We start from the raw sequence: 144,179 nt of genomic DNA, 5'->3' as shown, positions 1-144,179 counted from the left end.
ATCAGATAGAGGAACCCAATTTACCTCAAAGTTTTGGAATCAGTTGCATGAAACTTTGGGTACCAGGCTAGAGTTCAATACAACTTTCCATCCGCAGACAGATGGACAGACCGAGAGAGTCAATCAGATTTTGGAGGATATGCTGAGAGCTTGTGCGCTAGATTATGGATCTAGTTGGGACGACAATTTGCCATACGCAGAGTTCTCTTATAACAACAGTTATCAATCCAGTTTGAAGATGGCCCCTTTCAAAGCCTTGTACGGAAGGAGGTGCAGGACCCCATTGTCGTGGGATGAAGTTGGAGACCGCCAGTTGTTTGGACCGGATTTGATTAAAGAGTCTGAACAGAAGGTGAAATTGATTCACGATAGGCTCAAGGTAGCCCAGTCCAGGTAGAAGAGCTACACAGATTCTAAACGCAAGGAGACAGTTTACGAAGTCGGAGACCGAGTCTATCTTCGAGTATCTCCACTTCGAGGAGTTAAGCGCTTTGGAGTTAAGGGAAAGTTAGCGCCACGTTTTTGTGGGACCATACAAAGTTTTGGAACGTATGGGAGAAGTAGCTTATAAGTTGGAATTGCCCGAAGGATTGTCAGGAGTTCACGACGTGTTCCACGTTCCACAGTTGAAGAAGTGCCACGCAGAGATGGCTGATATACCGCTGAGAGATACAGTGCCGCTAGAAGCGATTCAGTTGGACAGTGATTTGACCTACGAGGAGAAACCAGTTAAGATTCTCGAGTATGCCAGCCGAGTCACCCGCAGCAAGGTTATCAAGTTTTGCAAAGTTCAATAGATCCACCACACGAAGGATGAAGCCACCTGGGAACGAGAGGAAGAATTGCTGAAGGACCACCCTCACCTATTTTCTAGCCAACCCGAATCTCGAGGGCGAGATTCATCTTAAGGGGGGTAGGTTTGTAACATCCCAAATTATCAATTTGGAATGTTATACAATAGATCATCTTTGCATATCATATTTTATTGCATTTTGGTTGATCCTAGAAATTTCACGCAACTCAAGGACCCTCGGAGAGAGTTGGGGATTTCGTTATTTTCATATTTGAGTTTTCTCAAATTTTGAAAATAGGATCATTTGATTTTATTTATTTTATCTTCAATTATTTCTATTATAAAAACATGAGAGAGGGAATAAAATGACTTTCCCAAAATAAAGAAATATTGAGGATTTAATAAAAAAAATCAAATAAGAGTTTATTTTGGTTTTATTTGCTATTTTATTTGAATTTAGGAAAAATGCGCGTTTTTCAAAATTGTATTTAGGCCCCAAATAAATGTTCATCCTGTGCGGCTTGATTTTAGAAGCCGGGGAAGATTTTTGGAGTCCGTTTAGTATTTCTTTTCTTTTTTCTAAGCATAATTATTTAAAAAAAAGTCTGAACTAACCTACGGGCCGTATCCGGCCAGGACTCCCTGGCCGGGGCTTTATATAGCGCGCCCCGGGTGCCCAAGTAGCCCAAGCCGCCGCCCCAACCTTAACCCTAAGTCGCCCGCTGCCGCCCCGCCAACGCCGGAGCCCGCCGCTGACGAGGTCGACCCCGTCGCCGCCGGTTTTTTTAGAAAACCGTTGGTTTTCACTGATTTATTTTTGGTTTTTTTAGTTTCATTTTTTAGATAGATTGGGTTTTTCTCGGTTTAGTTAATTAGCGAGCGTTCGCTCGTTCCTTCCTTTTTACGAACGCGTTCATCGTTTAGATCCAGATAACGAATGTTCGTTCATTAATCTGTTCGTCGTTTTTCTTTTTCTTGGATTTATTCCGTGATTTTTCTGATCGCGATTTCTGATCCGATTTTCGTTCTAGTTTAACTTTTTGCTCGTTTTCGGAATCAGGCGATTCAAGCGCCTAGAGTTTCGTCTTGAAACCCTCTTTCCGTTTAACCAACTAAAACCAGTTTGTGCCTCTATAAAATTTGACCTAGATCCAGATTAGTAAACAAAGTTTGTTTGTTTTGCCGTTTGTCTTTCGTTGCTTCGTTCGATTTGATTCTTTTTGCCAACCGGAGTTCTTAAGTTGAACTTTCTGGTTAGATCTCTTATTTGAGTTTTACCTGTGCATTAGTTTAATACTTATTGTATGCTTGTTTGTTTGCGATAGAGTACCCAGAGTGCGCCGCTTGCTACTTCGAATTGCTAGGTTTTGCGGATCATCAGCAAGGCAAGTAACACTTTGATCATACTTCCTATTACCTAGTTTTTGTTGAATTAGATCAATCCTCACACACTGCATGACTAGGATCTAATTAAATTGTGGGTTTGGGAAGTAGATGAGGTAGCACCTATTACTTGTTATTATCAAACCTTGGGAGTTACTTCTACGCGTTGCTTATATTGCTATGCTATGCTAGTAGACGTGGGCAGCCACAAGTTACTATGGGCTCTAGCATAGTTGATTAAGTCGTGCGAACTCTTAAAGTGGTAGACTAGCAGATGTAGGGGAAAGTAGGTGTAATGGTCTACCCGATCGTAAGGTGCTAGCGCTTCTGAAAGACTATGTCTCGGTCATCCGTTTCTCAAACACCATGTAGTGCAAGAATCCCAACGGAGGAGATCGAGTCTTGTGGGGAAAAGTGTGCAAACCTCTGCAGAGTGTATAAACTAATCATGGTTAGCCATGTCCCCGGTTATGGACATCTTGAGTATCTAGTACTTGGATTATCATGTGAATCTCATCATGTTACTCTAATTAATTTTGTTGGGTTTTTAATGATGATGCTTAATTGGGATTGAGAGGGTGTCTACACTCTCAATGTTTAACAACCACCATGATAGTTAAATAAAATTTATTCCTTTGCAGTAGGGAAAAATTGGCTTTACGGCAAACTGTAACCATAGAGCTTTCCACCAGCCAAATATGCATGTAGTATAGCCTTATTCTTTCATTGCTCTCTATGTGTTACCTTGCCAGCATATTCCATGTGCTGACCCGTTTTGGGCTGCAACGTTCATGTAGCAGACTTTTCAGACGACGAGTAAGGTGCCTTTAGGTCGTGGTTCTATACTCAGTGATGCCGTTGGAGTTGATGGACTCATTTATCTTCCAAGCCTTCCACTGTTATTGTTATTAGATGGCCTTAAGCCATATTTATTGTAATAAGTTCTCTTTTGAGACACTCGATGTAATAAGTGTGTGATTGCTACTCTGTTATAAATCCTTCAAGTACTGTGTGGTGTCGGGATTATTGATCCAGGGATGACACTGGAGCACAGAGGTTGGACCGTTTGAGGTCTGGTCGCTACAAACTAGCATCAACTACAAGGAGTAATTAACACTACTAGCAACCTACTAGCACCAATCCCGGACTAGAAGACAAGAATTGGATACAAGAGATGAACTAGGGTTTTGAGAGGAGATGGTGCTGATGAAGATGTTGATGGAGATTGCCCTCTCCCGTTTAGAGGAGCGTTGGTGATGACGATGGCGATGATTTCCCCCTCCCGGGGGGAAGTTTCCCCGGCAGAACAGCTCTGCCGGAGCCCTAGATTGGATCTGCCAAGGTTCCACCTCGTGGCGGCGGAGTTTCGTCCGAGGAGATGGCTTCTGATTTTTTTTCTCATCGAAAGACTTCATATAGTAGAAGATGGACATCGGAGGGCCACCAGGGGGCCCACCAGGTAGGGGGCGCACCCAGGGGGAAGGGCGCGCCCCCACCCTCGTGGGCAGGGTGTGGCCCCCCTGGTGAACTTCTTGCGCTCGGTATTTTTATATATTCTGAAAACGTCTTCCGTGAAGTTTCAGGACTTTTGGAGCTGTGCAGAATAGGTCTCTAATATTTGCTCCTTTTCCAGCCCAGAATCCCAGCTGCCGGCATTCTCCCTCTTTATGTAAACCTTGTAAAATAAGAGAGAATAGGCATAAGTATTGTGACATAATGTGTAATAACAGCCCATAATGCAATAAATATCGATATAAAAGCATGATGCAAAATGGACGTATCAACTCCCCTAAGCTTAGACCTCGCTTGTCCTCAAGCGAAAGTCGAAATCGAAAAATATGTCCACATGTTTAGAGATAGAGGTGTCGATAAAAATAAAATACGGACATGAGGGCATCATGATCATTCTTAGAACAACGACTTATATAATTCTTGTCATATGATTTCTTATGCTAGAGTAATAATTCAATCACAATTTCAAGTATGAATCGTAAACTTCATTGAAAACTAACAAACTATAATCTCAGTCATTGGAGCAATTGCAATTTATCATAACATAGGAAAGAGTCAATGTATAAGAGCTTTTCAGCAAGTCCACATACTCAACTATCATATAGTCTTTCACAATTGCTGACACTCACGCAATACTTATGGGTATGGAGTTTTAATCGGACACAAAGAAATATAGGGGCTTATAGTTTTGCCTCCCAATGTTTTACCTCAAGGGTAATGTCAACAATAATAGTTCATGAAAACTCACATCCAATTAGCCATATATACCAGGATCTTTCCAACATACCGTGCTTGCCAAAGGATAAAATGTAAAAAGGAAGGGTGAAGATCACCATGACTCTTATACAAGGTAGGATATAAAAGTAAAAGATAGGCCCTTCGCAAAGGGAAGCAGAGGTTGTCATGCACTTTTACGGTTGGATGCATAAAATCTTAATGCGAAAGAACGTCACTTTATTTGCCACTTGTGATATGGACCTTTATTATGCAGTCTGTCGCTTTTATTTCTTCCATATCACACGATCGTATAAAGCTTATTTTCTCCCACACTAATAAGTCATACATATTTAGAGAGCAATTTTTATTGCTTGCACCGATGACAACTTACTTGGAGGATCTTACTCAATCCATAGGTAGGTATGGTGGACTCTCATGGCAAAACTGGTTTAAGGGTATTTGGAAGCACACGTAGTATCTCTACTCGGTGCGATGAATTTGGCTAGCATGAGGGGGAAACGCAAGCTCAACCATGTTGGATGATCCATGACAATATAATTTATCTTAGATGTAAGAAAACATAACCCATTACGTTGTCTTCCTTGTTCAACGTCAACTCTTTAGCATGTCATATTTTAATGAGTGCACACAATCATAAAAGATGTCCAAGATAGTATATTTATATGTGAAGACCTCTCTTTCTTTATTACTTCCTATTAATTGCAACGATGACCAAAACTATGTTTGTCAACTCTCAACAACTTTTATTCATCATACTTTTTCTATGTGAGCTCATTACTCTCCATAAGATCCATATGATCTCTTTGTTTCCTTTTTATTCTTTTTCTTTTCTTTTATTCACTTAGGATCATGGCAAAATAATCAAGCCCTTGACTCAACACTAATCTTTATTATATATAGCTCACGGACTCGATTACATAGAGAAATTATAAAGCAAAACTCACAACTAGATCATACTAAGAACTTTTATTCTACTAGATCAAGATATTACCAAAAGGACCGAACTAAGAAAAACGGTAACGATAAAAGTGATGGTGATACGATACCGGGGCACTCCCCCAAGCTTGGTAGTTGCCAAGGGGAGTGCCCATACCCATGTGATTATGCCTCCTTTGTTGGTGAAGTAGGTGGAGTTGTTGATGATTGCGTAGGCTTCTTCCTTAATTTGCGCTTGAGGACAGAATTTTGGTCCCTTAGGTCCTCGATCTCCTGTTCCAGGCTCAGTATCTTTTTGCATAGTTCCTGCTTGTTTTCCTGCAAGAGGCGAAAAGGGATAAACTCGATCTTAGGTTTATTTACTCTATCCGGGAGGCTTGACTTTTTGAACTCCACATGCATGTCCCCAGGTTGAGGTAGTGGGACTTCATCTTCATTTGAGCTCATCTCCTCCTTTCCCTTGGGTTCATAGTCCTCTTCTTCTTCCGTAGTCCAACCACAATTCTCCACATCCCCATAGACCTTAGGATCTGCAAAGTAATCAGCCACATAGCTTTCTCCTTCTGAATCCTGGGACGACATGTTGCTCTGTCTGTAGTAGGACAGCTCAAAACAAAGACAAGAGATATTTGTGTGATATGGGAGTCAAAACCTCCGGGAGATTATATAATGAATTTTTACCGACCAAAATACGTAACATGTAAGAAAACGGAGACCGGAAAGCGCACGAGGTGCCCACGAGGTAGGGGGCGCGCCCAGTAGGGTAGGGCGCGCCCTCCACCCTCGTGGAGGCCTCGTGTCCTTCCTGGACTGCTTCTTATTTTTCTATTTTTCTAAATATTCCAAAACGGAGAAATATTGCCTTAAATACTGTTTTGGAGTCGGTTTACTTACCGTACCACATACCTATTCCTTTTCGGAGTCTGAAACATTCCGGAAAGTGTCCCATATGTATTCATCTAGGGTTATGGTTTCAATAACATTGGTTTCAACATTTATGGGATTACCAGAGATATAATATTTGATTCTTTGACCGTTCACCACCTTCGGATTTGTGCCTTCGAAGTTGTTGATTTTTATGGCACCGGAACGATAGTCCTCCTTGATAACGTAAGGACCTTCCCATTTAGAGAGAAGTTTTCCTGCAAAAAATCTTAAATGAGAGTTGTATAGCAATACATAATCACCTACATTAAACTCACACTTTTGTATCCTTTTACCATGCCATCTTTTACCTTTTTCTTTAAACAATGATACGTCTCCAACGTATCTATAATTTTTGATTGCTCCATGCTATATTATCTACTATTTTCGACATTATTGGGCTTTATTATCCACTTTTATATTATTTTTGGGACTAACCTATTAACCAGAGGCCCAGCCCAGAATTGCTGTTTTTGCCTGTTTTAGGGTTTAGAAGAAAAGGAGTATCAAATGGAGTCCAACCGGAATGAAACCTTCGGGAACGTGATTTTCTCAATGAACAAGACCAGAGAGACTTGGACCCTGCGTCAAGAAAAGAAACAGGAGGCCACGAGGTAGGGGGGCGCGCCCACCCCCACCAGGCGCGCCCTCCACCCTCGTGGGCCCCCTGTTGCTCCACCGACGTATTCCTTCCTCCTATATATACCTACGTACCCCCAAACGATCAGATACGGAGCCAAAAACCTAATTCCACCGCCGCAAATTTTTGTATCCACGAGATCCCATCTTGGGGCCTGTTCCGAAGCTCCGCCGGAGGGGGCATCGATCACGGAGGGCTTCTACATCAACACCATAGCCCCTCTGATGAAGTGTGAGTAGTTTACCTCAGACCTACGGGTCCATAGTTAGTTGCCAGATGGCTTCTTCTCTCTTTTTGGATCTCAATACAATGTTCTCCCCCTCTCTTGTGGAGAACCATTCGATGTAATCTTATTTTTGCGGTGTGTTTGTTGAGACCGATGAATTGTGGGTTTATGATCAAGTCTATCTATGAATAATATTTGAATCTTCTCTGAATTCTTTTATGTATGATTGGTTATCTTTGCAAGTCTCTTCGAATTATCAGTTTGGTTTGGCCTACTAGATTGATCTTTCTTGCAATGGGAGAAGTGCTTAGCTTTGGGTTCAATCTTGTGGTGTCCTTTCCCGGTGACAATAAGGGCAGCAAGGCACGTATTGTATTGTTTCCATCGAGGATAACAAGATGGGGTTTTCTTCATATTGCATGAGTCTATCCCTCTACATCATGTCATCTTGCTTAAGGCGTTACTCTGTTTTAACTTAATACTCTAGATGCATGCTAGATAGCGGTCGATGAGTGGAGTAATAGTAGTAGATGCAGGCAGGAGTCGGTCTACTTGTCTCGGACGTGATGCCTATATACATGATCATACCTAGATATTCTCATAACTATGCTCAATTCTGTTAATTTCTCAATAGTAATTTGTTCACCCACCGTAGAATACTTATGCTCTCGAGAGAAGCCACTAGTGAAACCTATGGCCCCCGGGTCTATCTTTATCATATTGATCTCCTACTACTTAGTTATTTCCTTTGCTATTTACTTTGCCTTTATTTTACTTTGCATCTTTATCATAAAAATACCAAAAATATTATCTTATCATATCTATCAGATCTCACTCTCGTAAGTGGCCTTATAGGGATTTGACAACCCCTATTTGCGTTGGTTGCGAGGATTTATTTGTTTTATGCAGGTGCGAGGGACTCGCACGTAGCCTCCTACTGGATTGATACCTTGGTTCTCAAAAACTGAGGGAAATACTTACGCTAATTTGCTGCATCATCCCTTCCTCTTCGGGGAAAACCAACGCAGTGCTCAAGAGGTAGCAAGAAGGATTTCTGGCGCCGTTGCCGGGGAGGTCTACGCAAAAGTCAACATACCAAGTACCCATCACATACCATTATCTCCCACATTACATTATTTGCCAGTTGCCTCTCGTTTTCCTCTCCCCCACTTCACCCTTGCCGTTTTATTCACCCTCTCTCTCTCTATCTTCCCTCTCTATTTGCCTCTTTTTGTCTGCTTGCTTTTTGTTTGCTTGTGTGTTAGTTTGCTTGCTTGTCATGATGGCTCAAGATAATACTAAATTGTGTGACTTCACCAATACCAACAACAATGATTTTATTAGCGATCTGATTGCTCCTCTTACTGATGCTGAATCTTGTGAAATTAATACTGCTTTGCTAAATCATGTCATGAAAGATCCGTTTTACGGCCTTCCTAGTGAAGATGCCGCTACCCATCTAAATAGCTTCATTGATTTGTGTGACATGCAAAAGAAGAAATACGTGGATAACAATATTGTTAAATTGAAGCTATTTCCTTTTTCACTTAGAGATCGTGCTAAAGCTTGGTTTTCATCTTTGCCTAAAAATAGTATCGATTCATGAAACAAGTGCAACGATGCTTTTATCTCTAAGTATTTTCCTCCCGCTAAGATCATCTCTCTTAGAAACGATATTATGAATCTTAAGCAACTTGATCATGAACATGTTGCACAAGCTTGGGAGAGAATGAAACCAATGATACGTAATTGCCCTACTCATGCTTTAAATTTGTGGATGATTGTTCAAAATTTTTATGCCAGATTGAATTTTGCTTCTAGAAATCTTTTAGATTCGGCCGTGGGGGCACTTCTATGGAAATCACTTTAGGAGAAGCTACTAAACTCCTAGATAATATTATGGTTAATTATTCTCAATGGCACACTGAAAGATCTACTAATAAAAAGGTGCATGTGATAGAAGAAATTAATTTTTTGAGCGGAAAGATGGATGAACTTATGAAATTATTTGCTAATAAGGGTGTTTCTTCTGATCCTAATGATATGCCCTTGTCTACTTTGATTTAGAATAATAATGAATCTATGGATGTGGATTTTGTTGGTAGGAACAATTTTGGTAACAACGCGTATAGAGGAAATTTTAATCCTAGGCCTTATCCTAGTAATCCCTCTAATAATTATGGTAATTCCTACAACAATTCTTATGGAAATTATAATAAGATTCCCTCTGATTTTGAATCTAATATTAAAGAATTTATTACTTCGCAAAAGAATTTTAATGCTATGATTGAAGAAAAATTGCTTAAGATTGATGATTTGGCTAGGAACATTGATAGAATTTCTCTTGATGTTGATTCTTTGAAACGTAGATCTATTCCACCTAAGCATGATATCAATGAGTCTCTCAAAGCCATGAGAATTTTGATTGATGAGTGCAAAGAAAGAACCGCTAGGATGCGTGCTAAGAAAGATGCCTTTATAAGAGCGTGTTCTTCTAGTTCCTATGAAAATAAAGATGAAGATCTAAAAGTTATTGATGTGTCCCCTATTAAATCTTTGTTTTTTAATATGAATCTTGATAATGATGGGACTGAATATGATCCACCTTTACCTAGAAGGCGTTCCAAGAATTCGGAATTTGTTGATCTTGATGCTAAATTTGATAAAAGTGGGATTGAAGAAATTAAAACCCTAGATGTTGCTAAACCCACTATTATGGATTTCAAGGAATTTAACTATGAAAATTGATCTTTGATTGATTGTATTTCCTTGTTGCAATCCATGCTAAATTCTCCTCATGCTTATAGTCAAAATAAAGCGTTTACTAAACATATCAATGATGCGTTGATGCAATCTTATGAAGAAAAACTTGAATTGGAAGTTTCTATCCCTAGAAAACTTTATGATGAGTGGGAACTAACTATTAAAATTAAAATTAAAGATCATGAATCCTATGCTTTATGTGATTTGGGTGCTAGTGTTTCCACGATTCCGAAGACTTTGTGTGATTTGTTAGGATTCCGTGATTTTGATGATTGCTCTCTAAACTTGCACCTTGCGGATTCCACTATTAAGAAACCTATGGGAATAATTAATGATGTTCTTATTATGTGCCCGTAGATTTTATTGTTCTTGACATAGATTGTAATCCTGCATGTCCTATTATTCTTGGTAGACCTTTCCTTAGAACGATTGGTGCAATTATTGATATGAAGGAAGGACATATTAGATTCAAATTTCCATTAAGGAAAGGCATGGAACACTTTCCTAGAAAGAAAATTAAATTACCTTATGAATCTATTATGAGAGCCACTTATGGATTGCCTACCAAAGATGGCAATACCTAGATCTATTCACTACAGGAATCAGCTACTTTGCCGTCTGCCACGGCGGACGGCAAAGGCATGAACGGCGGACGGCAAAAGGCTCCGGCAAAGTAGGCTTCGGTAAACAGCTACTTTGCCGTCTGATACTGATGGCAAAGTCTTTGCCGTCCGCCGCAGACGGCAAAGAGAGCGCGGCAGACGGCAAAGAAGGCGGACGGCAATAATTGCACTGTCAGTCCGTTAAGTGGCTAACGGCAGGCCTTTGCCGTCCGCCGCTGACGGCAAACTTTCTAGTGTCTTTGCCGTCCGCCGTATGATGTCATCTACACGTCACTACATGGCAGGTTCTTTGCCGTCTGCCACTGATGGCAAAGTCTTTGCCGTCTGCCACTGTAGGCAAACTGACCAAACGGGTCAGCTCCCAGGAAGCATAGCTGGATGCCACGTGTCTTCTTTGCCGTCCGCGGCAGACGGCAAAGAGCCCGTTGCCGTCGGTGGCAGACGGCAAAGAGCCTGCATATTGGCTCTTTTATCTGTTTTTTATTAAATCCAACAATTTTCACCACAAATATAGATGACATATATAGATATATTTCAAAAGGCCATTACAGAGCAAACATATAAGATATCCAACACATAACTTCATCATCCAACCATATATATTACATGCATAGTTCCATCATACATAACAAGTTCAACATAGAGGCATCCAACCATATATAGTACAATAGTTTCATCCAACGATACATGCATAGTTCAACGATACAAAAGAAACAGAGAAAGGGATAAGGAGCACTCCATCTATGCAAGCTTTCGTCAAGTGAATGAACTCTGCAAAATGAAAAATAAGAAAGTTAGAACAAGAAGAGTAGAACAAGAAGAAGAGTAGAACAAGAAGAAGACTAGAGCAAGAAGAGTAGAACAAGAAGAAGACTAGAACAAGAAGAGTATGTCATTTATGAGCTAACTTACGTGAAATGGATCATATATGAGCTAACTAAGTTGAAATGGGTCGTTTATGAGCTAGCTAAGGTGAAATGGATCATTTATGAGCTAACTTAGTTGAAATGGGTCGTTTATGAGCTAACTAAGGTCAAATGGATCGTTTTTCAGGTAACTAAGGTGAAATGGATCTTTTTTAGCTAACTTAGATGAAATGGATCATTTATGAGCTAACTTAGTTGAAATGGATCGTTTTTTAGCTAACTTAGGTGAAATAGATCATTTATGAGCTAATTTAGTTGAAATGGATCTTTTTGAGCTAACTTAGGTGAAATGGATCATGTAAGAGCTAATTTAGGTGAAATGGATCGTTTTTTAGGTAACCTAGGTGAAATGGATCGTTTATGAGCTAAATTAGTTGAAATGGATCGTTTATGAGATAACCTAGGTAAGATTGGTCATTTTGGAGTTAACCTAGGTGAAATGGGTCATTTTAAAGCTAACGTAGGTAAAATGGATCATTTAGGAGCTAATCTAGGTAAAATGGGTCATTTTTTAGCTAACTTGGATGAACTGGATCATTTATAAGCTAACCTAGGTAAAGTGGGTCATTTTAGAGCTAACTTAGGTAAAATGGATCGTCTATAAGCTAACTAAGCTAATTATGCAATTTTTGACATAAGTAAGCTAAGTACAGATCGTTTTAGAGCTAACTTAGGTAAAATGGATGGTTTTGGAGGTCAGTAAGCTTATTAAGTCATTTTGGAGGTGAAGAAGCTAAGTCTAGGTCATTATGGTAAGCATTGGAGGAAATAAAGCTAAGTCTAGGTCTTTATGCATGTGTTAAGCAAAACACTAGATAAACTTACCAAGATGTAGGAGGTGTAGGAGCGGGGTGGCTCGTGTCGGTAGCTGGAGAAGGATCGTGCGATGCTTGTCTGGAGTTACGCTGCACCAAAGATCATTTCCAATGTCTTGTTAGCATGATGACACTCAAATGTTAAGACTAGCAAGTAATGTCCATTCAATAAAACTCACCGTGGTCCCAGGAGCAATCACTGGCATCGGCGGAGCGGTCTGACCTGTCTTCTCGCACACAGACTGCACATTTGGTTTTGACGACTCAGTCATACTAGTTAGTAATGAGACAAACACTACATGAATGTTTTGGCTAATCTGCAGAAGAAACTTACCACAAGGAGCTCGTACATGGCCCTTGCCTGCATGTCATTCCGTGCCCTCTCCTCCTCCATCGTCTTTGTTGTCCTCTCCTCCAACTCACGCTGCCTCTCCGCCGCCTCCGCCAGAAGTTTCTCCGTTCTATCTCTCTCACTCTGTATAGCAGCCTGCAACACCACTCACATGACCATTTGTAATCATTGATGGAAGCGCACACAATGTAATGGAGAAAGATAACTGAGTACGTATCACTAACCTTGATGGCGAGTTGCACTGGCCGTTCATGAGGCCTTATCTCAGGAGCGGAGCTCAACTGGCGCGCCTTGATCTCCGGGAGAGTGCTAGGACAATGGATAAGTCCATCTCCAATGGCTATGGAGCCATGGGACCTCCCGCCACCAGATATCATCAACAGCTCTGGATCAATGGGACCCTGGCTCGGGTTAAAGTCCTCCCCTTTCCTCGCCTTCCCCTCATCTCTATATCTCACGAGCTTGTTGTGGGAGGAGATGTTGGTGAAGTTGTTTGCATCATCGAGGTCAGACTGAGAGAAAGCCTTGACTTTCTTGAAAGAGGCAGTGTGGGCCATGGCATACAGGTCGTACACCTCTGGCACCTTATCCGCCTTATTGTAGCGTGCCTGAAAGAGAGAAACAATGAAAATTAGTAATTAAAGGGCTCAAGCTAGCATGATGAATGAATTGCATGAATCATGAAGCAAACCACATACCCAGTTGCGCCCGAACTGATATAAGTTGGAGCTGCCTTGATGGTGTGGCACACCTTCCATTTGGGCACGTTTTTCCTTGGCCTCGTTGTGGAGGGCTAGCCATCGTTGTGAGCACCACTCATCGACCAACACCTCCCAACAATCCATCCGATCCGCACACCATCTCGGAGGCGCCTAAGTTAGCAAATAGAAACTTGAGCGCTACGGCTAAGAATTACTAAATGAAGGAACTTAAGTAGAGAAGGCCTTAAGAATTACCTTCATGTACTGCTCGTTACTCAGGAACTTATCGCGGCACGCCGGCTTGGTCTTCTTGATACCACGCAAGGCGTAGTAGTCTCGAACAGCCTGCACCCGAGCCTCGTGCCGTAAGTTCTGGAGTAGGCGCTTGCAGACGTTCTCGATAACATGTGCCGCGTCCTCCTCGTATCCCTCCTCACACCTGTAGAATGTCTGCAATCAAATGAGACAATATTGATTAGTACAATTAATAACTAGCTAGTTGAAGATTTTTAAATGTGTAAAGGAGAAATTACCCAGAACTTTCTGATCACCATGTCTGCCCTCGTGTTGCACACGACACCGTCGATAATCTCATCCGGCGGGGCCGGGGCAGCCACGTAGTGCTCCCAGCTCAATCCAAGCTCTGGAAGCCGACCCTCACCAGGCAACGTGACAAACCCCAGGAAGTTTTGCCGGCAAAGAACTCCAAGGACGGAGTTGGGCCGGCGGACACTACGATGGTGGTCCCAACCCCTGCAGCATGACAAGGCCAACGCATTAGTTATTTGAAAAAACGTGAATGCACAAGGTACAAAAATATTAAATGCACTTACGTACCTCTCCCCATCAGGGAAAATCAACCACCTCTGCTCGCGGGTCACCGGCACGGACGGGAGCCGTGTAGCACCACGCTGGTAGACGGTGCCCCCCTCCTCCTCAAGATCAGTCGGCTCCCCGCCATCATCAGCATGGCCACTCGTCTCCTCGGGCTGATCCGGCCAGGTACCCCATCCGGACGTGTGCTCCTCCGGGGTCACGTGGGCCGAACTCTCGTGGGCCGAAGGCCAGTCGACCCGAGGCTCGTGGGCCCAAGACCCGTGGACCGGAGGCTCGTGGACCGGAGTCCGTGTAGCCTCCTCCTCGGACGAGTCCACCCTAGCAGTCACGTGCTCGGGTGAAACGGCTGGGGGTGGCAGCGAGGAAGGCGCCGTAGCAGTCACCCTACCTCCTCTCCCACGACCACGTGCCCCACCTCCTCTCTTCCTACCTCGTCCCCTGCTGGGCACCGCGGTCGACGAAGAAGGGCCCGGCGGTGTGGCCATACTGTCCAGCAACGCTCGGCGGAGAGGTGCGTCTGGAATGGAAGACCTCAGACCACGCTCCCGACCAGCGCCCACCATCTTTCAACACCTGCCATGACAAACAGTAAATGAAATTAGTACAACATAAAAAAAGACCGACATGAATAATAATATGTGTATCACTTAAGTGTATCATCATCAAGTACAACATAAAAAAATGTAATACCTGACACTACTAATAATCTCGATCAGTATCATCAATAAATGCATAATCATCATCATCACTATAATCAATGACGGGCTCATAGGGTTCATTGGCATCAACATGTGCAAGGCCACCTTGACGTAATCGGTCAAGCATTGACAGGTCATCCGCAGTAGTAACCTCTTCTTGTTCCGGCTCTTCTTGTTCCTCCTCTGGGGTGATGTCGGATTCATTGTCGCTGTCTACTTCAATGTTTTGGGGTGAAGTATAGCGGTTCTTGAAACGCTTTTTGGAAAGACGTGTCTCTTGGAAGAATTCTCCTTCATATGTGTCTGGGTTAATGTGAGGTTCATAATCCTGTTCCTTTGGGGGAGAAAGTCTAGCACGTGGCGGCACTTCATAAACGACATCCCACCCTTTCAGATTTGGATTAGTTTGGCAGGCCCACGGTAGATAGAATACTTGGGTCGCCTGTTGAGCCATAATATAGACATCAGGAACATCTAAATGAGTGCTTTGGTTGATTTCAACTAGCCCTACATGTTCATGAGTCCTTCTAGTCTCCTTCGGCTGAAACCAATAACATTTGAAGACTACGACATTCGGTGGATTTTCACCATAGAACAGAAGTTCATAAATTGCTTCAACTCTCCCATAATACTCGGTACCTCCTTCGCCGATAGCAGATACACAACAATTTGTTTACTTTCAGTCGGCCATAGATAGCTCTTTGCCATAGGTACGAAAGCGATACCCGTTGATGTCGTACTTGTCAAATGAACGGACCTTATAGTCAAAACCATTAGCGACTTGTCTCAATTCAGCGTCCATAGACTCTGAATTAGCCTACAAGTTTAATATGAAAGGATTGTTGCATTATGCACAAATTAGCGAATGATATGAAATTGTCTAATAGAAATTACCGTTTGTTTGAACCAAGAGATGAAACCGGGATAGCCACCTCCTTGCTTTGCGAGAAGCTCATACTCTTCGACGGAATCCTTTTGGATCTCCGCTCCATACGAGAATATGGTGACGTATCGACTGTATGACATATCCAGGAATAAGAGTAGTTCAAAGGAAATAGAAGTTGCGAAACAATGTACCGAGAACTTACTCGATGTACGGCCGCACTTCTATCAGGTTGTTGAAGATATACAATGAAATGGTCCACCATTCTTTGTTATCCAAAGATACTGGATGTGAAACACTAGCTGGTGCGAGATTCCCTTTGAATAGGCTGAGGTTGGATCCACCCTTTTTAGGCTCGTCAGCATTGTACCGAGGCTTCGGATTATGCAAATGACGATTTTTGGCTTCGTAGTGCGCTGTTACGAAGTTTGCCGCCTCCTCTGTGATGAATGCCTCAGCCATCGATGCTTCAATTCTACGTTTGTTTTTACATTTTTCTCGAAGTGTCTTCTGCATCCTCTCAGTTGGGTAGCACCAACGATTTTGCACGGCCCCCCCCAATCTTGCCTCGGTCGAGAGATGCAAAATCAAATGCTGCATTGGATTAAAGAAGCCCGGTGGAAAGATCTTCTCTAACTTGCAGATCAACTCCGGCGCCAACTCTTCCATTTCTTCTAGCATGCCAGGCGATAGTTCTTTCGCACAAAGAACACGGAAGAAATAGCTGAGTTCTGCCAGTACTAGCCATTCATCCTCAGGGATGAAGCCACGCAACATCACTGGCATTACCCGCTCAATCCATATGTGCCAATCATGACTCTTGAGACCAAATATCTTCAGTTTATCAAGATTCGCTCCCCTCTTTAGATTCGCTGCATACCCATCGGGGAACATCAACTGCTGTTGCACCCACAAGAGAATTTCCCTCATAGCTGGCCTTCCAAGATTGAACCATGCCTTTGGCTTCGTCCAGTTCTGCTTTCCTTTCGGTTCTTTCATGTTTTGTAACGGCCTATCACATAGCGCCTCCAGATCGACTCTAGCCTTAGTATTATCCTTTGACTTCCCATCTATGCCGAACAATGTACCAAAAAGTGCCTCGGCGATATTCTTCTCAGTGTGCATCACGTCGATGTTGTGTGGGTAAAGGAGGTCTTTGAAGTAAGGCAGATCCCATAAGCATGTTTTGTGAGTCCACGCATGCTTAGTATTATACCCCTTGAAGTACCCTGGACGTTGTGGATATGGCTCGAGAGCGTTTAACTGATCCAGGGTCTGTTGGCCTGTCAATGCAGGTGGTGCAGAGTTTTTGACAACTCTACCCCTGATGAAGTTCTTCTTGTCTTTCCTGAACTTATGGCGAGGATCCAGGAACTGTCTATGCATGTCGAAGCAAGAAAACTTGCGACCGGCCTGAAGCCAACGAAACTCAAGAGCTCCCTTGCATGTGGGGCACGGGAACCTTCCATGCACACACCAGCCAACGAATAGCGCATACGCCGGCAAGTCATGCGTCGAGTACATGTACCAGACGCGCATTATGAAGTTTCGTTTGCTAAAGGCGTCGTATGTCTTGAACCCATTATCCCAGGCTTCTTGCAATTCGTCCTTAAGCGGCTGCATGTACACATTCATATTTTTGCCCGGATAATTGGGTCCTGGAATTATCAACGTCAGGAAAATGTTCTTTCTTTGCATAATCTGTCCGGGGGGGAGATTGAGTGGAAAGACAAATACGGGCCAACAACTGTATTGGGCTGCCGTCATACCAAACACACTGAACCCATCTGTGCTGATGCCGACTCGAGGATGCCTCGGATCTGCCGCTTTGTCAGCATGTAATTCATCAAACTTTTTCCACGCAACACCATCCGATGTGTGTACCATCATCAGATTCCCATCTGCATCTAGTTCGGTTCTTCTACCTGTTTTGTGCCATGTCATCTATCTGGCCGTCTCTTCGACCATGAAAAGACGTTGAAGTCTTGGTACGATTGGCATATACCGAAGAACACTAACGGGGATTCTGGTCTGTGTCTTCTCACCCATACCGTTGTCTACCACAATATACCTGGAAGACTTGCAAATGGGACAATAGTTCAAGTCCGCATAGTCAAGCCTAAATAAGGCACATCCTTTCTCACAGGCATGTATCTTCTCATAGGGCATCTTCAGTGCATGGAGGATTTTGTCCGACTGGTACAGGTTTGCAGGCATTACATGGCCTTTGGGTAGAAAGCGTCCAAATACTGTCATAATTGCGTCATAGCATTCTCTGCCCAAGTTAAACTGAGCCTTCAGAGCCATTACTTGTGAGATGGCATCCAACTGACAAAGCTCAGTGTGCTCGTGGAGCGGACATTTCGAAGACTCCAACATTTCATTGAAGGCCTTTGCAGATTCCTCCATCTCCTCGTCCGAATCCCGAGCATCATCATAGCCTTGCACCATGTTTTCCATCCCGGTACCATGCTCGTCGGTGCGACGACGATCCACCTCAGCTCGGTCACGTTGGGCAGACTCACCATGAAATGTCCACACCGTATAATCGGGCGTAAAACCACTCTTCTGCAGGTGTTTGCCCATTTCAGCCTCTGTCTTGTTTTCCCAATTGCCGCACCGGAAACAGGGGCACCAGGTTTTCTTTTGGCCATTTGCAAATGCGGCTTGCACAAACCCCTTAGTTTTTGTGAACCATTCAGCGCTCCATTTGTTCTGACCAGTGTGACCGGTATACATCCAAGCACGGTCACTCATCTTGACTTTCAGAGCTACTGGACACACAACAATTATATATGTAATTCACCATGTATATATTCATCAGTTGATCTACTTTGTCAATTTTATTACGTCCATGCAACCTACACTCTAATTGGTAATGATAGGTCCTAATCCCACTCGTGTATGTGTAGATTGGGTTTATTTTCCCATGCTATGCTCCGGATCCGACGCAAAATTTCGGCAGCACCTCCCCGCTGTTCTCCTGATACACGTCTCTGCAATAAACAGAGAGGATGTGTACCCGGAGAACAACAGGGGAGGCACTGACGAAATATATGCGTCGGATCCGGAGCAAAGCATATGGAAAAACGAACCCAATCTACACATACTCGGGCTGTCCATGGATAGCGTTGGACAATTCGAAAGAATCAAGGTTATAAATATGCAAATGCATGCATATTTATAACTATGACGCTTTCGAACGGGAGACACATATTGGTTACGCATACTGATGATTCAAGACACATATATAGCTAGCTATCAAGTTTCATCGGAATAGATCAAATAATTAATGGGGGAGGAGGACTTGTCATTTGTGCTCACCCACGAACGAAGGGGCAGAACTCGTCAAACGCACGGCGAGGTCGTCGAACACCAAACCTCGCAGCGATGAAACAACTGCACATTTAAAACTACACGATCAACACAATTATATATGATGTTTTTCATAACAAAATCGAAAAATATATGACCTAACTAATAATTCACAAATATATGACCCCGTCGGCCTCTGGAAGGCCAAAGAACACCTTTTCGGGAGGTGTCGGTGGTCGGGGTGTCCTGTCGGTGTCGGGGTGCCGTGTCGGGGTCGGGGTGCTGTTTCGGGGTCGGGGGGTCGGGGTGTCGTGTCGATGTCGGGGTAGTGTCGTGTCGGTGTCGGGGTGTTGTTTCGGGGTCGGGGTGTGGTGTCGGGTTAGGCTCGGGGTCGGGGTGTCGGGTCAGGCTCGGGGTCGGGGTGTCGGGTCAGGCTCGGGGGGTCGGGGTGTCGGGGTCGGGGTCGGGGTGTCGGGTCAGGCTTGGGGGGTCGGGGTGTCGGGGTCGGGGTCGGGGTGTCGGGGTCGGGGTCGGGGTCGGGGTGTCGGGGTCGAGGTCTCGGGGTCGGGGTCTCGGGGTCGGGGTGTCGTGTCGGGGTGCCGGGTCGGGGTCTGGGTACCGTGTCGGGTCGGGGTTGGGGTCGGGGTCGGGGTCGGGGTCGGGGTCGGGGTCGGGGTCTCAGGGTCGGGGTGCCATGTCGGGGTGCCGGGTCGGGGTCTGGGTAACGTGTCGGGTCGGGGTCGGGGTGTCGGGGTCGGGGTCAGGGTGTCGGGTCAGGCTTGGGGGGTCGGGGTGTCGGGGTCGGGGTGTCGGGGTCGGGGTCGGGGTCGGGGTCGGGGTGTCGGGGTCGGGGTCGGAGTCGGGGTGTCGGGGTCGGGGTCTCGGGGTCGGGGTGTCGTGTCAGGGTGCCGGGTCGGGGTCAGGGTACCGTGTCGGGTCGGGTTTTTTTCCTTTTCTTCTTCTTCCTCTTTTTTCCTTTTCTTCCTTTTTTTCCTTCTTCTTCTTCTTCTTCTTCTTCTTCCTCCTTTCCTTTTTCCTCTTCTTCTTCTCCTCCTCTCCTCTTTTTTCTTCTTCTTCTTCCTCTTCTTCTTTTTTCTTCTCCTCCTCCTCTTCTTCTTCTTCTTCTTCTTCTTCTTCTTCTCCTGATCTCTTCTTTTTCTCTTTTTCTTCTTTCCTAAAACTAAACTAAACCTAAACCTAAAACTAAAAAAACAGAAAAAGAAAAAAACTAAATCTAAACCTAAAACTAAACTAAAACTAAACCTATAAACCTAAAAACTAATCCTAAAACTAAAACTAAATCTAAATTAAACATAAACCTAAAACTAAAAAAACAGAAAAAGGAAAAAAGGAAGAAGCTCACCTGCAGGGTGGAGGAGGGGGGCGGTGCGGCCTGGGGCGGCGGAGGAGCGGGGCGGGGCGGGGCGGCCTGGGGCGGCGGCGCCGGGCCCGGCCGGGGCGGCGGGGCGCGGAGGTGCCGGCGCCCAGACGGCAGGGCGGCGGGGGCGGCGGGGGCGACGGGGCGGGGGGCGCTGGGGCGGCAGCGGGGGCGCTGGGGCGGCGGCGGGGCGTGGTGCGACGGGGTGGCGAGAGGTGGGAGAGAAAGAGAGAGAGGGGGGTGTGGGGCGCGGCCCCGTTAACGTTACGTGGGGCCTCCCTCTTTGCCGTCCGTGGCACTTTGCCGTCCGCCTTCTTGCTCTTTGTCGTCCGCTAGCGGACGGCAAAGAGGGGGCCCGTTAGATTTTTGTTTTTTTACAGTTCGTCAGTGGGGCCCCTCCCTCTTTGCCGTCTGCTAGCCGACGGCAAAGAATCTTTGCCGTCCGCTAGCCGACGGCAAAGAACTGGCTGATGGCAAACTTGGTCTTTGCCATCAGCCAGTTCTTTGCCATCTGCTTTTTGGAAGCTGATGGCAAGGAGCTTCTTTGCCGTCCGCTAGCGGACGGCAAAGAACTGGCAGATGGCAAACTAGCTGATTCCAGTAGTGATTCTTGCTTATTATGCCTAGCTAGGGGCGTTAAACGATAGCGCTTGTTGGGAGGCAACCCAATTTTATTTTTATTACTTGCTTTTTGCTCCTGTTTAGTAATAAATAATTTATCTATCCTCTGTTTTGGTTGTGTTTTCTGTGTTTAATTAGTGTTTGTGCCAAGTAGAACCGTTGGGAAGACTTGGGGAAAGTCATGTTGAACTTGCTGTAAAAAACAGAAACTTAAGCGCTCACGAGAACTGCTGTCATTTTTATTTGGAAAGTGATATTTAGTTAATTCTTTTTGAAGATGATTAATAGATAAATTCCTCACGTCCAGCAATTTATAGAATTTTTGGGGTTCCATATCTTGCGCTAGCTACAGATTACTACAGACTGTTCTGTTTTTTACAGATTCTGTTTTTCTTGTGTTGTTTGCTTATTTTGATGAATCTATGGCTAGTAAAATAGTTTATAAACCATAGAGAAGTTGTAATACAGTAGGTATAACACCAATATAAATAAATAATGAGTTCATTACAATACCTTGAAGTGGTCTTTTATTTTCTTTCGCTAACGGAGCTCACGAGATTTTCCACTTTATGTTTTGTGTTGTGAAGTTTTCAAGTTTTGGTTAAGATTTGATGGATTATGGAACAAGGAGTGGAAAGAGCCTAAGCTTGGGGATGCCCATGGCACTCCCAAGATAATCTAAGGACACCTAAAAGCCAAAGCTTGGGGATGCCCCGGAAGGCATCCCCTCTTTCGTCTACTTCTGTCGGTAACTTTACTTGGAGCTATATTTTTATTCGCCAGATGATATGTGTTTTGCTTGGAGCGTCTTGTATGATTTGAGTATTTGCTTGTTAGTTTACCACAATCATCCTTGATGTACACACCTTTTGAGAGAGCCATACATGATTTGGAATTTGTTAGAATACTCTATGTGCTTCGCTTATATCTTTTGAGTTATATAATTTTGCTCTAGTACTTCACTTATATCTTTTAGAGCACGGTGGTGGATTTGTTTTATAGAAACTATTGATCTCTCATGCTTCACTTAGATTATTTTGAGAGTCTTAATAGCATGGTAATTTGCTTAAAATCGTAATATGCTTGGTATACAAGATTAATAATATAACTTTCTTATGAGTGTGTTGAATACTATCACTACTAGGAAAAAGGCTACTAGCAGCACGGGTAAAATGGCTACTAGCAGCGCGGGTACCCGCGCTACTAGTATCGCGCTACAGCTAATAGTTAGTTGTAGCGTGGGTGCACCCGCGCTACTACTAAAAAGTTAGTAGTAGCGCTGGTGCACACCCGCGCTACTACTATTTGAACCCGCACTACTACTATCAAAATAGTAGTAGCGCTTCTAGTATACTAGGCGCTACTACTATGCTAGATAGTAGTAGCGTGTAGTTTTCCCCAGCGCTACTACTAACAAATTATAAATTAAAAAAAGAAAAATTACGTGCATTATTCATAGATAGAAATCAGGGACACGTCCAGTGCAAAATAAATTAAACACACACAACCGAAGGTGGCTACCTTCCCTAGTGTTCCACCACCAGCCTAAACAGACCACTTCTCTACATGTATCTACCAAGGCTCGGAGTTGAGACGCCGGAGGACCCGAATCCTCCCTCACCCCGAAAGATGGCGCTGAGGTCCTCTACCTCGGTGACATCCGGCATCATGATCACATGGACGATCATCCATGCGGCGCGGTTGCTGTGCTTCACGTCGAAGTCCACCTCTAAGTGGTTGAAGAGCACGACGCCCACTAGGATGTCGTAGTCAGTGTCAATCACCCCTACGGCCACGTCGGGAAAGTGAAAACTTGTTAGTACGCATCAGAGTTCAAATCCGGTAGGGTATTTTCTTTCTTTTTAGCACATGCACATGCATCAATAGTAACAGCCAGAGGCTAGTCCTTACTTTTTGCTCGAGACATGAAGAAGGCCAGGTCCCCTCTTTGTTGCACGAATGAATCAAAGGAAGACACTGCCACAAGACATGAAGAAGGCCGGGTACCCTCCTTCTGTAAATAGCTCAAGTGCCTAAAGTTGCAAGGAATCTTAATACAATGAACTCATAGTAATGCATAATAACAAGAAAAAAGAAGAAAATCATGAATCCTAAAGAAAAAGATCATTATGTGAGTCAAGATAATGTGGGTAAAAGTATTCATTAATAAGAAAATTGGGCTGAGATTTCTCAAGTGACATTTGTTTCACCAACAACGATTAGTGACAAGGCATGTAAGATTTACCTGCGCAGCATCAGCATACCCTCTGGTCCTTGCAAGAACTTGAAGACCAAGGTTCTAGCTTTCTCCCCACTGACTAGCACAAGTGCAATAGCACCGTCACTGTACATTAACCCAAGATCTGCTTTTCATAGGAACAGTAAAAGCTCTACTTAACCCAAGATCTGCAATTTTCAGTATCATCTTCTCCTTGTCAACCAATAGATTTTGGGCTTTAAATCCCTATGATATCAAAGAGGAACAATCGTAAATCACATTAGCAACAATTGCAATATGTTGTATGGGCCGATAAATACAGCAACATAAATCAGAAAACAAAGGTCTGACCGATGAAGGACACCATGGCCATGGCAGTGTGCAATTCCTTTGCATAACTGATACAAAAAACTCTACAAGAAAGTAAAGAAAGTTGTCTATTAGCCCAAAACAGACCTATCAAAATTAAACTGGGCTCTGCCATCTTCTATCCAATGAAAATTAATGATAGCATCCTCAAAAAAAGGCATGAAGATGAATTGATTCCAAAGCTAACAACAAATTAATCTGTACTTGAGTGCATGCAAAATAGAGAACGCCAGCAGCAGTCAACATTGAGTTTCAACCATTATACTAGCACTACTTAGTTCCTAATTTAGTCTCCTGCAACTAGGCTAGAGTAGTAGAGTTTGCATATTTTTTGACGAATTCAAACCGGCTACAAATTCACATTGTAGTTCGCTCTGATTGCATATCAATGTTCTGCACGTTTCCGATGCAAAACTCAGAGTTCAGAATGGGCATATACAAGGAAGTGCCAAGTCCTCAGATTGATGGATAGGAGACTCAGCCGATGTAGCATCGGCAGAAAGCCAAGTGAGTAGGGCAAGGGCAAATCAGCCTCAAAACTAATTAAAATCGCTACCTTGACGACCTGAGTTGGGAGCGGCTTATGGGCGGGCCCACGGCAGTAGGCCTTGAACCTGTACATATCCTTGCAATTTGACTCAAAAATAAAAACAGGGCAGCTTAATTTCAGTCGCCACAACCAAATTTTTCAAAAAATTTGCCACCCTTTTCTTCTACATCGTAGCGCAGAAATCTACCGATGTGTATGCGCATGCTTGACAATTTTTGAATAAACTGAGCACAAGCATACAATCTCCTAGTATAATCAGTACACCCACGCGAGATTCAAAGCTATGAACAGAGGACAGCCACATCTAGAACATGAGAGATCACTCAGGAAACTCCCTAGAATTCTGTGCAATTTGTGCAACCGTGGACAAAGTACATGCCCAGAGGGCGGGCAGCGGGGTAGATCTCGGCTAAGCTTACTCGGTCGAGCTCCCGGAGGAGGGAGAGGCCGGCGACAGTGAAGTAGGCGAGGGTGAGGTGGTTGACCTCCTGCATGGCGTAGCCGTCAGGGAGCTCGGATGAAATGAGCTCCAGGAACGTCGCGTGGCGCGCGCATGCGAACCCGGCCGGCTCCTCCTGGTCCCCCATCTCCGGCGGTCATCGGCCGTGGAAAGTGAAGGCCTCTCTCTCCTCATCGCCGCCGATTGGTCTGACCGATGCAGGGGCACGAATCCGGGCGCGCTTGGGACTTTGGGAGGGGGCTGAGATGAGGTGACAGTCCCTCGGGGCCGCCGCACTGCCCCACCTCCATGCCGCGGCGAGGAGCAGCCCGGGCTGGCCGTCGTGATGGGCCTTGTCGGCTGGGCGGTGGAGGATCTCGGCATGGATCAGAGAAATGGAGAGATCCCATCGACAAAGGAGATGAGAGGAGGTGGAGGGGATGTGAATCAGGGGTGGGTGGGGTGCGGGAGTGGGTGGACTGGGACGGTTGACGGGATGGGGGATGGGACTGAAATGCTAGCGGTAGCGCAGGGTATCTCACCGGCGCTACAGATATTCACTTAGCAATGGCGATGGTTTAAAACCCACGCTACTACTACGGTCTATCCGCGAGGCACGGTCGAGAATATTTACTAATAGCGTGTTATTTTTTGCCACGCGCTACTAGTAAATAGTACCAGTAGCGCGGGTCATTATAGCACGCTACTAGTAAATAGTAGTAGCGTGGGTAAATAAAGAGCGCTACTAGTAAGCGTCTGTGTATAAGCTTTTCTCTAGTAGTGTATGATAAGTTTGATACTTGATATTTGTTTTGAGATATAAAGATGGTGATATTAAAGTCATGCTAGTTGAGTAGTTGTGAATTTGAGAAATACTTGTGTTGAAGTTTGTGATTCCCGTAGCATGCACGTATGGTGAACCGTTATGTGATGAAGTCGGAGCATGATTTATTTTTTGATTGCCTTCCTTATGAGTGGCGGTCGGGGACGAGCGATGGTCTTTTCCTACCAATCTATCCCCCTAGGAGCATGCGCGTAATAGTTTGCTTTGGTAACTTGTAGATTTTTGCAATAAGTATATGAGTTCTTTATAACTAATGTTGAGTCCATGGATTATACGGACTCTCACCCTTCCACCTTTGCTAGCCTCTCTAATGCCGCGCACCTTTCGCCGGTATCATACACCCACCATATACCTTCCTCAAAACAGCCACCATACCTACCTATTATGGCATTTCCATAGCCATTCCGAGATATATTGCCATGCAACTTTCCACCGTTCCGTTTATTATGACACAATCCATCATTGTCATATTGCTTAGCATGATCATGTAGTTGACATTGTATTTGTGGAAAAGCCACCATTCATAATTCTTTCATACATGTCACTCATGCATCATTGCATATCCTGGTACACCACCGGAGGCATTCATATAGAGACATATTTTGTTCTAAGTATCGAGTTGTAATTGTTGAGTTGTAAGAAAAATAAAAGTGTGATGATCATCATTATTAGAGCATTGTCCCAGTGAGCAAAGGATGATGGAGACTATGATTCCCCCATAAGTCGGATGAGACTCCGGACAAAAATAAATAAATAAAAGAGGCCAAAGAAGCCCAAATAAAAAAAGAGGCCATAAAAAAGGAGAAGGCCCAAATAAAAAATACAAAAAATACAAAAATGAGAGAAAAAGAGAGAAGGGACAATGCTACTATCCTTTTACCACACTTGTGCTTCAAAGTAGCACCATGATCTTCATGATAGAGAGTCTCCTATGTTGTCACTTTCATATACTAGTGGGAATCTTTCATTATAGAACTTGGCTTGTATATTCCAATGATGGGCTTCCTCAAATTGCCCTAGGTCTTCATGAGCAAGCAAGTTGGATGCACACCCACTTAGTTCCTTTTTGAGCTTTCATATACTTATAGCTCTAGTGCATCCGTTGCATGGCAATCCCTACCCACTCACATTGATATCTATTGATGGGCATCTCCATAGCCCGTTGATACGCCTAGTTGATGTGAGACTATCTTCCCTTTTTGTCTTCTCCACAACCACCACTCTATTCCACATATAGTGCTATATCCATGGCTCACGCTCATGTATTGCGTGAAGATTGAAAACGTTTTGAGAATGTCAAAAGTATGAAACAATTGCTTGGCTTGTCATCGGGGTTGTGCATGATTTAAATATTTTATGTGGTGAAGATAGAGCATAGCCAGACTATATGATTTTGTAGGGATAACTTTCTTTAGCCATGTTATTTTGAGAAGACATAATTGCTTTGCTAGTATGCTTGAAGTATTATTATTTTTATGTCAATATGAACTTTTTTCTTGAATCTTTCGGATCTGAATATTCATACCACAATTAAGAAGAATTACATTAAAATTATGCCAAGTAGCACTCCGCATCAAAAATTCTGTTTTTATCATTTACCTACTCGAGGACGAGCAGGAATTAAGCTTGGGGATGCTTGATACGTCTCCAACGTATCTATAATTTTTTATTGCTCCGTGCTATATTATCTACTGTTTTCGACATTGTTGGGCTTTATTATCCACTTTTATATTGTTTTTGGGACTAACCTATTAACTGGAGGCCCAGCCCAGAATTGCTGTTTTTTGCCTGTTTTAGGGTTTTGAAGAAAAGGAATATCAAACGGAGTCCAAACGGAATGAAACCTTCGGGAACATGATTTTCTCAACGAACAAGACTAGAGAGACTTGGACCCTATGTCAAGAAAAGAAACAGGAGGCCACGAGGTAGGGGGCGCGCCCACCAGGCGCGCCCTCCACCCTCGTTGGCCCCCTGTTGCTCCACCGACGTACTCCTTCCTCCTATATATACCTATGTACCCCCAAACAATCAGATACGGAGCCAAAAACCTAATTCCACCGCCGCAACTTTCTGTATCCACGAGATCCCATCTTGGGGCCTGTTCTGGAGCTCCGCCGGAGGGGGCATCGACCACAGAGGGCTTATACATCAACACCATAGCCCCTCCGATGAAGTGTGAGTAGTTTACCTCAGACCTACGGGTCCATAGTTAGTAGCCAGATGGCTTCTTCTCTCTTTTTGGATCTCAATACAATGTTCTCCCCCTCTCTTGTGGAGAACCATTCGATGTAATCTTCTTTTTGCGGTGTGTTTGTTGAGACCGATGAATTGTGGGTTTATGATCAAGTCTATCTATGAATAATATTTGAATCTTCTCTGAATTCTTTTATGTATGATTGGTTATCTTTGCAAGTCTCTTCGAATTATCAGTTTGGTTTAGCCTACTAGATTGATCTTTCTTGCAATGGGAGAAGTGCTTAGCTTTGGGTTCAATCTTGCGGTGTCCTTTCCCGGTGACAATAAGGGCAGCAAGGCACGTATTGTATTGTTTCCATTGAGGATAACAAGATGGGGTTTTCTTCATATTGCATGAGTCTATCCCTCTACATCATGTCATCTTGCTTAAGGCGTTACTCTGTTTTAACTTAATACTCTAGATGCATGCTGGATAGAGGTCGATGAGTGGAGTAATAGTAGTAGATGTAGGTAGGAGTCGGTCTACTTGTCTCGGACGTGATGCCTATATACATGATCTTACCTAGATATTCTCATAACTATGCTCAATTCTGTCAATTGCTCAACAGTAATTTGTTCACCCACCGTAGAATACTTATGCTCTCGAGAGAAGCCACTAGTGAAACCTATGGCCCCCGGGTCTATCTTTATCATATTGATCTCCTACTACTTAGTTATTTCCTTTGCTATTTACTTTGCCTTTATTTTACTTTGCATCTTTATCATAAAAATACCAAAAATATTATCTTATCATATCTATCAGATCTCACTCTCGTAAGTGGCCTTATAGGGATTGGCAACCCCTATTTGCGTTGGTTGCGAGGATTTATTTGTTTTGTGCAGGTGCGAGGGACTCGCGCGTAGCCTTCTACTGGATTGATACCTTAGTTCTCAAAAACTGAGGGAAATACTTACGCTACTTTGCTGCATCATCCCTTCCTCTTCGGGGAAAACCAACGCAGTGCTCAAGAGGTAGCAAACAACTTGGCATTTTCGTAGGCTTGGGTTCTCCATTCATCGAGTGAGCTAATATCAAATAACCTCTTCTCACCGGCAAGTTTGAAATCATAATTGAGCTCTTTAATAGCCCAATAAGCCTTATGTTCTAGTTCGAGAGGTAAATGACATGCTTTTCCATAAACCATTTTATACGGAGACATATACCCATAGGATTTTTATATGCAGTTCTATAGGCCCATAATGCATCATCAAGTTTCTTGGACCAATTCTTTCTAGACCTATTGACAGTCTTTTGCAAAATTAATTTTAGATCTCTATTACTCAATTCTACTTGACCACTAGACTGAAGGTGATAAGGGGATGCAATTCTATGATTAACATCATACTTAGCAAGCATTTTACGGAAAGCACCATGAATAAAATGTGAACGACCATCAGTCATTAAATAACTAGGGACTCCAACTGTTGGAAAAATAACTTCTTTAAGCATTTTAATAGAAGTGTTATGATCAGCACTACTAGTTGGAATAGCTTCTACCCACTTAGTAACATAATCAACAGCAACTAAAATATGTGTATATCCATTAGAGGAAGGAAAAGGTCCCATATAGTCAAAGCCCCAAACATCAAATGGTTCAATAACGAGTGAATAGTTCATAGGCATTTCTTGACGTCTACTAATATTACCAATTCTTTAACATTCATCACAAGATAAGACAAACTTACGGGCATCCTTGAAGAGAGTAGGCCATTAAAAACCCGATTGCAATACCTTATGTGCAGTTCTATCTCCAGCATGGTGTCCTCCATAAGCTTTGGAGTGGCACTTGTGTAGGATCTGTTCCTGTTCATGCTCAGGTACACAACGTCTAATAAGACCATCTACTCCTTCTTTATAAAGATGTGGGTCATCCCAAAAGTAATGCCTCAAATCATAGAAGAACTTTTTCTTTTGCTGGTACGTGAAACTAGGTGGTATAAACTTAGCAACAATATACCATGGAGCAGTATGAGAAGGAGTAGATGGTGTTATTAGACGTTGTAACATGACAAGCTATCATCAATAGGAAGTGGGTCATCAAGCACATTTTCTAACCTAGACAAGTTGTGTGCAATGGGGTTCTCAGCTCCCTTTCTATCAACAATATGTAAGTCAAATTCTTGTAGCAAGAGAACCCATCTAATAAGTCTATGTTTAGCATCTTTCTTTTCCATAAGATATTTAATAGCAGCATGATCAGTGTGAATAGTTACTTTAGAATCAACAATATAAGGTCCGAACTTATCACAAGCAAATACAACTGCTAAGAATTCTTTTTCAGTAGTAGCATAATTTCTTTGAGCATTGTCTAGGGTTTTACTAGCATATTGAATAATGTTTAATTTCTTATCAACTCTTTGCCCTAGAACAACACCTACAACATAATCACTAGCATCACACATAATTTTAAAGGGTAAATTCCAATCAGGTGGCTGAACAATAGGTGCAGAGATCAATGCTTTGTTAAGTATTTCAAATGCTTCTACACAATCATCATCAAAGACAAATGGTATATCTTTTTGTAATAAATTAGTCAGAGGCCGAGAAATTTTTGAGAAGTCCTTAATGAACCTCCTATAAAATTCGGCGTGACCAAGGAAACTTCTTATACCTTTGATGTCCTTGGGGCATGGCATCTTTTCAATAGCATCAACCTTGGCTTTATCAACTTCAATACCTCTTTCAGAAACTTTATGCCCCAAGACAATACCTTCATTAACCATAAAGTGGCACTTTTCCCAATTCAAGACAAGATTAGTTTCTTCACATCTCTGCAAAACTCGATCAAGGTTGCTCAAGCAATCATCAAAAGAAGATCCATAGATGGAGAAATCGTCCATGAAAACCTCACAAATCTTTTCATAAAAGTCAGAGAATATAGCCAGCATGCATCTTTGAAAGGTAGCAGGTGCATTACATAAACCAAAAGGCATATGTCTATAAGCAAAAGTACCAAAAGGGCAAGTAAAAGTAGTCTTTGATTGATCTTTGGCTGACACAGGTATTTGAGAGAAACCAGAATAACCATCTAGAAAGCAAAAATGTGTATGTTTGGATAATCTTTCTAGCATTTGATCGATAAAAGGTAAGGGGTAATGATCCTTTTTAGTGGCCTTATTTAATTTGCGGAAATCAATTACCATCCTATAATCTGTAATAATTCTTTGAGGAATCAATTCATCTTTATCATTAGGAACGACAGTAATACCTCCCTTCTTAGGGGCACAATGGACAGGACTTACCCACTAACTATCAGCAACGGGATAAATTATACCTGCCTCAAGGAGCTTTAGTATTTCCTTTCTTACCACTTCCTTCATTTTAGGATTCAGCCGTCGTTGATGATCACGAACTAGTTTAGCATCTTCTTCCAAATTTATTTTATGTTGACATAGAGTGGGACTAATGCCCTTAAGATCATCAAGAGTATACCCAATAGCAGCACGGTGCTTCTTCAGAGTTTTCAATAATCTCTCTTCCTCATGCTCTGAAAGGTTAGCACTAATAATAACAGGATATATCTTTTTCTCATCAAGATAAGCATATTTAAGAGTATCAGGCAACGGTTTAAGCTCAAACACGGGATCACCCTTGGGTGGAGGAGGATCCCCTAGGATTTCAACAGGCAAATTGTGTTTCAGAATAGGTTCCTGTTTAAATAATACTTCATCTATTTCCCTTCTTTCATTCATAAACATATCATTTTCATGGTCTAGCAAATATTGTTCTAGAGGATCACTAGGAGGTACGGCAATAGAAGCAAGAACAATAATTTCAACCTTACTAGGTAATTCTTCTTCACGGTGTTGTCTACTAAATTTAGAGAAATTAAATTCATGAGACATATCATCTAAACTATAGTAACAACATCCTTTTTGCAATCTATCTTAGCATTAACAGTGTTTAAGAAGGGTCTACCAAATATAATGGGACAAAAGCTATCTTGTGGGGAATCAAGAACAAGAAAATCAGCAGGATATTTAGTTTTCCCACACAAGACTTCAACATCCCTAACAATTCCCATTGGTGAAATAGTATCTCTATTGGCAAGTTTAATTGTGACATCAATATCTTCTAACTCAACAGGTGCAATATCATGCATAATTTCTCTATATAGGCCAATAGGTATTGCACTAGCACTGGCACCCATGTCACATAAACCATGATAACAATGATCTCCTATTTTAACAGAAATAACAGGCATGCCTACCGTAGGTCTAGGTTTATCTTCAGCACAAGGTTTAGCAATTCTAGCAGTTTCATCACAGAAATAAATAACATGCCCATCAATATTATCAGCCAAGAGATCTTTAACAATAGCAATATCATGTTCAACTTTAATTTTCTCAGAAGGTGTATAAGTTTTAATATTGCTTTTACGAACCACGGTTGAAGCTTTAGCATGATCCTTTATCCTGACAGGGAAAGGTGGTTTCTCAACATAAGAAGTAGGAACAATAGGATCATTATAAGTGATAGTCTTTTCTTCAACTTTAATAGGTGCAGCTACTTTTACTTCTATGTGAGGATGATATTTAAACCACTTCTCCTTGGGGAGATCAACATAAGTAGCAAAAGATTCACAGAAAGAAGCTACTATCTTAGAGTCAAGTCCATATTTAGTGCTAAATTTACGGAAAACATCGGTATCCATAAAACATTTAACACAATCAAACCTAGGTGTCATACCTGACTCCTTACCTTTGTCGAGGTCCCAATCTCCAGAGTTGCGTTTAATTCTTTCCAATAAATCCCATTTGAATTCAATAGTCTTCATCATAAAAGAGCCAGCACAAGAAGTATCAAGCATGGTGCGATTGCTATCAGAAAGCCGAGCATAAAAATTTTGAATAATCATTTCTCTTGAGAGCTCATGATTGGGGCATGAATATAACATTGATTTAAGCCTCCCCAAGCTTGAGCGATGCTTTTTCCTTCGCGAGGCCAAAAATTATATATATAATTGCGATCACGATGAACAAGATGCATAGGATAAAACTTCTGATGAAATTCCAATTTCAATCATTTGTAGTTCCATGACCCCGTATCATCACATAGCCTATACCATGTCGATGCATCTTCCTTCAAAGATAAAGGGAAGACCTTCTTCTTAACAACATCTCCGGGTACACCTGCAAGCTTAAATAATCCACAAACTTCATCCACATATATTAAGTGCTCATCAGGATGCTTTGTTCCATCTCCTACAAAAGGATTAGCTAGCAGTTTTTCTATCATACCCGAAGGAATTTCGAAGCAGACATTTTCATTTTCAGTAGGTTCAGTAGGTTGAGGAGCAACTCTTTGCTCTACTGGTCGGGGTGAAGATACCCCGAACAAGCCCCTCAGAGGATTAGTTTCCATAGTAACAAGTGACAGTAAATTTCAGCACACTATATAATTTTTTTCCTTACCAAATTCCACCTACCAAAGGCGCTTCACTGCCTGGCAACGGCACCAGAAAAGAGTCTTGATGACCCACAAGTATAGGGGATCTATCGTAGTCCTTTCGATAAGTAAGAGTGTCGAACCCAACGAGGAGCAGAAGGAAATGATAAGCGGTTTCCAGCAAGGTATTCTCTGCAAGTACTGAAATAAGTGGTAACAGATAGTTTTGTGATAGGATAATTTGTAATGAGCAACAAGTAACAAAAGTAAATAAAGTTCAGCAAGGTGGCCCAATCCTTTTTGTAGCAAAGGACAAGCCTGGACAAACTCTTATATAGAGAAAAGCGCTCCCGAGGACACATGGGAATATCGTCAAGCTAGTTTTCATCACGTTCATATGATTCGCGTTCGGTACTTTGATAATTTGGTATGTGGGTGGACCGGTGCTTGGGTACTGTCCTTACTTGGACAAGCATCCCACTTATGATTAACCTCTATTGCAAGCATCCGCAACTACATCAAAAGTATTAAGGTAAACCTAACCATAGCAGGAAACATATGGATCCAAATCAGCCCCTTACGAAGCAACACATAAACTAGGGCTTAAGCTTCTGTCACTCTAGCAACCCATCATCTACTTATTACTTCCCAATGCCTTCCTCTAGGCCCAAATAATGGTGAAGTGTTATGTAGTCGACGTTCACATAACACCACTAGAGGAGAGACAACATACATTTCATCAAAATATCGAATGAATACCAAATTCACATGACTACTAATAGCAAGACTTCTCCCATGTCCTCAGGAACAAACGTAACTACTCACAAAGCATAATCATGTTCATAATCGGAGGGGTATTAATATGCATATAGGATCTGAACATATGATCTTCCACCAAATAAACCAACTAGCATCAACTACAAGGAGTAATTAACACTACTAGCAACCTACTAGCCCCAATCCCGGACATTAAGACAAGAATTGGATACAAGAGATGAACTAGTGTTTTGAGAGGAGATGGTGCCGATGAAGATGTTGATGGAGATTGCCCTCTCCCGTTGAGAGGAGCGTTGGTGATGACGATGGCGATGATTTCCCCCTCCCGGAGGGAAGTTTCCCCTGCAGAACAGCTCTGCCAGCGCCCTAGATTGGTTCCGCCAAGGTTCCGCCTCGTGGCGGCGGAGTTTTGTCCGAGGAGATGGCTTCTGGGTTTTTTTCTCATCGAAAGACTTCATATAGCAGAAGATGGACATCGGAGGGCCACCAGGGGGCCCATGAGGTAGGGGGCGCGCCTAGGGGGGTAGGGTGCGCCCCCACCCTCGTGGGCAGGGTGTGGCCCCCCTGGTGAACTTCTTGCACTCGGTATTTTTTATATATTCTGAAAACGTCTTCCGTGAAGTTTCAGGACTTTTGGAGCTGTGCAGAATAGGTCTCTAATATTTGCTCCTTTTCCAGCCCAAAATCCCAGCTGCCGGCATTCTCACTCTTTATGTAAACCTTGTAAAGTAAGAGAGAATAGGCATAAGTATTGTGACATAATGTGTAATAACAGCCCCGAATGCAATAAATATCGATATAAAAGCATGATGCAAAATGGACGTATCAGTCTTTCTCTAGGAACGTATTAAAACAAAGAGCTAAAGCGCGAGCTATTAATCCACAACATAATTTGCAAAGAAAATTTAGACTATGTTCATGATAATTAAGTTCATCTAATTAAATTATTCAATGAACTCCCATTCAGATAGACATCCCTCTAGTCATCTAAGTGATACATGATCCGAATCAACTAGGCCGTGTCCGATCATCACGTGAGACAGACTAGTCATCAACCGTGAACATCTCCATGTTGATCGTATCTACTATACGACTCATGTTCGACCTTTCGGTATCTCGTGTTCCGAGGCCATGTCTGTACATGCTAGGCTCGTCAAGTCAACCTAAGTGTTTTGCATGTGTAAATCTGGCTTACGCACATTGTATTCAAATGTTAGAATCTATCACACCCGATCATCACGTGGTACTTCAAAACAATGAGCCTTCGCAACGCCGCACAGTTAGGGGGAACACTTTCTTGAAATTTTAGTGAGGGATCATCTTATTTATACTACCGTTGTTCTAAGCAAATAAGATGTAAACATGACAAACATCACATGCAAATCATAAAGTGACATGATATGGCCAATATCATCTTGCACCTTTGATCTCCATCTTTGAGGCGCGGCATGAACACCATCGTCACCGGCATGACACCATGATCTCCATCATCGTGTCCTCATGAAGTTGCCTCGCTAACTATTACTTCTACTACTATGGCTAACGGTTAGCAATAAAGTAAAGTAATTACATGGCATTTTCATTGACACGCAGGTCATAAATAAATTAAGACAACTCCTATGGCTCTTGCCGGTTGTCATACTCATCGACATGCAAGTCATGATTCCTATTACAAGAACATGATCAATCTTATACATTGCATATATCATTCATCACATCCTTTTGGCCATATCACATCACATAGCATACCCTGCAAAAACAAGTTAGACGTCCTCTAATTGTTGTTGCATGTTTTACGTGGCTGCTATGGGTTTCTAGCAAGAACGTTTCTTACCTACGCAAAACCACAATGGTGATATGCCAATTGCTATTTACCCTTCATAAGGACCCTTTTCATCGAATCCGATCCGACTAAAGTGGGAGAGACAGACACCCGCCAGCCACCTTATGCATCAAGTGCATGTCAGTCGGTGGAACTAGTCTCACGTAAGCGTACGTGTAAGGTCGGTCCGGACCAATTCATCCCACAATGCCGCCAGATCAAGATAAGACTAGTAACGGTAAGCAAATTGAACAAATCATCGCCCACAACTTCTTTGTGTTCTACTCGTGCATAGAATCTACGCATAGACCTAGCTCATGATGCCACTGTTGGGGAACGTAGCAATAATTCAAAAAAATTCCTACGTGTCACCAAGATCAATCTAGGAGATACTAGAAACGAGAGAGAGGCAGTGCATCTTCATACCCTTGAAGATCGCTAAGCGGAAGCATTACAAGAACGCGGTTTGTGGAGTCATACACGCAGCGATTCAGATCGTGGTCGATTCCAATCTAAGCGCCGAACAACGGCGCCTCCGTGTTCAACACACGTACAGCTCGGGGACATCTCCTCCTTCTTGATCCAGCAAGGGGAGAGGAGAAGTTGAGGGAGAACTCTGACAGCACGACGGCGTGGTGGTGATGGAGCTCGTGGTTCTCCGGCAGGGCTTCGCCAAGCGCTACGGAGGAGGAGGAGGTGTTGGAGAGGGGAAGGGTGCAGCTGCCCTCTCTCTCCCTCACTATATATAGGGGGAAGGGGGGAGGAGGAGGCGCCCTAGGGTTTCCCTAGGGTAGGGGCGACGGCCACAGGGGAAACCCTAGATGGATTTGGGTGCCCCCACCCCTAGGAAACTTGCCCCCCAAGCCGGGAGGGGTGGCTGCCCTAGGGGAGGTGCCCCCACCTCTCCAGGTTACGTGAGATGGGGTGGGAGGGGCGCTCAGCCCCTTAGTGGGCTGATGTGCCCCCTCCCCTTGGCCCATAAGGCCCCCCAACGCTTGCCAGGGCCTCCAAAACCCCTTTCGGACACGCTGGTCGTCACCCGGTACCCCGGAACAATTCCGAACTCCAATACCCTTCGTCCAATATCTCGATCTTCACCTCTGGACCATTCCGAAACTCCTCGTCACGTCCGGGATCTCATCTAGGACTCTGAACAACCTTCGGTAACCACATATACTATTTCCCATAACAACTCTAGCGTCACTGAACCTTAAGTGTGTAGACCCTATGGGTTCGGGAACCATGCAAACATGACCGAGACATCTCTCCGGCCAATAACCAATAGCGGGATCTGGATACCCATATTGGCTCCCACATGTTCCACGATGATCTCATCGGATGAACCATGATGTCGGGGATTCAATCAATCCTGTATACAATTCCCTTTGTCTATCGGTATGTTACTTGCCCAAGATTCGATCGTCGGTATCCCCATACCTCGTTCAATCTTGTTACTGGCAAGTCTCTTTACTCATTCTGTAACGCATGATCCCGTGGCTAACTCCTTAGTCACATTGAGATCATTATGATGATGCATTACCAAGTGGGCCCAGAGATACCTCTCCATCATACGGAGTGACAAATCCCAGTCTCGATTCGTGCCAACCCAACAGACACTTTCGGAGATACCTGTAGTGCACCTTTATGGCCACCTAGTTACGTTGTGATGTTTGATACACCCAAAGCATTCCTACGGTATCCGGGAGTTGCACAATCTCATGGTCTAAGGAAATGGTACTTGACATTAGAAAAGCTTTAGCAAACGAACTACACGATCTTGTGCTATGCTTAATATTGGGTCTTGTCCATCACATCATTATCCTAATGATGTGATCCCGTTATCAATGACATCCAATGTCCATGGTCAGGAAACCATGACCATCTATTGATCAACGAGCTAGTCAACTAGAGGCTTACTAGGGACATATTACGATCTATGTATACACACATGTATTACGGTTTCCGGTTAATACAATTATAGCATGAACAATAGACAATTATCACGAACAAGGAAATATAATAATAACCATTTTATTATTGCCTCTAGGGCATATTTCCAACACACATTTCTTCTGAATGTCGAAACAAAAGAGTTCTCTTTGTGAATGAACAAGGTGAATGGGAATCTGAGAGTGAGCATGTAGATAATGGAGCATCGGATGATCATGAGGATGAAGAGGGCGAGAAGAGTGGTTGTGATATTCAGGCCGACATGGGAGATTGCTTTGTTTCCCATCGTGTTCTTAGTGTTAATGCAGCTAGAGAAGAGAAAGGGCAGCGACATAATATTTTTCACACCCGTGGCACCATCAAGGACAAGGTTTGCAGAATTATTGTTGACAATGGCAGTTGCAAAAATATTGCAAGTTCAGATTTGATAGAGAAATTGGGCTAAAACAAAGAAGGCACCCAAGTCCATATAAGATGCAATGGCTCAGTGATTGTGGTACACTTCAAGTAAGCAACATAGTCACCATTCAGTTTTCCATTGGGAAGTATCAAGATCAAGTGGAATGTGATGTGGTGCCAATGCAAGCATGCCAATTGTTGTTGGGAAGACCTTTGTTGTATGATCGTGATGTGCAAATCAGCAGCCGTACTAATCGTCTCTCGTTCCAATATGAGGGAGAGCGCATATCTTTGCTCCCTTTGACACCCGAAGAAATATTGATGGATGATCTGAAAAGGAAAGAGAGAGTGAGTGAGAAACACTTGAGTGACATCCACCAACATAGTGAGTGAGAGAATCCAAAGCCAAATAAAACCCCACAACTTGAATTGACCAAGACATGGGAAAAACAGGGATTAGTTATGATGGCTAGGAAAAGGGATATGAGAGAGTTGAGAGAGCCCAATTCCGTGTTCTTTGTACTTTTGTACAAGGACAATTTCCTTTCTACTAACGAAATATCCTCTACCACTCCTAGTGTTGTTGCTGAAATTTTGCAGGGGTATAAATATGTGTTCCCCGAAGAGATACCACTGGTGCTGCCACCACAAAGAGGCATTGAGCACCAAATTGATTTGGTCCCAGGAGCTCCATTGCTGAACCGACCACCATACCGCACAAACCTGGAGGAAACCAAGGAGATTCAGCGACAAGTTGCAGGGCTACTAAACAAAGATTATGTAAGGGAAAGTGTCTCACCTTGTGCTGTGCCCTTTCTTTTAGTACCCAAGAAAGATGGAATTTCTCGAATGTGTTGTGATTGTAGGCCTATTAACAACATCACCGTGAGGTATAGGCACCCCATACCTAGGCTTGATGATATGCTTGATGAACTTAGTGGCGCCACCATCTTTTCTAAAATTGACTTGGGAAGTGGCTACCATCAAATTAGAATGAGAGAGGGTGATGAATGGAAAACTGCTTTCAAAACAAAATCTGATTTGTATGAGTGGTTAGTTATGCCATTTGGATTGACAAATGCACCTAGTACTTTCATGAGATTAATGAATCATGTGCTTAGAATGTTCATTGGCAAGTCGGTTGTTTACTTTGATGACATCTTGATTTATAGCAAAACTTTGGATGAACATGTTGAACACATCCGGTGTGTGCTTGTTGTCCTAAGAGAGGAGAGATTATATGCTAACAAGGAAAAGTGCATATTTTGCACAGACAAAGTTGTGTTTCTTGGCTTTGTTGTTTCAGGTAAAGGTGTGGAGGTAGATGAGGAGAAGGTCAAAGCCATCCGTGAGTGGATGCCTCCACAAAATGTAAGCCAACTACGAAGCTTTCTTGGCCTTGCTGGTTTCTACCGCTGGTTTGTGAAGGATTTCAGCACCATTGCTGCCCCAATGAATGAGCTAACCAAGAAAGATATTCCCTTCAAGTGGGCAAATGCACAAGAGAAGGCCTTCCAAGAGCTGAAAGAAAAATTGACATCTACACCATTGCTTGCACTGCCCAACTTTGGTAAGACTTTTGAAATTGAATGTGATGCAAGTGGTGTGGGTATTGGAGGTGTACTAATGCAAGAAGGTAGGCCTATTGCATATTTTAGTGAGAAACTAAGTGTCCAACTCTAAATTATTCAGTTTATGACAGAATTATATGCACTTCTGAGATCTTTGAAAACATGGCAACATTATTTGTGGCCTAAAGAATTTGTGATACATTCCGACCATGAATCTTTAAAGCACCTTAGAGGTCAACAAAAACTGAACCGTAGACATGCAAAATGGAGTGAATTCATAGAATCTTTTCCCTATATTGTCAAGTACAAGAAAGGAAAACATAATGTTGTTGCCGATGCTTTGTCTAGACGCCATATTTTACTCTCACAACTTGATACTAAAATTCTTGGGTTGCAAAGCATTAAAGAATTGTATGTCCATGACCCATGTTTTGCTGAACCACACTCAAAATGTAGTGAGGGGAAAGGTTGGGAAAAGTTTCACTTGCATGATGGATTCTTGTTTCGAGCTAACAAATTGTGCATCCCAGATTGCTCTGTTCACTTGTTGCTTTTGTAGGAGGCTCATGCTGGTGGTCTCATGAGACATTTTGGAGCAAAAAAACTGAGAGTGTGCTGATCGGCCATTTGTTTTGGCCAAGGATGAGGCGTGATGTTGAGCGCTATGTGCTATGTTGTGAGATCTGCGGCAAAGCTAAGTCACGTTTAAACCCTCATGGACTTTATACGCCTTTATCAATTCCTAGCACACCTTGGGAAGATATTTCTATGGATTTTGTTCTTGGATTACCACATACTAAGAGAGAGAGTGATTCCGTTTTTGTGGTGGTTGATAGGTTTAGCAAGATGACTCATTTTATCCCGTGTCATAAGAGCGATGATGCTTCACACATTGCTGATTTGTTTTTCAGGGAAGTCATGCAGCTACATGGAGTACCATGCACTATTGTTTCAGATCGTGACACCAAGTTTCTGAGCTATTTTTGGAAAATGTTGTGGGCAAAGCTAGGAACAAAGCTTCTCTTTTCCACTACATGCCACCCACAAACAGATGGACAAACCGAAGTTGTCAACCGCACACTATTCAGGATGCTGAGAGCAGTTTTAAAGAAAAATTTGAAGATGTGGGAAGAGTGTCTCCCCGACGCGGAGTTTGCATACAACAGGGCGGTACATTCGACCACTAAATTTTGTCCTTTTGAAATTGTTTATGGTTTCAATCCTGCTGCTCCCATAGATCTTTTGCCTTTACCATTGCAGGAGCGAACAAATCTTGATGCAAGTAAGCGTGCTGACTTCGTGAAGAAAATTCATGAGAAGACCAAAGAAAATATTGAGAAGATGACTCAACAATATGCAAAACGAGCAAACAAGGGAAGAAAGAAGCTGTTGTTTGAAGAAGGTGATCTTGTGTGGGTGCACCTGCGGAAGGATCGTTTCCCGGATCAACGCAAATGCAAGTTGCAGCCATGTGGAGATGGTCCATTCAAAGTGCTTGCGAAGATAAGTGATAATGCCTACAAGATTGACCTTTCGATGGATTATGGTGTTAGTTCAACTTTCAATGTGTACGACCTCTCTTCATACTTTGGACCATCAGAGTCGAGGATGACTCCTTTTGAGGAGGGGGAGGATGATGAGGACACCACAACCATCGATAAGTCTCCAACAATTATAGGTCCAATCACAAGAAGTCATGCCAAACTAATAAGTGACCAGGTGAAAGCTAACTTAAGTTTACCTTATAACCTTGATGACACAACTATGATTTCATCCCCATTGTTGTTGGTTGAACTTAGGTATCACATGGAAGAAACCCAACAACCTATGAGCTCTTGAAGCAACCAGTTTGGAGGAACAAGTTTGGAGGAAACAAGTTTCAAGTGAAGCTGATGTTGTCATTTTTTACCTCTAATGTTTTGGTGTGCCACACCCATGTGGTGGAGAGACGGGGCTATAGGAGTACATCAACAGAAGCTACATCAAATTATCTTTCCAATGCAAAAAACCTCACATCATTTGGAGTTGTGAGTCAAAAGTTGTAGTCATTCTCGTGGAAGGTGTCCAGGCTGTCAAGGCTTCGCGAATTTTTGAGGAGCTCTCCAACAACTCCCAAAGTTGACTGCTTATTCCCCCAAGAAATCCATGCAAACCTGTTTATTTTTTAAACCATTTTCACACCTACCCAAGGAGGGTTGTCCCTGCTATAAAACCCCATCTCCCCCATCCTCTTGAAAAACCTTTTGTCAAATCATTGAGCTACAAGCTTATGCAGCAAGACTGCTAGAGAGACCCGAAAGATCTTGCTACCTTTGCTCTTGTGAGTTCATTCGGATTCGCGAGAAGGAGCCTCTGGTTCCCCCTAGTTCGTGCTCTACGGTTCCGGCCGTTTTGTGTGGATTAGTCCCGGTTTGTGATTCTGCGATTGTTCGGACATCGGGTTGGAGTTCTTGTAACTTCGGTCAGCCATCCCCAATGTACGGGTTGCATCCAACCTTGGCAGGTATAAAGCTAGTTATCCCGGCTGCTTGCAGCTAGTTATCCCTCCCGATTCGATCCTACAACGTGAAGATCGGGCCACCCTCGGGCGTGAACTCGTTCATAGGGTTCCCACCTATCACGTCGCCTCTGAGCTTTGAACCATGGTGGAGGAGAGCATATCCCTGGCAATATGGTGCGCCATCGGACCGGATTAGGAGCAGGGGGTGATGGGAGGTATTGCAACGGTGTTGTATATATGGGCGTGCTCGCATTTTCCTAACTATTTCAGACCATTAGGGTTCAAGTCCCAACTTACACTAGTGCTCACATCTATCTGGATTTATTTCAAGTCTTCTAGTGATGCACGTTCGGTGAAAGGAGACGTTACTGTTGACTACGAAAGCGTTTGTGGCGGCTTCGGCAATCACAATATGATGTGCCGGTTCAGCGCTCGGAGGTGCTTATAGAGGTCGTATTCAAGAAGAAAAAAGGGGGAGATGCGTTGCAGCAACCGAGCTTCACTGCTCTTTATATTTGAACACTTTGAAATTCGGGTTTTTGAAGTTTTAAAAAATATGAAATTTTCCCGAGGATACATATACACATTCCGATTGCACGTGTCAAGTTTCGGTAAAAATCTCACTTTGTTTTGGGCTATAGGAAAATAAATAAATTTCTGACAGTATATAGGATAAAAGGGTGCCATTTCTGTCATAAATTTCTCTTTTTTGTATTTCCTAAAATACAAATCATTTCTTTTCCAGATTTTTATCAGGCCTTAGGAATATGTGTATGTATCCACGTATTTGTTTTGAGATTATTTTCAATACCAAAAGTGTGTTTTTTAAAATTTTCAAATACTAAGAGCAGTGGAGCTCGGTAGCTGCAATCACTTTTTAGGAAAAAAAATGCTTATAGGCAATGGCGGAGCTATGTTGTAAGCTACAGGGGCCATGCCCCCCCCCCCCCCTAGCTTTTGTAAAATATGTGAAGGAAAAAAAATTTGGAGAGAAAGATGAGAAAAAGTAGAGTTTTTTGCCCCTCCCCCCTCCCCCAAAATGTCTATATTTATGTTTGGCCCCCTCAAAAGAAGTTGCCTAGCTCCGTCAGTACTTATAGGGCTATGGTCTATGGGTGTGTTCATACGAGTGAGTGAGTTTATGTATGCCTATGGGTTAAATAAAAAACGTGTGCGAGGGCTTGCCGGCCTGGGGAGTCAGAAGTGTGACACCACATCGGTAAATCCCAGTCAGTCAAAGTCTGCGTCCACATACAAGCTCACCAAATATAACCATGCTGTCAATGGCGGCAACGACCACGAGGCTGCAGCGCACGGGAGGGGAAAGCAGCAGCGATGGCGAGCCCATGGGGCAGCCCCTCGAGCAGCCTGTGGGTCACGCTGGGTCAGGCCTCCAACGTGGCGCAGCTAGTCGGCGTGGACGCGCTCGGGCTAATCTCCATGGTCGTGCAGGCCGCCCTGGCTGCGCGCCGCCACCGGGACGCCTGCATGCAGCTCGCGCAGCACGTCGAGCTCGTCGGCGGCTTGCTGAAGGAGCCGGAGCTCGCCGATCTGATGCGGCGGGAGGCCACCAGGCGGCCGCTGGAGCAGCTCCGCAGCGCGCTGCGGCGGTGCTACGCGCTCGTGACCGCGTGCCAGGACTGCAGCTACCTCCGCCGCCTGCTCCTCGGCGCACGGATGGGCAACGAGCTCCGCGCCGCGCAGCACGAGATCGACATGTTCATCCGCCTCATCCCGCTCATCGCCCTCGTCGACAATTCTACAAACACTCATCGTGTCCAGGTACCCATGTTTCTGGGATTATGGGGGAAACACCGATTTAGAGGGACACACTTGATTATAATTCGACTGAACTGATCCGCGACTGTTCCAGACTTCCAGTGATCATGAGCATAGTTGCCTCTGAATTGGAGTCCAATCGCAATTTTCTACTGCACAAATAAAGAACTTGATATGAACTCTATCTGAATTTAGTGGGCAGGAGTACTTATACTTGTGCGTGGTTAATACAGTACCTTTTTTTAAGGAAAATGAGTGCATTATTCATTATCACAAGATGTAAAATGGCGACCTCTCATTCATAAAAGTCCGATGGTTTACTATTTGCCGTTTTCGCTATCCTTGTCCAGGAAGCTGCGGAGCAGGTCGACGGTATATTCATAGAAGGTTCAAACCACCGTGTCAGGTTAGATAATGTTCAACATGTAGTAGATTACTTGGTAAATGATCCTTCGTATATTCGATCCATAATTATCATGTTTGTTCACACAGTGGCTTTGTAGAAGGTGAACCACGTTGGAATTGGATGCTGACAGATGAAAACTATTTTCTCCATCCAGAAATACATGCACATTTTATAACATATTTTTAGCAGTTACAAAATCAGGAAGATAAAAAAGTGCTTAGTTTTGGTCAAAACTCGAATTTGGATAGTCAAAATATGCTTTATATATCTGAAAATGAAGGGAGAAGTTGATTGTTGACCGTATTCGGTTCGTCCATTTGGGCTTTAGATATATAACTGGGTGAAAGCTTGTTTCAAGATAGTGACTACTCCCTCCATTCTAAAATAGATGACCCAACTTTATACTAACTTTAGTACAAAGTTGAGTCATCTATTTTGGAACGGAGGGAGTACATGTTTGCAGGTACATGTTACAACGTCTGAAAGGTAGGATGCATATCAGATCAATCAACTTGAAATCAAAATGTGGGCTTTATTTTTTTACGAGAAAATATAATAATTTATTTAACTATGGTTGATGTTTCAACAAATTTCTACCTTATATTAGCATGATTATTTTCTTTCTTAAATATTTTGATAATCATGCATGAGTTCTTTAGCTATACACTCTAAACCAGCAACTTCCCTATTTTCAAGACTAATGATGAGATTTACCTGTTTTCAGGTTTGCAGCAAGAGTTTTAGATATTACTGAGATACGTGTCCAAGGAGCTCGCAAACTCTGCAATGTTCGGGAACATCCGTCACTAGGTAAGAAGTAATTGTTTCTTTGAGTTTCCTAATGGTAGTAGTCGTTAACTTAAGTACTTCCTTCGTTCCTTTTTACTCCACATATAAGATTTGTGTCGAGTCAAACTTCACCAACTTTGACCAAATTTGTATAAAAGAATATCAACATCTACAATATCAAATATACATAATATAAACTACATTTCATAATGAATCTAAAGATATCCCTTTGGCCTTGTAAATGTTGATACTTTTTTCTATAACTTTGGTCAAAGTGAAGATATTTTGACTTCGGACGAAAGTTATATGCAGACTAAAAAGAAACGGAAGGAGTATCAGACTAAGAGGCTAAAGTTTTACGATGGTGTTATGTGCTTCACGGATTACGAAATTGCTTTGCTTTGCTATGCCCATGAGGCATCGTAATATCTGTGTTCATATTTTTGGATATTATGCAACAAGAATTAAAAAATGTCTGTATGATTGTTCTGATGAACCATGAGTGAACTCTGGATCACCACATGATTCGTTGTGGTCAACTGAAATTAATAAACACATTCCATGGAAGTCTAACTAACTAACTACAATTTTTTTTGAAATTTTGAAAATACAGATCTACGCTTCAAAAGTTCTTAGATACATACATAACTCATTTAGTAGTACCCCCTCTGTCCCATAATATAAGAGTGTTTTTCACACTACACTAGTGTCAAAAACGCTCTTATATTATGGGACCGAGGGAGTAGATGACATTATAAAGGAAGGACTTTAATGATAGACCCAACACAATATTATCCATGAAATCTTCTATTAAATTTCAGTTTATTTTCAAGTTTCACAAGCTAGAGCTGCTACAAATGATAATTCGATGATCTGCGTGACAAAGGAACTGGAGTATTTTCACATCATATTTGTATTCTGTTTCTTAACAGCATATTTGTATTATGTATTTATGTTAGTCATATCAGTATTGACTAAGTTTGTAACTCCATTAGTGACAAGGATGGATTTTTCATGACACAGGAATTGTAGGCACGCAAGAACAGAAAACCCTCGACAACAAAGAACTAGTGAAGCTTTGTATGCTCACGTTAGAAAATTACCCAGGATTCACAGAGTTCAGCTACTTTCAAATCATGGATGCTACAGATAAATTCTCAGAGAAGAGATATCTTGGGTCTGGTGGATTTGCAACAGCATACAAGGTATTTGTAAACCAATAGAAAGAAACTAACTAATTATGTAAATGCCTATGAATCTATGATCTGCATCTTTCCAATGAGAATGTTGTCTAAACTCTATTTGTAACCATTGCAGGGTCAGTTGCCCCAAGGATTTGTGGTTGGCATCAAAAGATTCGATCACCGTGCAACATTATCTGATTTCAGCAATGAATTGCAGCTTGCTAGGCTTCAGTATACCAATATAATAAGGTTACTGGGGTGGTGCATCCATGGAAAAGAAAGGATTCTGATCTACAAGTTCATGCAGAATGGTTCCTTGGACTGTCACATATTTGGTATATTTTCCCTATCATCTGATTTATTTCATAGGACGTGCTTCTGACTAAATATGTGAACAAACTTATGTACAGTTAATGATGTGCTACGTTCTTGTTTTCTGTTGTAATTGCTTTAAACTGTGATGATTTGATTTAGAGCAGAATATATATAAAAATTATGTTATCTAAAGGCTTGCTGTTTCAATATTCCACAGACAGGATAAAAGGACCGTTGCTAGATTGGTCTAAGAGACTCAAAATAATCAAGGGGTTGGTAGAGGGGCTTGTTTACCTGCACAAACACTCAATGTTACATATTGTCCATAGGGACTTGAAACCAAATAACATTCTCTTGGAATATGACATGACCCCAAAGATTTCTGATTTTGGATCAGCTAAAACACTGTGTTCAGACATAACAGAAGAGCACACAAGCAGGGTGGTGGCCACTAGGTATATGAAGCTGCCTGCTTCCTGGTTTTTTCAATCATTACAGGTTCCATTATTTTGTGTTCAAACGTGCTAATTTTGCAGTTTTGGTCTCTGCTTCCCCCCCCCCCTATTTTTCAGTGGTTACATTGCTCCAGAGTATGCATCTCGAGGAGTTTACTCACTGAAGACAGATGTCTTCAGCTTTGGCATCTTGGTTCTGGAGACCATTAGCGGACGAAAGAACACTGTACTCGACAAGCGAGGGGATACTGTTGGCGATCTTGTACGAGATGTAAGTGAAGATAAATGGATTTCAAGCAGCATCTCTCACAATTCTATGCGCATGATTGTTTGTGCTAATACTTAATCTATGAGTATGGATTCACATTGCAATTCTGTAAACATCGAATTAATCTACCGGAAAACATTTCAGGCCTGGCATATGTGGAAGGACCAAAGGTTGCGTGAGCTTGTGGATCCGTCTCTAGGGAACGGATACGACATCGCCGAGATAACGCGATGTGCTCAGGTGGCACTGCTCTGTTCTCAGGAAGATCCAGCAGATCGGCCCACCATGACTGACATAGCTGCAATGCTGAGCTCTGAAAGCATGAGGCTACCAGTGGAGCCTAAGCGGCCTTACGTGCTGAGTGAAGGGGGTGCTGGTGAAGTTACATACATAAACCAATCAAGCCGGACAATAGACATAACCATAACGAGTTCAGCCACAGTGCTGACTAGAGTTCGAATCATCGTAGACCCGGAGGTTTGATGTGACGAAAAATGTCCAATGCCATATATAGTTGGAAGATGTCGAAGGATCATGGAGCTTTCCTCGTCCAGAATTCAGAGTGTGTACAGACAACAGATACCCATATCAGTTCTGTAAGTAGAAGTAAATATGTTTTTTTCCTTACCAAAGGCTTCTAAAATCATTTGATGTACTTCTCTAAATCTTGTCCAATCGCTCCTGGTCGACTGTGTTACACCAAGCAGCACAATCCATCGATGATCATCTCGCTTACTGTCAGCTGCCTGAACTCTGAACAAACCGACGCCTCACTAGAGTAGTGATGCCAAATAGTTGTAACAGCAAAAGACAGCTTCGTCCAGACTTAACTTTAATCCTGAATGATCATCATTAATGTAACTGCGCCAATGAATCAAACTTGTGCCAAAGCTCATGCAACTTACTAACCATATTTCACAAGGCATAATAGAAAGGAAATGCAAGCGCACCCTCAAGAACATATTGTGTTTATATTTCAAGCACAGGTGTCTGGACTATTCATTTTCTCAACCACACATCTAAAGCTGTGTCGTTGTGTATTAGAAGAAGAATGTCAAAGAAGGCGCAAAGTACAAACTAAACCAGAACAGAGCATATAGACCACAAAACAAATAAAAACACCGTTTGTCTAGCTTATTCTTAGTCAATACAAATAGCAGTGTTACAGATGTTGCAAATACATGTCGAAGAAATAACCTAATCGACACTGTAAGGAATCCGCTGACAGGGTGTGCCTCAGCTGAGAGCTCATTCCGAATATGAACTTCTTCACACGTTTCTTCCATCAGGATTTATGATATATGTGCTTGTTAGAGCCTCGTGTCTCCTGTACATGCGTGAAGCATAGTGAGGTAAAGCATATGAATATGATATGATGGATATGCTCAAATATTTTTTTCCCCGAAGGAACAGAAGAGTAACTAGCTGAGAAACTCAAATCTGCAGTTAATAAGCTTACCCTTCGCAAGTGTCTCCATCGATGTGTATGACAAGGATATTGCGGATGAGATGATAATCCTCCCCGGATTCAGCCGTGCATCTCCTGCTCAACTTAGGGCAGTCCTGAATTACAATTTTCTTAAGACAGGTGAAATCTCGAATGAAGCTCGGCAGCTTCTCAACCCCTTTGCAATCGCGAATCAGGACATGCTGAAGAGATGACACACAAGATTTGAAGCTCTCTGGAAAGCCCATGAGCTTTGGAAGCTCAACGAGAGTAAGCACATGTAGGCTTCCCAGCCCACTCAAGGCTTCTACTGGTTCCATCAGATCAAGCTCTTGGCAGTTACTAATCACCAACTTCTCAAGCACACAGAGCTGCTTCATGGAAGAGGGGAGAGAAGCGAGCTTTGGGCAGTTGAAGATGAGCAACTCTCGGAGAGCAGTGAGGCTACCAAATCCTTCTGTGAGTGATATTAACTCAGTGCAGCCGCTCAGATATAGGAATGCCATGGAAGACCAACCACAAAACCCACTTTTTATTAAATTCTTTTGTTTTGACGTGAGGACCAAGAACGTAAGGTTGACAAGTTCATCCATACGTCCTGGTAGCTCCTCAAATTGGCTGCACCGGCCGGCCAAGATGAACTGTTTGTAGATTCACCAATCTGCATAAGGAATTCGGTAGGATTCTGATTTTCTTGTTCCATTGTAGATCTAGGCACCTCAGATGCCTCAAATTTGCAACTGAACTCGGTAGCTCTTCAAATTCAACAGAAGAGAAAATCAAGACACGCAGGAGTGTGAAAGTAGAGAATAGGTCCTCGAGGAAGGCTTTGCTCACGGTGCCATAATTGTATCTGCTTGCACAAGTTCTCACCTTACGTGCCCTTTTCAGCTGCTTAGGAAATTTCAGATCCACCTGAAAAGTCCTTGCGGTCCCACACTAGATGCCGAACTGTTTCAGACACTGCAACCTTTTCACAACTAACAATAGCACACTCATTTCTGGACACCGATATTGCTAGATCATGAACGAGATCATGCATTTTACATTTCTGAATGCTGCCATCGTAAAGAATATATTGGTCTTGTAAAAGGGATCTGTCAAGAAGTTCATGGAAGTATTTTGCTCCATTAGTTAACGCCTCGTGGCTTTCACTGCCCCCGTGCAACAACCCCAATGCCATCCAGAACATAACAAGGTGATTTGTAAACATATGGTAGTCCTTCGGAAAAGTTGATAGGCAAGAGAAAGACGCTCGCAGATGAGGTGGAAGTTCATCATAACTCAATTTTAATGCTGTCAAAATACCATTTATGCTTCCCTCAATGTTCCACAGTTTGTCTTCGTTGATGCGCCGCCATTCTTCAACATTTCGACTATTACACAACAGGGAACCCAGTGTCTTTGCTGCCAAAGGAACACCACAACATTTTTTAACAATGGAGTTCCCCAGTTTTAGCAAATCGGGGTCTTTTTCACTGCCATCTCTGAATGCGCACTGAACAAATACTTCCATACACTCATCATGTGGTAATTTTGCAACGTCATATTGTTCCAGGGTCTTCACCAGGGATGCAACATTTGAACTGCGCGTAGTGACTACAATCACACTTCCACTACCACCACTGGAAAGCAGGCTTCTCAACTCTTCCCAGTCAGAAACTTTATCATTCCACATGTCATCAAGTACAAGGAAAAATCTCTTCTCCTGTAAAATCCCACGCAACTTGCGATGTAACATTTCCAGGTTTAGTTCTTTGTTGCTTTCACCGCTACCAGATTGTATTATGTCATCTAAGATCTTGTGAAGATCAAATACATCAGAGACACATGCCCATAACTTCCTTTCAAACTTCTTGCTAGTCCGTGCATCATTGTATACCAACTTGGCCAATGCAGTTTTTCCTATGCCTCCCAAACCAACTATAGGAAGCACAGACAAAGAATTTGAGTTTGCAGCAGTCAATATAACTCTGACAATATTGTCTTTAGCGTCATCTCTTCCAATAATATATTTTTCATTAATAAAGGAATGTGTTTCCCTGTTACTGCACCTGGATACATGGCTATCAATTAGATGGCCTGTTAATCCAAATTTTGATCTGTTGGATGCTATGTCATCAAGTTTTTCACGGACATCTCTTATCATGTGGCTCAATTTGAATGGAAAAGCAAGCATGTGGGTCATTCGAGCGAAGAATCCTGTATGAACCTTTTGCTCTAGAGCTCGGGTGGCCACGCCATCCAGAACATCATCTATGTCGTAGACTGCATCCTTCAAATTGTCTAACCACTCTTTAAGAGCATAAGAAGTTGACTGTTTGCCCTCGGCATCTTCAAGAACACCACAGATGGAACTCAGTGACCTTTCCAACTTTCCAAGCTCTTTCTTGATATTCCAGGACGACTTGAACTCATTAACGGCCCATTCACTGCCAGAAGATGTGGCCTTTCGGAGAACTGAGATTGCAAGGCTTGATATAATCACCTCTGCCATATTGGATATCTGGGCAATAAAGCACAAAGGAGCTGCACATAGAATATCATCAGATTTGCTTTACTATTTTTCTCTGTATACTGCATTTAATATTCACAGTAAAAAAAAACTGTCATTTCATACATAGTTAGCTAGAACATAACATATATCTCTCCTTGATGCCTCTGCAAAACAAAATGATACTTGCACACTTTTGGGAGGCACATGCCACAAAAGGAAAAAGTGCACAAATTTTTTGCAACTGCAGACAGAGGTGAAACACATTTTTTATATATAAAAAAGGACATCATCCCTGATTTCACTAAAGAAACCATTGAGCATGACAATAGTTCAGGGCTTCAGGCCACAAAAGATGGTAAAATGCAACTGAACTGAAGAACATAACCATCCTCCATACAGCACTACGACTTGGAATAAAACAACGACACTAGAAGGCCAGGACTACACACAAACACAAGCATACATCAACCACCACTGGCGACCATGGAAACCATCGTCCTTGGAAATATGTCCTGTTCCCTCGCTTGTCTGTATCCCTGTAAGACACCTCCTAAGCCACTGGTTTCTGTAATGGCCTAAAAGACACTAGTAGGATCATCAGGTATGGTTTGTGTTGACATACGAATAGTATCTTTGTCTTTCACAGCCCAAGAGAGTTGCTGCAGACCTGCACCTCCCAAATAGCTCAAAAAATTGTTTTGAGGGTGGAGAATGACATTTCCAGCCTTCGCTAGGATGATCAGGATATGTAGGAGTTAAAGCAAAGCCAAAAGGCGCACCAAGAAGCACGCCATCACCATTTATATCATGCTAATAGGCATCGACAAAGGAGTTGATCATATAATTCGTTGCTTGGACAAAAGCAACACTTGATGTCTCTCTCCTGGTTTCTAACCCAATATAGTACGTTACCCTTTTTAAATAAAGAGTAGGTTACCCTTGGCTGAACTTGTAATACTTAGGCTGGTCACAATGGACGAGAACATAAGCTAGTAACTTACACACTTCCCTAGACTATGTTACTACCTCTATAGTGGGTAGGAACATCTATGTAGTGTCATGCAACGATGTATTTATTAGGTTATAGACTCATTGTTTCTTGGAGTGTGTGATGTACCGGTAACTTAGCTAGTTACCACAAGCACCTCTCTCTTCATTAAATATGTGCCACATAAGCAAAGTTGTATTGGAGTGTGTGATGTTACTCCTAAGTTCCTCCCCATTGTGACCAGCCTTATGTGTAGAGAAAGCCATACAAAGACCTAAATGCAAAAGTAACTGAAACTCTGGTTGTCTGAAGAAATGAAGATGGGTGCAGAAAACTTTTAGCATATAAAGATCTACAACCCACTTTTCAAACCAACTTGCCTCAGTCATCAGTCAGAAGATAAGCACTCCCAATTCATCCACATCATAGTTTCAAAAAAAAATCATCCACATCATTATGTCTGCATACCAAACGACTAATAAGTTACTACCCCGTCTCATAATGTATGGGACGGAGGGAGTAATTTCCAATGGTCTTTGATCTTTTTGCCAAAGAAGTTTGTCCCGATGAATATTTATTTCATTTCTACCTAGTTACCTACATTTGGCAAACTAAGAATCGCCCTCCTGAAAGTGGAGAGTTATACTTACTAGTTGTCAAACCCGTTTCGTCGACCACCAGCGATGCCTCGGACGCGGCGACTCCTACGCGCCAATGTCACGCCATGGATGGAAGTTCATGGAAGTATAGATGCCGTTAGGGCCACCGCCGGCCGGCTAGCTATGCCGCAAGAGCCGGCACCGCATCCGGCTGAGTGCCCCCACCAGGCCTCCACGGCTCCACCCATCGGCCGCAGCGCGCGCAGAGCCGAGTCTCCGCCCGCCGGACAGGTTCGGTGTTCGGGAGGTCCTCCATCCGCCAGATCCGAATCAGATGGAGGGAGCCGCTCCGACGACGCCGGCGGCGAGGGAAGGGGAGGGTGGAGGGTAGCAAGGTTTTGGTTAGGGCATCTCCAGCCGTTGGTCCTCCTAGGACGCATAAAAATCGCCTCCTGGGGGCGAGCCGGCGATACACTCGGCGCTGGGGCGGTTTTGCGCCCAGTCGTCGCCCCCAGCTCGCCCCCAGGCGCTGAAATTGGCCCAATTTCGGCGAATAAAGGACCCATATGGGCGAGAATAGGCCCATATTTGGCGTGGTTTCGCCGTGTCTCGGCGTTCAATTATCAACACAATTATTTCTTATCACATATTTCATCACAGAAAAATCAAATACTTCAACAAAATAGTACAACAACAAATAGTTCAATACAAATTATATAGTTCAACAAATAAAAACTCGTATTTCATCACACAGCGTCCCCCTTGAGCCTCCATAGGTGCTCAATCAGATCTTTCTGCAGTTGATGATGCACCTGTGGGTCTCGAATCTCCTGACGCATACTGAGATAGACAGTCCAAGTTGCCGGTAGCTGGTGATCAACTTCGGCTAGAGGACCCTGCCTATAGTATGGTTCAGTGTCAAACACTGGGTCTTCTTGCTCGCTCTCGATGATCATGTTGTGCAAGATGACACAGCAAGTCATAATCTCCCACATTTGATCTTTGGGCCAGGTCTGAGCGGGGTACCGAACAACAGCAAATCGAGATTGGAGCACACCAAATGCCCGCTCGACATCCTTCCTGCAAGCCTCCTGAAACTTCGCAAACCAGGCGTTCTTGCCTCCTGCCACAGGGTTTGAGATCGTCTTCACAAATGTCGACCATCTCGGATAGATGCCGTCAGCTAGATAGTACCCCTTGTTGTATTGGTGCCCATTGATCTCGAAGTTCACTAGAGGAGAATGGTCCTCAACGAGCTTGGCAAAAATAGGAGAGCACTGCAGCACGTTGATGTCATTGTGAGTTCCTGGCATATCAAAGAAGGAGTGCCAAATCCAGAGGTCCTGTGTGGCTACCGCATCAAGCACCACACTGCAACCGCCTTTGGCGCCTTTGTACATCCCCTGCCAACCAAATGGGCAGTTCTTCCATTTCCAATGCATGCAGTCGATGCTTCCAAGCATCCCAGAAAATCCTCTTGCTGCATTCTGGGCTAGGATCCGAGCAGTGTCTTCTGCATTGGGTGTTCTCAAGTATTGTGGCCCAAACACTGCCACCACTGCCCGACAGAACTTGTAGAAACACTCTATGCTGGTGGACTTGGCCATGCGCCCATAGTCGTCGATTGAATCACTGGGAGCTCCATATGCAAGCATCCTCATCGCTGTCGTGCACTTCTGGATGGAGGTGAATCCAAGAGCGCCAGTGCAATCCATCTTGCACTTGAAGTAGTTGTCGAACTCCCGGATGGAATTCACAATCCTGAGGAAGAGCTTTCGGCTCATCCGATAATGGCGCCGAAATGTTCTCTCGCCATGAAGTGGAGCATTGGCGAAGTAGTCGGAGTAGAGCATGCAGTAGTCTTGGAGACGATGCCGGTTCTTTGCTTTCACTCGCCCCGACGCCGAGCCACCTCGCTGCGGATTTTCATTGCTCGCCAGCAGCTGGGCGAGGGCGGCGAGCACCATGAGATGCTCTTCTTCCTGGACGTCGGCCGCGGCTTCCTCCTCCAGCAGCGCGGCGAGCTCTTCCTCCTCATCCGAGTCCATCGCCGAGACAGGCAAAACGCCGAACACCTTGCGCTCGGTGGGCGTGTACCCGCCGTTAAACCGCGCCTCCGCGGCCGGAAACGGCGGCCGGAAACGCCCAGCTGCTGTGGGAGGGGCTGCCGCGGCGAAGCGCTGCTATTTTCCGACGGGGAATGGCTATCTACCGGAGTAGGGCGACGGCCGTCGCCGGGATATAGCTAGTGGTGGCCGAGGGCGCGGGGGGTGCGAGGCGAGTCGGGGAAAGAAAACCTTGACTTTTCCCCTATCGGTGTGGGCCAAGCGTGCTTTTCCCTAGCGCCGGAGCCCCCAACAGCTCCCCAGCGCGCCGGGTTCGGCCTGTGACCGCCGGGCGGAAAAAAGGCCCGAACCAGCGATTTTTGGCGTCCTGGGGGCGCGACTGGGCCGTTTTTTCGGCGCCGGCGCCAAAAAGTGGCCTGGGGGACCTGCTGGGGGCCCGGCTGGAGATGCCCTTACAGTCGAAATTTCAAGATTCCCCGTGGTTACCGCGATTTTCGTTCCCTTCGTTAAATCCCCATACCAAGCAAAAAATATTAAATTGAATTTAAACGCTCAATTTATAATAAAGTATGTAGGATTTAATTAATGACATGAGAGTTGATGCTGACATGTTGATAGCAACCTAGTTCCTGTTTTGAAAGGTCTCTGATTCGAATGTTCGTTCATTCGCTTATTTAAATTCAAAATTCAATTATAAAATTCGTTTAAAATATTCTCGGTATTTCTCGATAACCATGATAACCACATTTATCAGTCTCTCTCGGTAAAATTCACTCATTCAATAACCAAAACCTTGGAAGGTAGTCCTATGACTTGGCTCTAGGCGATTGTGCACTTCCGTTCTCACAGTGAAGGAGAGCCTCTTGCCGCTCTACTCCCTTCATCCAAAAATACTTTATCGTAAAAATTGATAAAAATAAATGTATTTAAAACTAAAATACGTTTAGATACAACATTTTTCTTTTTTTTAGAGTGATACATCCATTTTGTTCAAAAAACAAGTATTATTTGTTATAAAAATGATAAAACAGATGTATTTAAACTAAAATACATCTAAACACATTAACTTTTTTGATAAGTATTTTCGGACGGAGGATGGGTTCTCTGCAATTTTCCTTTTCTTACCTGGCATTCATCAAAACTTTAGTTGTCTTACTTTTGTTTTCGAATCTTCCTCTTCATTGTGTTAAACATTATTGAATATTTTGCTAACATGCAAAGCTTTGTAACGGAAAAGGATCCGTTCGGACAAAAAGACAAAATAAATGTCCCAAAGTGCTTTAAAAAATTGCCTTCTTGCATTCTTCTTGTTTTATTTTCGGACCTACACGAACGTTTTTTCACCATCCAATTTTGGATGTTGGTAAAACATTCAACAATGTTTGTCTAAAAAAACTAGATTTTCTTTAAAATATACTTTTTCTAATTTTGCTTGTTGGTAAAACATTCAACAATGGTAGATATTCATCCCGTCTCGTTCAGTAAACGTCCCCCGGCTTTGAATAGGCGCGCACATTGGGGACACGGAGTGGCGGCGCCCTAGGCCGGCAAGTCACTTCAATGCCGGTGTCAGTGATATGTCACGTCCGCTCTAGAAAGGCGTCAATGCGAAGCGGCCGCTCTAGGGCGGCATGAATGCGGGCAGCTGACTTCGGGCAGGAAAGCGAGCGGGCGAGGGGGAGGGTTTTGGCTGGGCCATGTTTGTCGGACGCTTGCGTGGCAGCGGTCCGGACGCACACAGAGCTCCTTGCTTCTAGTTTTCGGAAAAAATGATACCCGGGCAGCCGAGCGGATCGATATAGGACCGCGTTGGATAACAAAACATGTCCGGACCGCACGGTTGCGGGCGGTTTGAGGGTCCATGTTGACAATGCACTTAGTTAGTCTAAAATCCGCCAGCCTCAGTTTTTTAAAGATGCTCATACGAATAGGATGTATGTACCTATGTGCGTTCACAAGGATGTGTGCGTATGCTTGTATTTTTTATTTTATTTTATTTTAGGATCAAACCAGCTACAACTTAAGTAACAATGGAAGAGCTATTACAGTCCTCTATGAGGATGCTCCTTAAGGAAGGAGGGACATCGTCAAAAATAAAGAGGTCTCCCTGTCTTCTTGCTAGAGCAGCAAGCTCATGTGCCAGTTTATTGCTGGATCTTCTCACACTACTGAAGGTCACTTCTTTGAAAACATTCATGAAGTGCCTCACTTCCATGACTAGGGGAAAAGAGCCGACAGATTACTTGCTCTGTTATTCAGCATTGAGATGACTGAAGCACAGTCTGATTCCACACAAACTGGCCCCCTATAGTATTTGCTTAATACTGAGAGTCCGTGTGCAACAGCAGCCATTTCAGCTTCTTCTGGGTCCTTGCATGCCTGCAGTCGCTGCCCACATGCTAATGCAACCACACCCTGGTGTGTTCTGACGATGGTTCCAGCCACAGTGTCGCCAGTATTGGTTAGGAACGCTGCATTAGAGTTTAATTTCCATATGCCTTCCGGTGGCGGTTCCCATTTGCTCCTGTCTGTATATGGGCTTCGTTGCCGTCCTTGCTGATAGGTCTGCTTCCAATTCCTCACGGGTACTATTATTTTGGTCGTTCCACAAGCACTGCTCCTGGGGCTTCTTGCCATTTCTAATCTCCGCGCGGCGCGCCTCAACAGAGCCAGGTTTCTGAAGGCCGACCAGGTGACCGTCCACCTCGTCTACAGTGGGTTCAGTTCCTATCAGATTCAATTCCTCATCTACAGTGTATGCTTGTATTTAAGCGTCTGGTCTATATAGATGCTTGCATTGCAAAGGCCGCAAGTGTATCTGGATCAATGACATCCCGAAAATAAAAGTGAGAATTTGGCTTTGTAACACTTGTGGGAATGCTCTCTCTCGGTGGTTACAAATAAATTCCTGTATTGGAGGGGGGAAATTCATCCAATCAAACATATTGGTAAAATTATTTGTGTTTTCTATGCTATCAAACTTTTTTTTCATTGAAATTCCTGTAGTTTTAATCGCACGGGATTCAAGAGGACATGGCAGTCTAATAATGTATTTTGCTTATTCATGTGTTTTCAGAATCTTGCAAACGAAAGAGGCCCTAAAAAGGAGGTCCAAATGGATTGTAAAATTTGGGACGCCCAAACGAGTGAACTATACTTTTCCTAGCAAGCAAGCTGTCAATGAAAGCAAAAACGTCTCAAAATGTTTTTTCTAGGGTTTCTTGAGAGATGCAATCAGGAGGCGACTTGCATCCCCTTGAGCAGCCGCGCTGTCAAGAGTTCCCCTAGCCTCAGTTGGCCGCTATGGTAGCAGGGATGAGGGAACCCATGAAGAAAATATGCCCTAGAGGCAATAATAAAGTTGTTATTTATATTCCCTTATATCATGACAAATGTTTATTATTCATGCTAGAATTGTATTAACCGGAAACTTAGTACAAGTGTGAATACATAGACAAACAAAGTGTCACTAGCTTGCATCTACTTGACTAGCTCGTTGAATCAATGATGGTTACGTTTCCTAACCATAGACATAAGTTGTCATTTGATTAACGAGATCACATCATTAGAGAATGATGTGATTGACTTGATCCATCCGTTAGCTTAGCACGATGATTGTTTAGTTTGTTGCTATTGCTTTCTCCATAACTATACATGTTCCTATGACTATGAGATCATGCAACTCCCGAATACCGAAGGAACACTTTGTGTGCTACCAAACGTCACAACGTAACTGGGTGATTATAGAGGTGCTCTACAGGTGTCTCCAATGTTGTTTGTTGAGTTGGCATGGATCAAGATTTGGATTTGTCACTCCGATTATCTAAGAGGTATCTCTGGGGCCCTCTCGGTAATGTACATCACAATAAGCCTTGCAAGCAATGTAGCTAATGAGTTAGTTACGGGATGTAAAATTACGGAACGAGTAAAGAGACTTGCCGGTAACGAGATTGAACTAGGTATTGGGATACCGACGATCGAATCTTAGGCAAGTAACATGCCGATGACAAAGGGAACATCGTATGTTGTTATGCGGTTTGACCGATAAAGATCTTCGTAGAATATGTAGGAACCAATATGAGCATCCAGGTTCCGCTATTGGTTATTGACCGGAGATGAGTCTCGGTCATGTCTACATAGTTCTCGAACCTGTAGGGTCCGCACGCTTAACGTTCGGTGACGATCGATATTATGAGTTTATGTGTTTTGATGTACTGAAGGTAATTTGGAGTCCCGGATTTGATCACGGACATGACGAGGAGTCTCGAAATGGTTGAGACATAAAGATCAATATATTGAACGGCTATATTGTTGGGGAACGTAGTAATTTCAAAAATTTCCCTACGCACACGCAAGATCATGGTGATGCATGTTGGGGAACGTAGCAATAATTCAAAAAAATTCCTACGTGTCACCAAGATCAATATATGGAGTCATCTAGCAACGAGGGAGGAGTGGATCTACATACCCTTATAGATCGCGCGCGGAAGCGTTCAAGAGAACGGGGTTGATGGAGTCGTACTCGTCGTGATCCAAATCACCGATGATCCTAGCGCCAAACGGACGGCACCTCCGCGTTCAACACACGTACGGAGCAGCGACGTCTCCTCCTTCTTGATCCAGCAAGGGGGGAGGAGAGGTTGATGGAGATCCAGCAGCACGACGGCGTGGTGGTGGAAGTAGCGGGATTCCAACAGGGCTTCGCCAAGCGCTGCGGGAGGAGGGAGATGTGTCATGGGAGGGAGAGGGAGGCGCCAGGGCTCAGGTATGGCTGCCCTCCCTTTCCCCACTATATATAGGGCCAAGGGAGAGGGGGGCGCAGCCTTTGGCCCTTCCTCCAAGGAAGGGTGCGGCCAGGGAGGAGTCCCTCCTCCCCAAGGCACCTCGGAGGTGCCTTCCCCTTTTAGGACTCTTCCTTTCCCTCTTCTCTTGGCGCATGGGCCTCTTGGGGCTGGTGCCCTTGGCCCATATAGGCCAAGGCGCACCCCCTACAGCCCATGTGGCCCCCCGGGGCAGGTGGCCCCACCCGGTGGACCCCCGGGACCCTTCCGGTGGTCCCGGTACAATACCGGTGACCCCGAAACTTGTCCCGATGGCCGAAATAGCACTTCCTATATATAATTCTTTACCTCCGGACCATTCCGGAACTCCTCGTGATGTCTGGGATCTCATCCGGGACTCCGAACAACTTTTGGGTTACCGCATACTAATATCTCTATAACCCTAGCGTCACCGAACCTTAAGTGTGTAGACCCTACGGGTTCGGGAGACATGCAGACATGACCGAGATGACTCTCCGGTCAATAACCAACAGCGGGATCTAGATACCCATGTTGGCTCCCACATGTTCCACGATGATCTCATCGGATGAACCACGATGTCAAGGACTTAATCAATCCCGTATACAATTCCCTTTGTCTATCGGTACGACACTTGCCCGAGATTCGATCGTCGGTATCCCGATACCTTGTTCAATCTCGTTACCGGCAAGTCTCTTTACTCGTTCTGTAACACATCATCCCGTGATCAACTCCTTGATCACATTGTGCACATTATGATGATGTCCTACCGAGTGGGCCCAGAGATACCTCTCCGTTTACACGGAGTGACAAATCCCAGTCTCGATTCGTGCCAACCCAACAGACACTTTCGGAGATACCTGTAGTGTACCTTTATAGCCACCCAGTTACGTTGTGACGTTTGGCACACCCAAAGCACTCCTACGGTATCCGGGAGTTGCACAATCTCATGGTCTAAGGAAATTATACTTGACATTAGAAAAGCTTTAGCATACGAACTACATGATCTTGTGCTAGGCTTAGGATTGGGTCTTGTCCATCACATCATTCTCCTAATGATGTGATCCCATTATCAATGACATCCAATGTCCATGGTCAGGAAACCGTAACCATCTATTGATCAACGAGCTAGTCAACTAGAGGCTTACTAGGGACATGGTGTTGTCTATGTATCCACACATGTATCTGAGTTTCCTATCAATACAATTCTAGCATGGATAATAAACGATTATCATGAACAAGGAAATATAATAATAACTAATTTATTATTGCCTCTAGGACATATTTCCAACAGTCTCCCACTTGCACTAGAGTCAATAATCCAGTTCACATCGATATGTGATTAACACTCAAGGTCACATCCCCATGTGACTAACACCCAAAGAGTTTACTAGAGTCAATAATCTAGTTCACATTACCATGTGATTAACACTCGATGAGTTCTGGGTTTGAACATGTTATGCTTGTGAGAGATGTTATAGTCAACGGGTCTGAATCTTTCAGATCCGTATGTACTTCGCAAATCTCTATGTCATCTTGTAGATGCAGCTACTACGCTATATTTGGAGCCATTTCAAATAACTGTTCTACTATACGAATCCAGTTTACTACTCAGAATAATCTGGATTAGTGTCAAAGTTTGCATCGGCATAACCCTTTACGACGAACTCTTTTACCACCTCCATAATCGAGAAAATTCCTTAGTCCACTAGTTACTAAGGATAACTTCGACCGATGTCCTGTGATCCATTCTTAGATCACTCTTATACCCCTTGACTAACTCATGGCAAGGCACACTTCAGGTGCGGTACACAGCATAGCATACTGTAGAGAGCCTATGATAAAAGCATAGGGGACGACCTTCGTCCTTCCTCTTTCTTCTGCCGTGGTCGAGCTTTAAGTCTTAACTTCATACCTTACAACTCAGGCAAGAACTCATTCTTTGACTGATCCATCTTGAACACCTTTAAGATCATGTCAAGGTATGTGCTCATTTGAAAGTACCATTAAGCGTTTTGATCTATCCTTATAGATCTTGATGCTCAATGTTCAAGTAGCTTAATCCAGGCTTTCCATTGAAAAACACTTTTCAAATAACCCTGTATGCTTTCCAGAAATTCTACATCATTTCTGATCCATAATATGTCAACAACATATACTCATCAGAAATTCTATAGTGCTCCCACTCACTTCTTTGGAAATACAAGTTTCTCATAAACTTTGTATACACCCAAAACTTTGATCATCTTATCAAAGCATACATTCCAACTCCGAGATGCTTACTCCAGTCCCTAGAAGGATTGCTGGAGCTTTGCATACTTATTAGCATCTTTCAGGATTGACAAAACCTTCCGGTTTGTATCACATACAACCTTTCCTCAAAAAAAAACGTTGAGGAAACAATGTTTTGACATCCTATCTGCAAGATTTCATAAATAATGCAGTAATCGCTAATATAATTCCAACAGACTCTTAGCATCGCTACGAGTGAGAAAGTCTCATCGTAGTCAACTCCTTGAACTTGTCGGAAAACATCTTAACGACAAGTCGAGCTTTCTTAATGGTGGAATTTACCATCATTGTCCGTCTTCCTTTTAAAATCCATCTGTACTCAACAGCCTCACGACCATCGAGTTGTTCTGTCAAAGTCTACACTTTGTTTCCATACATGGATCCTCTCTCGGATTTTATGGCCTCAAGCCATTTATCGGAATCCGGGCCCACCATCGCTTCTCCATAGCTCGTAGGTTCATTGTTGTCTAGCAACATGACTTCCAAGACAGGATTACGTACCACTCTGAAGTAGTATGCATCCTTGTCATCCCACGAGGTTTGGTAGTGACTTGATCTGAAGTTTCATGATCACTATCATAAGCTTCCACTTCAATTGGTGTAGGTGCCACAGGAACAACTCCTTGTGCTCTGCCACACACTAGTTGAAGAGACGGTTCAATAACCTCATCAAGTCTCCACCATCCTCCCACTCAATTCTTTCGAGAGAAACTTTTCCTCGAGAAAGGACCCGATTCTAGAAACAATCCCTTATTGCTTTCGGATCTGAGACAGGAGGTATACCCAACTATTTTGGGTGTCCTATGAAGATGCATTTATCCGCTTTGGGTTCGAGCTTATCAGCCTGAAACTTTTTCACATAAGCGTCGCAGCCCCAAACTTCTAAGAAATGACAGCTTAGGTTTCTCTAAACCATAGTTCATATGGTGTCATCTCATCAGAATTACGTGGTGCCCTATTTAAAGTGAATGTAGTTGTCTTTAATGCCTAACCCATAAAATATCGTGGTAATTCGATAAGAGACATCATGGTATGCATCATATCCAATAGGGTGCAGTTATGATGTTCGGACACACCATCACACTATGGTGTTCCAGGCTGTATTAGTTGTGAAACAATTTCCACAATGTCTTAATTCTGTGCCAAACTCGTAATTCAGATATTCATCTCTATGATCATATCATAGATATTTTATCCTCTTGTCACGACGATCTTTCAACTTCACCCTGAAATTACTTGAACCTTTCAATAATTCAGACTCGTGATTCATCAAGTAAATGTACTCAACATCTACTCAAATCACCTATGAAGTAAGAACATAACGATATCCACTACACGCCTCAGCACTCATTGGACTGCACACATCAAAATGTATTACTTCCAACAAGTTGCTTTCTAGTTCCATTTTACTGAAAACGAGGCTTTCAGTCATCTTGCCCATGTGGTATGATTTGCATGTCTCAAGTGATTCAAAATCAAGTGAGTCCAAACGGTCCATTTGCATGGAGTTTCTTCATGCATATACACCAATAGACATGGCTCGCATGTCTCAAACTTTTCAAAAACGAGTGAGCCCAAAGATCCATCAACATGGAGCTTCTTCATGCGTTTTACACCGATATGACTTACGTGGCAGTGCCACAAGTAGGTGGTACTATCATTACTATCCTATATCTTTTGGCATGAACATGTGTATCACTACGATCGAGATTCAATAAACCATTCATTTCAGGTGTAAGGCCATTGAAGGTATTATTCAAATAAACAGAGTAACCATTATTCTCTTTAAATGAATAACCGTATTGAGATAGACATATTCCAATCATGTCTATGCTCAACGCAAACACCAATCTCGATGGTAGAGGGAGCGTGCGATGCTTGATCATATCAACATTGGAAACACTTCCAACACATATCGTCAGCTCACCTTTAGCTAGTCTCCGTTTATTCCGTAGCTTTTATTTCGAGTTACTAACACTTAGCAACCGAACCGGTATCTAATACCCTGGTGCTACTAGGAGTACTAGTAAAGTACACATTAACACAATGTATATCCAAAATACTTCTATCAACCTTGCCAGCCTTCTCATCTACCAAGTATCTAGGGTAATTCTGCTCCAGTGGTTGTTCCCCTTATTACAGAAGCACTTAGTCTCGGGTTTGGGTTCAACCTTGGGTTTCTTCACTAGAGCAGCAGCTGATTTGCCGTTTCATGAAGTATCCCTTCTTGCCCTTGCCCTTCTTGAAACTAGTGGTTTCACCAACCACCAACAATTGATGCTCCTTCTTGATTTCTACTTTTGTGGTGTCAAACATCGCGAATATCTCAAGGATCATCATATATGTCCCTGATATATTATAGTTCATCACGAAGCTCTAGCAGCTTGGTGGTAATGACTTCGGAGAAACATCACTATCTCATCTGGAAGATCAACTCCCACTCGATTCAAATGATTGTTGTACTCAGACAATCTGAGCACAAGTTCAACAATCGAGCTTTTCTCCCTTAGTTTGCAGGCTAAGAAAATCGTCGGAGGTCTTATACCTCTTGACGTGGGCACGAGCCTGAAATCCCAATTTCAGCCCTCGAAACATCTCATATGTTTCGCGACGTTTTAACACGTCTTCGGTGCCTCAATTCTAAACCGTTTAACTGAACTATCACGTAGTTATCAAAATGTGTATGTCAGATGTTCGCAACATCCATAGACAACGTTCGAGGTTCAGCACACTGAGCGGTGCATTAAGGACATAAGCCTTCTATGAAGCAATGAGGACAAACCTCAGTTTACGGACCTAGTCCGCATAATTACTACTATCAACTTTCAACTAAAATTTTCTCTAGGAACATATCTAAACAGTAGAACTGAAGCGCGAGCTACGAAATAATTTGCGAAGACCTTTTGACTATGTTCAGGATAATTAAGTTCATCTTATGAACTCCCACTCAGATAGACATCCCTCTAGTCATCTAAGTGATTACATGATCTGAGTCAACTAGGCCGTGTCCGATCATCACGTGAGACGGACTAGTCATCATCGGTGAACATCTTCATGTTGATCGTATCTACCATACGACTCATGCTCGACCTTTCGGTCTCTTGTGTTCCGAGGCCATGTCTGTACATGCTAGGCTCGTCAAGTCAACCTAAGTGTTTCGCGTGTGTAAATCTAGCTTACACCCATTGTATGTGAACGTAAGAATCTATCACACCCGATCATCACGTGGTGCTTCGAAACGACGAACTTTCGCAACGGTGCACAGTTAGGGGGGACACCTTCTTGAAATTTTAGTGAGGGATCATCTTATTTACTACCGTCGTTCTAAGTAAACAAGATGTATAAACATGATAAACATCACATGCAATCAAATAATAGTGACATGATATGGCCAATATCATATAGCTCCTTTGATCTCCATCTTGGGGCTCCATGATCATCTTGTCACCGGCATGACACCATGATCTCCATCATCATGATCTCTATCATCGTGTCTTCATGAAGTTGTCTCGTCAACTATTACTTCTACTACTATAGCTAACGGTTAGCTATAAAGTAAAGTAATTACATGACGTTTATGTTGACACGCAGGTCATAAATAAATTAAGACAACTCCTATGGCTCCTGCCGGTTGTCATACTCATCGACATGCAAGTCGTGATTCCTATTACAAGAACATGATCAATCTCATACATCACATATATCATTCATCACATCCTTTTGGCCATATCACATCACATAGCATACCCTGCAAAAACAAGTTAGACGTCCTCTAATTGTTGTTTGCATGTTTTACGTGGCTGCTATGGGTTTCTAGCAAGAACGTTTCTTACCTACGCAAAAACCACAACGTGATATGCCAATTGCTATTTACCCTTCATAAGGACCCTTTTCATCGAATCCGATCCGACTAAAGTGGGAGAGACAGACACCCGCCAGCCACCTTATGCAACTAATGCATCTCAGTCGGTGGAACCAGTCTCACGTAAGCGTATGTGTAAGGTTGGTCTGGGCCGCTTCATCCCATGATGCCGCCGAATCAAGATAAGACTAGTAACGGCAAGTAAATTGACAAAATCAATGCCCACAACTACTTTGTGTTCTACTCGTGCATAGAAACTACGCATAGACCTAGCTCATGATGCCACTGTTGGGGAACGTAGCAATTAAAAAATTCCTACGTGTCACCAAGATCAATATATGGAGTCATCTAGCAACGAGGGAGGAGTGGATCTACATACCCTTGTAGATCGCGTGCGGAAGCGTTCAAGAGAACGGGGTTGATGGAGTCGTACTCGTCGTGATCCAAATCACCGATGATCCTAGCGCTGAACGGAAGGCACCTCCGCGTTCAACACACGTACGGAGCAGCGACGTCTCCTCCTTCTTGATCCATCAAGGGGGGAGGAGAGGTTGATGGAGATCCAGCAGCACGACGGCGTGGTGGTGGAAGTAGCGGGATTCCAACAGGGCTTCGCCAAGCGCTGCGGGAGGAGGGAGATGTGTCATGGGAGGGAGAGGGAGGCGCCAGGGCTCAGGTATGGCTGCCCTCCCTTTCCCCACTATATATAGGGCCAAGGGAGAGGGGGGCGCAGCCTTTGGCCCTTCCTCCAAGGAAGGGTGCGGCCAGGGAGGAGTCCCTCCTCCCCAAGGCACCTCGGAGGTGCCTTCCCCTTTTAGGACTCTTCCTTTCCCTCTTCTCTTGGCGCATGGGCCTCTTGGGGCTGGTGCCCTTGGCCCATATAGGCCAAGGCGCACCCCCTACAGCCCATGTGGCCCCCCGGGGCAGGTGGCCCCACCCGGTGGACCCCCGGGACCCTTCCGGTGGTCCCGGTACAATACCGGTGACCCCGAAACTTGTCCCGATGGCCGAAATAGCACTTCCTATATATAATTCTTTACCTCCGGACCATTCCGGAACTCCTCGTGATGTCTGGGATCTCATCCGGGACTCCGAACAACTTTCGGGTTACCGCATACTAATATCTCTATAACCCTAGCGTCACCGAACCTTAAGTGTGTAGACCCTACGGGTTCGGGAGACATGCAGACATGACCGAGATGACTCTCCGGTCAATAACCAACAGCGGGATCTGGATACCCATGTTGGCTCCCACATGTTCCACGATGATCTCATCGGATGAACCACGATGTCAAGGACTTAATCAATCCCGTATACAATTCCCTTTGTCTATCGGTACGACACTTGCCCGAGATTCATCGTCGGTATCCCGATACCTTGTTCAATCTCGTTACCGGCAAGTCTCTTTACTCGTTCCGTAACACATCATCCCGTGATCAACTCCTTGATCACATTGTGCACATTATGATGATGTCCTACCGAGTGGGCCCAGAGATACCTCTCCGTTTACACGGAGTGACAAATCCCAGTCTCGATTCGTGCCAACCCAACAGACACTTTCGGAGATACCTGTAGTGTACCTTTATAGCCGCCCAGTTACGTTGTGACGTTTGGCACACCCAAAGCACTCCTATGGTATCCGGGAGTTGCACAATCTCATGGTCTAAGGAAATGATACTTGACATTAGAAAAGCTTTAGCATACGAACTACATGATCTTGTGCTAGGCTTAGGATTGGGTCTTGTCCATCACATAATTCTCCTAATGATGTGATCCCGTTATCAATGACATCCAATGTCCATGGTCAGGAAACCATAACCATCTATTGATCAACGAGCTAGTCAACTAGAGGCTTACTAGGGACATGGTGTTGTCTATGTATCCACACATGTATCTGAGTTTCCTATCAATACAATTCTAGCATGGATAATAAACGATTATCATGAACAAGGAAATATAATAATAACTAATTTATTATTGCCTCTAGGGCATATTTCCAACAATGCATAGCAGCGAGAGGGGAGAGTGTTGTCCACGTACACTCGTAGACCGAAAGCGGAAGCATTAGCACAACGCGGTTGATGTAGTCGTACGTCTTCACGATCCGACCGATCAAGTACCGAACGCGCGGCACCTCCGAGTTCTGCACACGTTCAACTCGATGACGTCCCTCGAACTCCGATCCAGCCGAGCTTTGAGGGAGAGTTCCATCAGTACGACGGCGTGTTGACGATGATGATGTTCTACCGACGCAGGGCTTCGCCTAAGCACCGCTACGATATGACCGAGGTGGATTATGGTGGAGAGGGGCACCGCACACGGTTAAGAGATCCAAAGGATCAATTGTTGTGTCTTTGGGGTGCCCCCTGCCCCGTATATAAAGGAGTGGAGGAGGGGGAGGCCGGCCTTCTCTATGGCGCGCCCTAGGGGAGTCCTACTCCCGGTGGGAGTAGGATTCCCCCTTTCCTAGTAGAACTAGGAGCCCTTCCAAGTACTAGGAGTAGGAGGGAAGGAAAGGGAAGGGAAAAGGAGAAGGAAGGAAGGGGGCGCCCCCCCCCCTCCCTAGTCCAATTCGGACCAGCCCATGGGGAGGGGTGCGGCCAGCCTTTGAGGCCTTTCTCTCCTTTCCCGTATGGCCCATTAAGGCCCAATACAAATTCCCGTAACTCCCCGGAACTACCGAAAATACCCGAAACACTCGAAACCTTTTCGATGTCCGAATATAGTCGTCCAATATATCGATCTTTACGTCTCGACTATTTCGAGACTCCTCGTCATGTCCCTGATCTCATCCGGGACTCCGAACTCCTTCGGTACATCAAAACACATAAACTCATAATATAACCGTCATCGAACTTTAAGCGTGCGGACCCTACGGGTTCGAGAACTATGTAGACATGACCGAGACACGTCTCCGGTCAATAACCAATAGCGGAACCTGGATGCTCATATTGGCTCCTACATATTCTACGAAGATCTTTATCGGTCAAACCGCATAACAACATACGTTGTTCCCTTTGTCATCGGTATGTTACTTGCCCGAGATTCGATCGTTGTTATCTCAATACCTAGTTCAATCTTGTTACCGGCAAGTCTCTTTACTCGTTCCGTAACACATCATCCCGCAACTAACTCATTAGTTGCAATGCTTGCAAGGCTTATAGTGATGTGCATTACCGAGTGGACCCAGAGATACCTCTCCGACAATCGGAGTGACAAATCCTAATCTCGAAATACGCCAACCCAACAAGTACCTTCGGAGACACCTGTAGAGCACCTTTATAATCACCCAGTTACGTTGTGACGTTTGGTGGCACACAAAGTGTTCCTCCAGTAAACGGGAGTTGCATAATCTCATAGTCATAGGAACATGTATAAGTCATGAAGAAAGCGATAGCAACAAACTAAACAATCAAGTGCTAAGCTAACGGAATGGGTCAAGTCAATCACATCATTCTCCTAATGATGTGATCCCGTTAATCAAATGACAACTCATGTCTATGGTTAGGAAACATAACCATCTTTGATCAACGAGCTAGTCAAGTAGAGGCATACTAGTGACACTCTGTTTGTCTATGTATTCACACATGTATTATGTTTCCGGTTAATACAATTCTAACATGAATAATAAACATTTATCATGATATAAGGAAATAAATAATAACTTTATTATTGCCTCTAGGGCATATTTCCTTCAGTCTCCCACTTGCACTAGAGTCAATAATCTAGTTCACATTGCCATGTGATTTAACATCAATAGTTCACATCACCATGTGATTAACACCCATAGTTCACATTGTCATGTGACCAACACCCAAAGGGTTTACTAGAGTCAATAATCTAGTTCACATCGCTATGTGATTAATACCCAAAGAGTACTAAGGTGTGATCATGTTTTTCTTGTGAGGGAAGTTTAGTCAACGGGTCTGCCACATTCAGATCCGTATGTATTTTGCAAATTTCTATGTCAACAATGCTCTGCACGGAGCTACTCTAGCTAATTTCTCCCACTTTCAATATGTATCCAGATTGAGACTTAGAGTCATCTGGATCAATGTCAAAACTTGCATCGATGTAACCCTTTGCGATGAACCTTTTGTCACCTCCATAATCGAGAAACATATCCTTATTCCACTAAGGATAATTTGGACCAATGTCCAGTGATCTACTCCTAGATCACTATTGTACTCCCTTGCCAAACTCAGGGCAGGGTATACAATAGGTCTGGTACACAGTATGGCATACTTTATAGAACCTATGGCTGAGGCATAGGGAATGACTTTCATTCTCTCTCTATCTTCTGCCGTGGTTGGGTTTTGAGTCTTACTCAACTTCACACCTTGTAACACAGGCAAGAACTCTTTTTTTGACTGTTCCATTTTGAACTACTTCAAAATCTTGTCAAGGTATGTACTCATTGAAAAACTTATCAAGCATCTTGATCTATCTCTATAGATCTTGATGCTCAATATGTAAGCAGCTTCATCGAGGTCTTTCTTTGAAAAACTCCTTTCAAACATTCCTTTATGCTTTGCAGAATAATTCTACATTATCTCCGATCAACAATATGTCATTCACATATACTTATCAGAAATGTTGTAGTGCTCCCACTCACTTTCTTGTAAATACAGGCTTCACCACAAGTCTGTATAAAACTATATGCTTTGATCAACTTATCAAAGCGTATATTCCAACTCCGAGATGCTTGCACCAGTCCATAGATGGATCACTGGAGCTTGCATATTTTGTTAGCACCTTTAGGATTGACAAAACTTTCTTGTTGCATCATATACAACTCTTCTTTAATAAATCTATTAAGGAATGTAGTTTTGTTTATCCATTTGCCAGATTTTATAAAATGTGGCAATTGCTAACATGATTCAGATAGACTTAAGCATAGATACGAGTGAGAAACTCTCATCGTAGTCAACACCTTGAACTTGTCGAAAACCTTTTGCGACAATTCTAGCTTTGTAGATAGTAACACTACTATCAGCGTCCGTCTTCCTCTTGAAGATCCATTTAATCTCAATTGCTTGCCGATCAACGGGCAAGTCAACCAAAGTCCACACTTTGTTCTCATATATGGATCCCATCTCAGATTTCATGGCCTCAAGCCATTTCACGGAATCTGGGCTCATCATCGCTTCCTCATAGTTCGTAGGTTCGTCATGGTCAACTAACATGACCTCCAGAATAGAATTACCGTACCACTCTGGTGCGGATCTCACTCTGTTTTACCTACGAGATTCGGTAGTAACTTGATCTGAAGTTACATGATCATCATCATTAGCTTCCTCACTAATTGGTGTAGTAGTCACAGGAACAGATTTTTGTGATGAACTACTTTCCAATAAGGGAGTAGGTACAGTTACCTCATCAAGTTTTACTTTCCTCCCACTCACTTCTTTTGAGAGAAACTCCTTCTCTAGAAAGGATCCATTCTCAGCAACGAATATCTTGCCTTCGGATCTGTGATAGAATGTGTACCCAACATTTTCTTTTGGGTATCCTATGAAGACGCACTTCTCCGATTTGGGTTTGAGCTTATCAGGTTGAAACTTTTTCACATAAGCATTGCAACCTCAAACTTTAAGAAACGACAGCTTAGGTTTCTTGCCAAACCATAGTTATACGGTGTCGTTTCAACGGATTTAGTTGGTGCCCTATTTAACGTGAATGTAGCTGTCTCTAATGCATAACCCCAAAATGATAGTGGTAAATTGGTAAGAGACATCATAGATCGCACCATATCTAATAAAGTACGGTTATGATGTTTGGACACACCATTACACTGTGGTGTTCCAGGTGGCGTGAGTAGTGAAACTATTTCACATTGTTTTAACTGAAGGCCAAACTCGTAACTCAAATATTTTACTTCTGCGATCATATCGTAGAAACTTTTATTTTTGTTACGATGATTCTCCACTTCACTCTGAAATTCTTTGAACTTTTCAACTGTTTCAGACTTGTGTTTCATTAAGTAGATATATCCATATCTGCTCAAATCATCTGTGAAGGTCAGAAGATAACGATACTTGCCGTGAGCCTTAACACTCATCGGACCGCATACATCAGTATGTATTATTTGCAATAAGTCAGTTGCTCGCTCCATTGTTCCGGAGAACGAAGTCTTAGTCATCTTGCCCATGAGGCATGGTTCACAAGCATCAAGTGATTCATAATCAAGTGATTCCAAAAGTCCATCAGCATGGAGTTTCTTCATGCGCTTTACACCAATATGACCTAAACGGCAGTGCCACAAATAAGTTGCACTATCATTATTAATTTTGCATCTTTTGGTTTCAATATTATGAATATGTGTATCACTATGATCGAGATCCAACGAACCATTTTCATTGGGTGTGTAACCATATAAGGTTTTATTCATGTAAACAGAACAACAATTTATTCTCTTACTTAAATGAATAACCGTATTGCAATAAACATGATCAAATCATATTCATGCTCAACGCAAACACCAAATAACACTTATTTAGGTTCAACACTAATCCCGAAAGTATAGGGAGTGTGCGATGATGATCATATCAATCTTGGAACCACTTCCAACACACATCGTCACTTCATCCTTAACTAGTCTCTGTTCATTCTGCAACTCCCGTTTCGAGTTACTACTCTTAGCAACTGAACCAGTATCAAATACCGAGGGGTTGCTACGAACACTAGTAAAATACACATCAATAATCTGTATATCAAATATACCTTTGTTCACTTTGCCATCCTTCTTATCCCCCAAATACTTGGGGCAGTTCCGCTTCCAGTGACCAGTCCCTTTGCAGTAGAAGCACTTAGTATCAGGCTTAGGACCAGACTTGGGCTTCTTCACTTGAGCATCAACTTGCTTGCCGTTCTTCTTGAGGTTCCCCTTCTTCCCTTTGCCCTTTTCTTGAAACTAGTGGTCTTGTCTACCATCAACACTTGATATTTTTCTTGATTTCTACCTTTGTTGATTTCAGCATTACGAAGATCTTGGGAATCGTTTCCGTTATCCCTTGCATATCATAGTTCATCACGAAGTTCTACTAACTTGGTGATGGTGACTAGAGAATTCTGTCAATCAATATCTTATCTGGAAGATTAATTCCCACTTGATTCAAGCGATTGTAGTACCCAGACAATCTGAGTACATGCTCACTGCTTGAGCTATTCTCCTCCATCTTTTTAGCTATAGAACTTGTTGGAGACTTCATATCTCTCAACTCGGGTATTTGCTTGAAATATTAACTTCAACTCGTGGAACATCTCATATGGACCATGACATTCAAAACGTCTTTGAAGTCCCGATTCTAAGCCGTTAAGCATGGTGCACTAAATTATCAAGTAGTCATCATATTGAGCTAGCCAAACATTTATAACGTCTGCATCTACTCCCGCAATAGGTCTGTCACCTAGCGGTGCGTCAAAGACATAATTCTTCTGTGCAGCAATGAGGATAATCCTCAGATCACGGATCCAATCGGCATCATTGCTACGAACATTTTTCAACATAATTTTTCTCTAGGAACACAATAAACTGGGAGCAACATCGCGAGCTATTGATCTACAGCATAGATATGCTAATACTACCAGGACTAAGTTCATGATAAATTAAAGTTCAATTAATCATATTACTTAAGAACTCCCACTTAGACAGACATCCCTCTAATATTCTAAGTGATCACGTGATCCATATCAACTAAACCATGTCCGATCATCACGTGAGATGGAGTAGTTTCAATGGTGAACATCACTATGTTGATCATATCTACTATATGATTCATGCTCGACCTTTCGGTCTCCGTGTTCCGAGGTCATATCTGTTATATGCTAGGATCGTCAAGTTTAACCTGAGTATTCCGCGTGTGCAACTGTTTTGCACCCATTGTATTTGAACATAGAGCCTATCACACCCGATCATCACGTGGTGTCTCAGCATGAAGAACTTTTGCAACGGTGCATACTCAGGGAGAACACTTATACTTTGATAATTTAGTGAGGGATCATCTTATAATGCTACCGTCAATCAAAGCAAGATAAGATGCATAAAAGATAAACATCACTTGCAATCAATATAAGTGATATGATATGGCCATCATCATCTTGTGCTTGTGATCTCCATCTCCGAAGCACCTCCATGATCACCATCGTCACCGGCGCGACACCTTGATCTCCATCGTAGCATCGTTGTCGTTTCGCCAATCTTATGCTTCTACGACTATCGCTACCGCTTAGTGATAAAGTAAAGCATTACAGGGCGATTGCATTGCATACAATAAAGCGACAACCATATGGCTCCTGCCAGTTGCCGATAACTCGGTTACAAAACATGATCATCTCATACAATAAAATTTAGCATCATGTCTTGACCATATCACATCACAACATGCCCTGCAAAAACAAGTTAGACGTCCTCTACTTTGTTGTTGCAAGTTTTACGTGGCTGCTACGGGCTTAGCATGAACCGTTCTTACCTACGCATCAAAACCACAACGATAGTTTGTCAAGTTGGTGCTGTTTTAACCTTCGCAAGGACCGGGCGTAGCCACACTTGGTTCAACTAAAGTTGGAGAAACTGACACCCACCAGCCACCTATGTGCAAAGCACGTCGGTAGAACCAGTCTCGCGTAAGCGTACGCGTAATGTCGGTCCGGGCCGCTTCATCCAACAATACCGCCAAACTAAAGTATGACATGTTGGTAAGTAGTATGACTTGTATCACCCACAACTCACTTGTGTTCTACTCGTGCATATGACATCTACGCATAAAACCTGGCTCGGATGCCACTGTTGGGGAACGTAGTAATTTCAAAAATTTCCCTACGCACACGCAAGATCATGGTGATGCATAGCAACGAGAGGGGAGAGTGTTGTCCATGTACCCTCGTAGACCGAAAGCGGAAGCGTTAGCACAACACGGTTGATGTAGTCGTACGTCTTCACGATCCGACCGATCAAGTACCGCACGCACGGCACCTCCGAGTTCTGCACACGTTCAACTCGATGACGTCCCTCGAACTCCGATCCAGCCGAACTTTGAGGGAGAGTTCCATCAGTACGACGGCGTGTTGACGATGATGATGTTCTACCGACGCAGGGCTTCGCCTAAGCACCGCTACGATATGACCGAGGTGGATTATGGTGGAGAGGGGCACCGCACACGGTTAAGAGATCCAAAGGATCAATTGTTGTGTCTTTGGGGTGCCCCCTGCCCCGTATATAAAGGAGTGGAGGAGGGGGAGGCCGGCCTTCTCTATGGCGCGCCCTAGGGGAGTCCTACTCCCGGTGGGAGTAGGATTCCCCCTTTCCTAGTAGAACTAGGAGCCCTTCCAAGTACTAGGAGTAGGAGGGAAGGAAAGGGAAGGGAAAAGGAGAAGGAAGGAAGGGGGCGCCCCCCTCCCTAGTCCAATTCGGACCAGCCCATGGGGAGGGGTGTGCCAGCCTTTGAGGCCTTTCTCTCCTTTCCCGTATGGCCCATTAAGGCCCAATACGAATTCCCGTAACTCCCCGGTACTCCCGAAAATACCCGAATCACTCGGAACCTTTCCGATGTCCGAATATAGTCATCCAATATATCGATCTTTACGTCTTGACCATTTCGAGACTCCTCGTCATGTCCTTGATCTCATCCGGGACTCCGAGCTCCTTCGGTACATCAAAACACATTAACTCATAATATAACCGTCATCGAACTTTAAGCGTGCGGACCCTACGGGTTCGAGAACTATGTAGACATGACCGAGACACGTCTCTGGTCAATAACCAATAGCGGAACCTGGATGCTCATATTGGCTCCTACATATTCTACGAAGATCTTTATCGGTCAAACCGCATAACAACATACGTTGTTCCCTTTGTCATCGGTATGTTACTTGCCCGAGATTCGATCGTTGGTATCTCAATACCTAGTTCAATCTCGTTACCGGCAAGTCTCTTTACTCGTTCCGTAACACATCATCCCGCAACTAACTCATTAGTTGCAATGCTTGCAAGGCTTATAGTGATGTGCATTACCGAGTGGGCCCAGAGATACCTCTCCGACAATCGGAGTGACAAATCCTAATCTCGAAATACGCCAACCCAACAAGTACCTTCGGAGACACCTGTAGAGCACCTCTATAATCACCCAGTTACGTTGTGACGTTTGGTGGCACACAAAGTGTTCCTCCGGTAAATGGGAGTTGCATAATCTCATAGTCATAGGAACATGTATAAGTCATGAAAAAAGCAATAGCAACAAACTAAACGATCAAGTGCTAAGCTAACGGAATGGGTCAAGTCAATCACATCATTCTCCTAATGATGTGATCTCGTTAATAAAATGACAACTCATGTCTATGGTTAGGAAACATAACCATCTTTGATCAACGAGCTAGTCAAGTAGAGGCATACTAGTGACACTCTGTTTGTCTATGTATTCACACATGTATTATGTTCCCGGTTAATACAATTCTAGCATGAATAATAAACATTTATCATGATATAAGGAAATAAATAATAACTTTATTATTGCCTCTAGGGCATATTTCCTTCATATATTCGGACACCGGAAGTGTTTTGGGTGATTTCGAAGAAAACCGGAGTGCCGGAGGGGTTACCGGAACCCCTCGGGGAAGTATTGGGCCTTAGTGGGCCTTAGGGGAGAGAGAGGGCAGCAGCCCAGGAGGTGGCGCCCCCGCCCCCAAGGTGAGTCTGAGTAGGACTAGGGGAGGGGGGGCGGCCCTTCTTTCCCTCCCCCTCTTCCTCTCTTTCCTTCCCCCTTCCTCCTTCCTAGTAGGACTAGGAAAGGATGAATCTTACTCCTACTAGGAGGAGGATTCCTCCTCTCCTTGGGCGCCGCTAGGGCCGGCCGGCCTCCCCCTTGCTCCTTTATATACGGGGGCAGGGGGGCCCTAGAACACACAAGTTGATTGTTCCAAGCCGGACGCGGTGCCCCCTTCACCATAATCCACCTCGGTCATATCGTAACGATGCTTAGGCGAAGCCCTGTTTCAGTAGCAACATCATTACCGTCATCACGCCGTCATGCTGAAGAAGCTCTCCCTCGAAGCTCTACTGGATCGTGAGTTCGTGGGACGTCACCGAGCCGAACGTGTGCAGATCGCGGAGGTGACGTACCTTCGGTGCTGGGATCGAATGATCATGAAGACGTACGACTACATCAACCGCATTGTCATAACGATGATACTCTCCCCTCTCGTTGCTATGCATGACCATGATCTTGCGTGTGCGTAGAATTTTTTGAAATTACTGCGTTACCCAACAGTGGCATCAGAGCTAGGTTTATGCGTAGATGTTATATGCATGAGTAGAACCAAAGGAGTTATGGGCGTGGGTATATACATATTGCTTGCCGTCACTAGTTGATTCTTGATTCGGCGGCATTGTTGGATGAAGTGGCCCAGACCGACATTACGTGTACGCTTACGCGAGACTAGTTCTACCGACGTGCTTCGCACACAGGTGGCTGATGGGTGTCAGTTTCTCCAACTTTAGTTGAATCGGATTCAATGAATAGAGTTCTTTCTGAAGATCAAAAAGCAATCACTATACCACGTTGTGGTTTTTGATGCGTAGGTAAGAACGGTTCCTGCTCAGCCTGTAGCAGCCACGTAAAACTTACAACAACAAAATAGAGGACGTCTAACTTATTTTTGCAGGGCATGTTGTGATGTGATATGGTCAAGACATGATGCTAAATTTTATTCTATGAGATGATCATGTTTTGTAACACAGTTATCGGCAACTGGCAGGAGCCATATGGTTGTCGCTTTATTGTATGAAATGCAATCGCCATGTAATTGCTTTACTTTATCACTAAGCGGTAGCAATAGTCGTAGAAGCAATAGTTGGCGAGACGACAACGATGCTTCGATGGAGATCAAGGTGTCAAGCCGGTGACGATGGTGATCATGACGGTGCTTTGGAGATGGAGATCAAAGGCACAAGATGATGATGGCCATTCATATCACTTATATTGATTGCGTGTGATGTTTATCCTTTATGCATCTTATTTTGCTTAGTTCGGCGGTAGTATTATAAGATGATCTCTCACTAAATTTCAAGGTACGAGTGGTCTATTCTTACTAAATCTTGATAGTAGTGATACACATGTTCATAGTATTGAAGTCAAAAGATGCAGAGTTGATAATGATAGTGCACCTTATTTGTGGCACTGCCGTTTAGGTCATATTGGTGTAAAGCGCATGAAGAAACTCTATTCTGATGGACTTCTGAAATCACTTGATTATGAATCACTTGGTACATGCGAACCATGCCTCATGGGCAAGATGACTAAAACTCCTTTCTCCGGAACAATGGAGCGAGCAACAGAGTTATTGGAAATCATACATACTGATGTATGTGGTCCAATGAACATTGAAGCTCGCGGCGGATATCATTATTTTCTCACCTTCACGGATGATTTGAGCAGATATGGGTATATCTACTTGATGAAACATAAGTCTGAAACATTTGAAAAGTTCACTGTGAAGTGGAAAATTATCGTAACAAGAAAATCAAGTTTCTATGATCTGATCGTGGAGGTGAATATTTGAGTTATGAGTTTGGACTTCATTTGAAACAATGTGGAATACTTTCACAACTCACGCCACATGGAACACCACAGCGTAATGGTGTGTCCGAACGTCGTAATCATACTTTACTAGATATGGTGTGATCTATGATGTCTCTCACTGATTTACCGCTATCGTTTTAGGGTTACGCTTTAGAGACAGCTGCATTCATATTAAATAGGGCATCATCTAAATCCGTCGAGACGACACCTTATGAACTGTGGTTTGGCAAGAAACTCAAGTTGTCGTTTCTTAAAGTTTGAGGTTGCGATGCTTATGTGAAAAAGTTTCAACCTGATAAGCTCGAACCCAAATCGGAGAAATGTGTCTTCATAGGATACCCAAAGGAGACTGTTGGGTACACCTTCTATCACAGATCCGAAGGCAAGATATTTGTTGCTAAGAATGGATCCTTTCTAGAGAAGGAGTTTTTCTCGAAAGAAGTAAGTGGGAGGAAAGTAGAACTTGACGAGGTAATTGTACCTTCTCCCTTATCGGAAAGTAGTTCATCACTGAAATCAGTTCTAGTGATTCCTACACCAGTAAGTGAGGAAGCTAATGATAATGATCATGAAACTTCGGATCAAGTTACTACCGAACCTCGTAGGTCAACCAGAGTAAGATCCGCACCATAGTGGTACGGTAATCCTGTTCTGGAAGTCATGTTACTTGACCATGACGAACCTATGAACTATGAGGAAGCGATGATGAGCCCAGATTCCGCAAAATGGATTGAGGCCATGAAATCTGAGATGGGATCCATGTATGAGAACAAAGTATGGACTTTGGTTGACTTGCCCGTTGATCGGCAGGCCATAGAAAATAAATGGATCTTCAAGAAGAAGACTGACGCGACGATAATGTTGCTGTCTACAAAGCTCGACTTGTTGCAAAAGGTTTTCGACAAGTTCAAGGAGTTGACGAAGATGAGACCTTCTCACCTATAGCGATGCTTAAGTCTGTCCGAATCAAGTTAGCAATTGCCGCATTTTATGGTTATGAAATTTGGCAAATGGATGTCAAAACTGCATTCCTTGATGGATACCTTAAAGAAGAGTTGTATATGACGCAACCAGAAGGTTTTATTGATCCAAAAGGTGCTAACAAAGTGTGCAAGCTCCAGCAATCCATTTATGGACTGGTGCAAGCCTCTCGGAGTTGGAATATACGCTTTGATAGTGTGATCAAAGCATATGGTTTTGTACAGACTTTTGGAGAAGCCTGTATGTACAAGAAAGTGAGTGGGAGCTCCGTAGCATTTCTGATATTATATGTAGATGACATATTGTTGATCGGAAATGATACTGAATTTATGAATAGCATAAAAGGAATAAAGGATACTTGAATAAGAATGTTTCAATGAAAGACCTTGATGAAGCTGCTTATATATTGGGCATCAAGATCTATAGAGATAGATCAAGACGCTTGATTAGACTTTCACAAAGCACATACCTTGATAAAGTTTTGAAGACGTTCAAAATGGATCAGGCAAAGAAAGGGTTCTTGCCTGTATTACAAGGTGTGAAGTTGAGTCAGACTCAATGCCCGACCACTGCAGAAGATAGAGAGAAAATGAAAGGTGTTCCCTATGCTTCAGCCATAGGCTCTATCATGTATGCAATGTTGTGTATCAGACCTGATGTGTGCCTTGCTATAAGTTTAGCAGGGAGGTACCAAAGTAATTCAGGAGTGGACCATTGGACAACGGTCAAGAACATCCTGAAATACCTGAAAAGGACTAAGGATATGTTTCTCATATATGGAGGTGACAAAGAGCTCGTCGTAAACGGTTACGTCGATGCAAACTTTGACACTGGTCCAGATGACTCTAAGTCACAAACCGGATATGTATTTTTATTAAATGGTGGAGCTGTCAGTTGATGCATTTCCAAGCAGAGCGTCGTGGTGGGATCTACATGTGAAGCGGAATACATAGCTGCTTCGGAAGCAGCAAATGAAGGAGTCTGGATGGAGGAGTTCATATCCGATCTAGGTGTCATACCTAGTGCATCGGGTCCAATGAAAATCTTTTGTGACAATACTGGTGCAATTGACTTGGCAAAGGAATCCAGATTTCACAAGAGAACCAAGCACATCAAGAGATGCTTCAATTTCATCCGCGATCAAGTCAATAAGGGAGACATAGAGATTTACAAGATACATACGGATATGAATGTTGCAGACCCGTTGACTAAGCCTCTCTCACGAGCAAAACATGATCAGCACCAAGACTCCATGGGTGTTAGAATCATTACAATGTAATCTAGATTATTGACTCTAGTGCAAGTGGGAGACTGAAGGAAATATGCCCTAGAGGCAATAATAAAATTTTTATTTATATTTTCTTATATCATGATAAATGTTTATTATTCATGCTAGAATTGTATTAACCGGAAACTTAGTAAATGTGTGAATACATAGACAAATAGAGTGTCACTAGCTTGCCTCTACTTGACTAGCTCGTTGAATCAACTAGATGATACCATGCGCATTGCTGCGGGAACCCATGATCACAAAAAGTTTAAACAAATGTGAGAGAAATAAAAGTGTTACTGTTTTCTTAACACAAAGTGTTATGTATTATTGTAAAAAGTGCGAGAACAGGAAATATATATAACAGATATGTGATTCCTGCAAAAAAAACTTGGATAGAATGACATAAGAGCTTCTAATACTAATTAAAATATGCTGGTTTTTCGTATGCTATTTTATCTCAATATAAATCAAATGGATATCACCTTCGTTATCATCAATACTCTGCAACTGAAAAAACTTGAAGGTCCATTCATCGCATATCATCAATATTGATTTGGAAAAAAGTCTCCTGAGTTATCGGGTCTAAGCATACTGTGAAATAGGCTTTTGGTACCTTACACCACCAATTTGTTTGAAATCAAGCTATAATCCTTAACATAAGCTATGCACACGGTAAAAAAGAAATACATTACCTTTTGATGACTGATGCACACCCGGAAGGCATTAATGATTACTCTAACATAGGTGTGTTGACAGTGAATTGCGTCTTGGATGGAGCTGCGCGCAAAGAGGATGGCATTAACATAAGCAGTAATATATGTTTGCAATAGAGTGGACTCTATTCCTCGATCGACATCCATGCAGGAAAAAATGTGAACAACAACCAAATGTTCATACCAAATATATATGCTTGGTTGACCAATTATAGGAGAAGCTGGAGCAAAATTGGCCACCACCTGTCAGAATAGAATACATCCATCAATGTTCACACCGCTATTGTAAAATAGGCTGATTCAAGTGACACGTTAGAAATTGTGTTAGCAGTTAGTATAACAACGATCCAAATATTGACCCCTGCTAGCTGCATCGTCTGAAAGGAAGTAGAAAAAACATGTTTGCAACTTGCATACGACTGGAATGGCATTACTGTTAAAACTAAAATACCTGCTATTCATCAACGGAACTTGAGAATATAAATATTTTTTTTGACATCCAGTAGCCCCAAGACTCTGATTGCAAACAAAATAACATAGGCAAAAATGCACGACGAAATGTTAGTGATCAACTGGATCAGATGAAGAAACAGAAGCTATATAAACAGGACAACCACCCACCACAAAATCATGGCATATCGCTCAGATATACCATCTTGACTTAATCCGTTGAAAAATTTCACATGACAGAGAGAAAGCCGCTAATATGAGAGATGCTAGACATCACAGCGTCTAAAGAGAAATTCAGAACCGGAGAAAATAGAAGGGAAAAGATGATGCATCTTACCTTGGAGTTCAGTGCAGGGCAGGGTGCTGTTGCAGGTCTTTAGGTCATGGCGGGGCGTCTAGGAGGCGAGGAGTATGGAGGAGTCGTAATCCAGGACCACGAGCGGAAGGTGGCTGGAAGATGAACATGAAAACAAAGTGCATAATATGGTAACAAATATGTGGCCTCCCGTCGGTTTGTAGAAGAGGAAAGGAAAATGGGAGTAAATGAGATAGAAGCCAAAGAGCTTCACATGATGCCACTGAAAAATGAGAACGGGGCAGACGAACCGTGGAGAAGAGATGGACGCGAGCTGCAGCTGAATGGGCCAAAGGACGGGCTTGCTTCCACGGACGTTAGTTCCTTTAAGGCTGGAAAGTTACAAACGTTTAGCTCTGTTCAGGCTGAAAATCTACGGTTGATTGTAGAAGTAAAAGAAAAAAATGACGTGGCATAACTGCAAGTTAGTGGGGAGAAGGGGTGGGCCTGCTGATGTGGCATAGCTGCATGTTGAGAGAAATCATGTAGTGGGGGTCTCCTATTTAGATATAGAAGATGATGGTTATGTTTCCTAACCATAGACATGAGCTGTCATTTGATTAACGGGATCACATCATTAGAGAATGATGTGATTGACTTGACCCATCCGTTAGCTTAGCACGATGATCATTTAGTTTGTTGCTATTGCTTTCTCCATAACTATACATGTTACTATGACTATGAGATCATGCAACTCCCGAATACCGGAGGAACACTTGTGTGTGCTACCAAACATCACAACGTAACTGAGTGATTATAAAGGTGCTCTACATGTGTCTCCAATGTTGTTTGTTGAGTTGTCATGGATCAAGATTGGGATTTGTCACTCCGATTGTCGGAGAGGTATCTCTAGGCCCTCTCGGTAATGTACATCACAATAAGCCTTGCAAGCAATGTAGCTAATGAGTTAGTTACGGGATGTAACGTTACAGAACGAGTAAAGAGACTTGCCGGTAACGAGATTGAACTAGGTATTGAGATACCGACGATCGAATCTCGGGCAAGTAACATACCGATGACAAAGGGAACAACGTATGTTGTTATGCGGTTTGACCGATAAAGATCTTCGTAGAATATGTAGGAACCAATATGAGCATCCAGGTTCCGCCATTGGTTATTGACCGGAGATGAGTCTCGGTCATGTCTACATAGTTCTCAAACCTGTAGGGTCCGCACGCTTAACGTTCGGTGACGATCGGTATTATGAGTTTATGTGTTTTGATGTACCGAAGGTAGTTCATAGTCCCGGATTTGATCACGGACATTACGAGGAGTCTCGAAATGGTCGATACATAAAGATTGATATATTGGACGGCTATATTCGGACACCGAAAGTGTTCCGGATGATTTTAGAGAAAACCGGAGTGCCGGAGGGGTTACCGGAACCCCCAGGGAAGTATTGCGTCTTAGTGGGCCTTAGGGGAGAGAGAGGGCAACAGCCCAGGAGGTTAGGGAAGGGGGAAGGGGGAAGGAAAGAGAGGCAGAACCCCCCCTGACGGTAGCAACATCATCACCATCATCACGCCGTCGTGCTGACGAAGCTCTACTGGATCGTGAGTTCGCGGGACGTCACCGAGCCGAATGTGTGTAGATCGCAGAGGTGCCGTACCTTCGGTGCTGGGATCGGTCGATCGTGAAGACGTATGACTACATCATAACGCTTCCGCTTACGGTCTACGAGGGTACGTAGATGATACTCTCCCCTCTCGTTGCTATGCATCACCATGATCTTGTGTGTGTAGGTATTTTTTTGAAATTACTGCGTTACCCAACAACCCCGGATCTAAGTGTCTCGGTCCATGTCTCGTAGGGTCTTCAAGTTCTCCAGCGTCAGTGCATTGGGGGTAGTGGTGGCGATGTGAATAATTCCTCCTCGGCTTTCCCCTTGTTGATGTCCTTACTCAAATTGGTGTTGACGAGTAGGAGGAGGATGCTATCGATCATCGGACACTTGGTCGGGCGTGATGAACGTTTGTTCACGGCGAGTGGAGGGGATGGCATTGCAGTGTGTTTTTGTTACCAAGTTCCATTTTCATTCGATGTAGATCGGCTAGATACGACTCCGCCCAAAACTTGTGATGTTTGTGTCCCCCTATCTGTTTGTTCGGAGTTGGCATTATCTTCTGGCCCTTCTTTGTGGCTGCTTCCTTGGGATGACGATCTATTTAGTTTGCTATCACCGGCGTTTCCTGGTCTACAGCAACGGCTTTTAGTCCGGTACTTCTACAAGCTTTTGGGTTTCAACAAGATTACTTCCGTGAGACAGAGGCCCGAAGGCAGCAATGAGTTCATGCAGAAGAAAGGAAGGACACTTACCTGTTTATATTTTTAGTACAGTTTTGCTAAAGCACATCTAGATGCGTAGTCATAAGTATTGCATATCTAAATCATGTGTCATTGATTTTATGCATGCGGAGATTCGTGCAAACATTTTCTTTTATCTTTTTTCTTTCCTTTCCTAGTTTGATTGAGTCATTTAATTGTGCAATAACTTTTTTGTAATGGGTGATTTTATTTGGTACTCCCTGCGTTCACATGTACTATAAGTTATTCTAGCTTTTTTTTCCCTAAATCAGATGTATATAGACGCATTTTAGTATGTTTGTTCACGTATTTTAATACGTACGTAGTTTATATTAAAATAATTAGAACAACTTATATTTGTGTAGGGGTGTATTGGCATGCATGCTGACGATTACTTACTCCCTCCGTTCTAAAATAAATGACACAACTTTGTAATAACTTTAAAGCGAAGATCACAAGATAATACGATGAAATTATTATAGCGCGTAACAGTGAACAGGCAGTACTCTGAAACTACCAAGTTTCACGCTCATACACAAAGCCATGCTATGGATCGTCGACTAGGAAGAAAATGTTCTTTTCTGGATAAACAGTTTGAATGAATGCACATACCTTATGTCTCTCCTTGGCAACAGCTGCGAGGACGGCAACCTCCCGAGACCCCTGAGCCGGTTTGCTTCTCCACCATAGCTGCTTCTAGTCTAGAGACGAGAGAGACAGGGAGAAAGGGAGGCGACTAGGATAAGCATATGCCGGCCCGGCCTTGCGACGACTTCAAGTCGCGTTTGTATTTTGCCCTGGCTAATAGCGATCAGCAGGCCGGTCGCCGGTTGTTGGGATACATCATTCACACGAGTTAAAAATACAGAAATAGTTGTTGGGTAATTTCGCACGCCAGTGAAAATTGTATACTATCTTCAGTGTTTCATAAGCCTCGCAGCTAAGAAATTGAACGGCAAGAGTCCATGATGGATGCTAATAGCAACAGCTTCTACAAACCTGGTCAATGCTGTGGTATTTGGCTAGGTCGCACGCGTCAGTGACGAATCGACTGTTTGCTTACAGGAACTAGACTAGAAAAAGTTTCTTTTAGTCCTTATGTAACCAGACAGGAAAGATTTTTTTTAAGAGGCTAGAAGAAGACTCTACTTAAAGGTTTTTTTTCTTTAGTCTCTCGGACTAAAAAAAAGTCTAGTCCCTAGCAACCAAACACCCCTTAAACTTAACCATACACAGGAGTACTTTAGTTGGGGAGTTGGGGCGTCCTGCACCCGGCCTGGCGGCGACCCTGGTTCGCCACCGGTGGCATGCCAGCCCCAACTCGGAGTTAAGATCACCAGTAGTACGCTTTTACAGACACACCTATAGAATTCAAAAAATAGGCACCGTACGTGCGTCCTGAATTTTTCCTGGTGCACCGCGCATGCATGCCCATGAACATGTGTTAACAAAAACATAACCAACTATTACAGTGGATAAGGTTCCAGTTAAGCTGATGCGGCAGGATATATGATCAGCTGCTCAAGTGCCGGGTCGCCCGTAGGCTCAGCCACGTCAGGAACTTCACCCTGAAGCTGGCCTCGATGTAGCCCTCCCAGTCACCTGATCACCTTGACGCAGAACACATAGGCTTCAGCATCAGTGCACTCAGCGTCCTCAGGTTTTCCTGGTTCTGTTGCGGGTTTCAGAGGCCAAGGTTGAGGGACACGGCCATCTTTGTTTGGTTTCCTCCCATTCCCCAGCATTCCAGTATGCTTGTGGCACTGCGCCAGGTAACCCAGGTTCGAGGGCTTCGGAAGAAAAGGCACTTGAGCAGATGTGTCAGGTTATGAAGGTCCATTATCATGAGATGTTTACTTTTGTTGCCAGATTATTTTCCTTCTTTCGTGCTGCAGTTCTCTCATGTCAACCTTGTTGAAAAACTCTTTCGGGCGTGGCATATGTGGAAGGACCAAAGGTTGCATGAGCTTGTGGATCCGTTGTTAGGGGACGGATATGAAGTCGCTGAGATAATAAAATGTGCTCAGGTGGCGCTGCTTTGTGCTCAGGAAGATCCCGCAGACCGGCCCGCCATGACAGATGTTGCTGCAATGCTGAACTCTGAAAGCATAAGCTCACCGATGGAGCCTAAGCAGTCCGCCGCGCTGATCCATGGGTGTGTTGAGAGAGACACGACATCGACATACGTGGGCCAATCAAGCAGGACAATATACATAACCATGACGAGTTCAGCTCCAATGTCGACCAGAGTTCGAATCATTCTAGACCCAGAGGTTTGATATAATGGAGAACATTCAGTAGTAGCATATATAGAATGAAAATGTAAGCAAGGATTATGGGCTTTTTACGACACAGGTAGTGCACATATTCGAGATATTAAGACCAGTTTTGAATAGTGAAGTAAATAAACATGTTTCTGTGGTACCAACTACCAGACTGATTTTCCATCAGCTACATATTGTAATTCAAACGTGCGATGTTTCGTGTCTTGTTGTTCCTATTTTCTGCAGCATCCAGAGATAGGGATCTCGGAATCTTTGCAAGCTTGATCTTCAGGTCTCTGAGATCATACATGGCAAACCAAAGGTGATACTTAGCCGCCATGTTCAACTTCAACTTGACAAGCAGCAACTTCAACTCATTTTTTTATTATTTTTGCGCATAATCAGACTAGACTTCAACTTGACAAGCTCAGAGTTAAGATCTGTAGCTGCACACACTACAAACAAACACATCAGGATCTCGAAATAAACGCTGTTCTGGATTGAAAAAAGGCCTTGATGCACCTGAAGATCTCCATGCTCAGGTGGTGTACAATATAACAACTCTGAACTGAAGGTGGTCCTCTTTGTGTGTGCGTGTGTGTGCCACAGAACTCTGAACTCTGAACTGAAGCAAAGAGACGTAAGCAACGACACATAGATTTCTACTAGTACAAATGCCCGTGCGTTGCAACGGGCAAGAAAATCGGAAAACTTGCTCCGTGTGCATTACAATCCAATTCTGATAAGCATCGGTGATAAAGCTACACTGTTTTCGCTTGGAAGAGTAGTGGTGCATGGACATGGAATAGCGTGTCAATCGGTTTTATTTTTTACTTTTCGAAAAACATGAATATTTCTTCAATGTTTTTAATAAAATTGAACATTTTTTATTTTTTATTAGAATTAGAACATGTTTAAAAGACGAACATTTTTGAACACATGTTTTAAAAAATATGACTTTTTTTATTTCGTGAACAATTTTCAATGTATTGTTTTTAATGGAACTTCTTTTGTGAAAGTTTGAGCATTTTTTAAAAGCGTGAACATATTTAAAAATATAAATAATTTCTTAAAGCAAGAACAATTTGAAACACTCTTTATCTTAAAGTGTGAACCCCACGTCCCAATATGGGGAGTCCTCGGCGTAGTCTGGGTGGCCGCGCAGTTCGGGATCTAGGGCAGCTCTACTGAGGAGGATCTGCTCCATACACACGCGGGCTGACCGTGGCACCAACGACACTGGCACCCTTTTTAGGGTTGAGGTGTCGGCCATGCGGCATGTTGACATTCAGTTACGACGCCGAGATGCAGTTCTAACAGTGGTAGACAAACTGGTGGACCGGGAGGTAGTGTCGTAGGTGCGGGCACTTAGGTTGGCGTGCCCCAGCATCGACAACGCAATGGTGAAGTTCGCCGGACGCCGCCTCGCAGTTATGCTTGCCATGGCCGGGCTTTCCGCTACATCTAAAAATACCAATGGGTGGCCAGGGATTGCTGGCTGTCGGGCGAGTGGGGCACGTAAAGACGAAAGCATGGGGGAGAAGAAGTGAAATGCATCCCCCCTCCCCCCCCCCCCCCCCGCCGCTGCAATCGGATAAAATAGGACCTCACGCAGACGCTGACGTGCGGGCCCAGGCGCACGCGTGTCCATTTAATATGGTAGGCAACAGTAGGTGGACGTCAAGAGCGAACCGGCGCCAAACAGCTAGCGGCCGCTTGGGCGTCCGCCTTGTGTTTGCGTGGACGCACATCTATTATAAATTTAGGTCAGAAATACCTCCAGACGGTTGACAAGCACACCCAATTTGCGAATACGTCGGCCCAAATTTAGGCCAGAAATGCGTATAGACAGATGACATGCGTACGCTTTTGTTCCTTTTCAAACGGACATGCGTAAACCAAATACGTCGGCACGTTGGAGTTGGCCTTAGCCTGCATAAACTGCGCTGCATAAACTGCGGACGCCAGTGGGCAAATGAAATATATTTATTTGCCTAGAAAAGTACGAAATATATTTATGGGACTTCAGCCCACATATCCCACGAGCAGCCCGCATATTAACAGAGGCAGGAGTGTGAATCTTTCCAAAAAAAGGCCGGTTTCGCCAGACACGGCGATTTGGTGCCCGAGCCCAGCTGATCCCGAAATCATTGGCGTCCGTTGCTGGCTCGAGATCCGCGATTTTCGGTCTGACACGTCTGACGCCGAGCGGCGAAAAAGGAGCATGCGATGGAATACGGTAGGAAACAGTATCTCTGGCGTGGGCCCTGAACGTAGGGAGGAGACTGCGTTCGCGCACGAGAACTCTGGTCCGTGGACCAGATCGTTAGAAGCGCACCTGAGTCAGGGATCAGATCGTCGGAACCCTCGTCGTCCCTTCCACCCAAAAACACGTTGTCCCTATTCTGAGCAGGTCCTTGCGGCGGCACTCGTTCTGCACCCGCGGTGACTGCAAAAATGGGGGATTCCGGGCTAGAGTTGCTCCACGCCGTTGACCGGTTAGTTCCCGGCCATTGTTGTCTTCTTTCAGGTTCCATTACGAGAGGAGTTTGCTGAGAAACTTGAGCAACCATATCCGGTTTCTCTAGTCTTGTTGCCCAACAACGGAGTTACGGAGCTGGCCTTGCCGTTCCGAAGACTCGAATGTTGGGTCTGGGTGCGCTCAGCAGCTCGACGGCGATGGGAAGGAAAGAGCAGGAGCTGGCGGCCGCCGTTGTCCGGATGCATCTTCGACGAGGTCAGCGCCGTCGACTGACATAGTCAACCCAGAGGCACCAGGCTGGACTAAAGGATGTGATCCGTATCCTACCGATGTTGGTCTGTATATTCAGCTTTGACTGCATGTTCGTCTGCGCATCCACACATGTTCTGTCAGAAAAATGTTTTACTTCACAAAAATCGTTAGCATAAAAGGTTTAACAGTCAGAAGCACTTTCAACATACTGTTAATATTATTGAAGTAGAACCAATGAACAGCAAAATTATTCTTGTATTTGATCTCGTAGAGTGAATAATGAACATCTGCAAAAAAAACAGGTTATGGCTGGATAGTGCGCCACCAAACAGGACACCATGTCCCTCTCGGATGAGCGCTATGGAGCAATCAATTTGCAACGCAGAGGAACCTACAAAGAATTTAGTACGCCCTGCCCTTGGCCCAAGTTTTGATTCACTAGTTGAGGCATACGTCTCCAACAATCTATATTCTTGGGATGTCTTTGGTATCAGATATGATAAAAGCAGACTAAATGCCGTGAGGATGAAATGCATGCAGGAGATCATATGTGGTTGCTCGGTGAGTAACGAGCGAGTTTGCTCAAATATTGTACATTTCAGAGTAAATGTTTTTTGCCGTGTCGTCGATGTGCTCTCCAAACGCGGTAGTGTCTGATGTTATGTTTTGTTGGCCAACATACAGGGCAAACCGGAGGTAGAGAATAGTAGGTCATGCATATGCGAGTGAACAGTGCTGATTAGACTGTTGCACGCGGCGAACAACAGCTGGTACATCACAGAGCACCGTGAGAGCCGCAACCATTCAATGTCCTTAAGAATGGGTGAGAAGGCGCACTGGTGGTCGCACAAGCACATCGACCCATACACAAGATTTGATAAAGCAACTTAGGGAAAACAATGTGAACCTTGAGAAGGTGTACCTTCTTTGGTTCGGTCAAGAAGGTGCGAGGACCCTAAGAAACATTTGCGTGAAGATAAGCCGTGAATCACATGTTGAAGACATGCATACATGCCGCCTTCAAGCCCAATGAATATATTTGTCAGGCAGTACATGAGTTTACAGTTTGACCACGAGCGTGAGGAAAGCTACGAGGAGAAGAGGACGGTGACTATAAGCATTTTGTGTGTGTATAATTTGATTATTTGACAGAAATGCATGTACACTTCATACATGTCAGGCATTTGTTTACATGAATCACTAACAGACAGAAAAGCCGAACTATATTATGACAGGGTGGAGCTGTTAGGAGGACCAATTTGGCGATAGAGCGGCATGCAAGTAAAATTTACACCAGGGCTATGTTTGAGGAGTTTTGTTGCCTCCTAATCGAAGGGACGTTGTACAAACTGCCGAAAAATGAGTTCTGAAGTTTTAATCTGTAATCTGTATTGTAGTACTCCCTCCATTCCAAATTAGTTGACTTGAATTTGTCTAAATATGAATGTATCTATACTTGTTTAGTGTCTAGATACATCCGTATCTAGATAAATATGAGTCAAGTAATTTGGAACGGAGGGAGTACCTTTCAGGATTTTCTAGTGTTTTTCAGTGAGCATTGCTCCACGCTTGTTCCTCAATTACCAGAGGCATCTTACATATTGTACCAGTATACCAAGTTTGATAATGTTCATCTGTACTAAATTTGGTTTACTGATTGCAGGAAATATTGCTTCCTACTGTTGGGGTATCTCTGGCATCTGCCTAGTTCATATGTGTGGTCGTGTACACTAGCTAGCGTTCACGTCTCAGGTTTAGAGCATGGGCTTGTATGCTGAATGTGTTTGCTGCTGACACTTGGCCGGCATGCAGGATACAAAAGTGTGTTTTCCCAGTTCATGAGTGAGTTGTGCGCAGGTAGATTCAAAAAAGTTTGAACTTCCAGAAAGATTATATGCAAGTACTGCATGACAGGTGGCAGGATGGCATCCCTGAAAGCAGTATAAGAGTATACCGTACGGCAATGTTCGTCAGTTCTGGGGTCATGAATTCTGTCTGTAGAAGTTGGCTGACTGAGGTTTCACAGCTGGGGGTAGAGTATTTGTTTTGTTTTGAAACAAGGCTGCGGGTAGAGTTGGGAGCTGCCTGGTATGGAATGTGTGTCAGTTATTTGTTGTTATGACCGTAGTACTCCAGTATGAGTTTGAATGTGATAATTTCCTTGTCTGTTCTTGATGTGGGTCGCATCCATGATTTATCTGCGTGTGCGTTCCTCGTAGCTGGAAACACTGCAATTTCTAAGAATGGGGTCTGGTGAAATAAGCTCCTGCGGCTGGCTGCTGCTTTGGCCTTTGGATGGCGGCTGGTGGATTGGTAGGGGAACGGCGAGGGATATTTATTCCAGCTTGGGACCCGTCGCCCGTAGTGGAAAAGGTCGGCCCAGAACAGTTTCCGGTCCGTCGGGCTAACTTCTGTACCGGGATGTCCGTCCGTTTGGACCGAGAGTTAATGCGCCAGCTGTCCTTCTATATACGTCGCATATATGCAAGCGAGGTACGACGGGAAATACTAGCCGCAGATATCCCGATGCGAACGGATGCGTCAGATTTCGGGTCCAGCTGTGCTCGGGATCAAAAACGATTTTTCGCGGTTTCGCCCCCAACCTCCTTCCTCGTGCTCTCCGCATGTCTCTCTCCAAGCTTCCTCTTTTCTTCCTTGGTTTGCCCCTATCCCTTCTCTCCCTCCAGCCTTTCCCTAGTAATTAGCAGGAGGCGCTTGCCGGGGTGGAGGCGTCTGCAGCCCGGCTTCTCTGCTCGCTGCTTCATGGGTATCTTGATTCGTTGTCCTCTTTGGAGCTGGTGGATTTGTTTCTTTTTTTTGCCCAATAATAAATCCCCTTTTTTTTCTCTGCTTGATCTACTCACCGGTATTCATCTTCTTCTCTGGCGGTTTCTCTGCTATATGCATTAGATCTAGTTCCTCCAAATCATTTTGTCTGGGTGCATGAGCAGATCAATTTGGATCTGACGCATGTTTTAAGGTCCACCTCTTAGCATCAGGCCTTTCTCTCCCAGATGACGAACAATATCGGAGATCGCCTCCTCGGGAGCTTGCCCCCTCATGGTTTTCTGTTGCCGGAGCACCACCGTATATATAGCTTAGCAATGGTCGTTGCAGCACTGCCGTATATATCACTGCTAGGTTTAGGGGCGAGCGCCGCTGTATAGCTTCACAATGATCGCGTCGCAGCGCTGCCGGAGCAGCCTCCTGGAATCTGTACCCCTCTCTCTTTCTCTCTCTCTCTCTCATGTCCTCCATCTCTGTTTTCTTCACCGGCAAAAGGCAATCGCTCTCTCATGTCCTTCATCTTCTCTTCTCTGTTCATCCGAGTAAATTCCCCCCTTCCATCCTCCATCAAACGCAGCAAGGATGGCCTCTTTTACCCGAGCACGCGCCCATGGCGTCTGCCTTCTACTCCGCTGCGGCTGTAGCCGTCCGACGACAAGGGCGGCGTCCCTCACCTGCTCGTGCTCCGCCGTCGCTGAAAAAGGGAAGTTTGGATAAGATGTGTCAGAGGATTGCGGACAGAATTCCTTACAAGCATAGGATCTTTTTGTAAAAACAAAGCGTTTTCAGAGGCACTTAAATAGGGACCGCGGGTTCAATTTCGGAAAAGCACAAGGACTTTTTTGCAAAAATGACGACGGCGTACGACCCGAAGCAGCATCTGCTTTATTATTAGGGGAAGAATAAACTGTTTCTAATACTCGGAATTCATTAGTGCTAGTATAGTTGGAAATAGAGAAAGATTCATCTTATACTCGGATTCAAAAAAGGTGCGCGTTTTAGCTATGCATGGGCCCACTCAGATTAGCGCGCGTTTTAGATATGAACTCGGATCGCCCCGCATCTCTTCTTTCTTGATCGCCCCGTCTCCCAAATTCCCGATCTATCTCACCTTGCCCTTCACCGCATCCTCTTCCTCCCTCCCGTCTTGCCGCAGGATCCGTGCTCTCGCGATCGTCGTTTGATCGTTCCTCTCGCGACTCCACGGCCGCGACCATGGCCGGCACCACGGTGCTCCCGCCGTCTCTGCTCCCGCGCCGTAGCGCCGCCGCCGCGAGTAAATTGCAAAAAACCACCACATTAGGGGACGCTAAAACAGAAAACCACCACCTTTCATTTTTTTTCAAAAAACCACCACGTTTGAGCTGACAATTTTCAAAAAACACTGATCGCACGATTTGGCGCGTCTGAGTGAAAAACTGACCTGTTGGGCCCAATCTCAGGCGCCATGTGGACAGGGGGAGACAGCGCCCGTGACGCGCGCCGTTAGACGGCGTCGCACTGACCTAACGAGCCGGCCCGACCCAGCCATTTCCCCAGGTCGCATCTAGTCGTCCTAGGTCACTTCCCGCATGGCGACCGGCGGTGGCGGCGGCGGCGTTGACGACGGAGGCGCATGCGGTGACGGTAGGGACGACCGCGACCTCGCCATCGCCGATGCTGGTGGCCGCCCCGTCCTTCCTCGCTCTCCGACGGCGCTCCCTGGTACGTTTGGCGCCTCTCGATCCACCGGCGTCGGCGGAGATGAGCGCGGCGAGGATTGCAACATCTTCAAGTCTGACGACATTGAGGCACGTGCGGCCGCCAAACTGGCCCAAGTCTGGAAGGCCAATCCAGGGCGGAGCCACCACTTCACATCCGGCCTCGGCGGTGTGGAATGAGTGTTTCCAAAATTCTCTTTTTGATTATGCCAGTGTAGTTGAACAATTTGAGTGATTATGCTACTGTAGTTGAACACTTTGAGTGATTTTGCTAGTTTAGCTAGACTCTTTCCTCCGTATGAATCTCAATTTAGGAATTAGGGTTTGAATCTAATTTTCAATAGTTGAACAGAATAATTGTGATGAAGTGAATGTACTGTTAAGTGAATAACTGAATTTAGTTTTAACTTAGCTCAGTTGTGTTTACATAGCTCAGTTTTAACTTAATTGTGGATAACTGAATTTAGTTTAGTTTTAACTTAACTTAGCTCAACTAGTTTTAACTGAGCTTAATTGTGGATAACTGAATTTAGTTTTAACTTAGCTCAGTTTTAACTTAAAGCAGATTTTTACTGAATTTACTGAATTGTGGATAACTGAATTTACTGAATTTCACTGTTAACTTAGTTTTAATTTAGTTTTAACTTAGCTCAGTTTTAACTTAAAGCACAATTTTACTGTTAACTGAATGTGAGCTTAATTGTGGTTAACTGAATTGACTATTAACTGAATTTACTGTTATCTGAATTGACTGTTAACTGAATTTAGTGTTATCTGAATTTACTGCTAAGTGAATTTACTGTTAATTGATTGACTGTTAACTGAATTTTCTGTTCACTTTGTTGTTTCTCTGAATGTAATATTGACTGTTATCTGACTCTGTTGTTTACTGAATGGTGTTAACTGAATGTAATGCTAACTGAACTTGCAGTTTGGATGATGATGAACCATGGGATATGAGGTTTCATTTCCAAGGCTGTGACAATCTGGAAAGGACCTTATGTGAATCAGATATCACATATATCAACATGTTAGCTATTATTGGGATACAGGGCTATGATCAAAAGGATTCAATGTACTATGTGAAGCAAGAAGGTGTAGGAATGGCAGGCATGCAGCTAATCCAATCTGAGGAAGATGTAGAAGAAATGTTGATATTGTATGAGGAGAAGAGGTGTGTTACTATCACAGTAATGAAAGGAAGAGACTCAGAGATGGAAAAGTGCCAGATCAACATTGGAGATGGATGTGAAAAGAAGATTCCAATTTCTGAGATTGGTTGTCCAAAGGTGTATGATAACCCACAAGTATAGGGGATCGCAACTGTTTTCGAGGGTAAAGTATTCAACCCAAATTTATTGATTCGACACAAGGGGAGCCAAAGAATACTCTCAAGTATTAGCAGCTGAGTTGTCAATTCAACCACACCTGGAAACTTAGTATCTGCAGCAAAGTATTAGCAGCTGAGTTGTCAATTCAACCACACCTGGAAACTTGGTATCTGCAGCAAAGTATTTAGTAGTAAAGTAATATGATAGTAGTGGTAACGGTAACAAAAGGTAACGGTAGTAAAAGCAATGTTTTTGGTATTTTGTAGTGATGGTAGCAATAGCAACGGGAAAGTAAATAAGCGAAGAACAATATAGGAAAAGCTCATAGGCAATGGATCGGTGATAGAGAATTATGCCGGATGCGGTTCATCATGTAACAGTCATAACCTAGGTTGACACCGAACTAGCTCCAGTTCATCAATGTAATATAGGCATGTATTCCGAACATAGTCATACGTGCTTATGCAGCCGTACTAATCGTCTCTCGTTCCAATATGAGGGAGAGCGCATATCTTTGCTCCCTTTGACACCCGAAGAAATATTGATGGATGATCTGAAAAGGAAAGAGAGAGTGAGTGAGAAACACTTGAGTGACATCCACCAACATAGTGAGTGAGAGAATCCAAAGCCAAATAAAACCCCACAACTTGAATTGACCAAGACATGGGAAAAACAGGGATTAGTTATGATGGCTAGGAAAAGGGATATGAGAGAGTTGAGAGAGCCCAATTCCGTGTTCTTTGTACTTTTGTACAAGGACAATTTCCTTTCTACTAACGAAATATCCTCTACCACTCCTAGTGTTGTTGCTGAAATTTTGCAGGGGTATAAATATGTGCTCCCCGAAGAGATACCACTGGTGCTGCCACCACAAAGAGGCATTGAGCACCAAATTGATTTGGTCCCAGGAGCTCCATTGCTGAACCGACCACCATACCGCACAAACCTGGAGGAAACCAAGGAGATTCAGCGACAAGTTGCAGGGCTACTAAACAAAGATTATGTAAGGGAAAGTGTCTCACCTTGTGCTGTGCCCTTTCTTTTAGTACCCAAGAAAGATGGAATTTCTCGAATGTGTTGTGATTGTAGGCCTATTAACAACATCACCGTGAGGTATAGGCACCCCATACCTAGGCTTGATGATATGCTTGATGAACTTAGTGGCGCCACCATCTTTTCTAAAATTGACTTGGGAAGTGGCTACCATCAAATTAGAATGAGAGAGGGTGATGAATGGAAAACTGCTTTCAAAACAAAATCTGATTTGTATGAGTGGTTAGTTATGCCATTTGGATTGACAAATGCACCTAGTACTTTCATGAGATTAATGAATCATGTGCTTAGAATGTTCATTGGCAAGTCGGTTGTTTACTTTGATGACATCTTGATTTATAGCAAAACTTTGGATGAACATGTTGAACACATCCGGTGTGTGCTTGTTGTCCTAAGAGAGGAGAGATTATATGCTAACAAGGAAAAGTGCATATTTTGCACAGACAAAGTTGTGTTTCTTGGCTTTGTTGTTTCAGGTAAAGGTGTGGAGGTAGATGAGGAGAAGGTCAAAGCCATCCGTGAGTGGATGCCTCCACAAAATGTAAGCCAACTACGAAGCTTTCTTGGCCTTGCTGGTTTCTACCGCTGGTTTGTGAAGGATTTCAGCACCATTGCTGCCCCAATGAATGAGCTAACCAAGAAAGATATTCCCTTCAAGTGGGCAAATGCACAAGAGAAGGCCTTCCAAGAGCTGAAAGAAAAATTGACATCTACACCATTGCTTGCACTGCCCAACTTTGGTAAGACTTTTGAAATTGAATGTGATGCAAGTGGTGTGGGTATTGGAGGTGTACTAATGCAAGAAGGTAGGCCTATTGCATATTTTAGTGAGAAACTAAGTGTCCAACTCTAAATTATTCAGTTTATGACAGAATTATATGCACTTGTGAGATCTTTGAAAACATGGCAACATTATTTGTGGCCTAAAGAATTTGTGATACATTCCGACCATGAATCTTTAAAGCACCTTAGAGGTCAACAAAAACTGAACCGTAGACATGCAAAATGGAGTGAATTCATAGAATCTTTTCCCTATATTGTCAAGTACAAGAAAGGAAAACATAATGTTGTTGCCGATGCTTTGTCTAGACGCCATATTTTACTCTCACAACTTGATACTAAAATTCTTGGGTTGCAAAGCATTAAAGAATTGTATGTCCATGACCCATGTTTTGCTGAACCACACTCAAAATGTAGTGAGGGGAAAGGTTGGGAAAAGTTTCACTTGCATGATGGATTCTTGTTTCGAGCTAACAAATTGTGCATCCCAGATTGCTCTGTTCACTTGTTGCTTTTGCAGGAGGCTCATGCTGGTGGTCTCATGAGACATTTTGGAGCAAAAAAACTGAGAGTGTGCTGATCGGCCATTTGTTTTGGCCAAGGATGAGGCGTGATGTTGAGCGCTATGTGCTATGTTGTGAGATCTGCGGCAAAGCTAAGTCACGTTTAAACCCTCATGGACTTTATACGCCTTTATCAATTCCTAGCACACCTTGGGAAGATATTTCTATGGATTTTGTTCTTGGATTACCACATACTAAGAGAGAGAGTGATTCCGTTTTTGTGGTGGTTGATAGGTTTAGCAAGATGACTCATTTTATCCCGTGTCATAAGAGCGATGATGCTTCACACATTGCTGATTTGTTTTTCAGGGAAGTCGTGCAGCTACATGGAGTACCATGCACTATTGTTTCAGATCGTGACACCAAGTTTCTGAGCTATTTTTGGAAAATGTTGTGGGCAAAGCTAGGAACAAAGCTTCTCTTTTCCACTACATGCCACCCACAAACAGATGGACAAACCGAAGTTGTCAACCGCACACTATTCAGGATGCTGAGAGCAGTTTTAAAGAAAAATTTGAAGATGTGGGAAGAGTGTCTCCCCGACGTGGAGTTTGCATACAACAGGGCGGTACATTCGACCACTAAATTTTGTCCTTTTGAAATTGTTTATGGTTTCAATCCTGCTGCTCCCATAGATCTTTTGCCTTTACCATTGCAGGAGCGAACAAATCTTGATGCAAGTAAGCGTGCTGACTTCGTGAAGAAAATTCATGAGAAGACCAAAGAAAATATTGAGAAGATGACTCAACAATATGCAAAACGAGCAAACAAGGGAAGAAAGAAGCTGTTGTTTGAAGAAGGTGATCTTGTGTGGGTGCACCTGCGGAAGGATCGTTTCCCGGATCAACGCAAATGCAAGTTGCAGCCATGTGGAGATGGTCCATTCAAAGTGCTTGCGAAGATAAGTGATAATGCCTACAAGATTGACCTTTCGATGGATTATGGTGTTAGTTCAACTTTCAATGTGTACGACCTCTCTTCATACTTTGGACCATCAGAGTCGAGGATGACTCCTTTTGAGGAGGGGGAGGATGATGAGGACACCACAACCATCGATAAGTCTCCAACAATTATAGGTCCAATCACAAGAAGTCATGCCAAACTAATAAGTGACCAGGTGAAAGCTAACTTAAGTTTACCTTATAACCTTGATGACACAACTATGATTTCATCCCCATTGTTGTTGGTTGAACTTAGGTATCACATGGAAGAAACCCAACAACCTATGAGCTCTTGAAGCAACCAGTTTGGAGGAACAAGTTTGGAGGAAACAAGTTTCAAGTGAAGCTGATGTTGTCATTTTTTACCTCTAATGTTTTGGTGTGCCACACCCATGTGGTGGAGAGACGGGGCTATAGGAGTACATCAACAGAAGCTACATCAAATTATCTTTCCAATGCAAAAAACCTCACATCATTTGGAGTTGTGAGTCAAAAGTTGTAGTCATTCTCGTGGAAGGTGTCTAGGCTGTCAAGGCTTCGCGAATTTTTGAGGAGCTCTCCAACAACTCCCAAAGTTGACTGCTTATTCCCCCAAGAAATCCATGCAAACCTGTTTATTTTTTAAACCATTTTCACACCTACCCAAGGAGGGTTGTCCCTGCTATAAAACCCCATCTCCCCCATCCTCTTGAAAAACCTTTTGTCAAATCATTGAGCTACAAGCTTATGCAGCAAGACTGCTAGAGAGACCCGAAAGATCTTGCTACCTTTGCTCTTGTGAGTTCATTCGGATTCGCGAGAAGGAGCCTCTGGTTCCCCCTAGTTCGTGCTCTACGGTTCCGGCCGTTTTGTGTGGATTAGTCCCGGTTTGTGATTCTGCGATTGTTCGGACATCGGGTTGGAGTTCTTGTAACTTCGGTCAGCCATCCCCAATGTACGGGTTGCATCCAACCTTGGCAGGTATAAAGCTAGTTATCCCGGCTGCTTGCAGCTAGTTATCCCTCCCGATTCGATCCTACAACGTGAAGATCGGGCCACCCTCGGGCGTGAACTCGTTCATAGGGTTCCCACCTATCACGTCGCCTCTGAGCTTTGAACCATGGTGGAGGAGAGCATATCCCTGGCAATATGGTGCGCCATCGGACCGGATTAGGAGCAGGGGGTGATGGGAGGTATTGCAACGGTGTTGTATATATGGGCGTGCTCGCATTTTCCTAACTATTTCAGACCATTAGGGTTCAAGTCCCAACTTACACTAGTGCTCACATCTATCTGGATTTATTTCAAGTCTTCTAGTGATGCACGTTCGGTGAAAGGAGACGTTACTGTTGACTACGAAAGCGTTTGTGGCGGCTTCGGCAATCACAATATGATGTGCCGGTTCAGCGCTCGGAGGTGCTTATAGAGGTCGTATTCAAGAAGAAAAAAGGGGGAGATGCGTTGCAGCAACCGAGCTTCACTGCTCTTTATATTTGAACACTTTGAAATTCGGGTTTTTGAAGTTTTAAAAAATATGAAATTTTCCCGAGGATACATATACACATTCCGATTGCACGTGTCAAGTTTCGGTAAAAATCTCACTTTGTTTTGGGCTATAGGAAAATAAATAAATTTCTGACAGTATATAGGATAAAAGGGTGCCATTTCTGTCAGAAATTTCTCTTTTTTGTATTTCCTAAAATACAAATCATTTCTTTTCCAGATTTTTATCAGGCCTTAGGAATATGTGTATGTATCCACGTATTTGTTTTGAGATTATTTTCAATACCAAAAGTGTGTTTTTTAAAATTTTCAAATACTAAGAGCAGTGGAGCTCGGTAGCTGCAATCACTTTTTAGGAAAAAAAATGCTTATAGGCAATGGCGGAGCTATGTTGTAAGCTACAGGGGCCATGCCCCCCCCCCCCCCCCCCCTAGCTTTTGTAAAATATGTGAAGGAAAAAAATTTTGGAGAGAAAGATGAGAAAAAGTAGAGTTTTTTGCCCCTCCCCCCTCCCCCAAAATGTCTATATTTATGTTTGGCCCCCTCAAAAGAAGTTGCCTAGCTCCGTCAGTACTTATAGGGCTATGGTCTATGGGTGTGTTCATACGAGTGAGTGAGTTTATGTATGCCTATGGGTTAAATAAAAAACGTGTGCGAGGGCTTGCCGGCCTGGGGAGTCAGAAGTGTGACACCACATCGGTAAATCCCAGTCAGTCAAAGTCTGCGTCCACATACAAGCTCACCAAATATAACCATGCTGTCAATGGCGGCAACGACCACGAGGCTGCAGCGCACGGGAGGGGAAAGCAGCAGCGATGGCGAGCCCATGGGGCAGCCCCTCGAGCAGCCTGTGGGTCACGCTGGGTCAGGCCTCCAACGTGGCGCAGCTAGTCGGCGTGGACGCGCTCGGGCTAATCTCCATGGTCGTGCAGGCCGCCCTGGCTGCGCGCCGCCACCGGGACGCCTGCATGCAGCTCGCGCAGCACGTCGAGCTCGTCGGCGGCTTGCTGAAGGAGCCGGAGCTCGCCGATCTGATGCGGCGGGAGGCCACCAGGCGGCCGCTGGAGCAGCTCCGCGGCGCGCTGCGGCGGTGCTACGCGCTCGTGACCGCGTGCCAGGACTGCAGCTACCTCCGCCGCCTGCTCCTCGGCGCACGGATGGGCAACGAGCTCCGCGCCGCGCAGCACGAGATCGACATGTTCATCCGCCTCATCCCGCTCATCGCCCTCGTCGACAATTCTACAAACACTCATCGTGTCCAGGTACCCATGTTTCTGGGATTATGGGGGAAACACCGATTTAGAGGGACACACTTGATTATAATTCGACTGAACTGATCCGCGACTGTTCCAGACTTCCAGTGATCATGAGCATAGTTGCCTCTGAATTGGAGTCCAATCGCAATTTTCTACTGCACAAATAAAGAACTTGATATGAACTCTATCTGAATTTAGTGGGCAGGAGTACTTATACTTGTGCGTGGTTAATACAGTACCTTTTTTTAAGGAAAATGAGTGCATTATTCATTATCACAAGATGTAAAATGGCGACCTCTCATTCATAAAAGTCCGATGGTTTACTATTTGCCGTTTTCGCTATCCTTGTCTAGGAAGCTGCGGAGCAGGTCGACGGTATATTCATAGAAGGTTCAAACCACCGTGTCAGGTTAGATAATGTTCAACATGTAGTAGATTACTTGGTAAATGATCCTTCGTATATTCGATCCATAATTATCATGTTTGTTCACACAGTGGCTTTGTAGAAGGTGAACCACGTTGGAATTGGATGCTGACAGATGAAAACTATTTTCTCCATCCAGAAATACATGCACATTTTATAACATATTTTTAGCAGTTACAAAATCAGGAAGATAAAAAAGTGCTTAGTTTTGGTCAAAACTCGAATTTGGATAGTCAAAATATGCTTTATATATCTGAAAATGAAGGGAGAAGTTGATTGTTGACCGTATTCGGTTCGTCCATTTGGGCTTTAGATATATAACTGGGTGAAAGCTTGTTTCAAGATAGTGACTACTCCCTCCATTCTAAAATAGATGACCCAACTTTATACTAACTTTAGTACAAAGTTGAGTCATCTATTTTGGAACGGAGGGAGTACATGTTTGCAGGTACATGTTACAACGTCTGAAAGGTAGGATGCATATCAGATCAATCAACTTGAAATCAAAATGTGGGCTTTATTTTTTTACGAGAAAATATAATAATTTATTTAACTATGGTTGATGTTTCAACAAATTTCTACCTTATATTAGCATGATTATTTTCTTTCTTAAATATTTTGATAATCATGCATGAGTTCTTTAGCTATACACTCTAAACCAGCAACTTCCCTATTTTCAAGACTAATGATGAGATTTACCTGTTTTCAGGTTTGCAGCAAGAGTTTTAGATATTACTGAGATACGTGTCCAAGGAGCTCGCAAACTCTGCAATGTTCGGGAACATCCGTCACTAGGTAAGAAGTAATTGTTTCTTTGAGTTTCCTAATGGTAGTAGTCGTTAACTTAAGTACTTCCTTCGTTCCTTTTTACTCCACATATAAGATTTGTGTCGAGTCAAACTTCACCAACTTTGACCAAATTTGTATAAAAGAATATCAACATCTACAATATCAAATATACATAATATAAACTACATTTCATAATGAATCTAAAGATATCCCTTTGGCCTTGTAAATGTTGATACTTTTTTCTATAACTTTGGTCAAAGTGAAGATATTTTGACTTCAGACGAAAGTTATATGCAGACTAAAAAGAAACGGAAGGAGTATCAGACTAAGAGGCTAAAGTTTTACGATGGTGTTATGTGCTTCACGGATTACGAAATTGCTTTGCTTTGCTATGCCCATGAGGCATCGTAATATCTGTGTTCATATTTTTGGATATTATGCAACAAGAATTAAAAAATGTCTGTATGATTGTTCTGATGAACCATGAGTGAACTCTGGATCACCACATGATTCGTTGTGGTCAACTGAAATTAATAAACACATTCCATGGAAGTCTAACTAACTAACTACAATTTTTTTTGAAATTTTGAAAATACAGATCTACGCTTCAAAAGTTCTTAGATACATACATAACTCATTTAGTAGTACCCCCTCTGTCCCATAATATAAGAGTGTTTTTCACACTACACTAGTGTCAAAAACGCTCTTATATTATGGGACCGAGGGAGTAGATGACATTATAAAGGAAGGACTTTAATGATAGACCCAACACAATATTATCCATGAAATCTTCTATTAAATTTCAGTTTATTTTCAAGTTTCACAAGCTAGAGCTGCTACAAATGATAATTCGATGATCTGCGTGACAAAGGAACTGGAGTATTTTCACATCATATTTGTATTCTGTTTCTTAACAGCATATTTGTATTATGTATTTATGTTAGTCATATCAGTATTGACTAAGTTTGTAACTCCATTAGTGACAAGGATGGATTTTTCATGACACAGGAATTGTAGGCACGCAAGAACAGAAAACCCTCGACAACAAAGAACTAGTGAAGCTTTGTATGCTCACGTTAGAAAATTACCCAGGATTCACAGAGTTCAGCTACTTTCAAATCATGGATGCTACAGATAAATTCTCAGAGAAGAGATATCTTGGGTCTGGTGGATTTGCAACAGCATACAAGGTATTTGTAAACCAATAGAAAGAAACTAACTAATTATGTAAATGCCTATGAATCTATGATCTGCATCTTTCCAATGAGAATGTTGTCTAAACTCTATTTGTAACCATTGCAGGGTCAGTTGCCCCAAGGATTTGTGGTTGGCATCAAAAGATTCGATCACCGTGCAACATTATCTGATTTCAGCAATGAATTGCAGCTTGCTAGGCTTCAGTATACCAATATAATAAGGTTACTGGGGTGGTGCATCCATGGAAAAGAAAGGATTCTGATCTACAAGTTCATGCAGAATGGTTCCTTGGACTGTCACATATTTGGTATATTTTCCCTATCATCTGATTTATTTCATAGGACGTGCTTCTGACTAAATATGTGAACAAACTTATGTACAGTTAATGATGTGCTACGTTCTTGTTTTCTGTTGTAATTGCTTTAAACTATGATGATTTGATTTAGAGCAGAATATATATAAAAATTATGTTATCTAAAGGCTTGCTGTTTCAATATTCCACAGACAGGATAAAAGGACCGTTGCTAGATTGGTCTAAGAGACTCAAAATAATCAAGGGGTTGGTAGAGGGGCTTGTTTACCTGCACAAACACTCAATGTTACATATTGTCCATAGGGACTTGAAACCAAATAACATTCTCTTGGAATATGACATGACCCCAAAGATTTCTGATTTTGGATCAGCTAAAACACTGTGTTCAGACATAACAGAAGAGCACACAAGCAGGGTGGTGGCCACTAGGTATATGAAGCTGCCTGCTTCCTGGTTTTTTCAATCATTACAGGTTCCATTATTTTGTGTTCAAACGTGCTAATTTTGCAGTTTTGGTCTTTGCTTCCCCCCCCCCCTATTTTTCAGTGGTTACATTGCTCCAGAGTATGCATCTCGAGGAGTTTACTCACTGAAGACAGATGTCTTCAGCTTTGGCATCTTGGTTCTGGAGACCATTAGCGGACGAAAGAACACTGTACTCGACAAGCGAGGGGATACTGTTGGCGATCTTGTACGAGATGTAAGTGAAGATAAATGGATTTCAAGCAGCATCTCTCACAATTCTATGCGCATGATTGTTTGTGCTAATACTTAATCTATGAGTATGGATTCACATTGCAATTCTGTAAACATCGAATTAATCTACCGGAAAACATTTCAGGCCTGGCATATGTGGAAGGACCAAAGGTTGCGTGAGCTTGTGGATCCGTCTCTAGGGAACGGATACGACATCGCCGAGATAACGCGATGTGCTCAGGTGGCACTGCTCTGTTCTCAGGAAGATCCAGCAGATCGGCCCACCATGACTGACATAGCTGCAATGCTGAGCTCTGAAAGCATGAGGCTACCAGTGGAGCCTAAGCGGCCTTACGTGCTGAGTGAAGGGGGTGCTGGTGAAGTTACATACATAAACCAATCAAGCCGGACAATAGACATAACCATAACGAGTTTAGCCACAGTGCTGACTAGAGTTCGAATCATCGTAGACCCGGAGGTTTGATGTGACGAAAAATGTCCAATGCCATATATAGCTGGAAGATGTCGAAGGATCATGGAGCTTTCCTCGTCCAGAATTCAGAGTGTGTACAGACAACAGATACCCATATCAGTTCTGTAAGTAGAAGTAAATATGTTTTTTTCCTTACCAAAGGCTTCTAAAATCATTTGATGTACTTCTCTAAATCTTGTCCAATCGCTCCTGGTCGACTGTGTTACACCAAGCAGCACAATCCATCGATGATCATCTCGCTTACTGTCAGCTGCCTGAACTCTGAACAAACCGACGCCTCACTAGAGTAGTGATGCCAAATAGTTGTAACAGCAAAAGACAGCTTCGTCCAGACTTAACTTTAATCCTGAATGATCATCATTAATGTAACTGCGCCAATGAATCAAACTTGTGCCAAAGCTCATGCAACTTACTAACCATATTTCACAAGGCATAATAGAAAGGAAATGGAAGCGCACCCTCAAGAACATATTGTGTTTATATTTCAAGCACAGGTGTCTGGACTATTCATTTTCTCAACCACACATCTAAAGCTGTGTCGTTGTGTATTAGAAGAAGAATGTCAAAGAAGGCGCAAAGTACAAACTAAACCAGAACAGAGCATATAGACCACAAAACAAATAAAAACACCGTTTGTCTAGCTTATTCTTAGTCAATACAAATAGCAGTGTTACAGATGTTGCAAATACATGTCGAAGAAATAACCTAATCGACACTGTAAGGAATCCGCTGACAGGGTGTGCCTCAGCTGAGAGCTCATTCCGAATATGAACTTCTTCACACGTTTCTTCCATCAGGATTTATGATATATGTGCTTGTTAGAGCCTCGTGTCTCCTGTACATGCGTGAAGCATAGTGAGGTAAAGCATATGAATATGATATGATGGATATGCTCAAATATTTTTTTCCCCGAAGGAACAGAAGAGTAACTAGCTGAGAAACTCAAATCTGCAGTTAATAAGCTTACCCTTCGCAAGTGTCTCCATCGATGTGTATGACAGGGATATCGCGGATGAGATGATAATCCTCCCCGGATTCAGCCGTGCATCTCCTGCTCAACTTAGGGCAGTCCTGAATTACAATTTTCTTAAGACAGGTGAAATCTCGAATGAAGCTCGGCAGCTTCTCAACCCCTTTGCAATCGCGAATCAGGACATGCTGAAGAGATGACACACAAGATTTGAAGCTCTCTGGAAAGCCCATGAGCTTTGGAAGCTCAACGAGAGTAAGCACATGTAGGCTTCCCAGCCCACTCAAGGCTTCTACTGGTTCCATCAGATCAAGCTCTTGGCAGTTACTAATCACCAACTTCTCAAGCACACAGAGCTGCTTCATGGAAGAGGGGAGAGAAGCGAGCTTTGGGCAGTTGAAGATGAGCAACTCTCGGAGAGCAGTGAGGCTACCAAATCCTTCTGTGAGTGATATTAACTCAGTGCAGCCGCTCAGATATAGGAATGCCATGGAAGACCAACCACAAAACCCACTTTTTATTAAATTCTTTTGTTTTGACGTGAGGACCAAGAACGTAAGGTTGACAAGTTCATCCATACGTCCTGGTAGCTCCTCAAATTGGCTGCACCGGCCGGCCAAGATGAACTGTTTGTAGATTCACCAATCTGCATAAGGAATTCGGTAGGATTCTGATTTTCTTGTTCCATTGTAGATCTAGGCACCTCAGATGCCTCAAATTTGCAACTGAACTCGGTAGCTCTTCAAATTCAACAGAAGAGAAAATCAAGACACGCAGGAGTGTGAAAGTAGAGAATAGGTCCTCGAGGAAGGCTTTGCTCACGGTGCCATAATTGTATCTGCTTGCACAAGTTCTCACCTTACGTGCCCTTTTCAGCTGCTTAGGAAATTTCAGATCCACCTGAAAAGTCCTTGCGGTCCCACACTAGATGCCGAACTGTTTCAGACACTGCAACCTTTTCACAACTAACAATAGCACACTCATTTCTGGACACCGATATTGCTAGATCATGAACGAGATCATGCATTTTACATTTCTGAATGCTGCCATCGTAAAGAATATATTGGTCTTGTAAAAGGGATCTGTCAAGAAGTTCATGGAAGTATTTTGCTCCATTAGTTAACGCCTCGTGGCTTTCACTGGCCCCGTGCAACAACCCCAATGCCATCCAGAACATAACAAGGTGATTTGTAAACATATGGTAGTCCTTCGGAAAAGTTGATAGGCAAGAGAAAGACGCTCGCAGATGAGGTGGAAGTTCATCATAACTCAATTTTAATGCTGTCAAAATACCATTTATGCTTCCCTCAATGTTCCACAGTTTGTCTTCGTTGATGCGCCGCCATTCTTCAACATTTCGACTATTACACAACAGGGAACCCAGTGTCTTTGCTGCCAAAGGAACACCACAACATTTTTTAACAATGGAGTTCCCCAGTTTTAGCAAATCGGGGTCTTTTTCACTGCCATCTCTGAATGCGCACTGAACAAATACTTCCATACACTCATCATGTGGTAATTTTGCAACGTCATATTGTTCCAGGGTCTTCACCAGGGATGCAACATTTGAACTGCGCGTAGTGACTACAATCACACTTCCACTACCACCACTGGAAAGCAGGCTTCTCAACTCTTCCCAGTCAGAAACTTTATCATTCCACATGTCATCAAGTACAAGGAAAAATCTCTTCTCCTGTAAAATCCCACACAACTTGCGATGTAACATTTCCAGGTTTAGTTCTTTGTTGCTTTCACCGCTACCAGATTGTATTATGTCATCTAAGATCTTGTGAAGATCAAATACATCAGAGACACATGCCCATAACTTCCTTTCAAACTTCTTGCTAGTCCGTGCATCATTGTATACCAACTTGGCCAATGCAGTTTTTCCTATGCCTCCCAAACCAACTATAGGAAGCACAGACAAAGAATTTGAGTTTGCAGCAGTCAATATAACTCTGACAATATTGTCTTTAGCGTCATCTCTTCCAATAATATATTTTTCATTAATAAAGGAATGTGTTTCCCTGTTACTGCACCTGGATACATGGCTATCAATTAGATGGCCTGTTAATCCAAATTTTGATCTGTTGGATGCTATGTCATCAAGTTTTTCACGGACATCTCTTATCATGTGGCTCAATTTGAATGGAAAAGCAAGCATGTGGGTCATTCGAGCGAAGAATCCTGTATGAACCTTTTGCTCTAGAGCTCGGGTGGCCACGCCATCCAGAACATCATCTATGTCGTAGACTGCATCCTTCAAATTGTCTAACCACTCTTTAAGAGCATAAGAAGTTGACTGTTTGCCCTCGGCATCTTCAAGAACACCACAGATGGAACTCAGTGACCTTTCCAACTTTCCAAGCTCTTTCTTGATATTCCAGGACGACTTGAACTCATTAACGGCCCATTCACTGCCAGAAGATGTGGCCTTTCGGAGAACTGAGATTGCAAGGCTTGATATAATCACCTCTGCCATATTGGATATCTGGGCAATAAAGCACAAAGGAGCTGCACATAGAATATCATCAGATTTGCTTTACTATTTTTCTCTGTATACTGCATTTAATATTCACAGTAAAAAAAAACTGTCATTTCATACATAGTTAGCTAGAACATAACATATATCTCTCCTTGATGCCTCTGCAAAACAAAATGATACTTGCACACTTTTGGGAGGCACATGCCACAAAAGGAAAAAGTGCACAAATTTTTTGCAAATGCAGACAGAGGTGAAACACATTTTTTATATATAAAAAAGGACATCATCCCTGATTTCACTAAAGAAACCATTGAGCATGACAATAGTTCAGGGCCTCAGGCCACAAAAGATGGTAAAATGCAACTGAACTGAAGAACATAACCATCCTCCATACAGCACTACGACTTGGAATAAAACAACGACACTAGAAGGCCAGGACTACACACAAACACAAGCATACATCAACCACCACTGGCGACCATGGAAACCATCGTCCTTGGAAATATGTCCTGTTCCCTCGCTTGTCTGTATCCCTGTAGGACACCTCCTAAGCCACTGGTTTCTGTAATGGCCTAAAAGACACTAGTAGGATCATCAGGTATGGTTTGTGTTGACATACGAATAGTATCTTTGTCTTTCACAGCCCAAGAGAGTTGCTGCAGACCTGCACCTCCCAAATAGCTCAAAAAATTGTTTTGAGGGTGGAGAATGACATTTCCAGCCTTCGCTAGGATGATCAGGATATGTAGGAGTTAAAGCAAAGCCAAAAGGCGCACCAAGAAGCACGCCATCACCATTTATATCATGCTAATAGGCATCGACAAAGGAGTTGATCATATAATTCGTTGCTTGGACAAAAGCAACACTTGATGTCTCTCTCCTGGTTTCTAACCCAATATAGTACGTTACCCTTTTTAAATAAAGAGTAGGTTACCCTTGGCTGAACTTGTAATACTTAGGCTGGTCACAATGGACGAGAACATAAGCTAGTAACTTACACACTTCCCTAGACTATGTTACTACCTCTATAGTGGGTAGGAATATCTATGTAGTGTCATGCAACGATGTATTTATTAGGTTATAGACTCATTGTTTCTTGGAGTGTGTGATGTACCGGTAACTTAGCTAGTTACCACAAGCACCTCTCTCTTCATTAAATATGTGCCACATAAGCAAAGTTGTATTGGAGTGTGTGATGTTACTCCTAAGTTCCTCCCCATTGTGACCAGCCTTATGTGTAGAGAAAGCCATACAAAGACCTAAATGCAAAAGTAACTGAAACTCTGGTTGTCTGAAGAAATGAAGATGGGTGCAGAAAACTTTTAGCATATAAAGATCTACAACCCACTTTTCAAACCAACTTGCCTCAGTCATCAGTCAGAAGATAAGCACTCCCAATTCATCCACATCATAGTTTCAAAAAAAAATCATCCACATCATTATGTCTGCATACCAAACGACTAATAAGTTACTACCCCGTCTCATAATGTATGGGACGGAGGGAGTAATTTCCAGTGGTCTTTGATCTTTTTGCCAAAGAAGTTTGTCCCGATGAATATTTATTTCATTTCTACCTAGTTACCTACATTTGGCAAACTAAGAATCGCCCTCCTGAAAGTGGAGAGTTATACTTACTAGTTGTCAAACCCGTTTCGTCGACCACCGGCGATGCCTCGGACGCGGCGACTCCTACGCGCCAATGTCACGCCATGGATGGAAGTTCATGGAAGTATAGATGCCGTTAGGGCCACCGCCGGCCGGCTAGCTATGCCGCAAGAGCCGGCACCGCATCCGGCTGAGTGCCCCCACCAGGCCTCCACGGCTCCACCCATGGGCCGCAGCGCGCGCAGAGCCGAGTCTCCGCCCGCCGGACAGGTTCGGTGTTCGGGAGGTCCTCCATCCGCCAGATCCGAATCAGATGGAGGGAGCCGCTCCGACGACGCCGGCGGCGAGGGAAGGGGAGGGTGGAGGGTAGCAAGGTTTTGGTTAGGGCATCTCCAGCCGTTGGTCCTCCTAGGACGCATAAAAATCGCCTCCTGGGGGCGAGCCGGCGATACACTCGGCGCTGGGGCGGTTTTGCGCCCAGTCGTCGCCCCCAGCTCGCCCCCAGGCGCTGAAATTGGCCCAATTTCGGCGAATAAAGGACCCATATGGGCGAGAATAGGCCCATATTTGGCGTGGTTTCGCCGTGTCTCGGCGTTCAATTATCAACACAATTATTTCTTATCACATATTTCATCACAGAAAAATCAAATACTTCAACAAAATAGTACAACAACAAATAGTTCAATACAAATTATATAGTTCAACAAATAAAAACTCGTATTTCATCACACAGCGTCCCCCTTGAGCCTCCATAGGTGCTCAATCAGATCTTTCTGCAGTTGATGATGCACCTGTGGGTCTCGAATCTCCTGACGCATACTGAGATAGACAGTCCAAGTTGCCGGTAGCTGGTGATCAACTTCGGCTAGAGGACCCTGCCTATAGTATGGTTCAGTGTCAAACACTGGGTCTTCTTGCTCGCTCTCGATGATCATGTTGTGCAAGATGACACAGCAAGTCATAATCTCCCACATTTGATCTTTGGGCCAGGTCTGAGCGGGGTACCGAACAACAGCAAATCGAGATTGGAGCACACCAAATGCCCGCTCGACATCCTTCCTGCAAGCCTCCTGAAACTTCGCAAACCAGGCGTTCTTGCCTCCTGCCACAGGGTTTGAGATCGTCTTCACAAATGTCGACCATCTCGGATAGATGCCGTCAGCTAGATAGTACCCCTTGTTGTATTGGTGCCCATTGATCTCGAAGTTCACCAGAGGAGAATGGTCCTCAACGAGCTTGGCAAAAATAGGAGAGCACTGCAGCACGTTGATGTCATTGTGAGTTCCTGGCATATCAAAGAAGGAGTGCCAAATCCAGAGGTCCTGTGTGGCTACCGCATCAAGCACCACACTGCAACCGCCTTTGGCGCCTTTGTACATCCCCTGCCAACCAAATGGGCAGTTCTTCCATTTCCAATGCATGCAGTCGATGCTTCCAAGCATCCCAGAAAATCCTCTTGCTGCATTCTGGGCTAGGATCCGAGCAGTGTCTTCTGCATTGGGTGTTCTCAAGTATTGTGGCCCAAACACTGCCACCACTGCCCGACAGAACTTGTAGAAACACTCTATGCTGGTGGACTTGGCCATGCGCCCATAGTCGTCGATTGAATCACTGGGAGCTCCATATGCAAGCATCCTCATCGCTGTCGTGCACTTCTGGATGGAGGTGAATCCAAGAGCGCCAGTGCAATCCATCTTGCACTTGAAGTAGTTGTCGAACTCCCGGATGGAATTCACAATCCTGAGGAAGAGCTTTCGGCTCATCCGATAATGGCGCCGAAATGTTCTCTCGCCATGAAGTGGAGCATTGGCGAAGTAGTCGGAGTAGAGCATGCAGTAGTCTTGGAGACGATGCCGGTTCTTTGCTTTCACTCGCCCCGACGCCGAGCCACCTCGCTGCGGATTTTCATTGCTCGCCAGCAGCTGGGCGAGGGCGGCGAGCACCATGAGATGCTCTTCTTCCTGGACGTCGGCCGCGGCTTCCTCCTCCAGCAGCGCGGCGAGCTCTTCCTCCTCATCCGAGTCCATCGCCGAGACAGGCAAAACGCCGAACACCTTGCGCTCGGTGGGCGTGTACCCGCCGTTAAACCGCGCCTCCGCGGCCGGAAACGGCGGCCGGAAACGCCCAGCTGCTGTGGGAGGGGCTGCCGCGGCGAAGCGCTGCTATTTTCCGACGGGGAATGGCTATCTACCGGAGTAGGGCGACGGCCGTCGCCGGGATATAGCTAGTGGTGGCCGAGGGCGCGGGGGGTGCGAGGCGAGTCGGGGAAAGAAAACCTTGACTTTTCCCCTATCGGTGTGGGCCAAGCGTGCTTTTCCCTAGCGCCGGAGCCCCCAACAGCTCCCCAGCGCGCCGGGTTCGGCCTGTGACCGCCGGGCGGAAAAAAGGTCCGAACCAGCGATTTTTGGCGTCCTGGGGGCGCGACTGGGCCGTTTTTTCGGCGCCGGCGCCAAAAAGTGGCCTGGGGGACCTGCTGGGGGCCCGGCTGGAGATGCCCTTACAGTCGAAATTTCAAGATTCCCCGTGGTTACCGCGATTTTCGTTCCCTTCGTTAAATCCCCATACCAAGCAAAAAATATTAAATTGAATTTAAACGCTCAATTTATAATAAAGTATGTAGGATTTAATTAATGACATGAGAGTTGATGCTGACATGTTGATAGCAACCTAGTTCCTGTTTTGAAAGGTCTCTGATTCGAATGTTCGTTCATTCGCTTATTTAAATTCAAAATTCAATTATAAAATTCGTTTAAAATATTCTCGGTATTTCTCGATAACCATGATAACCACATTTATCAGTCTCTCTCGGTAAAATTCACTCATTCAATAACCAAAACCTTGGAAGGTAGTCCTATGACTTGGCTCTAGGCGATTGTGCACTTCCGTTCTCACAGTGAAGGAGAGCCTCTTGCCGCTCTACTCCCTTCATCCAAAAATACTTTATCGTAAAAATTGATAAAAATAAATGTATTTAAAACTAAAATACGTTTAGATACAACATTTTTCTTTTTTTTAGAGTGATACATCCATTTTGTTCAAAAAACAAGTATTATTTGTTATAAAAATGATAAAACAGATGTATTTAAACTAAAATACATCTAAACACATTAACTTTTTTGATAAGTATTTTCGGACGGAGGATGGGTTCTCTGCAATTTTCCTTTTCTTACCTGGCATTCATCAAAACTTTAGTTGTCTTACTTTTGTTTTCGAATCTTCCTCTTCATTGTGTTAAACATTATTGAATATTTTGCTAACATGCAAAGCTTTGTAACGGAAAAGGATCCGTTCGGACAAAAAGACAAAATAAATGTCCCAAAGTGCTTTAAAAAATTGCCTTCTTGCATTCTTCTTGTTTTATTTTCGGACCTACACGAACGTTTTTTCACCATCCAATTTTGGATGTTGGTAAAACATTCAACAATGTTTGTCTAAAAAAACTAGATTTTCTTTAAAATATACTTTTTCTAATTTTGCTTGTTGGTAAAACATTCAACAATGGTAGATATTCATCCCGTCTCGTTCAGTAAACGTCCCCCGGCTTTGAATAGGCGCGCACATTGGGGACACGGAGTGGCGGCGCCCTAGGCCGGCAAGTCACTTCAATGCCGGTGTCAGTGATATGTCACGTCCGCTCTAGAAAGGCGTCAATGCGAAGCGGCCGCTCTAGGGCGGCATGAATGCGGGCAGCTGACTTCGGGCAGGAAAGCGAGCGGGCGAGGGGGAGGGTTTTGGCTGGGCCATGTTTGTCGGACGCTTGCGTGGCAGCGGTCCGGACGCACACAGAGCTCCTTGCTTCTAGTTTTCGGAAAAAATGATACCCGGGCAGCCGAGCGGATCGATATAGGACCGCGTTGGATAACAAAACATGTCCGGACCGCACGGTTGCGGGCGGTTTGAGGGTCCATGTTGACAATGCACTTAGTTAGTCTAAAATCCGCCAGCCTCAGTTTTTTAAAGATGCTCATACGAATAGGATGTATGTACCTATGTGCGTTCACAAGGATGTGTGCGTATGCTTGTATTTTTTATTTTATTTTATTTTAGGATCAAACCAGCTACAACTTAAGTAACAATGGAAGAGCTATTACAGTCCTCTATGAGGATGCTCCTTAAGGAAGGAGGGACATCGTCAAAAATAAAGAGGTCTCCCTGTCTTCTTGCTAGAGCAGCAAGCTCATGTGCCAGTTTATTGCTGGATCTTCTCACACTACTGAAGGTCACTTCTTTGAAAACATTCATGAAGTGCCTCACTTCCATGACTAGGGGAAAAGAGCCGACAGATTACTTGCTCTGTTATTCAGCATTGAGATGACTGAAGCACAGTCTGATTCCACACAAACTGGCCCCCTATAGTATTTGCTTAATACTGAGAGTCCGTGTGCAACAGCAGCCATTTCAGCTTCTTCTGGGTCCTTGCATGCCTGCAGTCGCTGCCCACATGCTAATGCAACCACACCCTGGTGTGTTCTGACGATGGTTCCAGCCACAGTGTCGCCAGTATTGGTTAGGAACGCTGCATTAGAGTTTAATTTCCATATGCCTTCCGGTGGCGGTTCCCATTTGCTCCTCTCTGTATATGGGCTTCGTTGCCGTCCTTGCTGATAGGTCTGCTTCCAATTCCTCACGGGTACTATTATTTTGGTCGTTCCACAAGCACTGCTCCTGGGGCTTCTTGCCATTTCTAATCTCCGCGCGGCGCGCCTCAACAGAGCCAGGTTTCTGAAGGCCGACCAGGTGACCGTCCACCTCGTCTACAGTGGGTTCAGTTCCTATCAGATTCAATTCCTCATCTACAGTGTATGCTTGTATTTAAGCGTCTGGTCTATATAGATGCTTGCATTGCAAAGGCCGCAAGTGTATCTGGATCAATGACATCCCGAAAATAAAAGTGAGAATTTGGCTTTGTAACACTTGTGGGAATGCTCTCTCTCGGTGGTTACAAATAAATTCCTGTATTGGAGGGGGGAAATTCATCCAATCAAACATATTGGTAAAATTATTTGTGTTTTCTATGCTATCAAACTTTTTTTCATTGAAATTCCTGTAGTTTTAATCGCACGGGATTCAAGAGGACATGGCAGTCTAATAATGTATTTTGCTTATTCATGTGTTTTCAGAATCTTGCAAACGAAAGAGGCCCTAAAAAGGAGGTCCAAATGGATTGTAAAATTTGGGACGCCCAAACGAGTGAACTATACTTTTCCTAGCAAGCAAGCTGTCAATGAAAGCAAAAACGTCTCAAAATGTTTTTTCTAGGGTTTCTTGAGAGATGCAATCAGGAGGCGACTTGCATCCCCTTGAGCAGCCGCGCTGTCAAGAGTTCCCCTAGCCTCAGTTGGCCGCTATGGTAGCAGGGATGAGGGAACCCATGAAGAAAATATGCCCTAGAGGCAATAATAAAGTTGTTATTTATATTCCCTTATATCATGACAAATGTTTATTATTCATGCTAGAATTGTATTAACCGGAAACTTAGTACAAGTGTGAATACATAGACAAACAAAGTGTCACTAGCTTGCATCTACTTGACTAGCTCGTTGAATCAATGATGGTTACGTTTCCTAACCATAGACATAAGTTGTCATTTGATTAACGAGATCACATCATTAGAGAATGATGTGATTGACTTGATCCATCCGTTAGCTTAGCACGATGATTGTTTAGTTTGTTGCTATTGCTTTCTCCATAACTATACATGTTCCTATGACTATGAGATCATGCAACTCCCGAATACCGGAGGAACACTTTGTGTGCTACCAAACGTCACAACGTAACTGGGTGATTATAGAGGTGCTCTACAGGTGTCTCCAATGTTGTTTGTTGAGTTGGCATGGATCAAGATTTGGATTTGTCACTCCGATTATCTAAGAGGTATCTCTGGGGCCCTCTCGGTAATGTACATCACAATAAGCCTTGCAAGCAATGTAGCTAATGAGTTAGTTACGGGATGTAAAATTACGGAACGAGTAAAGAGACTTGCCGGTAACGAGATTGAACTAGGTATTGGGATACCGACGATCGAATCTTAGGCAAGTAACATGCCGATGACAAAGGGAACATCGTATGTTGTTATGCGGTTTGACCGATAAAGATCTTCGTAGAATATGTAGGAACCAATATGAGCATCCAGGTTCCGCTATTGGTTATTGACCGGAGATGAGTCTCGGTCATGTCTACATAGTTCTCGAACCTGTAGGGTCCGCACGCTTAACGTTCGGTGACGATCGATATTATGAGTTTATGTGTTTTGATGTACTGAAGGTAATTTGGAGTCCCGGATTTGATCACGGACATGACGAGGAGTCTCGAAATGGTTGAGACATAAAGATCAATATATTGAACGGCTATATTGTTGGGGAACGTAGTAATTTCAAAAATTTCCCTACGCACACGCAAGATCATGGTGATGCATGTTGGGGAACGTAGCAATAATTCAAAAAAATTCCTACGTGTCACCAAGATCAATATATGGAGTCATCTAGCAACGAGGGAGGAGTGGATCTACATACCCTTATAGATCGCGCGCGGAAGCGTTCAAGAGAACGGGGTTGATGGAGTCGTACTCGTCGTGATCCAAATCACCGATGATCCTAGCGCCAAACGGACGGCACCTCCGCGTTCAACACACGTACGGAGCAGCGACGTCTCCTCCTTCTTGATCCAGCAAGGGGGGAGGAGAGGTTGATGGAGATCCAGCAGCACGACGGCGTGGTGGTGGAAGTAGCGGGATTCCAACAGGGCTTCGCCAAGCGCTGCGGGAGGAGGGAGATGTGTCATGGGAGGGAGAGGGAGGCGCCAGGGCTCAGGTATGGCTGCCCTCCCTTTCCCCACTATATATAGGGCCAAGGGAGAGGGGGGCGCAGCCTTTGGCCCTTCCTCCAAGGAAGGGTGCGGCCAGGGAGGAGTCCCTCCTCCCCAAGGCACCTCGGAGGTGCCTTCCCCTTTTAGGACTCTTCCTTTCCCTCTTCTCTTGGCGCATGGGCCTCTTGGGGCTGGTGCCCTTGGCCCATATAGGCCAAGGCGCACCCCCTACAGCCCATGTGGCCCCCCGGGGCAGGTGGCCCCACCCGGTGGACCCCCGGGACCCTTCCGGTGGTCCCGGTACAATACCGGTGACCCCGAAACTTGTCCCGATGGCCGAAATAGCACTTCCTATATATAATTCTTTACCTCCGGACCATTCCGGAACTCCTCGTGATGTCTGGGATCTCATCCGGGACTCCGAACAACTTTCGGGTTACCGCATACTAATATCTCTATAACCCTAGCGTCACCGAACCTTAAGTGTGTAGACCCTACGGGTTCGGGAGACATGCAGACATGACCGAGATGACTCTCCGGTCAATAACCAACAGCGGGATCTAGATACCCATGTTGGCTCCCACATGTTCCACGATGATCTCATCGGATGAACCACGATGTCAAGGACTTAATCAATCCCGTATACAATTCCCTTTGTCTATCGGTACGACACTTGCCCGAGATTCGATCGTCGGTATCCCGATACCTTGTTCAATCTCGTTACCGGCAAGTCTCTTTACTCGTTCCGTAACACATCATCCCGTGATCAACTCCTTGATCACATTGTGCACATTATGATGATGTCCTACCGAGTGGGCCCAGAGATACCTCTCCGTTTACACGGAGTGACAAATCCCAGTCTCGATTCGTGCCAACCCAACAGACACTTTCGGAGATACCTGTAGTGTACCTTTATAGCCACCCAGTTACGTTGTGACGTTTGGCACACCCAAAGCACTCCTACGGTATCCGGGAGTTGCACAATCTCATGGTCTAAGGAAATTATACTTGACATTAGAAAAGCTTTAGCATACGAACTACATGATCTTGTGCTAGGCTTAGGATTGGGTCTTGTCCATCACATCATTCTCCTAATGATGTGATCCCATTATCAATGACATCCAATGTCCATGGTCAGGAAACCGTAACCATCTATTGATCAACGAGCTAGTCAACTAGAGGCTTACTAGGGACATGGTGTTGTCTATGTATCCACACATGTATCTGAGTTTCCTATCAATACAATTCTAGCATGGATAATAAACGATTATCATGAACAAGGAAATATAATAATAACTAATTTATTATTGCCTCTAGGACATATTTCCAACAGTCTCCCACTTGCACTAGAGTCAATAATCCAGTTCACATCGATATGTGATTAACACTCAAGGTCACATCCCCATGTGACTAACACCCAAAGAGTTTACTAGAGTCAATAATCTAGTTCACATTACCATGTGATTAACACTCGATGAGTTCTGGGTTTGAACATGTTATGCTTGTGAGAGATGTTATAGTCAACGGGTCTGAATCTTTCAGATCCGTATGTACTTCGCAAATCTCTATGTCATCTTGTAGATGCAGCTACTACGCTATATTTGGAGCCATTTCAAATAACTGTTCTACTATACGAATCCAGTTTACTACTCAGAATAATCTGGATTAGTGTCAAAGTTTGCATCGGCATAACCCTTTACGACGAACTCTTTTACCACCTCCATAATCGAGAAAATTCCTTAGTCCACTAGTTACTAAGGATAACTTCGACCGCTGTCCTGTGATCCATTCTTAGATCACTCTTATACCCCTTGACTAACTCATGGCAAGGCACACTTCAGGTGCGGTACACAGCATAGCATACTGTAGAGAGCCTATGATAAAAGCATAGGGGACGACCTTCGTCCTTCCTCTTTCTTCTGCCGTGGTCGAGCTTTAAGTCTTAACTTCATACCTTACAACTCAGGCAAGAACTCATTCTTTGACTGATCCATCTTGAACACCTTTAAGATCATGTCAAGGTATGTGCTCATTTGAAAGTACCATTAAGCGTTTTGATCTATCCTTATAGATCTTGATGCTCAATGTTCAAGTAGCTTAATCCAGGCTTTCCATTGAAAAACACTTTTCAAATAACCCTATATGCTTTCCAGAAATTCTACATCATTTCTGATCCATAATATGTCAACAACATATACTCATCAGAAATTCTATAGTGCTCCCACTCACTTCTTTGGAAATACAAGTTTCTCATAAACTTTGTATACACCCAAAACTTTGATCATCTTATCAAAGCATACATTCCAACTCCGAGATGCTTACTCCAGTCCCTAGAAGGATTGCTGGAGCTTTGCATACTTATTAGCATCTTTCAGGATTGACAAAACCTTCCGGTTTGTATCACATACAACCTTTCCTCAAAAAAAAACGTTGAGGAAACAATGTTTTGACATCCTATCTGCAAGATTTCATAAATAATGCAGTAATCGCTAATATAATTCCAACAGACTCTTAGCATCGCTACGAGTGAGAAAGTCTCATCGTAGTCAACTCCTTGAACTTGTCGGAAAACATCTTAACGACAAGTCGAGCTTTCTTAATGGTGGAATTTACCATCATTGTCCGTCTTCCTTTTAAAATCCATCTGTACTCAACAGCCTCACGACCATCGAGTTGTTCTGTCAAAGTCTACACTTTGTTTCCATACATGGATCCTCTCTCGGATTTTATGGCCTCAAGCCATTTATCGGAATCCGGGCCCACCATCGCTTCTCCATAGCTCGTAGGTTCATTGTTGTCTAGCAACATGACTTCCAAGACAGGATTACGTACCACTCTGAAGTAGTATGCATCCTTGTCATCCCACGAGGTTTGGTAGTGACTTGATCTGAAGTTTCATGATCACTATCATAAGCTTCCACTTCAATTGGTGTAGGTGCCACAGGAACAACTCCTTGTGCTCTGCCACACACTAGTTGAAGAGACGGTTCAATAACCTCATCAAGTCTCCACCATCCTCCCACTCAATTCTTTCGAGAGAAACTTTTCCTCGAGAAAGGACCCGATTCTAGAAACAATCCCTTATTGCTTTCGGATCTGAGACAGGAGGTATACCCAACTATTTTGGGTGTCCTATGAAGATGCATTTATCCGCTTTGGGTTCGAGCTTATCAGCCTGAAACTTTTTCACATAAGCGTCGCAGCCCCAAACTTCTAAGAAATGACAGCTTAGGTTTCTCTAAACCATAGTTCATATGGTGTCATCTCATCAGAATTACGTGGTGCCCTATTTAAAGTGAATGTAGTTGTCTTTAATGCCTAACCCATAAAATATCGTGGTAATTCGATAAGAGACATCATGGTATGCATCATATCCAATAGGGTGCAGTTATGATGTTCGGACACACCATCACACTATGGTGTTCCAGGCTGTATTAGTTGTGAAACAATTTCCACAATGTCTTAATTCTGTGCCAAACTCGTAATTCAGATATTCATCTCTATGATCATATCATAGATATTTTATCCTCTTGTCACGACGATCTTTCAACTTCACCCTGAAATTACTTGAACCTTTCAATAATTCAGACTCGTGATTCATCAAGTAAATGTACTCAACATCTACTCAAATCACCTATGAAGTAAGAACATAACGATATCCACTACACGCCTCAGCACTCATTGGACTGCACACATCAAAATGTATTACTTCCAACAAGTTGCTTTCTAGTTCCATTTTACTGAAAACGAGGCTTTCAGTCATCTTGCCCATGTGGTATGATTTGCATGTCTCAAGTGATTCAAAATCAAGTGAGTCCAAACGGTCCATTTGCATGGAGTTTCTTCATGCATATACACCAATAGACATGGCTCGCATGTCTCAAACTTTTCAAAAACGAGTGAGCCCAAAGATCCATCAACATGGAGCTTCTTCATGCGTTTTACACCGATATGACTTACGTGGCAGTGCCACAAGTAGGTGGTACTATCATTACTATCCTATATCTTTTGGCATGAACATGTGTATCACTACGATCGAGATTCAATAAACCATTCATTTCAGGTGTAAGGCCATTGAAGGTATTATTCAAATAAACAGAGTAACCATTATTCTCTTTAAATGAATAACCGTATTGAGATAGACATATTCCAATCATGTCTATGCTCAACGCAAACACCAATCTCGATGGTAGAGGGAGCGTGCGATGCTTGATCATATCAACATTGGAAACACTTCCAACACATATCGTCAGCTCACCTTTAGCTAGTCTCCGTTTATTCCGTAGCTTTTATTTCGAGTTACTAACACTTAGCAACCGAACCGGTATCTAATACCCTGGTGCTACTAGGAGTACTAGTAAAGTACACATTAACACAATGTATATCCAAAATACTTCTATCAACCTTGCCAGCCTTCTCATCTACCAAGTATCTAGGGTAATTCTGCTCCAGTGGTTGTTCCCCTTATTACAGAAGCACTTAGTCTCGGGTTTGGGTTCAACCTTGGGTTTCTTCACTAGAGCAGCAGCTGATTTGCCCTTTCATGAAGTATCCCTTCTTGCCCTTGCCCTTCTTGAAACTAGTGGTTTCACCAACCACCAACAATTGATGCTCCTTCTTGATTTCTACTTTTGTGGTGTCAAACATCGCGAATATCTCAAGGATCATCATATATGTCCCTGATATATTATAGTTCATCACGAAGCTCTAGCAGCTTGGTGGTAATGACTTCGGAGAAACATCACTATCTCATCTGGAAGATCAACTCCCACTCGATTCAAATGATTGTTGTACTCAGACAATCTGAGCACAAGTTCAACAATCGAGCTTTTCTCCCTTAGTTTGCAGGCTAAGAAAATCGTCGGAGGTCTTATACCTCTTGACGTGGGCACGAGCCTGAAATCCCAATTTCAGCCCTCGAAACATCTCATATGTTTCGCGACGTTTTAACACGTCTTCGGTGCCTCAATTCTAAACCGTTTAACTGAACTATCACGTAGTTATCAAAATGTGTATGTCAGATGTTCGCAACATCCATAGACAACGTTCGAGGTTCAGCACACTGAGCGGTGCATTAAGGACATAAGCCTTCTATGAAGCAATGAGGACAAACCTCAGTTTACGGACCTAGTCCGCATAATTACTACTATCAACTTTCAACTAAAATTTTCTCTAGGAACATATCTAAACAGTAGAACTGAAGCGCGAGCTACGAAATAATTTGCGAAGACCTTTTGACTATGTTCAGGATAATTAAGTTCATCTTATGAACTCCCACTCAGATAGACATCCCTCTAGTCATCTAAGTGATTACATGATCTGAGTCAACTAGGCCGTGTCCGATCATCACGTGAGACGGACTAGTCATCATCGGTGAACATCTTCATGTTGATCGTATCTACCATACGACTCATGCTCGACCTTTCGGTCTCTTGTGTTCCGAGGCCATGTCTGTACATGCTAGGCTCGTCAAGTCAACCTAAGTGTTTCGCGTGTGTAAATCTGGCTTACACCCATTGTATGTGAACGTAAGAATCTATCACACCCGATCATCACGTGGTGCTTCGAAACGACGAACTTTCGCAACGGTGCACAGTTAGGGGGGACACCTTCTTGAAATTTTAGTGAGGGATCATCTTATTTACTACCGTCGTTCTAAGTAAACAAGATGTATAAACATGATAAACATCACATGCAATCAAATAATAGTGACATGATATGGCCAATATCATATAGCTCCTTTGATCTCCATCTTGGGGCTCCATGATCATCTTGTCACCGGCATGACACCATGATCTCCATCATCATGATCTCTATCATCGTGTCTTCATGAAGTTGTCTCGTCAACTATTACTTCTACTACTATAGCTAACGGTTAGCTGTAAAGTAAAGTAATTACATGACGTTTATGTTGACACGCAGGTCATAAATAAATTAAGACAACTCCTATGGCTCCTGCCGGTTGTCATACTCATCGACATGCAAGTCGTGATTCCTATTACAAGAACATGATCAATCTCATACATCACATATATCATTCATCACATCCTTTTGGCCATATCACATCACATAGCATACCCTGCAAAAACAAGTTAGACGTCCTCTAATTGTTGTTTGCATGTTTTACGTGGCTGCTATGGGTTTCTAGCAAGAACGTTTCTTACCTACGCAAAAACCACAACGTGATATGCCAATTGCTATTTACCCTTCATAAGGACCCTTTTCATCGAATCCGATCCGACTAAAGTGGGAGAGACAGACACCCGCCAGCCACCTTATGCAACTAATGCATCTCAGTCGGTGGAACCGGTCTCACGTAAGCGTATGTGTAAGGTTGGTCTGGGCCGCTTCATCCCATGATGCCGCCGAATCAAGATAAGACTAGTAACGGCAAGTAAATTGACAAAATCAATGCCCACAACTACTTTGTGTTCTACTCGTGCATAGAAACTACGCATAGACCTAGCTCATGATGCCACTGTTGGGGAACGTAGCAATTAAAAAATTCCTACGTGTCACCAAGATCAATATATGGAGTCATCTAGCAACGAGGGAGGAGTGGATCTACATACCCTTGTAGATCGCGTGCGGAAGCGTTCAAGAGAACGGGGTTGATGGAGTCGTACTCGTCGTGATCCAAATCACCGATGATCCTAGCGCTGAACGGACGGCACCTCCGCGTTCAACACACGTACGGAGCAGCGACGTCTCCTCCTTCTTGATCCATCAAGGGGGGAGGAGAGGTTGATGGAGATCCAGCAGCACGACGGCGTGGTGGTGGAAGTAGCGGGATTCCAACAGGGCTTCGCCAAGCGCTGCGGGAGGAGGGAGATGTGTCATGGGAGGGAGAGGGAGGCGCCAGGGCTCAGGTATGGCTGCCCTCCCTTTCCCCACTATATATAGGGCCAAGGGAGAGGGGGGCGCAGCCTTTGGCCCTTCCTCCAAGGAAGGGTGCGGCCAGGGAGGAGTCCCTCCTCCCCAAGGCACCTCGGAGGTGCCTTCCCCTTTTAGGACTCTTCCTTTCCCTCTTCTCTTGGCGCATGGGCCTCTTGGGGCTGGTGCCCTTGGCCCATATAGGCCAAGGCGCACCCCCTACAGCCCATGTGGCCCCCCGGGGCAGGTGGCCCCACCCGGTGGACCCCCGGGACCCTTCCGGTGGTCCCGGTACAATACCGGTGACCCCGAAACTTGTCCCGATGGCCGAAATAGCACTTCCTATATATAATTCTTTACCTCCGGACCATTCCGGAACTCCTCGTGATGTCTGGGATCTCATCCGGGACTCCGAACAACTTTCGGGTTACCGCATACTAATATCTCTATAACCCTAGCGTCACCGAACCTTAAGTGTGTAGACCCTACGGGTTCGGGAGACATGCAGACATGACCGAGATGACTCTCCGGTCAATAACCAACAGCGGGATCTGGATACCCATGTTGGCTCCCACATGTTCCACGATGATCTCATCGGATGAACCACGATGTCAAGGACTTAATCAATCCCGTATACAATTCCCTTTGTCTATCGGTACGACACTTGCCCGAGATTCATCGTCGGTATCCCGATACCTTGTTCAATCTCGTTACCGGCAAGTCTCTTTACTCGTTCCGTAACACATCATCCCGTGATCAACTCCTTGATCACATTGTGCACATTATGATGATGTCCTACCGAGTGGGCCCAGAGATACCTCTCCGTTTACACGGAGTGACAAATCCCAGTCTCGATTCGTGCCAACCCAACAGACACTTTCGGAGATACCTGTAGTGTACCTTTATAGCCGCCCAGTTACGTTGTGACGTTTGGCACACCCAAAGCACTCCTATGGTATCCGGGAGTTGCACAATCTCATGGTCTAAGGAAATGATACTTGACATTAGAAAAGCTTTAGCATACGAACTACATGATCTTGTGCTAGGCTTAGGATTGGGTCTTGTCCATCACATAATTCTCCTAATGATGTGATCCCGTTATCAATGACATCCAATGTCCATGGTCAGGAAACCATAACCATCTATTGATCAACGAGCTAGTCAACTAGAGGCTTACTAGGGACATGGTGTTGTCTATGTATCCACACATGTATCTGAGTTTCCTATCAATACAATTCTAGCATGGATAATAAACGATTATCATGAACAAGGAAATATAATAATAACTAATTTATTATTGCCTCTAGGGCATATTTCCAACAATGCATAGCAGCGAGAGGGGAGAGTGTTGTCCACGTACACTCGTAGACCGAAAGCGGAAGCATTAGCACAACGCGGTTGATGTAGTCGTACGTCTTCACGATCCGACCGATCAAGTACCGAACGCGCGGCACCTCCGAGTTCTGCACACGTTCAACTCGATGACGTCCCTCGAACTCCGATCCAGCCGAGCTTTGAGGGAGAGTTCCATCAGTACGACGGCGTGTTGACGATGATGATGTTCTACCGACGCAGGGCTTCGCCTAAGCACCGCTACGATATGACCGAGGTGGATTATGGTGGAGAGGGGCACCGCACACGGTTAAGAGATCCAAAGGATCAATTGTTGTGTCTTTGGGGTGCCCCCTGCCCCGTATATAAAGGAGTGGAGGAGGGGGAGGCCGGCCTTCTCTATGGCGCGCCCTAGGGGAGTCCTACTCCCGGTGGGAGTAGGATTCCCCCTTTCCTAGTAGAACTAGGAGCCCTTCCAAGTACTAGGAGTAGGAGGGAAGGAAAGGGAAGGGAAAAGGAGAAGGAAGGAAGGGGGCGCCCCCCCCCCTCCCTAGTCCAATTCGGACCAGCCCATGGGGAGGGGTGCGGCCAGCCTTTGAGGCCTTTCTCTCCTTTCCCGTATGGCCCATTAAGGCCCAATACAAATTCCCGTAACTCCCCGGAACTACCGAAAATACCCGAAACACTCGAAACCTTTTCGATGTCCGAATATAGTCGTCCAATATATCGATCTTTACGTCTCGACTATTTCGAGACTCCTCGTCATGTCCCTGATCTCATCCGGGACTCCGAACTCCTTCGGTACATCAAAACACATAAACTCATAATATAACCGTCATCGAACTTTAAGCGTGCGGACCCTACGGGTTCGAGAACTATGTAGACATGACCGAGACACGTCTCCGGTCAATAACCAATAGCGGAACCTGGATGCTCATATTGGCTCCTACATATTCTACGAAGATCTTTATCGGTCAAACCGCATAACAACATACGTTGTTCCCTTTGTCATCGGTATGTTACTTGCCCGAGATTCGATCGTTGTTATCTCAATACCTAGTTCAATCTTGTTACCGGCAAGTCTCTTTACTCGTTCCGTAACACATCATCCCGCAACTAACTCATTAGTTGCAATGCTTGCAAGGCTTATAGTGATGTGCATTACCGAGTGGACCCAGAGATACCTCTCCGACAATCGGAGTGACAAATCCTAATCTCGAAATACGCCAACCCAACAAGTACCTTCGGAGACACCTGTAGAGCACCTTTATAATCACCCAGTTACGTTGTGACGTTTGGTGGCACACAAAGTGTTCCTCCAGTAAACGGGAGTTGCATAATCTCATAGTCATAGGAACATGTATAAGTCATGAAGAAAGCGATAGCAACAAACTAAACAATCAAGTGCTAAGCTAACGGAATGGGTCAAGTCAATCACATCATTCTCCTAATGATGTGATCCCGTTAATCAAATGACAACTCATGTCTATGGTTAGGAAACATAACCATCTTTGATCAACGAGCTAGTCAAGTAGAGGCATACTAGTGACACTCTGTTTGTCTATGTATTCACACATGTATTATGTTTCCGGTTAATACAATTCTAACATGAATAATAAACATTTATCATGATATAAGGAAATAAATAATAACTTTATTATTGCCTCTAGGGCATATTTCCTTCAGTCTCCCACTTGCACTAGAGTCAATAATCTAGTTCACATTGCCATGTGATTTAACATCAATAGTTCACATCACCATGTGATTAACACCCATAGTTCACATTGTCATGTGACCAACACCCAAAGGGTTTACTAGAGTCAATAATCTAGTTCACATCGCTATGTGATTAATACCCAAAGAGTACTAAGGTGTGATCATGTTTTTCTTGTGAGGGAAGTTTAGTCAACGGGTCTGCCACATTCAGATCCGTATGTATTTTGCAAATTTCTATGTCAACAATGCTCTGCACGGAGCTACTCTAGCTAATTTCTCCCACTTTCAATATGTATCCAGATTGAGACTTAGAGTCATCTGGATCAATGTCAAAACTTGCATCGATGTAACCCTTTGCGATGAACCTTTTGTCACCTCCATAATCGAGAAACATATCCTTATTCCACTAAGGATAATTTGGACCAATGTCCAGTGATCTACTCCTAGATCACTATTGTACTCCCTTGCCAAACTCAGGGCAGGGTATACAATAGGTCTGGTACACAGTATGGCATACTTTATAGAACCTATGGCTGAGGCATAGGGAATGACTTTCATTCTCTCTCTATCTTCTGCCGTGGTTGGGTTTTGAGTCTTACTCAACTTCACACCTTGTAACACAGGCAAGAACTCTTTTTTTGACTGTTCCATTTTGAACTACTTCAAAATCTTGTCAAGGTATGTACTCATTGAAAAACTTATCAAGCATCTTGATCTATCTCTATAGATCTTGATGCTCAATATGTAAGCAGCTTCATCGAGGTCTTTCTTTGAAAAACTCCTTTCAAACATTCCTTTATGCTTTGCAGAATAATTCTACATTATCTCCGATCAACAATATGTCATTCACATATACTTATCAGAAATGTTGTAGTGCTCCCACTCACTTTCTTGTAAATACAGGCTTCACCACAAGTCTGTATAAAACTATATGCTTTGATCAACTTATCAAAGCGTATATTCCAACTCTGAGATGCTTGCACCAGTCCATAGATGGATCACTGGAGCTTGCATATTTTGTTAGCACCTTTAGGATTGACAAAACTTTCTTGTTGCATCATATACAACTCTTCTTTAATAAATCTATTAAGGAATGTAGTTTTGTTTATCCATTTGCCAGATTTTATAAAATGTGGCAATTGCTAACATGATTCAGATAGACTTAAGCATAGATACGAGTGAGAAACTCTCATCGTAGTCAACACCTTGAACTTGTCGAAAACCTTTTGCGACAATTCTAGCTTTGTAGATAGTAACACTACTATCAGCGTCCGTCTTCCTCTTGAAGATCCATTTAATCTCAATTGCTTGCCGATCAACGGGCAAGTCAACCAAAGTCCACACTTTGTTCTCATATATGGATCCCATCTCAGATTTCATGGCCTCAAGCCATTTCACGGAATCTGGGCTCATCATCGCTTCCTCATAGTTCGTAGGTTCGTCATGGTCAACTAACATGACCTCCAGAATAGAATTACCGTACCACTCTGGTGCGGATCTCACTCTGTTTTACCTACGAGATTCGGTAGTAACTTGATCTGAAGTTACATGATCATCATCATTAGCTTCCTCACTAATTGGTGTAGTAGTCACAGGAACAGATTTTTGTGATGAACTACTTTCCAATAAGGGAGTAGGTACAGTTACCTCATCAAGTTTTACTTTCCTCCCACTCACTTCTTTTGAGAGAAACTCCTTCTCTAGAAAGGATCCATTCTCAGCAACGAATATCTTGCCTTCGGATCTGTGATAGAATGTGTACCCAACATTTTCTTTTGGGTATCCTATGAAGACGCACTTCTCCGATTTGGGTTTGAGCTTATCAGGTTGAAACTTTTTCACATAAGCATTGCAACCTCAAACTTTAAGAAACGACAGCTTAGGTTTCTTGCCAAACCATAGTTATACGGTGTCGTTTCAACGGATTTAGTTGGTGCCCTATTTAACGTGAATGTAGCTGTCTCTAATGCATAACCCCAAAATGATAGTGGTAAATTGGTAAGAGACATCATAGATCGCACCATATCTAATAAAGTACGGTTATGATGTTTGGACACACCATTACACTGTGGTGTTCCAGGTGGCGTGAGTAGTGAAACTATTTCACATTGTTTTAACTGAAGGCCAAACTCGTAACTCAAATATTTTACTTCTGCGATCATATCGTAGAAACTTTTATTTTTGTTACGATGATTCTCCACTTCACTCTGAAATTCTTTGAACTTTTCAACTGTTTCAGACTTGTGTTTCATTAAGTAGATATATCCATATCTGCTCAAATCATCTGTGAAGGTCAGAAGATAACGATACTTGCCGTGAGCCTTAACACTCATCGGACCGCATACATCAGTATGTATTATTTGCAATAAGTCAGTTGCTCGCTCCATTGTTCCGGAGAACGAAGTCTTAGTCATCTTGCCCATGAGGCATGGTTCACAAGCATCAAGTGATTCATAATCAAGTGATTCCAAAAGTCCATCAGCATGGAGTTTCTTCATGCGCTTTACACCAATATGACCTAAACGGCAGTGCCACAAATAAGTTGCACTATCATTATTAATTTTGCATCTTTTGGTTTCAATATTATGAATATGTGTATCACTATGATCGAGATCCAACGAACCATTTTCATTGGGTGTGTAACCATATAAGGTTTTATTCATGTAAACAGAACAACAATTTATTCTCTTACTTAAATGAATAACCGTATTGCAATAAACATGATCAAATCATATTCATGCTCAACGCAAACACCAAATAACACTTATTTAGGTTCAACACTAATCCCGAAAGTATAGGGAGTGTGCGATGATGATCATATCAATCTTGGAACCACTTCCAACACACATCGTCACTTCATCCTTAACTAGTCTCTGTTCATTCTGCAACTCCCGTTTCGAGTTACTACTCTTAGCAACTGAACCAGTATCAAATACCGAGGGGTTGCTACGAACACTAGTAAAATACACATCAATAATCTGTATATCAAATATACCTTTGTTCACTTTGCCATCCTTCTTATCCCCCAAATACTTGGGGCAGTTCCGCTTCCAGTGACCAGTCCCTTTGCAGTAGAAGCACTTAGTATCAGGCTTAGGACCAGACTTGGGCTTCTTCACTTGAGCATCAACTTGCTTGCCGTTCTTCTTGAGGTTCCCCTTCTTCCCTTTGCCCTTTTCTTGAAACTAGTGGTCTTGTCTACCATCAACACTTGATATTTTTCTTGATTTCTACCTTTGTTGATTTCAGCATTACGAAGATCTTGGGAATCGTTTCCGTTATCCCTTGCATATCATAGTTCATCACGAAGTTCTACTAACTTGGTGATGGTGACTAGAGAATTCTGTCAATCAATATCTTATCTGGAAGATTAATTCCCACTTGATTCAAGCGATTGTAGTACCCAGACAATCTGAGTACATGCTCACTGCTTGAGCTATTCTCCTCCATCTTTTTAGCTATAGAACTTGTTGGAGACTTCATATCTCTCAACTCGGGTATTTGCTTGAAATATTAACTTCAACTCGTGGAACATCTCATATGGACCATGACATTCAAAACGTCTTTGAAGTCCCGATTCTAAGCCGTTAAGCATGGTGCACTAAATTATCAAGTAGTCATCATATTGAGCTAGCCAAACATTTATAACGTCTGCATCTACTCCCGCAATAGGTCTGTCACCTAGCGGTGCGTCAAAGACATAATTCTTCTGTGCAGCAATGAGGATAATCCTCAGATCACGGATCCAATCGGCATCATTGCTACGAACATTTTTCAACATAATTTTTCTCTAGGAACACAATAAACTGGGAGCAACATCGCGAGCTATTGATCTACAGCATAGATATGCTAATACTACCAGGACTAAGTTCATGATAAATTAAAGTTCAATTAATCATATTACTTAAGAACTCCCACTTAGACAGACATCCCTCTAATATTCTAAGTGATCACGTGATCCATATCAACTAAACCATGTCCGATCATCACGTGAGATGGAGTAGTTTCAATGGTGAACATCACTATGTTGATCATATCTACTATATGATTCATGCTCGACCTTTCGGTCTCCGTGTTCCGAGGTCATATCTGTTATATGCTAGGATCGTCAAGTTTAACCTGAGTATTCCGCGTGTGCAACTGTTTTGCACCCATTGTATTTGAACATAGAGCCTATCACACCCGATCATCACGTGGTGTCTCAGCATGAAGAACTTTTGCAACGGTGCATACTCAGGGAGAACACTTATACTTTGATAATTTAGTGAGGGATCATCTTATAATGCTACCGTCAATCAAAGCAAGATAAGATGCATAAAAGATAAACATCACTTGCAATCAATATAAGTGATATGATATGGCCATCATCATCTTGTGCTTGTGATCTCCATCTCCGAAGCACCTCCATGATCACCATCGTCACCGGCGCGACACCTTGATCTCCATCGTAGCATCGTTGTCGTTTCGCCAATCTTATGCTTCTACGACTATCGCTACCGCTTAGTGATAAAGTAAAGCATTACAGGGCGATTGCATTGCATACAATAAAGCGACAACCATATGGCTCCTGCCAGTTGCCGATAACTCGGTTACAAAACATGATCATCTCATACAATAAAATTTAGCATCATGTCTTGACCATATCACATCACAACATGCCCTGCAAAAACAAGTTAGACGTCCTCTACTTTGTTGTTGCAAGTTTTACGTGGCTGCTACGGGCTTAGCATGAACCGTTCTTACCTACGCATCAAAACCACAACGATAGTTTGTCAAGTTGGTGCTGTTTTAACCTTCGCAAGGACCGGGCGTAGCCACACTTGGTTCAACTAAAGTTGGAGAAACTGACACCCACCAGCCACCTATGTGCAAAGCACGTCGGTAGAACCAGTCTCGCGTAAGCGTACGCGTAATGTCGGTCCGGGCCGCTTCATCCAACAATACCGCCAAACTAAAGTATGACATGTTGGTAAGTAGTATGACTTGTATCACCCACAACTCACTTGTGTTCTACTCGTGCATATGACATCTACGCATAAAACCTGGCTCGGATGCCACTGTTGGGGAACGTAGTAATTTCAAAAATTTCCCTACGCACACGCAAGATCATGGTGATGCATAGCAACGAGAGGGGAGAGTGTTGTCCATGTACCCTCGTAGACCGAAAGCGGAAGCGTTAGCACAACACGGTTGATGTAGTCGTACGTCTTCACGATCCGACCGATCAAGTACCGCACGCACGGCACCTCCGAGTTCTGCACACGTTCAACTCGATGACGTCCCTCGAACTCCGATCCAGCCGAACTTTGAGGGAGAGTTCCATCAGTACGACGGCGTGTTGACGATGATGATGTTCTACCGACGCAGGGCTTCGCCTAAGCACCGCTACGATATGACCGAGGTGGATTATGGTGGAGAGGGGCACCGCACACGGTTAAGAGATCCAAAGGATCAATTGTTGTGTCTTTGGGGTGCCCCCTGCCCCGTATATAAAGGAGTGGAGGAGGGGGAGGCCGGCCTTCTCTATGGCGCGCCCTAGGGGAGTCCTACTCCCGGTGGGAGTAGGATTCCCCCTTTCCTAGTAGAACTAGGAGCCCTTCCAAGTACTAGGAGTAGGAGGGAAGGAAAGGGAAGGGAAAAGGAGAAGGAAGGAAGGGGGCGCCCCCCTCCCTAGTCCAATTCGGACCAGCCCATGGGGAGGGGTGTGCCAGCCTTTGAGGCCTTTCTCTCCTTTCCCGTATGGCCCATTAAGGCCCAATACGAATTCCCGTAACTCCCCGGTACTCCCGAAAATACCCGAATCACTCGGAACCTTTCCGATGTCCGAATATAGTCATCCAATATATCGATCTTTACGTCTTGACCATTTCGAGACTCCTCGTCATGTCCTTGATCTCATCCGGGACTCCGAGCTCCTTCGGTACATCAAAACACATTAACTCATAATATAACCGTCATCGAACTTTAAGCGTGCGGACCCTACGGGTTCGAGAACTATGTAGACATGACCGAGACACGTCTCTGGTCAATAACCAATAGCGGAACCTGGATGCTCATATTGGCTCCTACATATTCTACGAAGATCTTTATCGGTCAAACCGCATAACAACATACGTTGTTCCCTTTGTCATCGGTATGTTACTTGCCCGAGATTCGATCGTTGGTATCTCAATACCTAGTTCAATCTCGTTACCGGCAAGTCTCTTTACTCGTTCCGTAACACATCATCCCGCAACTAACTCATTAGTTGCAATGCTTGCAAGGCTTATAGTGATGTGCATTACCGAGTGGGCCCAGAGATACCTCTCCGACAATCGGAGTGACAAATCCTAATCTCGAAATACGCCAACCCAACAAGTACCTTCGGAGACACCTGTAGAGCACCTCTATAATCACCCAGTTACGTTGTGACGTTTGGTGGCACACAAAGTGTTCCTCCGGTAAATGGGAGTTGCATAATCTCATAGTCATAGGAACATGTATAAGTCATGAAAAAAGCAATAGCAACAAACTAAACGATCAAGTGCTAAGCTAACGGAATGGGTCAAGTCAATCACATCATTCTCCTAATGATGTGATCTCGTTAATAAAATGACAACTCATGTCTATGGTTAGGAAACATAACCATCTTTGATCAACGAGCTAGTCAAGTAGAGGCATACTAGTGACACTCTGTTTGTCTATGTATTCACACATGTATTATGTTCCCGGTTAATACAATTCTAGCATGAATAATAAACATTTATCATGATATAAGGAAATAAATAATAACTTTATTATTGCCTCTAGGGCATATTTCCTTCATATATTCGGACACCGGAAGTGTTTTGGGTGATTTCGAAGAAAACCGGAGTGCCGGAGGGGTTACCGGAACCCCTCGGGGAAGTATTGGGCCTTAGTGGGCCTTAGGGGAGAGAGAGGGCAGCAGCCCAGGAGGTGGCGCCCCCGCCCCCAAGGTGAGTCTGAGTAGGACTAGGGGAGGGGGGGCGGCCCTTCTTTCCCTCCCCCTCTTCCTCTCTTTCCTTCCCCCTTCCTCCTTCCTAGTAGGACTAGGAAAGGATGAATCTTACTCCTACTAGGAGGAGGATTCCTCCTCTCCTTGGGCGCCGCTAGGGCCGGCCGGCCTCCCCCTTGCTCCTTTATATACGGGGGCAGGGGGGCCCTAGAACACACAAGTTGATTGTTCCAAGCCGGACGCGGTGCCCCCTTCACCATAATCCACCTCGGTCATATCGTAACGATGCTTAGGCGAAGCCCTGTTTCAGTAGCAACATCATTACCGTCATCACGCCGTCATGCTGAAGAAGCTCTCCCTCGAAGCTCTACTGGATCGTGAGTTCGTGGGACGTCACCGAGCCGAACGTGTGCAGATCGCGGAGGTGACGTACCTTCGGTGCTGGGATCGAATGATCATGAAGACGTACGACTACATCAACCGCATTGTCATAACGATGATACTCTCCCCTCTCGTTGCTATGCATGACCATGATCTTGCGTGTGCGTAGAATTTTTTGAAATTACTGCGTTACCCAACAGTGGCATCAGAGCTAGGTTTATGCGTAGATGTTATATGCATGAGTAGAACCAAAGGAGTTATGGGCGTGGGTATATACATATTGCTTGCCGTCACTAGTTGATTCTTGATTCGGCGGCATTGTTGGATGAAGTGGCCCAGACCGACATTACGTGTACGCTTACGCGAGACTAGTTCTACCGACGTGCTTCGCACACAGGTGGCTGATGGGTGTCAGTTTCTCCAACTTTAGTTGAATCGGATTCAATGAATAGAGTTCTTTCTGAAGATCAAAAAGCAATCACTATACCATGTTGTGGTTTTTGATGCGTAGGTAAGAACGGTTCCTGCTCAGCCTGTAGCAGCCACGTAAAACTTACAACAACAAAATAGAGGACGTCTAACTTATTTTTGCAGGGCATGTTGTGATGTGATATGGTCAAGACATGATGCTAAATTTTATTCTATGAGATGATCATGTTTTGTAACACAGTTATCGGCAACTGGCAGGAGCCATATGGTTGTCGCTTTATTGTATGAAATGCAATCGCCATGTAATTGCTTTACTTTATCACTAAGCGGTAGCAATAGTCGTAGAAGCAATAGTTGGCGAGACGACAACGATGCTTCGATGGAGATCAAGGTGTCAAGCCGGTGACGATGGTGATCATGACGGTGCTTTGGAGATGGAGATCAAAGGCACAAGATGATGATGGCCATTCATATCACTTATATTGATTGCGTGTGATGTTTATCCTTTATGCATCTTATTTTGCTTAGTTCGGCGGTAGTATTATAAGATGATCTCTCACTAAATTTCAAGGTACGAGTGGTCTATTCTTACTAAATCTTGATAGTAGTGATACACATGTTCATAGTATTGAAGTCAAAAGATGCAGAGTTGATAATGATAGTGCACCTTATTTGTGGCACTGCCGTTTAGGTCATATTGGTGTAAAGCGCATGAAGAAACTCTATTCTGATGGACTTCTGAAATCACTTGATTATGAATCACTTGGTACATGCGAACCATGCCTCATGGGCAAGATGACTAAAACTCCTTTCTCCGGAACAATGGAGCGAGCAACAGAGTTATTGGAAATCATACATACTGATGTATGTGGTCCAATGAACATTGAAGCTCGCGGCGGATATCATTATTTTCTCACCTTCACGGATGATTTGAGCAGATATGGGTATATCTACTTGATGAAACATAAGTCTGAAACATTTGAAAAGTTCACTGTGAAGTGGAAAATTATCGTAACAAGAAAATCAAGTTTCTATGATCTGATCGTGGAGGTGAATATTTGAGTTATGAGTTTGGACTTCATTTGAAACAATGTGGAATACTTTCACAACTCACGCCACATGGAACACCACAGCGTAATGGTGTGTCCGAACGTCGTAATCATACTTTACTAGATATGGTGTGATCTATGATGTCTCTCACTGATTTACCGCTATCGTTTTAGGGTTACGCTTTAGAGACAGCTGCATTCATATTAAATAGGGCATCATCTAAATCCGTCGAGACGACACCTTATGAACTGTGGTTTGGCAAGAAACTCAAGTTGTCGTTTCTTAAAGTTTGAGGTTGCGATGCTTATGTGAAAAAGTTTCAACCTGATAAGCTCGAACCCAAATCGGAGAAATGTGTCTTCATAGGATACCCAAAGGAGACTGTTGGGTACACCTTCTATCACAGATCCGAAGGCAAGATATTTGTTGCTAAGAATGGATCCTTTCTAGAGAAGGAGTTTTTCTCGAAAGAAGTAAGTGGGAGGAAAGTAGAACTTAACGAGGTAATTGTACCTTCTCCCTTATCGGAAAGTAGTTCATCACTGAAATCAGTTCTAGTGATTCCTACACCAGTAAGTGAGGAAGCTAATGATAATGATCATGAAACTTCGGATCAAGTTACTACCGAACCTCGTAGGTCAACCAGAGTAAGATCCGCACCATAGTGGTACGGTAATCCTGTTCTGGAAGTCATGTTACTTGACCATGACGAACCTATGAACTATGAGGAAGCGATGATGAGCCCAGATTCCGCAAAATGGATTGAGGCCATGAAATCTGAGATGGGATCCATGTATGAGAACAAAGTATGGACTTTGGTTGACTTGCCCGTTGATCGGCAGGCCATAGAAAATAAATGGATCTTCAAGAAGAAGACTGACGCGACGATAATGTTGCTGTCTACAAAGCTCGACTTGTTGCAAAAGGTTTTCGACAAGTTCAAGGAGTTGACGAAGATGAGACCTTCTCACCTATAGCGATGCTTAAGTCTGTCCGAATCAAGTTAGCAATTGCCGCATTTTATGGTTATGAAATTTGGCAAATGGATGTCAAAACTGCATTCCTTGATGGATACCTTAAAGAAGAGTTGTATATGACGCAACCAGAAGGTTTTATTGATCCAAAAGGTGCTAACAAAGTGTGCAAGCTCCAGCAATCCATTTATGGACTGGTGCAAGCCTCTCGGAGTTGGAATATACGCTTTGATAGTGTGATCAAAGCATATGGTTTTGTACAGACTTTTGGAGAAGCCTGTATGTACAAGAAAGTGAGTGGGAGCTCCGTAGCATTTCTGATATTATATGTAGATGACATATTGTTGATCGGAAATGATACTGAATTTATGAATAGCATAAAAGGAATAAAGGATACTTGAATAAGAATGTTTCAATGAAAGACCTTGATGAAGCTGCTTATATATTGGGCATCAAGATCTATAGAGATAGATCAAGACGCTTGATTAGACTTTCACAAAGCACATACCTTGATAAAGTTTTGAAGACGTTCAAAATGGATCAGGCAAAGAAAGGGTTCTTGCCTGTATTACAAGGTGTGAAGTTGAGTCAGACTCAATGCTCGACCACTGCAGAAGATAGAGAGAAAATGAAAGGTGTTCCCTATGCTTCAGCCATAGGCTCTATCATGTATGCAATGTTGTGTATCAGACCTGATGTGTGCCTTGCTATAAGTTTAGCAGGGAGGTACCAAAGTAATTCAGGAGTGGACCATTGGACAACGGTCAAGAACATCCTGAAATACCTGAAAAGGACTAAGGATATGTTTCTCATATATGGAGGTGACAAAGAGCTCGTCGTAAACGGTTACGTCGATGCAAACTTTGACACTGGTCCAGATGACTCTAAGTCACAAACCGGATATGTATTTTTATTAAATGGTGGAGCTGTCAGTTGATGCATTTCCAAGCAGAGCGTCGTGGTGGGATCTACATGTGAAGCGGAATACATAGCTGCTTCGGAAGCAGCAAATGAAGGAGTCTGGATGGAGGAGTTCATATCCGATCTAGGTGTCATACCTAGTGCATCGGGTCCAATGAAAATCTTTTGTGACAATACTGGTGCAATTGACTTGGCAAAGGAATCCAGATTTCACAAGAGAACCAAGCACATCAAGAGATGCTTCAATTTCATCCGCGATCAAGTCAATAAGGGAGACATAGAGATTTACAAGATACATACGGATATGAATGTTGCAGACCCGTTGACTAAGCCTCTCTCACGAGCAAAACATGATCAGCACCAAGACTCCATGGGTGTTAGAATCATTACAATGTAATCTAGATTATTGACTCTAGTGCAAGTGGGAGACTGAAGGAAATATGCCCTAGAGGCAATAATAAAATTTTTATTTATATTTTCTTATATCATGATAAATGTTTATTATTCATGCTAGAATTGTATTAACCGGAAACTTAGTAAATGTGTGAATACATAGACAAATAGAGTGTCACTAGCTTGCCTCTACTTGACTAGCTCGTTGAATCAACTAGATGATACCATGCGCATTGCTGCGGGAACCCATGATCACAAAAAGTTTAAACAAATGTGAGAGAAATAAAAGTGTTACTGTTTTCTTAACACAAAGTGTTATGTATTATTGTAAAAAGTGCGAGAACAGGAAATATATATAACAGATATGTGATTCCTGCAAAAAAAACTTGGATAGAATGACATAAGAGCTTCTAATACTAATTAAAATATGCTGGTTTTTCGTATGCTATTTTATCTCAATATAAATCAAATGGATATCACCTTCGTTATCATCAATACTCTGCAACTGAAAAAACTTGAAGGTCCATTCATCGCATATCATCAATATTGATTTGGAAAAAAGTCTCCTGAGTTATCGGGTCTAAGCATACTGTGAAATAGGCTTTTGGTACCTTACACCACCAATTTGTTTGAAATCAAGCTATAATCCTTAACATAAGCTATGCACACGGTAAAAAAGAAATACATTACCTTTTGATGACTGATGCACACCCGGAAGGCATTAATGATTACTCTAACATAGGTGTGTTGACAGTGAATTGCGTCTTGGATGGAGCTGCGCGCAAAGAGGATGGCATTAACATAAGCAGTAATATATGTTTGCAATAGAGTGGACTCTATTCCTCGATCGACATCCATGCAGGAAAAAATGTGAACAACAACCAAATGTTCATACCAAATATATATGCTTGGTTGACCAATTATAGGAGAAGCTGGAGCAAAATTGGCCACCACCTGTCAGAATAGAATACATCCATCAATGTTCACACCGCTATTGTAAAATAGGCTGATTCAAGTGACACGTTAGAAATTGTGTTAGCAGTTAGTATAACAACGATCCAAATATTGACCCCTGCTAGCTGCATCGTCTGAAAGGAAGTAGAAAAAACATGTTTGCAACTTGCATACGACTGGAATGGCATTACTGTTAAAACTAAAATACCTGCTATTCATCAACGGAACTTGAGAATATAAATATTTTTTTTGACATCCAGTAGCCCCAAGACTCTGATTGCAAACAAAATAACATAGGCAAAAATGCACGACGAAATGTTAGTGATCAACTGGATCAGATGAAGAAACAGAAGCTATATAAACAGGACAACCACCCACCACAAAATCATGGCATATCGCTCAGATATACCATCTTGACTTAATCCGTTGAAAAATTTCACATGACAGAGAGAAAGCCGCTAATATGAGAGATGCTAGACATCACAGCGTCTAAAGAGAAATTCAGAACCGGAGAAAATAGAAGGGAAAAGATGATGCATCTTACCTTGGAGTTCAGTGCAGGGCAGGGTGCTGTTGCAGGTCTTTAGGTCATGGCGGGGCGTCTAGGAGGCGAGGAGTATGGAGGAGTCGTAATCCAGGACCACGAGCGGAAGGTGGCTGGAAGATGAACATGAAAACAAAGTGCATAATATGGTAACAAATATGTGGCCTCCCGTCGGTTTGTAGAAGAGGAAAGGAAAATGGGAGTAAATGAGATAGAAGCCAAAGAGCTTCACATGATGCCACTGAAAAATGAGAACGGGGCAGACGAACCGTGGAGAAGAGATGGACGCGAGCTGCAGCTGAATGGGCCAAAGGACGGGCTTGCTTCCACGGACGTTAGTTCCTTTAAGGCTGGAAAGTTACAAACGTTTAGCTCTGTTCAGGCTGAAAATCTACGGTTGATTGTAGAAGTAAAAGAAAAAAATGACGTGGCATAACTGCAAGTTAGTGGGGAGAAGGGGTGGGCCTGCTAATGTGGCATAGCTGCATGTTGAGAGAAATCATGTAGTGGGGGTCTCCTATTTAGATATAGAAGATGATGGTTATGTTTCCTAACCATAGACATGAGCTGTCATTTGATTAACGGGATCACATCATTAGAGAATGATGTGATTGACTTGACCCATCCGTTAGCTTAGCACGATGATCATTTAGTTTGTTGCTATTGCTTTCTCCATAACTATACATGTTACTATGACTATGAGATCATGCAACTCCCGAATACCGGAGGAACACTTGTGTGTGCTACCAAACATCACAACGTAACTGAGTGATTATAAAGGTGCTCTACATGTGTCTCCAATGTTGTTTGTTGAGTTGTCATGGATCAAGATTGGGATTTGTCACTCCGATTGTCGGAGAGGTATCTCTAGGCCCTCTCGGTAATGTACATCACAATAAGCCTTGCAAGCAATGTAGCTAATGAGTTAGTTACGGGATGTAACGTTACAGAACGAGTAAAGAGACTTGCCGGTAACGAGATTGAACTAGGTATTGAGATACCGACGATCGAATCTCGGGCAAGTAACATACCGATGACAAGGGGAACAACGTATGTTGTTATGCGGTTTGACCGATAAAGATCTTCGTAGAATATGTAGGAACCAATATGAGCATCCAGGTTCCGCCATTGGTTATTGACCGGAGATGAGTCTCGGTCATGTCTACATAGTTCTCAAACCTGTAGGGTCCGCACGCTTAACGTTCGGTGACGATCGGTATTATGAGTTTATGTGTTTTGATGTACCGAAGGTAGTTCATAGTCCCGGATTTGATCACGGACATTACGAGGAGTCTCGAAATGGTCGATACATAAAGATTGATATATTGGACGGCTATATTCGGACACCGAAAGTGTTCCGGATGATTTTAGAGAAAACCGGAGTGCCGGAGGGGTTACCGGAACCCCCAGGGAAGTATTGCGTCTTAGTGGGCCTTAGGGGAGAGAGAGGGCAACAGCCCAGGAGGTTAGGGAAGGGGGAAGGGGGAAGGAAAGAGAGGCAGAACCCCCCCTGACGGTAGCAACATCATCACCATCATCACGCCGTCGTGCTGACGAAGCTCTACTGGATCGTGAGTTCGCGGGACGTCACCGAGCCGAATGTGTGTAGATCGCAGAGGTGCCGTACCTTCGGTGCTGGGATCGGTCGATCGTGAAGACGTATGACTACATCATAACGCTTCCGCTTACGGTCTACGAGGGTACGTAGATGATACTCTCCCCTCTCGTTGCTATGCATCACCATGATCTTGTGTGTGTAGGTATTTTTTTGAAATTACTGCGTTACCCAACAACCCCGGATCTAAGTGTCTCGGTCCATGTCTCGTAGGGTCTTCAAGTTCTCCAGCGTCAGTGCATTGGGGGTAGTGGTGGCGATGTGAATAATTCCTCCTCGGCTTTCCCCTTGTTGATGTCCTTACTCAAATTGGTGTTGACGAGTAGGAGGAGGATGCTATCGATCATCGGACACTTGGTCGGGCGTGATGAACGTTTGTTCACGGCGAGTGGAGGGGATGGCATTGCAGTGTGTTTTTGTTACCAAGTTCCATTTTCATTCGATGTAGATCGGCTAGATACGACTCCGCCCAAAACTTGTGATGTTTGTGTCCCCCTATCTGTTTGTTCGGAGTTGGCATTATCTTCTGGCCCTTCTTTGTGGCTGCTTCCTTGGGATGACGATCTATTTAGTTTGCTATCACCGGCGTTTCCTGGTCTACAGCAACGGCTTTTAGTCCGGTACTTCTACAAGCTTTTGGGTTTCAACAAGATTACTTCCGTGAGACAGAGGCCCGAAGGCAGCAATGAGTTCATGCAGAAGAAAGGAAGGACACTTACCTGTTTATATTTTTAGTACAGTTTTGCTAAAACACATCTAGATGCGTAGTCATAAGTATTGCATACCTAAATCATGTGTCATTGATTTTATGCATGCGGAGATTCGTGCAAACATTTTCTTTTATCTTTTTTCTTTCCTTTCCTAGTTTGATTGAGTCATTTAATTGTGCAATAACTTTTTTGTAATGGGTGATTTTATTTGGTACTCCCTGCGTTCACATGTACTATAAGTTATTCTAGCTTTTTTTTCCCTAAATCAGATGTATATAGACGCATTTTAGTATGTTTGTTCACGTATTTTAATACGTACGTAGTTTATATTAAAATAATTAGAACAACTTATATTTGTGTAGGGGTGTATTGGCATGCATGCTGACGATTACTTACTCCCTCCGTTCTAAAATAAATGACACAACTTTGTAATAACTTTAAAGCGAAGATCACAAGATAATACGATGAAATTATTATAGCGCGTAACAGTGAACAGGCAGTACTCTGAAACTACCAAGTTTCACGCTCATACACAAAGCCATGCTATGGATCGTCGACTAGGAAGAAAATGTTCTTTTCTGGATAAACAGTTTGAATGAATGCACATACCTTATGTCTCTCCTTGGCAACAGCTGCGAGGACGGCAACCTCCCGAGACCCCTGAGCCGGTTTGCTTCTCCACCATAGCTGCTTCTAGTCTAGAGACGAGAGAGACAGGGAGAAAGGGAGGCGACTAGGATAAGCATATGCCGGCCCGGCCTTGCGACGACTTCAAGTCGCGTTTGTATTTTGCCCTGGCTAATAGCGATCAGCAGGCCGGTCGCCGGTTGTTGGGATACATCATTCACACGAGTTAAAAATACAGAAATAGTTGTTGGGTAATTTCGCACGCCAGTGAAAATTGTATACTATCTTCAGTGTTTCATAAGCCTCGCAGCTAAGAAATTGAACGGCAAGAGTCCATGATGGATGCTAATAGCAACAGCTTCTACAAACCTGGTCAATGCTGTGGTATTTGGCTAGGTCGCACGCGTCAGTGACGAATCGACTGTTTGCTTACAGGAACTAGACTAGAAAAAGTTTCTTTTAGTCCTTATGTAACCAGACAGGAAAGATTTTTTTTAAGAGGCTAGAAGAAGACTCTACTTAAAGGTTTTTTTTCTTTAGTCTCTCGGACTAAAAAAAAGTCTAGTCCCTAGCAACCAAACACCCCTTAAACTTAACCATACACAGGAGTACTTTAGTTGGGGAGTTGGGGCGTCCTGCACCCGGCCTGGCGGCGACCCTGGTTCGCCACCGGTGGCATGCCAGCCCCAACTCGGAGTTAAGATCACCAGTAGTACGCTTTTACAGACACACCTATAGAATTCAAAAAATAGGCACCGTACGTGCGTCCTGAATTTTTCCTGGTGCACCGCGCATGCATGCCCATGAACATGTGTTAACAAAAACATAACCAACTATTACAGTGGATAAGGTTCCAGTTAAGCTGATGCGGCAGGATATATGATCAGCTGCTCAAGTGCCGGGTCGCCCGTAGGCTCAGCCACGTCAGGAACTTCACCCTGAAGCTGGCCTCGATGTAGCCCTCCCAGTCACCTGATCACCTTGACGCAGAACACATAGGCTTCAGCATCAGTGCACTCAGCGTCCTCAGGTTTTCCTGGTTCTGTTGCGGGTTTCAGAGGCCAAGGTTGAGGGACACGGCCATCTTTGTTTGGTTTCCTCCCATTCCCCAGCATTCCAGTATGCTTGTGGCACTGCGCCAGGTAACCCAGGTTCGAGGGCTTCGGAAGAAAAGGCACTTGAGCAGATGTGTCAGGTTATGAAGGTCCATTATCATGAGATGTTTACTTTTGTTGCCAGATTATTTTCCTTCTTTCGTGCTGCAGTTCTCTCATGTCAACCTTGTTGAAAAACTCTTTCGGGCGTGGCATATGTGGAAGGACCAAAGGTTGCATGAGCTTGTGGATCCGTTGTTAGGGGACGGATATGAAGTCGCTGAGATAATAAAATGTGCTCAGGTGGCGCTGCTTTGTGCTCAGGAAGATCCCGCAGACCGGCCCGCCATGACAGATGTTGCTGCAATGCTGAACTCTGAAAGCATAAGCTCACCGATGGAGCCTAAGCAGTCCGCCGCG

The 144,179-nt window shown here is 43.6% G+C and overlaps 2 protein-coding genes, 2 long non-coding RNA genes and 2 pseudogenes across 7 annotated transcripts; 2 read left to right on the top strand and 4 right to left on the bottom strand.

Moving 5' to 3' along the window:
- The first annotated feature begins 43,221 nt into the window (after positions 1 to 43,221).
- Positions 43,222 to 48,047, top strand: LOC147960802 (putative cysteine-rich receptor-like protein kinase 20). Its single transcript, XM_087536981.1, has 8 exons — positions 43,222 to 43,909; positions 44,257 to 44,312; positions 45,037 to 45,122; positions 46,125 to 46,306; positions 46,419 to 46,620; positions 46,818 to 47,055; positions 47,173 to 47,326; positions 47,468 to 48,047. Exons 1-8 carry the CDS (start codon positions 43,463 to 43,465, stop codon positions 47,804 to 47,806), a joined length of 1,704 nt encoding a protein of 567 aa, XP_087393107.1. The 5' UTR covers positions 43,222 to 43,462; the 3' UTR covers positions 47,807 to 48,047.
- A 731-nt stretch (positions 48,048 to 48,778) lies between these two features.
- LOC125519184 (putative disease resistance protein RGA1) lies at positions 48,779 to 51,267 on the bottom strand (annotated as a pseudogene).
- A 29,670-nt stretch (positions 51,268 to 80,937) lies between these two features.
- On the bottom strand, positions 80,938 to 85,274 carry LOC147960801 (uncharacterized). Of its 2 annotated transcripts, XR_015611670.1 has the most exons (6): positions 85,137 to 85,274; positions 82,472 to 82,552; positions 82,203 to 82,315; positions 81,600 to 81,658; positions 81,395 to 81,479; positions 80,938 to 81,315 (listed from the first exon to the last, which is right to left on the bottom strand). It is a non-coding gene; the product is annotated as an uncharacterized LOC147960801 (long non-coding RNA). The 2 variants fall into 2 exon arrangements; XR_015611669.1 differs by having other exon boundaries at positions 80,938 to 81,479.
- A 1,609-nt stretch (positions 85,275 to 86,883) lies between these two features.
- Positions 86,884 to 142,785, bottom strand: LOC125518114 (uncharacterized). 3 transcript variants are annotated; one of them, XR_015612012.1, is made up of 6 exons: positions 142,648 to 142,785; positions 139,983 to 140,063; positions 139,714 to 139,826; positions 139,111 to 139,169; positions 138,906 to 138,990; positions 138,449 to 138,826 (listed from the first exon to the last, which is right to left on the bottom strand). It is a non-coding gene; the product is annotated as an uncharacterized LOC125518114 (long non-coding RNA). The 3 variants fall into 3 exon arrangements; XR_007287950.2 differs by having other exon boundaries at positions 138,449 to 138,990; XR_015612011.1 differs by lacking the exons at positions 138,449 to 138,826; positions 138,906 to 138,990; positions 139,111 to 139,169; positions 139,714 to 139,826; positions 139,983 to 140,063 and adding an exon at positions 86,884 to 87,413.
- LOC147960800 (putative cysteine-rich receptor-like protein kinase 20) lies at positions 100,734 to 105,559 on the top strand. The gene is made up of 8 exons (XM_087536934.1): positions 100,734 to 101,421; positions 101,769 to 101,824; positions 102,549 to 102,634; positions 103,637 to 103,818; positions 103,931 to 104,132; positions 104,330 to 104,567; positions 104,685 to 104,838; positions 104,980 to 105,559. Exons 1-8 carry the CDS (start codon positions 100,975 to 100,977, stop codon positions 105,316 to 105,318), a joined length of 1,704 nt encoding a protein of 567 aa, XP_087393060.1. The 5' UTR covers positions 100,734 to 100,974; the 3' UTR covers positions 105,319 to 105,559.
- Positions 106,291 to 108,779, bottom strand: LOC147960799 (putative disease resistance protein RGA1; annotated as a pseudogene).
- Positions 142,786 to 144,179: the final 1,394 nt, after the last annotated feature.

This window comes from Triticum urartu, chromosome 7A (genome assembly GCF_056163025.1).
Source record: "Triticum urartu cultivar PI428250 chromosome 7A, HENAU_Tu73, whole genome shotgun sequence".
In the NCBI taxonomy this organism is placed as follows: Eukaryota; Viridiplantae; Streptophyta; class Magnoliopsida; order Poales; family Poaceae; genus Triticum; species Triticum urartu.
Note: the sequence above shows the minus strand (reverse complement) of the source record. Positions and strands in the feature narration are given on the sequence as shown.

Excerpts from the sequence above, each read along its gene's own strand:
- LOC147960802 (XM_087536981.1), top strand. The coding sequence starts at position 43,463 with ATGGCGAGCCCATGGGGCAGCCCCTCGAGCAGCCTGTGGGTCACGCTG. Across the intron at positions 43,910-44,256 it reads CAAACACTCATCGTGTCCAG|GAAGCTGCGGAGCAGGTCGA; the intron begins GTACCCATGTTT and ends ATCCTTGTCCAG. Across the intron at positions 46,307-46,418 it reads GATTTGCAACAGCATACAAG|GGTCAGTTGCCCCAAGGATT; the intron begins GTATTTGTAAAC and ends TAACCATTGCAG.
- LOC147960800 (XM_087536934.1), top strand. The coding sequence starts at position 100,975 with ATGGCGAGCCCATGGGGCAGCCCCTCGAGCAGCCTGTGGGTCACGCTG. Across the intron at positions 102,635-103,636 it reads TCGGGAACATCCGTCACTAG|GAATTGTAGGCACGCAAGAA; the intron begins GTAAGAAGTAAT and ends TTCATGACACAG. Across the intron at positions 104,133-104,329 it reads CTTGGACTGTCACATATTTG|ACAGGATAAAAGGACCGTTG; the intron begins GTATATTTTCCC and ends AATATTCCACAG.